The sequence below is a fragment of the Ixodes scapularis genome, unplaced genomic scaffold (assembly GCF_016920785.2).
Source record: "Ixodes scapularis isolate PalLabHiFi unplaced genomic scaffold, ASM1692078v2 ptg000323l_1__unscaffolded, whole genome shotgun sequence".
In the NCBI taxonomy this organism is placed as follows: domain Eukaryota; kingdom Metazoa; phylum Arthropoda; class Arachnida; order Ixodida; family Ixodidae; genus Ixodes; species Ixodes scapularis.
The window spans coordinates 1795250-1933598 of record NW_024609965.1 but is presented as its reverse complement, the minus strand read 5'-3'; the positions used below and the strand labels follow the sequence as shown (position 1 = coordinate 1933598).

Genomic DNA, 138349 nt, shown 5'->3' with positions numbered 1-138349 from the left:
CGGTGAAGCTATTGGACTTTGAGTGCCACGTGTATCTCAGAGGAACAAAAAAGCAGTTATCTTGTTTTAAAATTTAGAAATTGCCGGCCAGGCATTTAACAGAAACGTAAAATTTTTATTTCATACTAAGGCTATGAGTACATCGGCTTTTTATTCAAATTTGACGCGTGATTTAGTTTGTAAAGACAAAATGAGAGAACATTCTGGAACAGATAGAGCGTTATGCTACATTTCTAAGAAAACGAAATAATACAAAAATACTTCTTAGAATAGACTTCAGGACCCTTTAAAGGATGTACTGGTCGTCTAACATCAGAATACTGGAGGTATGATGGTAAAAACTTAATGTTTGCTATTAACTTGGTTAATTAAAATATAAAAAGGAAACTTAATAGAAACACCAAATTGTAGATTGGAGTACAATGCGAGATTAAAGTCACCGCTTTTTAAGTACAGTTTTTATTCAGGCAGCCTTAAACAAATATAATGTGATGTCGGAATGAAATCGCATCCCCAATAATAATTTTTCTAAAGTAAAACAAATATATCGATGAAATAATTTTGGGGGGTCTTTATAGATAAAACCTATATTATTATTAGTTACAAAAGACGCGTTGTGTGGGAACTGAGCATCTGAACCGGACAATAATACATTCCTTTGGTCTTGGTTACTTCGTATATAGTCCCAGTATCACTCGGAACTAAAAACGGGCATCTGTACGATGCACGGCCATAACTTTGAAGGAAGGGGGCCTGAGGCTACGGCCCTGAATGATGTACCAAAGTATATAAGTTCACTTAGGGCAATAATGGGAGCTCTGGATGTACTAATAGAACTGTGCAAGTCGTCCCAAATAGTGACTCGATACGATATCGTGTTTGACTTGCTGTACCCTCGCAAAGATGTCCAAATGGGAAAATAATCACCGTTCAGGGTTCCAGAAGCAATTTTCCAATAATTATTAAGGGTATGATTATAAGCTTCCACAGATATAGAAAAAAGTAGAGGGTGGCCTGTGGAAAGTTAGGCCATCTGAGTTGGCTACACGGAGTTCACTCGCCAAAATTAATTGTTCAAGCCTTCTACCTTGGTTGCCAATTTATTCTCTTCCCCAAAGCTTATGGTGTGCTTTAAAATCATTGCACACTATCAAACCAGATTCACTGCTTGCACCAATCTTGCAAAGCGTCCACCATGGCATAGTATCTGCCCGGTCCCTATATATATATATATATATATCAGGGTGTCGAACCGGAGCCGAACCGAACCGAAAACCGGAACCGAACCGGTATTTTTTCCGGATCTGAACCCGAACCCGAACCGTTATATTGTTATCGCGATGAACCCGAACCGGAACTGAACCGTGAAAAAAATAACGGTTACCGGCTCATGTTAAAACGGTTCGGCCACGCGCTGTTGACAATGAATGTGCTATCAATGCCATTTGTTTTTAAAGTGCCGTCAACTGACACATACCTCGCTTACATATTTTTCTTCTCCGCTCAGTCTTAGGAATATAAACGCTGCATCCATGAATCTTGACAAACGCTGCATCCATGAATCTTGACATAGGAACCAGTATTGCGCTGGTCGCGGGTTGCACGAAAAAAAAAAAAAAAAATTAGAAGGCTGTGCAAAAAAAAAAAAATCGCGTTACGGGATTTTATTTTCCTACAATCTCGTAAATCCTAAATGCTGCTGTGTGCTCATTTCATAACACGTTTCTAGAACGCGCGAGTTCTTGAAGCTTGCTTCCATGGGAATGAGAAAAGAAAAGGCTGTGGAGTTTGATAATAATGCATCCGGTTTCGTATAGGCACTTAGAAGCTAACATATTTGTGAGACAGCGAACTCTTCCATTTTAATATTTATCCTATTACGTCCTTCTCACGTTGCGTTCGGTGAAGTGGTTTTCATATTCCGTATCTTGTTTAATGAAAACTTCTTTAAGGGTCTAATTTGAGTTACCGAAGGCTAGTTGAAATAAAGAAAGCTGTATTTTCTCCCCACTGTTCCTTCAATTGCTTACACGCCGAGGTGGCGGGATAGTTAGCGAGTTCTAGTTGTAAGTGGGTTTGTAAGGAGGTCGCGGATTTTACAGCTACTGCGTCGGACCCAATTAGATGAAGTCCGAATGCGTAAACCTCGGTGAGGTAACCTATGAGTGCACATAAGAAACCATTCCTGGTAGAAATCCCTCAGCCTTACACTACGATGTATCCGTTTCGTATGTGCTGATTTCAGTTGTTTTATTTGTAATATACTTTGATGTTGCAATTTGTCATTTATAATTTCCGAACCGGTTCGCGAACCGGTTCAGCGCCCCGAACCGGTTCGCGAACCAGTTAGCGGATCGAATTAATCTAACCGGAACTGAACCGGAACAAAATAAATCTACCTGAACCTGAACCGTAACCGAACCGGCATTCGTTTCGGTTCGACACACTGATATATATATATATATATAATTGTGATGGTGGATTTCCTAAATGATACTTCTACAGCAATGAATTCGGCATCAGCAGTATTCAAATAGTCAGTTGCATTTTGGCACTGAGGTAACTCTTGTCGAATATGCAATGGAGCACATCCATTAGGAAATGTCGAGGGATTGTAGTAGGCCTTGCGTTCTGATATTGAAAATTAGCTGGAGTAAAGATGTTCTTTCTTCGAGATTGCGCCGGGACCCGACAACGGAGGCAGCTGATGGTCTCTGACGGAAGAGTAAACCAGACAGGACTCCACAGATAGGGGGAAGAAAAAAAAAAAACACGTTTATTTACAAGCGAAGTTAATTTCCGAATCCTTGCAAAAGGTCCCACCACGTGCTGTCCCCCTCGTGTTCCTCTTCTCTCCAATGCCCCCTGCCCCAGCCCGCACGGGCGTCGCCAGCTCACCCACGCACAGGGGTACACGTGCAAACGCAAACACACAAAGGAAAGAAAACGAAACTCGGTCCTGTTCCTGCGTCCATTCACGGTGACGGCGGGGCCGATTCTCACACCTCCTAACTAAGTATATTTTTTAGACCCGAAATGTCAAAAATAATATATAACAACTAAACTCAAACGCGTACGCATACCAGTCACACCTTGCGCAGAGTGTGGGACTCAACCCGTAAGAATCTAAACTATAAAAGAAATTTACACCAATATGCCAATCACATGCTAGTAAAATGATTCTTACTGTGCCCGCCAAGGCTCCACAGCAGTGACGAATCTCGCGCCGAGACTAGCGTAGCATCTAGCCTCCTAGCCTCGGTCTCTTTGCCGACAGGTTATTCAAGCCATCCAGATTTCGACGGGGCTTGAATCGGACGGTGTATAGCTGGTTCCGGAATTTCCCCGCGCAAGAGCGACGACAGTTTATACTCTGTCCTGATGTACGAATCAAGAATGGGCCTCGCAGGCGGTCGCCGTTGTGGACGTCTCCTGCACTCCCAGCTCTCTCATACGTGGCCGGCTGGCAGGTGGTCGAGTCTTCATCGCCCTAGCTATATTCTGGGACATCTTCATTTTGAATACGGTGTCCTCGTCGCTGTCCCCGCTTTCCCTGACATCTTCACCGGCCGGCTGTGACGTCAGCCACCCTAACAAGATGTCCGACTTCTTGTCGACACCCACTTCCCTGCCGTGGTCACTATCAGCTTGCCAGAACGTCTGCCGCCAAAGCAAAATATTCGGTTCTTTCTCGTCGTCGACGTTCACGTTCTCGTCGTGATCATCCTCCGCTCTAAGAAACGCCTGCGCCCAGGCAATAAGTCTGGACCTTCATCGTCGTGCACGTTCTCGTCGTCGTCATCCTCGGCTTGCCGGAACGTCCGCCTTCAAGGAGATACCCTCAGTTATTCCTTGTAACAGACGCCCATGTTCTCCACGTGGTCGTCATTGGCTTTCCAGAACTTGTGCAACCCAAGTAAGATGTTGGGACCGGCCACGATGTTGTCGAAGTTCACATATGGGTCGTCCTTAGATCGCCAGGACGCTTGCCGTCCCGGCCAAGTGCACGGCATTTCGTCGTCGACTTTCACTTGCTCGCCGTGGTCATCCTCGGCTTGCTGGGACGCCCTCCAGGCACGAGAGACGTTCATCTCATTTCTGTCGTCTACGTCCGCCTGCACAGGCACGCAGCTGCGATTGTTCTGCGACGACCGCTTCGTGTTGTCGGCCTGTAACAGAATCCGAGGCACCTCGCGGACCTGTAGGTCCGGCCTCTTCTGACCTCAGTGGTCCAAGTTTTTACCATCGGTCTTGCCCACCTGGGTCGTCACTTTGTCCGGTTCACGGCGGGAATCTTTCTCCACAGTGACATTCTCGGCGTCTACTCTTTTCTTGTGAAACAGAAGTTCGTCGTCCGGTGTCCTCGTCCGAGGACATTTGCGGGAAAGGTGCCCCAATTCCTTGCATTTACAACACTTCACCAGATGATTTTTCAGGCCTTGGGTTCTCGTGTTTCTCTTAGAGAGAAGTGGTGGTTTCAATAAAGGGCCTCCGGACCTCAGCTCGCGACAGTCCGAGCTCTAACAAGACCCGTTCTTTGACCGCACCATACCGACTTCTCTCACCCATGTTCAGCCTATTCATTAGCGCAGGCATGCTGTCCGTGAAATAAGGTCGCGGAAGATATCCTCTGAGCCACTCAGGGACTTCATATGTATCGAAGACGTTTTCTATTCCATCAAACCAGCTCGGCGCTAATATATTGGACGACGGCATGGGAGTCAGTACTCCCTTCGTCAATCTCGAAATGCGAATAACTTCATCTAGGAGGTTGAACTCCATGCCGCCTCCACTGGCTCGCGTTCGGTTTTCTGAGCGTAGATGTTCTAGTTCTAGCTCAAGGCGTAACAGGCGTTCTTTCTCCCTTTTTAGTTCTATCTCCTTTTCAAATGAGCTTTATAATCAGACTCCTCCGTTCCCAACCCCTTGTGTCTGCGAGTTTGCCACTAATCCACTCAAAGGCAACAATTCACCTGGCCCGTCAACATTCATAATCCAAACCCTATCCTGCTCTGGCGTTAGAACCGGCATCTGCCGCTCTTGCCTGTCTGTATCCATGGCGGGCACACGTCAAAGAATCACCTTACCGTAAGGTCAATGGCTGCCGCTGGACAACAGACGCAGCCCGCTCCTCAGAATAGTCAGGCACGAGAATAAGGTCCGAGCTGTAGACTCAAGCGTTCCTCGCTGGAGTGGGACGGCATCGGGTCAGAGCTCTGCCACCACGAAGTAGCTCGGTGGTCCAATCTTCAAGGAGCTCGGTGGTCCAGTCTTCTCTTTAGAAGGCTCCACCAATGCTGCGTCAAGTCGCTGTCCGCCGATTCCGTTGTGAAGATCACGCCGCCGGGGTCCGCTGACGCAATCCTGTCGACTGCGCCAGTAATGATGTTCTTTCTCCGAGATTGCGCCAGGACCCGACGACGGAGGCGGCTGATGACCACGTGCTATCCCCCTCATCTTCCTCTTCTCTCCAATGTCCCCTGCCCCAGCCCGCACGAGCGTCGCCAGTTCACCCACTCACAGTAGCACACGTGCAAACGCAAACACGCAAAGAAAAGAAAGCGAAACTCGGTCCTGTTTCCGCGTCCATTCACGGTGATGGCGGGGCCGATTTCCACAGCTGGTAGCCTTGCATCCGAGAGCGTCAATATGGGAATGGGAACCCGCTGTAGATAAAAATATAATTCAGAAAATTTTATTGCAATTCCCTGCAGTTTCAGTGTAGGATCGTGGGTACAACGTGATGAGTGTGGCCTTAATACACTGTCGGGTGTTTCGGTTTGTCAATATTGATGAAAGCCGCTTCCTTGATTATAACTAGGGCTCCGTGTTTTCGGATAAATCAAAAAAAACTCCGAAAAACACCCGCCGGTAAAATTTTGGTCAATTCGGATTTATCCGATAAACTCCGAATATTTATGTGTCAATGCCACCCCCCCCCCCCCCCCGCAAAAAAAAAAAAAAAGTAAAATACTTTTTTTTTTTTTTTACAGTTTTATCAGCACAGAGCCAATGATCCTGGGAAAATTCCACCATAATTATCTTCCGAATCTCGGACCGTTGTGAAAAGGGTTCTTGCCGCTTGTCTCTTCAAGGTTGATTCAGGGCAACAGGTCGTTCGTTGCAGGCTTGTACACGTTACTGAAAAATAGTAAGGAATTACATTTACAATTACTCGAGGCTAAATTGTAATTTTTTACAATTATAATTACCCTCTCAAAAAAGTAACTGACCGTTACCCCAAAAAGTAATCCGTTACTTTCGTGGCGTTACTTTTAACATTATTGTCCTCAAGTAAGAAACAAAGGGAAGAGGGTTATTTAAGGTTTTATTCTTGACACCTGTTTCATTTAATGACCTTGAGTATTTTGAGCAACAGCTGGCTCTCGAATATCTCGTCAGATATTTTGCATTATCTCTTACTCAATATGTCGACTGCTACGCTGAACACCATTTGAGCTGAGGGCCTGAGCCACTGGATGGGAGTGCCACATTGTTCCTCGCGAATGCTTCATGCTCCGCATTGAGCTTTTTCAGCGAAGCAAGGCAAGTACTATTTACCTCGAATGTAGAGCAAAGCTTCGTCGTTGCAGCTGTTGCCTGCTATTCGAGAGATTTAGTAGATCCTTCCGATACCTCCGATACCCGCAATAACGGTACCCGATAATAGGGAGTTTTCGTAGACCGCGTTGCCCCCTCCGCTAAGCGTTACGCAGCGAAGAAGTTGCTACTGCGCCTGCGCGCCGATAGCCTTGACTGTGAAGTTCCCGCTATCGTAGCGGGTTGCGGAGGGCCTTGCGGGACGGCGAAAACGATCTACGAAAACTCCCTACTGATATGATGCATACGCAAAGACCGCGGCGAAGTATCGGATATCGTTATCGGAGTCATCGGATCGATCTACTAAAATTATCCATTCTCGAAATCGCGAAGCTATAGAAGTCATCAATAGCAAAACATTGTTGCAACGGTAAGGTGATAATTAAATAATAAATAAGGTTTGGCTCGATATTTTTCTTCCTTTGGTTTTGAACAGTTCGAGCCTCACTTGAGACGTTGGTGAATAAAAAAACGTTTCCAGTATATAAATATAAGTAATAAAAGAAAAAGAAGGACACTCATAACAACAATTAATTAGAACGTCGGTTAAAACAGGGAAATGTAAACGCACGTTCGCCATGTGTACCTTTCTTGGTGCCGTTCAAAAACGCACGAAGCACGAACCGACTGCAGTTTACTCCGGTGTTCTCCAGATGTACGTCCACTGATGCCACGGGCAGCAAAGTGTAGAGTACTAAGTAAGCCGCGCTATGGCCCCACTCAGGAATTTCACTCTCTCCTCAAGCCCAGAATATCAAGTCTACGTCAGCCACCATTATTTTTTATTTGTAAAAATATCTGCTTGAGATAAGATGCGTCCTGCTCGGGTCAAACAGGAAGAAGGAAGACTGTTACCAGTTTCTAAATGCTCGCAAAAAGCTGACTCACAAAAAGGGTAGGGTAGTTGGAGCGCTGGCTCCTGTTGTGACATTTTGAAAATGGTCGCAGTCACTATATTCGAGAAGGACATTGTTGATTCTTTTCAGTGCACTTACCGCCTCGAGCATCTCGAAGAGGCGCACAATCACTTGGTGCCCTCCTCTCCTCATCTTCGATCGCACAGAAAAAACAGAAGAACTAAAAAAAAGCAAAAATAACTTGCCCCCCCCCCCCCCCTTTTTTTTTTTTGACATTGATGTTAGGGTCTAAAAAAAGATAGATTCAGGGGCTTGGTGTTGCAAAAAAAGGCTTTGCGGAACTGAAGAGTGCCAAGCCTCCCTTTGCGTTGGTCAATTCGCGTGACAGTGTCACTGCGCTCGACTCTACAAATAAAAAAAAAAAAAAAATAGCTTTATTTAGAATGGGGGCGGAGGGGTTGGTTCTGGCAAAAAATGTAACGGATTACAAGGAATCCGTTACGTCAAAAATGTAAGGGAATTACTTTAAAATTACTCTAGAAAATATGTAATTATTCCGTTACTAAATTACTGATAAATGTAAGGGATTACAAGTAATTTCATTACTTGTAACGGATTACGTACAAGTCTGCGGTGCTCTGCCTTATCACCAGCTTCGAGACTGTAGTCACGGGACCCTAACCGGAGACGCGACTGGCCTAAAACACGCATAGCGTCTACCCTGCTGTCAATCCTGTTGATCCTGTTGGTATTGCAAAAATTATAGATGAACTGAAGTTATCATCCTCATCAGGAGTGGACAGAATTAATTCCAAGTTTTTAAAAAACAGTAAACTATACTCATCTCTTATTCTCTCAAAATTGTTTGAACAGTCGCTGCAAGATGGTATTTTACCTTGTGATTGTCGAGTGGGGAAGGTGGTTCCAATTCCGAAAGGTGGCGATAAGTATTCCCCTAACAATTATCGTCCCATTTCATTAACCAGCATACCATGTAAACTTCTGGAACACGTTATCTTTTCCCAACTCGTACATTTCCTAGAGTCGAATAATTTTTTCACCGAAGCACAGCACGGATTTCGTAAATCATTATCTTGTGATACTCAGCTCCTATCCTTCACTCATGACATTCATTCTATTCTTTACCGAGGCTTCCAGGTGGACTGCATTTCCTTATATTTCGCCAAGGCATTCGATAAGGTGTGTCACGAGCTATTACTGTTAAAACTTTCAGAACTTAACATTGACCCTAACGTTCTCGCATGGATTCGGTCTTTTCTAAATAACCGTTCACAATTTGTAACAATTAACAACGAAAATTCTCCTCCTGTGTCTGTGACTTCTGGAGTTCCTCAAGGGTCGGTTTTAGGCCCACTACTATTTTTAATCTATATTAACGATCTTCCCATTAATGTGTCTTCATCCGTTTGTCTCTTTGCCGATGACTGTGTAATTTACCGTGAAATCTGTCATGATTCTGACCTGTCTACACTTCAGTCTGACATTAACTCTGTCTCTCGTTGGTGTGAATTTTGGCTAATGAAACTAAACACTAGTAAATGTAAGCAGATGAGAGTGTCCCGCAAGCCTAACAACAGTCCCTGTTACCACCTAGATGGCAACCTTTTGGAGCAAGTTCCAACGTACAAGTACCTTGGTGTTCACTTAACAAATAACCTTTCATGGAAACCCCACATTCAGTATGTTACTACCCGTGCTAACTGCATGTTGGGCTACTTAAAAACGCAACTTTTCATTGGCACCTATTTCACTAAAATTGATCCTCTACAAAACATTAATCAGGCCTAAATTAGAGTATGCAGCCTCCATCTGGGATCCCGGTCACGATACTCTAATCACTGCATTGGAATCCATTCAGAATAGGTCAGCCCGTTTCATTCTTTCCAACTACCATCGTACTGCTAGTGTCACATCAATGAAAAATAGTTTATGTTTACCACTTCTCTCCTTGCGACGTAAAATTTCACGCCTATGTCTATTTCATAAAATGTATTTTCATAACCCTCTCCTACGCAATCGGATGATTACTCCCCCCTTTTACATTTCATCCCGTCTTGACCATCAGCATAAAGTTGGAGTTCCAAGTTCGTTTACCACAACATTTCAATCTTCTTTTTTACCCCGCACAGCCGAGGAATGGAACCACCTCCCCGGTTTGATTGCTACTATAACTGATACTAACTTGTTTAGAAATTCCATCCCTAGCTATTTTAGCAGTGACCCATGACCTATTATTATTATTATTATTATTCTTTGTTTGTTGTATATTTAATATTGTTGACTTGTTACTATATTACTATCTTTGTTTCATGTATGTGCTCTCCCCCTCTGTAATGCATTCGGGCCCTGAGGGTACTTTCAATAAATAAATAAATAAATAAATAAATACCGATTGAAGAGGACAGCTTTTTGAAGGCCAGCTTTTGAATTTCTGAAGAATCTGTCTAGCCCAAGAGTGATTCTAAACGGGGCAAGTTTGAAGACACTATGTTTTACGTCGTATACAATGAAGAACTAAGGGCGACTATTTTTTGCGCACGATGTCCACAAATAAATAAATATATATATTATCAATAAATTTAAAATTATTTGAACACTGTTAGGTTCGCGTTTTAAAACTTCAATATTGTTTTACGAAAGAGTTACACATAAAAGACACCACGGACAGCACATCGTCCGACTTTCAGCACACGATGAATCGCCGAAGCTCGCTGACAGAAGGTTGCGATGCTGCGCCAACAATTTCGTAAAGATGCTGCGTAGGGGACGCCGGGTGCAACTGCTTCGCGACCGTTCGAAGGGCAAAGGATTCGCGACCGACAAAGTAGCGTCTTCCAACTTCAGAAAGCTAACGGGGCTCGAGAGTCCCACGCTCACATTTCCGCAGAGCGAGAGCGGCCGGCTACATGGTGGCGCAGTATGCTCTCGCGTCGCGATTGCCACGTCGTTGCTCTGCCTACACTGATGACATGTGCACTGGCAGTCGAAGCAGCCCTCTCCAGACTTCATTCGAGTCCAATAGACGACTTTATAGCGCGATAGACTCTCGTTAAACTGAGAGTAGAAGTCACTTCGGTTGGCGGCGTAAGCGGCGGCTTTGTGTTTGTTGACACCATGCGTCGACAATGCCAAATAACTTACACAGAAAACTTAAATATGAATAATTAGGCACGCAGTGTTCGAGGCTGCAACCTACAGCATGTTTTATTGGAAGCCTGTGTTATTGATGTATATATACTCTATGTGATTCTTTTTAAATGTTTATCAGGGCCGGATCTTGTGGCAATAAAATCCTGTGACTATGTAGTTCACTTCAAGCCTGTTGTAAAAGCATTTGTTACTACATACGAAACCTGCTTATGACTCATATCAACGATTTTGTCATGTTTTCAGTGTGTGTGGTCTATCAAGTCAGGTCTGTAGAAAATCTAGGAATATCGCAACGCAAAGTCTAACGACTGTTGGCGACAGACAGTTGGTAGGATTTCTGTCGACTGTGCTCTGTATGCTCCCGTTGGCAGGAAATCTGTAGAAACCTTGTAGAAAAATGGCGATAAGATAGGAAGTGGACAGGTATGTTAAAAAATCGTTAAGATGTCTACAGACTGGCTCACATTTTTTTTTGTAAGGGGCGGGCAGAAACGGCAAAGTCCAAGTCGACGCTATATATGTTCCATCGATATAAGCGCGAAATTTCGGCAGAGACTAGACTAAACGACAACAGCCTGGGCAACCGGCTCCTCTTTGAGTCACGCGCAGGAAGGCTGCGAACGGAGGTGTATCGCTATCGCTTCGACCCGACGGTGGAATCCGCAGCATGCCGTGTGTGTGGTCAGGCAGATGTGACAATTGAACACCTTGTGCTGTCGTGCACCGCTCTGCAACCAGTTCAACCGGCAGAGCGTGGACAGGTAACCCGGAAGCTCGCACTGGCAGAGGCACTCGGCTTTGGGTCTGCTTCCAGCTCAGTGGCAGACTCTGCGGGTGGGACTAACGGGAACAACAACGCCGACGCTACACCTAAAACCAATGGAAGGCGGCGTGAGCTGTTGGAAACCACGAAGCGAAGATTAGAGAACTGGTGGACGCTAGTTCACAAACGGGGATAACCGAATCCCGACTGGCTATACATACAGGCTGTGGCGTATACATAACCTGCCCGTAATGTCATTCGCGGCCATGCGGGAGTTTTGTGCCGTGCGTTTGGTAACTTCGGTTTACTGTGCTAGTTTCACACCGCAGAAGTAGGAGCTCTAGGGTCAGTACCCTGGAGCTCCCGCAGCTCCTGCAGGTAAGTCGATACCTGCCAGCTGTGTATAGACCCCTTTCGAAAATCACGTGTCGACGGATTAAGAATCCGATCCACTGCAGAATGGCGTAACAATCGACACCGCTAAACATGTTAGTACGGTGAGCGGGTAGATTTGTCTTCACTTTGATACTTTAGACCTATGTTGTTGTAAAAAAAAGGAGGAGGAGGGGAGAGTACTGAGGGAAGGGCAGACCCCTTTTCCTCCTCCCCTCATTTTTTAATATGCTCCGGGGGGGGGTCACCTGACCTCGGGGGGAGGGGGCCACGTGACCTCGGGGACGGGGGGGAGTGTCACGTGACTTCCGGGAGGGAGGGGGGTCACGTGACCTTGAGGTGACCCTGGGAGGGGTCCCATGACCTTGGGGGGTCACGTGACCTGGTGGTCACCTGACCTTGGAGTGACCTTGGAAGTGTTCACGTGACCTCGGGGGGTCACGTGACCTGGGGGTGACCTTGGGGGTCACGTGAGCTTGAGTGAGCTTGGGGGTTACGTGACCTTGCGGTGACATTGGTTACGCCGACGGCGACGCCGACGCCGCTCAAGGCGGAAACGGGCGCCTAAGAGCGGCGCTCTAAAAAAACTCCGATCTAAAAACATGCTTTTCGTGCAAGGCTCGTCCAATTATGAGGCGCTGGACAAATGCAGCATTCTGCGTTAAGTCCTTATTTCCAACTCGTTTTGTTCGCCTTCCACCCATTGAAAAGTATGCGGGAAGGGCCTTCGAAGGCACGTGGTATCGCTGCGCCGCAGCGTTGTTCCCCAACATAAAGTTTGTCTGCTTTCCTCGCCGTCACCATGGCAACGAACGCCGAATGACTGAAAGCACGCACGGTACCGCCGCGTGAAGCCAGCAGCAGCTGACGCCATTTTACGAACGCCGTCTGCTAGCCAAAGCCGAACGCGGTGTGTCAGATCAACCGCCTCCGCCGGTGCGCCGCGAGCAAAGACGACGAAGCTGAGACACGCCGACGGCGATCGAGCAAGCAACAACACCGCGGGACGACTGCAACAGCGGCATTTATTCGGATCAAAGGCCACCTTCGCCGGTGCGCCGCTAGCAAAGACGACGAAGCTGAGGCACGCCGACGGCGAATGGGCGATCAACAGCACCGCGGGACGACAGCAACTGCGGCATTTATTGGGATCAAAGGCGCAAAATAAGCAAGATCAATTTTTGTTATTTTAATCGTAACACGAGATATCCAAGTTGGGAACCACATACCTTTGCTGGGTCTTTCCTGTGAACTATTTACAGAGACACGGGGTGCCCAGGGGCGGATGCAGGAATTTCCTGAGGGGAGTCAGGTGTTGGTCAGTATACCATATGTTTAGGAACCCCCTCCCCCTCTCCTTCGTTTTACGCCCTAAAATTTACACAAGCAGAAATCAAGAGGTGGGTCAGGACATCCGGACCCCCCCCCCCCCCCCCCCCCCCTTGAAATCCGCCCCTGGGGGTGCCGCATTCAAAACACAGCTCCGTTTGCAAAATATGGGAGCCCTCAAAAGGGCCGTATAGACCGCTACCAGAACCTATAACTGACGTAACGAGCGATTGACGAGCGGTTGGCGCATAAGTCGTATTTATGCACGCAGGCGGGCGACGGGCTCAGCGCTGCGAATCACTCAGTCACCGGGGCCGTCAGAATCCTCGTCCTCCGCACTTTAGGCAGCCGGCAATGGCCAGGCGGCGCCACGAGAGTACTGCATTCAGCGCCACAAGCGGAGGCGTCTCTGTTAATGGGGTGGCCAGTTTGCCCGTTGGGCCGTTGCGAGCGGCGGCGACCCCGATTTCAGCAGTCCCCGTGTGCACCTGCGTGCCTACGTGCCATGTCCCTGGTTCTTTTATGCGGTTTTGTAAAACCATCGGGAGCCTTGATAGGTCCAAGTGTTGAGAGAATATTCTAGAGTCGTCATTTGGACACCAGTTTGAGTTGTCTTCACTACTTGTGGCCGCCGGATCGGTCTGTGCTTCGCTCGTCTCCCAGGAAGTGTCACAACACAACGAGAAGGCAGCGAACGGGTCTACTGTACTCCCGGTTGCCCGTCTTCGAGAGCCGGCAGTCCGGAGTTGCCGACCCTAGTTGTCGCCCGTTCAGAGCTCACAGTCGGAGTCCGTGTCGAGGCCTGTGGATCGCCCTTCCCACGTCAGTGCTGCGTAGGCTAGCTGTTCCGGGCTATCACAGCCACAGTCTCGCTGCGGAACCAGTCCGGGATCGTCATGGACTAGGCCCGTATGGTCAGGGTTCGCCGCCTCCGCCGGTTCTGATCTGAACTTTGCTGGTGGAATGCTCCCGGGAATCTCCATGGGCCAGACCAGCCAGAACGGCTCTATCGTTCTTGCCCGGCCCCAGCCTCGTGCAGCACGCTCTTCCTCTTTCATCGCCGGCTGGCCCCCGCTCGCGCCTCGCTCGGCCGTCCTCTCCTCCCGACGCCCACACACACTAGAATAAAATTTGGCTAATTAGACCCAAACTCTGCATGCTACAGAACCGTACGCGCATTGCAAAGCCTGGTGTAAAATGGCGACAGGCAACAACAAAGCGTACGTGTAAGAAGAATATTAACGCTTCGCCCGAGATTTTTATAAAGAAAAACTTTAGCATCCTGCTTTCATCCTGCAGACGTCATCTTCATCTGTGTAAAGGCCACGGCAGTTGATTTTGCTGGCGAGACCTCAAGCCCCCCCCCCCCCCCCCCGTATGTTAAGGAACTGAGAAATTTTGGACTTCACATCTTGTAGGCGTGTATGTATGAGCTTAGGTGAGCCTACAGACGTCCAGAATCAAATGTCGTCTGCATAGACTGTAAGGTGTACAGCTCTTGTGAGCATTTCAGTGATGCCAATGAGAGCAATGTTAAAGAGGACCGGGCTTAGAACACCTCCCTGAGGCACACCTTTGGTCACTTTTTAACGAGAAGTTTCCTCTTCCTTTGTGCGCATGTAGATCGTTCGATTATTAAAGTAGTCAGATATCCATGGCGTAAAGACAAGCGCCAATTCCGATAGATTGGAGGCCCCGTAAGATTGCCGAATGTTTGATATTATCAAAAGCTCCGCAGACATCAAGAAATACAGCGACTGTAATTTTCCCGCGAAGCGATACATTCCATTTCGAATGGGTATAACAAACGTCTTCCAGGGTGTTCTTTTCATTTTTTTTTTAAAGATGTTTCATTTAGTTCATTTAATGATAAGGAAAAAAACAGAGAAATTCAGTGAAGAAGTCTCGTTTCGCTACTCTGTATTGGGATGGGGAGTGTTAAAACAGAGGACGTATGGCATCTGGAACTTCTTTCTACTCCTTTTCTATTAAGTGTAATAATATGTAATTTCTCAGTTAGCGAAGGAGATTAGAAGGGTAGGAGGGAGTATCCCGTCAGCCACGAAACTGCCACAAGCCATGCTCCCTTGCCCCCTCGCCTCTTTCTCGTTTTCCTCCTTACCCTCCTCACTTATCGGGCCAACGTAATTACAGCACGTGACCGTCGCGTTGTTGATGTTTGCGGATAGGAGGGAGTATGGTGCTGGTGCTTTGTTTTTCAATGATCACAACTAGAAACTGTGGTCCGGGCCCAGCCGACCGATTCTGCGGCTGCTGCGCGTCGTTATGTACCCTCAGTTATAAATTAAATGCGTTCTGTTTTCTACAGACCATTACTATCCTGAAAACGATAGTATTTAACGTGAAACGTCGACGCTTTAACGACTAGTGCCTGTTAGCGTTTTTCTTTGGTAATGTACCGTGTATCGGCGGGGAGATATTGTTTTTTATCTCCTGGCCACTAATTACTACAGTAGCCAAAGCAAGAATAAATTATATACACACATGATTGCGTAACTATGTCGACCTGACAGGTTGGACGAATACTTACGCATTTTTACGGCGATGATATCCGCGCTCGCCTGCAAATGATAGCAGCGCTCTTATCGCTCTCAGGTAATATCACACTACAATACGTTTGGTTTTTTATTTTCGTTGCGCCCGCTATGCCCGTCGTCCACTTGGGCGTTTTATTGAGGTCGTGACAAATTGAACCAGCTCAACTTGAGTCGAGGTTGGGAGACCGTTGGCGTCGGTGAGGCGAGGTTGGGGTTTTATCGACTATTGGAAGTGCACGTACGGAGCACACCACGCTCTACTTCGATGGGGTCCAGCCACCGCCGCGACCTACGGTTGAAATGCATCGTCTCCGCAGTTCGGCGACCGTCGGAAATCTAAGACTATTGTTGATCAATTCCTGTTATCGTAAAACTATCTGTGTTCAATACGTCAAGGGCTTACTGGTGGAAGGTAACCCCCGCTGAAGACAAGCCAGCCCGAATGCGGCAGCCGACAACGCTGCAAGCGCCCATCCCGTAGCCGGCAGAAATTAGCGTCGCGGCGACGCCAGGTTTTCGTTTTCTCCGTTAAGCGTGTTTCACATGCAGCGATTTTGGCCCTAGAGCGGCGCGATTTCTGCCGTCGCGGCGCTCGTGCCGCTCAACCGCTGGTGCTGGCCAGAGCGCCGCGACGGCAGAAATCGCGCCGCTCTAGAGCCAAAACCGCTGCATGTGAACCACGCTTTACAATTGCGGCGATTGCCCTGATCGTCCCGCGTACCAGCAGTGGTGTGTCGTCTGCTCGTGATCCGCCTCAACCGCTTGCTTGCTTGCTTCACGTCTAACCTGCGATATGATAAACCTACCGGACGGTGCGCGCGCAAGCCTGCGAGGAATCCTACTACAATCAACCATCCACCTCGCACTTGACATGTCACGAGCACCAATTGCCAGAGAGATCTACGGTCACGTTGGCCACAAAATCGTTTAAACGTTTTATGACTAGGGTTAACAAATATTGCAACGTGCCCCCTCCTAGTATTATAACTTCCTTGCAGTTGGCGCTGCTTCTGCCTCCCTCGTCCTTTCTTGCTTGTTGCTTTGCGCTATATATCCTCATGTTCAAAGCACGAAGCTCACACTGCAGAGCCTGCGGGGACCCGAGGTTAAAGTGAACTGGCTGAGATGTAGTGAGCTACACGAGCGCTCACGGCTGCCGCACATCATGTTGACGGCACGAGAGGGCGCCAGTAACGCATAGGCTGTAGTAGCTCATGCTTCGCATTGCATTTTCTGCGCTACTGGCGCTGTCGTCGTCATCATCGTAGCCGATTCTGTATTGAATTTGACTCGACATCAGCAACACAAAACACGAGGAAAGATCTCAACGGTTGCCCATTCGTGCTACCGAATCGCCAAGCCAAGGCCCCTCGCCGAACGACCTCGGAACGCTCCTATCCTTCATTCCAGGCTACGGCAGCGCCGCAGTGTTCATCCGGGACCTTTCCACGCTCGCCGCTTCACAGGACGTCTGCGCCTGATTTCCCTACGCCTCCTATAGTTCACTTTGCCTGGGTTCAATAGACCGATGTCACTAAGCATTCCATGCTTGCGTGACGCCGCCATAACTGTAGTTCATAGTATGCAGACGCCAGTTCACGAGACAGCTCATGCCACCTCCTGCTCTGCTCGCGCAGACCTCCAGCGGGGTTGTGGCGCGTGCAGAAAGACTACAGCTCCCACGATTCATGGCGGCAGCGGTGGCGTACTCGAACTGGCTGGTGAGATCGGTCTATTAATACCTGCGATACTTTGCTTCAGTTTAAATCCAGCGCTTTGTCCGTGCACTTCTTTCACTTGTACTTTGTTCAATTTTTTGCGCTGTTTTCACGTTTGACGATGTTAAACCAACTAGCCCAACTTACCACCTTGTCGATACTACAAGCACGAGCATTAAAAAATTGGGTTGTGTGTATGTTTATACAGCCTAGAACTTGGTCTGCCTCACAGGGGCGACGAGTCTCCCAGCTGTAGATGAGAAATTTAGCCAGTGCGGTACAGCCGCTAGCCTGGGGTCTTTAACGTGCATCACGCAGTAGTGATACACGACCGCACGCCGGTACGATGCTCATCCAGATCGAAACGGGCAGGGGTGGGGCTCGAACCCAGGATCCCTGGGTTCTGCAGCGCGAGCTTTCGCTCCACGTGCTCCGAGCTGGCGTGCAAGCACGAGCATGTGGCCCTGGACAGTGCTTGTGCTGCACAAGCGCGCGATTGGCAGGGACGCTCTAAGCCAGGAGCTCGCGCTTGTAGCATCGGCTGCGTCTGGACCTAAGCTGAAAGCAAGCGTAAAAGACGAGGCCTGTGCGTGGAAGGCAATCCTATCGCAATCTTTGTTACGAATCACATTATGATCAGCCAAGTGTGGAGTTCCACCTTAAAGGGAAGATGGGGCACTTCTACATTTGAGAAAAAACGCTTGAATTGCGTTCATTTGACCTTCAGAATAACAGATATCACATTTATATTTCAATGCGACGCGCCGGAGAGCCGTAAGAGCAGTTTGAAAATAGGGCTGAAGCCCCGCCTCCCTAGCCTTGGCAAGCCAAAAGATCCGTCGATGACGTCACGGACAGCGACTGTCTTTCGCGTTTTTCTCGCGTTTAACAATACTTGCGCGGCAAATGGTTTTGGTATTCGGGTTCACGAGGTAAGAATACACTAGAATTCACTTCTAACTCATTTTTTTCAAGAAGCTCCGTAGCTTCCCTTTAAAGAATTGTCCGGTCAAATTACCCAAGAAAAGATTTAGACCTCATTGCCAACGGCTGCAGAAGCATCTTCCACTACGTATCTGAATTTAATGTGCCTCCTTGGACGAGTGATTGTGGAACAAACAGTTGCGGCGCAAAAAAGCTGGTGAAGGTTTAACATAATTTCAGACATACCCCCGAGACTGGGGAAAAGACGAAGGACAACACAACACAAAAAAGTCTTAAACACAGCTGAATTTTATTACACAGAATTTTGGGTTTCTATACACCAACTCATGTTTACAAACAAACCGGAGCGCCCCTAGCGGACGTCACCGGCGCCGCGCATGCGCCGTGGATGGTGGGCAAGAAGCCCGCCGTCGCCCATAAACAGATCATTGAATTGCGTTGTTGTCGGCGTCGGTGGGAGTCCCCGTGATCTTTTCGCTTTGGAATTGTTGATTCTACGTCCTCCTAACAATGTCTGACTACTTGAGCGGCTTCAGCAAAACTATCGAGGCAAAACTTTGCGTGGATAATGTGACGTGCGGCGATTCATTTCACGTGGACGCCGCAGAATGGGCGCTAAAGCCTGACTCCCACGTCGAGATTCTGCTCGCTATTTTCAGTCGCGACGTCGCTTGGACTGCAAAAGCGTGGACCGTAGCTGAGATGGTGGACATCGACACTGAAAACCTCAAGTAGAATCGGGCAATACAAGTCGGTGATGGCCACTGGTAACAATGATCAACAACTTCTTGTATCTGTTTACACTTAGCCGACTTACCCCAACCAACCTTCAAAAGTGTTTTGAGGCCTGCACTTAGTTCTTATCGCAATTACCGGGTTAACGTTTGGTTTACGAGCCGCGGTCGTTTGAACGAACTAACGTCAAAAAGCAGCCAAGTTTGAAAGAGCAGACGACAGTTCGAACGCACGCGCAATGGAGTACGGGCACGAAGCACCGCGTCCCGCGTCAACAAACCATTCGAATGTCACGTTGTCGGCGTCTGTGTGAGTCTGCATACTCTTTTTCGCGTTGGAGTTGTCGATTCTACATCCTCATCGCAATGTCTTACCACTTCAATCGCCTGAGCGAAATTATCGAGATTCGTTACGCCGCTAAACTTTCCGTAAATAATTTGACGTGCGGCGATTCATTCGCATGAACGCTGCAGAATGGGCGCCAAAACCATGATGAGATTCTTGTAGCTATTTTCGGTCGCGACGTCGCTCGTGCTGCAAAAGTGTAAAAGGTAGCGGCGATGATCGACATCGATACTGAAAATCGGAAGCGGGAACAGACAAAGCGTAACAAGTAGGTGATGGCCACCGGTACCAATAATTAACATCTTGTATCTACTGTTTACACCGAGCCTACTTAAGTCTTTTGAGGCCTGCAATTACTTCTTATTGCAATCACCAGGTCAAACCTTGGTCTACGGGCCGCTTTTGTTTGAACGAGCAGACGACAAAAAGCAGACAAGTTTGAAAGAGCAGACGAAAGTTCGAACGATCAGGCGGCCGTGTGAATTTGAAGACGCACTGAACCCGTGGGTGCTCCGGACAACTTGGCGGTTTTCTCTCGTTCATGTTGGAACAAAGCAAATACATCTGGCGACCACAAACTGTGGCCCGCACACGCAATCGTAGTTCGACAGCGTCAGGTTTGCCCTTTTCACGGCTGCTATCCACGTTCTCGGACGAACGGAGGGTGCAAAAACACATTAAAACTGATCTTCAAACCTTCCCGGACTCTCTTGGTAAAGCCCCCATCGCAGCATTTTGACGAGAAGGCAGGTTTTTTGTCTCGTTTCTTCCAAAGGAACACAGGAATGCATGTCTGGCACGGCGACTTCTGCCCACCGCCCGAGACCGGAAGTGCATCCGGCGCGCCACCACCGCGGCGTGACGTAGGAGAGTTGAGTTGGTGTACACGGTTTCGCTGACTCCCCAAACAAACAAAAAAAAAAAAAAAAAAGGAAAAAAGTAAGAACGCACTTTACACGAACGCATAAGAACTAAAAATACTTGGCACGAAGCCGAAACAAGTAGCACGAAAAGTTGGGTTGAACCTTGTTCATTTAACTCCAACATTAAGGTAAGACAAACAAAAAAAGGAGAACTACCAACTACCCTTTCCCTGAAAAAACCAACAGGACCGTGGCCATAACCTGGAACATCAAAACACTCAAACGAACACGAAACAAAAGAAAGGAGCTAAAAAGATAGACGGCCAGGGCTAACACGCATTTAAAACCAAGCGTGCATCAACGGCGTTTTCCTCTTCCACCTTTAGAGCAGCGGAGGCTCTGACGTAACATAGCACAAAGATAGCGCCGAACTGAAGCCCCCTTCGAATTTTGTCCTCCGCGTAAGCGCTCCAACGTGGTTCTCCCTCGTTCCCAGACAACACTTGGACACCCCCAGGATGTCCTCAGGACAGCCTTTTGAGGACATTATGATGTCCTGAGGATGTCCTCAAATGATCCTGGAAACATCCTAAAAACGCCCTGTTGTCCGGCCTCAGGACATCCTCAGAACGTCCCCACGAGGGCAGACAAGGATTTTTCTAGTACATTTTTAGGACAATGCACTGCAGGTGCAGCTGTTCACTGAGCTGTTAGGATGCTTTCATTTTTATTGTTTCTAGGTTTTCTACAACTGGATTTTGAACCTGAAGATGCCTGCAAGAGCTACCTACAGGAAAAAAATGAATTGTTGTGCACTATTTTAAAGTGCAATTCACGCACTAATTCTAGATTACTAGTCAGTGAGAGGCTAAGAACGTCATAGGGCAAGGGAAAGGAGGAAGAAAGCTGGCGGAATGCTGAAGAGGAGAAGAAAACCTCTCCCCTCCAGCATCCTGTCGGCTTTCTCCTCTGCGTATTTCCTTGCGCTATGTTCTTAGCCTGTAACTATGAGCATGATCGTACCATTCATTATTGCAAACAAAGGTAACTGTTCAAGAAATACTTTATTGGAGAGCAAATGGTATACATGACTTTTTTCAATGTCTGCACCAGACGTGCAGTCTGGCTTCGCATCTTGGCCAGCACTAGTCCGAATAGTCAGCGGGATCTGCAGAAAAAAATCAATTCCATAAGCATTAATAATAAAAACAGGTAATATGAGAAACTTACCATCATGTCGAACATCTGCGGCCTTTGGCTGCAGCTTTTTCAGTTTCTCTCCAGCGTGGCGCAGCCATACTTTGATGATGGTCTCCACGTCAGCTTTGTTTGCGCGCTCAACATTTGATTTCACTGCTCCTAATACATTGATTTGTGATGACAGTCACAGCAGAAAGCTAAGATGGTCTGAAAAAAAATCACAATTAATGTTCGTGCGAGGAAGATACCCTTGCTACCGAGTCTACTTTCGCACAGTTGGAAAGCTCGAAGCATTCGTTTACGCGCCGGCATCTTTCCCGTCGAAATTGCCGTTCATTGCTTTCCGCCATTTAGGATAATTCATTTAAAAACACACTAACCTTTGTCTCCTGCCTTGCATTGCTGCCATCATCAATTTGGATGGAACAGCGCGGATATACAGACTCGCAGCGCTGACTAACAACTCGGGAGTCAAAGAAAGAATAAAAACACTTAAAGGGACCATGAAGGCAGTTTCGAAGTTTTATTCGACGATTGAAATGGATGTCAGGCACGTCTCAGATACTGTTGACCAAGTTCTAGCCCGAACAGAAGTTTGGGTGCCGCACCAATCGAGCAAACAGGCGCGGTAATAATAGCGCCGGGAACGATGCCTGAGACCCCACCGAGGCGGCGGCAGAAAGGTGAACTAAAGTGCGCCGAAGCGTGACGACATCGGGCACCTCGTCTGGCGATTGGTTCAAACGGTTCAAACGATAGACGCGCTCTTGGTTTCAATTTCGGTGGTGAGATGTGATGAAAAATTTTTATTTGAACGTTGCATAATCTTTTGAAGCTGTAGTTGGGAATTAATAGGTTTCATACCGTGCATAAAAGCGTAATCTGAAGCGATCCCTCCGTTTTGTCACTGGTTGAACGCATCCCGCACTGCTACCTCGGGCGCGTAAAAAGCATCGAGCAACCATGGACCAAAAAAAAAAAAAAAGAAGAAGGTACGAGCGCCGGGGGCGGCGAACTTTTGGTTTTGGTTTCGTGCGTCGTCTCGTGTTCGCTTTGCGAACTGGTGTCTCACCAATCATGCCGCGTTTATGCGCAGTAGTAGGTTGCGCGAAAGGTCGGCTAAAGGCGTGCGGTCGATCGGGCGACGTTAGTTTACATAAACTGCCGACCGATGCAGCAATGCGCAGCATTTGGTTGCGCGCCGTCGTCTTGCGTAGAGCTGTAGACAGCGGTGTCAGGATTTGTTTGTTGCATTTCCGACCAGAAGACTTTGAGCAGCACCTTCACGTCAGCCGGAGTCTGGGTAAAAGTAAGGCGGGGAGTCGCTCTGAGGCGGCGACCGAGGAGTTGGTGGTAGGTCTGGGGCGCCCTCGTAAAGCGCCAATCCAGAGTTCCGCGTCCTTAGCAGCATCTCCCGTTCAGTCGGCGTGAGGTCGCTGAACGGGAGCTCAAACTCGTTTGCGAGCGCGGCGTTGTCGTCCATTTCTTCCAGGTGTTCTTCATAGACCGCCGTGCACTAGAGCGAACCACGGGAACCATACTTAGTGTGCACTAAATCCTACCGACGCCGACAGTGCTCCTTGACGTCACTTCTCTTTCCAGAGGCGAAAAAGGGAAGAAATCTGAATGTTTGTTTCGGTTTCGCAAATTTATTTGCAGGTACAGAAATAAGAGTCACAACGTTCTAGAAAAAATTGTGTGGCATGCCAGGACACCAATGCTTACGAAAACACCTTCTTTTTAAAAAAAATTAAATTGCCTTCATGGTCCCTTTAAGGACAAGGACAGACAGCACAGTTTTTTCAACTAGCAACACACATTTACTGGTGTCTCCTTCAATAGTGCTATCTTCTTCCTAACGTTTGAGACTAAAGAGGAAGATGCGGAAATTAATATATTTATATACACCCGGAAAAAAACACAAATTTACACCCAATACACTAAAGATAAAGAATTCAGAAAGAAAGAAAGAAAGAAGAAAAAGAAAAACACTATTGACAAATTGAGATAGAGCGCCCTCTGGCTAATCCAGCTCTGGTTTCAGGTAGTTGATCTCATTTCTGGACAAGGCGAGAGAAGGGGCAGCGATGTTGTGATCGTCATGGGCTATCTTGTATGCCTCAATGATCTCTCTCCCGAGCTTGTTCTTATGTCTCCCAATCGTGCAGGTGTCCTGGAACCGGGCTTCACAGTTCATACAGAGGCGTTGATGAACCACTACTGGGTGAAAAGTGTCGTCCGAAGCACGAGAGACCTCGAGGATGTGCTCTCGTAGGCGCGTGTTAAGGCAACGACCTGTCTGTCCAATGTATCGGTCGCCACAGGAGAGAGGGATGGAGTATACCACCCCTTCTTCACAGGGAACGGTCTGATGAGCGTGTTTGATGGAACATCTTTTGAAGGATTCGTTATTGTTCACGCGCCTGCACAGTTGTTTCAGGCGCAACTTGCACGAGAAGACAACCGAAACGTTGAAGCGCGCTGCAATTGCCTTCAGTCTGTGCGCCGAGTTGTGCACATAGGGAATGCAGATAACGCGTGAAGGCTTACTACGTGGAGCACGGGGCCTTTGGGTGGTTAGAATTAACTGAACAAGAATGGTGCTCAGTAGACCTTGCGGATAACCTGCTCTGAGGAGACGTTCTTGTTGTTTTGCAATGCTGAAGCTTGCAAAGTGAGAACATGATTTGGTGCGAGAAGATGAGAGGAGAGACCGGATGATTCCATGTTTTACCAGTTTAGAATGGGAACTGCAGAATGGAAGAATAGGTTTCCGAGATCGTTGTTGGAAGGCCCAACAAATGCCGGTCGGAAGAAGATGCAGACGAAGATCGAGATACTGGAGACCATCGCCTGAGCTGTCTTCCCTTGTGAAATTCAGGCCTGAGGACGAAGAAGTGAAGGCTTGAACTACAGAATCAGAAGAAACTGAGATCGGGTGAATGACTAAATAATCATCCACGTAACGAAAAACATGGAAGATTCGTTACGTGGATGATTATTTAGTCATTCACCCGATCTCAGTTTCTTCTGATTCTGTAGTTCAAGCCTTCACTTCTTCGTCCTCAGGCCTGAATTTCACAAGGGAAGACAGCTCAGGCGATGGTCTCCAGTATCTCGATCTTCGTCTGCATCTTCTTCCGACCGGCATTTGTTGGGCCTTCCAACAACGATCTCGGAAACCTATTCTTCCATTCTGCAGTTCCCATTCTAAACTGGTAAAACATGGAATCATCCGGTCTCTCCTCTCATCTTCTCGCACCAAATCATGTTCTCACTTTGCAAGCTTCAGCATTGCAAAACAACAAGAACGTCTCCTCAGAGCAGGTTATCCGCAAGGTCTACTGAGCACCATTCTTGTTCAGTTAATTCTAACCACCCAAAGGCCCCGTGCTCCACGTAGTAAGCCTTCACGCGTTATCTGCATTCCCTATGTGCACAACTCGGCGCACAGACTGAAGGCAATTGCAGCGCGCTTCAACGTTTCGGTTGTCTTCTCGTGCAAGTTGCGCCTGAAACAACTGTGCAGGCGCGTGAACAATAACGAATCCTTCAAAAGATGTTCCATCAAACACGCTCATCAGACCGTTCCCTGTGAAGAAGGGGTGGTATACTCCATCCCTCTCTCCTGTGGCGACCGATACATTGGACAGACAGGTCGTTGCCTTAACACGCGCCTACGAGAGCACATCCTCGAGGTCTCTCGTGCTTCGGACGACACTTTTCACCCAGTAGTGGTTCATCAACGCCTCTGTATGAACTGTGAAGCCCGGTTCCAGGACACCTGCACGATTGGGAGACATAAGAACAAGCTCGGGAGAGAGATCATTGAGGCATGCAAGATAGCCCATGACGATCACAACATCGCTGCCCCTTCTCTCGCCTTGTCCAGAAATGAGATCAACTACCTGAAACCAGAGCTGGATTAGCCAGAGGGCGCTCTATCTCAATTTGTCAATAGTGTTTTTCTTTTTCTTCTTTCTTTCTTTCTTTCTGAATTCTTTATCTTTAGTGTATTGGGTGTAAATTTGTGTTTTTTTCCGGGTGTATATAAATATATTAATTTCCGCATCTTCCTCTTTAGTCTCAAACGTTAGGAAGAAGATAGCACTATTGAAGGAGACACCAGTAAATGTGTGTTGCTAGTTGAAAGAACTGTGCTGTCTGTCCTTGTCCTTAAGTGTTTTTATTCTTTCTTTGACTCCCGTATTTTCACCAACACGCTCTTTCATCTTTGACTAACAACTCAGTGATATATAATTTCTTCTTCTTCAAATTGTCATCATCTTCTCCTCCGCCGTTAATGAGAACATTTTAAACGTTTAAACACAAGAAACCAAATAGCCAATAAACATTAATAAGTAAATAATAAATAAATAAATGAAAGCTAAAAGTAAATAAAACTAAGAAAATTAAAAAAATAAAAATAAAGTTAAAAAATATTTTTCCAAAAATAAATTACAATTAAAAATCAAGCTTAAAAAGTTATTTCTTTTAATTTTTAAGTTTTATTTTTTTTAATTGGTATTTATTTATTTATTTATTAATGTTTATTGGCTATTTGGTTTCTGGTGTTTAAAAAATTTAAATGTTCTCATTAACGGCGAAGGAGGAGAAGATGACGATATGAGGAAGAAGAAATATATGACTGAGTTGTTAATCAGCGCTGCAAGTTTGTTTCCTTCTTGTGTGCCTGTGAGTGTGACTGTATCCGCGCTGCTCCATCCAAACATGAATTACCATCTAGCCCAAGCATCCACATTATCAAGCCATCATCAACCTCGGCGCTATTTCTGTTTCTGTCCTGGCTTGGCTTAGCTTGCTTGAGTCTCTCGGATGGGTGGATAATTGCCATAACGGTACACCTTGTAGTAGGCGGTAGCTTGCGCCATCTAGATTGAATGTTGCCAATGAAACTGAATTTCGAAATACTGCGCAAATACAAAGCTAATAATAATTGTAGTGCGTCCTGGTTTTATTAAAGAATTGTTTAGTCAAAACTATAGTTAAAAGATGTCCTAAACTTACGCAACTACATGTAATAATTTGTATGTGAAATTTAGTTGAGCAGTGAACGTGAACTGTGTATACTACCGCTATTTCATTCATTTATTTGTCTAAAAACGTAATCAAATTGAGGACGTATATATTACCTCTAACTTTGTATCCTTCGTCCTCAATAAGTCCTCGGAAGGACGTTTCTAGGATGATCCAGCGACTGACGTTCTCAGGATGTCCTGAGGACGTCTTAAAAACCTTGAGGACGTTTGTACCTTTCGAGGACGTCCTGAGGATGTCGGGTGTTGTCTGGGGTTGCTGTGCTAAAATGTTTTTTGTGAATGAAAGGGGTCTCTCGTTGTGCGGTTTTCACACGCCACACTGCTCCGCGAGATTTACAGTGCCGAGTAAAGTAGAACGCTGCGATGCACCGGGAGCACTGTGTTCACACGGAGGAATGAGGTGTAGAAACCGGTAATTACAAGCCTCGTGTGACGTCACATTCGGTACGGGAGTTCAGCCATTGATACTTTCGAAATTTTGCATGGAGTTTCGCAAATTTATCCGTTATTGATTGCTCTAAATAGGGGTGGTTTAACAGAATAAGAATGGCTTTTGTTAATCATTAGTCTCCTTCCAGAAAGCCATCACTATGTATTAAGAACTTCAAATTTTCACAGGATAATCTCTTTAAAGGAGCGATGCAACAATTTTTGCACTTTGCGCAAATACCGCTTAAAACGGATCCCTAACGTTAATGACCTATGAAACACGCGTTCGTTTTTCACCCCACGCAATAGAAGTCCCAGAAAAAAATTAAAAAGAAACGAGCAGCGTTCACCCCCTCAACTCGCAGCCAGAACAAGCGGCCACGTGATCTGGAGCCGATTATATGCCGCCAGTGTTGATCATAGCCACGCGCTGGGGTTGGCAAAGCGCAGGACACGCGCTGAGTTCCAGACATTGTTATGGCTCAGCTGTTGTCGTCGTTGCAGCGATTGGACACGGGTCACTACCCGAATGCTTCTCGAGCTAGCCATTATCACGAGCCCAAGTCGAGTGCCCACGCAATGCTCGGGTCCAATCTATGAACCGCATTCAAATATCGTCACTTGGGTGTTCTGCGATCCCCACGTTACGTCATCAAATTTTACAAAGGAGAGATTGAATGAAAATGATCGTTTTTGTCCTTGAAATTACACCGAAACAAATGAGTTTCTTGGCCAGCGGAGTTGCGTGGGAGTATTTTTGACTCCCACTAGTGCCAGTAAGCTCGTGTATAGTGAAAGACATTCCAACTGAATATCGTTGCACAGCTCCTTTAAAGGCCTGTTCACACATACAGCGGAGCGCTATGTTAGCGCTACGTGAGCGCTCCAAGGAGCGCTCACGTGGCGCTTCCTAGCGCGTGACTTAGTTCTACCATAGCGCACGATAAGAGCTTCTGTAGCGCCTTGTTACGGTGTATCCACACGACAGACCGGGCCACGGACCGATTGATCACGTGATGCGTGGCCCGCGGGCCGCCCGGCTGCAATGAGCATCCACACGGCGGACCAAAAGAGCAGACGACCAAGCAAACGGGCCGGTCTAACCCTCGACCTCACAGCTCCGCCAAACTCATGCCGCGAGCTGCTTTGAGGCTATTTGTAAGGAGCCAAGATGGAGGTTGAACGAACGAGACCTTTGGCCACAGTGGCCCTGGCGTTGACTATTGAGGACGAGGAGGACTTAAGTGAACCGAAAGATGCATGGGGACATCTTTAGATGATTATTTGAGTAGTCGTCGCGACTATTGTCCTACCGAGCGTAGAATTGCTCCATGAGCGCGATGAAGTAACAAGTTGCATCGCCGCACAACAAAAAGTTCGTCTTCTTCGTCTTCAACAGTTGGCACCAAAAGAAAACGACTTTGGATTTGGATTCCAATCCAAACAAGAAAAGTCAGCTTGTTGCCAGACTTAGCGCTTCAATTATACTTAAAAAGCCGCGGTCCGCCGCCAAGGTCCGGACGAGAAACGTCGCTTGGCATTTCTCAGAAGCGCGGGCCGCGGACTGCCGGCTGACCTTAAAGACCGATGACGTAAGATCACGTGATGCGCGGCCCGCGGACCAAAACAGCGATTTTGGTCTGTCGTGTGGATACACCTTTACCGCTCCAGTAGCGCCTTGTTAGTGCTTCAGTAGCGCCGCGTCACTAGCGCTTCTTGTATCGCGGTGCTGCGGATTAGCGCGTGCACTGCGGTTCCGGTTCCTGGAGTTGGGTGTGCATCAGCAGCACCATGGCGGACATGTAGGATGCTGAAATAGAAATGCGACACATGCTCTTAGATACGCGATTAGTGCATATGTGTGTGGACGGCTTAACGCCCAGAAGAGCCTTCTGGGTGCGCGAAATCTTTCGCCACCGAGATATCGACGGGTACCCGGCGAACCTTGTACGCAAGCTTAGGGACCGAGACAAAGAGGTCTTTCGAAGGCGATTATTTTTATTTCCGTGTCTTTGAAACGAGGGTCACCCGCATCCAATAAAAAGCGATGAGGTCGTACCCAATCAATTAGTCGCTCAGAGTCCATGGCTCTGGATTGCCTGCCCGACCCCTTGCTTGGAGAGCGGCTGTTTTATTTCCTCTTCTTTGAATACCAAAGGAAAAACAACAACAAAGGAATCGCCGTGCAGGCGCTGTTCCGCAGCAGCAAGCACGGCACAAGGAGCGTGAGAGCGTTAACAAAGCGCTTCTGTAGCGTTAACAGACCGCTAACAAAGCGCTTCTGAAGCGCTAACAGAGCGCTGGTGAAGCGCAAACCGAGCGCTACATCACGCGCTAGGAAGCGCCACATGAGCGCTCCTTCGAGCGATCACGTAGCGCTAATTTAGCTCTCCGCTTAAGCCTTAAGGGATTTCTCTCTCGTGTGAATACCCCTTAAACCAGCCTTAAGGGTGAACGGAGAACAGTCGGTCTCTCAAAGCTCACTGCCTCTTTCCCGAAACATGAGTGCAGAGTAAAAAGACAGTAGAAAAAAGAAGACGTGTCATTTCGTCATCGGAAAGCCAACCAGACCAGTGGCACCCGCCACGTCTTCGATCGAGAAGGTGCTCAAGCTGCCCGGTTACAAGCTCGACCGCAAACTGGGAGATACCGGGGACCGCTTTCGCGAAGACAGCCGCCCGGCCAAAACCGCCGAAAACTCCCGGAGCAGCACCACGTGAGCGCTGGACTCCCTGCGTCACCGGAAATTTGGTCGGATCGTCTGCAAACTTGTCAAGCACGGAGGCCTGCTAGAGGTCAGCAGCCCATGGCGACCCCGCGAAACCACCGTTGCGATGAACACCGCTGGGCCTGACGCTCCTCTTCACCCTCTTTATCAACCCATCATCATCGTCATCATTCACACCACACATGCAATTTATTCGTCATTAGAAGCGGCGCCGCACGCCGTCAGGGTATGGGCGATTTGCCATTCTCCGGCGTCGCGGCTCTCCTAAGCTAAAGTAGATATACCATATCATATATCATATCATGTTATACCGAGCAATGGATTCTCTAATTAAGTTCGGTTGCTGCGCCCGATGTCTATCGTCAGTATACCGACTCACGGGGTACTTGAGACATGAAGCAGTGTTCCAGGTTGGAGTCGCTGATTCTCGTTGCATATAAAACACGCTTTACTATACTGCCGTGTTTTTAACTTTCGGTGAAACAAGGGAGCAGCAGCAGTGACAAGACAATAAATATTTGGCAACATTTCTCACTGATTCGATACTGCGAACGCAAAAAAAACTATTTTTTTTTAATTGTTAGAGCACGAATTAATGTTGAAATTACGTGCGGGGCGTTAACATATAAAACCCGGGCACACACACACATATATATATATATAAAGAATTAGGGGAGTGAAAGCCATAACTTGGCGTTCCGCAGGGCGAAGCACAGGATCTCTTAGACTGCCGCTTTAAGTATTTTCTATTTATTGCCGGCTACAACTTTAGCGGGGTTCTAGACCATCCCAGAGTTATATAAATATTTCAGCAAATGTAAACTTAAGACATTTTTTTCTTAATTGTTGTTTGTTGCCATCTTTTTCGGCGATACTTTTACTGTGCATCCTTCCTCAAGTACGCAAGGAAAATTTATTTCACTCATATTTGCAGCTTTTTCATCCGGTTTTGGAGAGAGATATTACATTGTTGTTGAACGAAGCGAAGACTCATTTCGCGCACGCCGTTTGGCGATGCTAATAAAACACGACAGGTCGGTGAGGCGAAAATGTCACCTGAAACTTTCTACTCTTTGAATCAATAATGCAAATGGCATTTTTTCATATTTACTAAAATATCATACCTCGGAGAGCCCTCACTCACTTCTAGAACACTTCATGGGCTACAAAGAGCCATTACGCGTGCTCCAGCAGGTCGACGCACGACTGATATAATATTTGATGCTCTAGTTATAAACGAAGAATGCGATAAAAAGAACAATCACGGACAGGAGTATGTAAAACATCGAGGCGCCGCGCTTCTCTGTTTGGAAGCTCGTGCAGTTGCGATTTAACGGATAGTGCACTCTCATTTGGGATCCCAAGATGGCGTCTCGTGCTCCAGTCCATGAATGAGGGCCTTCGAGTCTGAACTGGTATGGCACACAAGGCCCCAGTAGGGCACGGAACAGCTTGTGGTCGGTGAAGAAGTACTTGAGCATCCTGGGACTGGCGCCCATCTTGTCCGCCAGATCATCCATGTACTCCATCCAATCAACGTATATGGTGGTATCGAACGAGTTTCCAAAACGAAGCCACAGTGCAGCTCTTTGTCTTGCAATGTCCTGGTACATTTCGTGATGCGGTGGAAGCTTGCACTTGCCCGCGAGCAGCTGGGCCGCCCATCGGGCCTGCGGGGAATTAAAAGCGGAGTAAGAGATTATATGTTTTGTTAGGCGACAAATGCGATTGTGTGGTTCAGAGCTGTGAAGTGCTCGATAAACATTCATATAAATTAAAGATGGGCATTCCCACGACTGGACCGTTATGACCTGAAGTTTGAACAAGTGGCATCCGGATTCTTAGCTTGTCAAGAGCTTCACAGTTTCAATAAACACAAAGTTTGCCGTAAAATCCCGGGAGACGCTCTACCACTGAAAAATAACTCACCCCTGTTTTTGACGCGATTTGCTATGTCTTTAAAAATACCGAATGATAGCCCAGTTATGGTAATTGCAGGGCCCTGGCCAATGGTGACCTCGGCAGAAATGGTGTTCTTTAGCCAAAGCTGGAGATAAGCGAACATTGCGGACTCGAAAGAACATTTGTCTTTGGTTCATCGCCCATCCCCTCGATTACAAGTTCCGCAGGACCCAATATCTCAAACTAGCATTTTTTTTCTAGGTTGTTTGATCGCACACCGGAAGGTAGCCCACTGCTTACTTTCAACTGATTTCGATTTTAGGTGGACTATTTCTGGAGATTTAAGGGTAAATGTTTTTTCAGCATTCTTGACGGACAATGTGCCACGTCATTGTACTTTTACGCCGTCCTAAATATGGGAGGGGGCTGCTCTGCTTAAACTAGCGGCAAAAAGAAACGTAGCAGTGATATCCTCCAGGTTGTAACGGTGCTGGTACTCTGGCAACCTGCTGCATCGTGGGCAGCGCCACCGCTGGCCTATTTACAAGGCCTATTTAAGTGACGCACCATTAAACTTTATCCTCTTTTCTTCAATCGCTACCCCACGGCTCGTGTCTTTATTCGATACATGGTGCCAGAAGGGGGATATGAAAGGATTAAGAGTACCTACAGAGCTCCAGCTGACGGGCAATGTTGCCGAGAACTGGCGTCGCTTCAAGCTGCGGCCAAAGGTCTTCATGACGGCAACAGAACCCACCGCTAAAAGGAACTATCGGCAGAAGACAGCGCTGCTCCTTCATGTTGCTGGAGAAGGGGCCCAGGAGGTCTACAGCACCTTCCAGCTCGGTGAGCAAGCGACGTACGCTCAAGTTGTAGCTAGATTTGAGGACGACTGCACACCGAAGAAGAATGAAACGCATGAGAGTTACGTCTTCAGAACACGCATCCAGGCCGAGGGTGAGCCATTCGAGCAATTCTATCGCGACTTGCAGTTCAAGTCCAAATCGTGCGAGTTTTCGATGCTGACAGGGTCAATAATCCGAGGCCAAATCGTATATGGAACTGCAAGCAAGAAATCGCGCCAAAGACTTCTTCGGGAACCCGATCTGACGTTAGAAAAGGCTGTGGAAATGTGCAAAGCGGACAAAATAGCTGCCAAGCAGATGAAGGGATGGGAGGAGCCAGAAAAAAACGGTCCACCTCATTAAGGGTAGAGCGTCGGAGGGGCGAGTCTCTTTTCACAATCAAGGCGAACGGAAAGACTGGTGCGCAAAGTGCAACTTAATTCACCGGGGCCCTACTTGTGCAGCTTTAAGGAAAGTTTGTAGAAGGCGTAACAAGAAAGGCCATTTTGAGGCTTGTTGCAAGACGGACCGAGTGCATGAAGTAAAAAAACATCGAGGAACAAGAAAGTCAAGGCAGCCAAGAATTCGACATTCTTGAAATCAGCGGGTGCAGTGAAGGACGTGGTTCTGAGTGGCTGGCACCGGCAACTGTGGCTGGCAAGGAGATCTCCTTCAAAGTGGACACCGGAGCTCAAGCAAACTTACTGCCGCTCTCGTGGCTGCTGCGTGCCAGAAAGAACATTGTGCTGCAAAAGAGCGCTGCAGACCTGCGAAGCTACAACGGCGGTTTGATTTCCCATAAAGGAAAAGCCAGCTCGATGGTGTCATTCAACAACAAGCAAGGCCTACTGGCATTTTTTGTGGTGAAGAAATCCCGCACTCCGATTTTGGGACTCCAAGCCTGCGAGCAGTTCGGTTTGGTAAACCGAATATCAGCGGTTAGCGACAACACCAACGGAGTCATTTCTGACTTTCCTGAGGTATTCAATGGCTTAGGCTGCATCAAGAAAACCTACCACATGGTGCTTAAGGAAGGAGCCCAGCCGGTTCAAGCAGCACGGAGGGTTCCTCAAGCGTTGCGAAAACCATTGGAGGCAGAGCTGCAACGTCTCACAGCCGCCGGAATCATCCGGAAAGTTGACAAGCCCACCAGCTGGGTAAGCCCTTTGGTGATTGCCCACAAAAAAGACGGGAACATTCGAGTGTGCTTACACCCTCGTCATATAATGAATGGGTGAAGCGTGAGCATTATGAGCTTCCGAAACGCGAGGACAATGAGGCAGAACTTTGCGGAGCACAGTGGTTTTCTACCCTAGATGCTAACTCCGGTTTTCATCAGATACCGGTAGACGATGAGACCGCAGACATTTGCATGTTCGCTACTCCGATTGGGCGGTATGAGTACACGCGGCTACCTTTTGGAATTGCCTCAGCTCCTGAAGTCTTTCAAGGAACGGTGTCAGAAATACTTGAAGGTTTGCCGGGAGTTCGTGTGTATATAGACGACATACTTGTCTGGGGAAGAGCCGAAGCCGAACATGACGAACGCCTACGGGCAGTGTTAAGCCGAGCAACGCGAGGAGGTCTCGCACTTATTTTAGAGAAGTGCAAGTTATTTTGCAAAGAAGTCACTTTCCTAGGAGACGTGATAAATCAGAACGGAATCAAACCGAGCCCAACCCTAGTTCAGGGTGTCCACGACTTTCCGACGCCAGATAACAAAAATGATGCGTAGCGTTTGTTGGGATTTATAAATTATTTTGGCAAGTATATACCTAATTTGTCGTCCAAAACAAACTTATTACGTGACATACAAACTGTATTTCAGTGGACTGGGGCGCATCAAACAGAGTGGGAGGGCCTGAAAACACTCCTAGTGACCGCTCCGACACTCGCGATCTTTGACCCTGTGAAACCAGTGAGAGTATCGAGAGATGCGTCGCAATACGGATTAGGAGCTGCATTGATTCAACTGCAGGAAACTGGGTGGCGGCCAGTGACGTACGCCTCGCGAGCTCTGTCAGATACAGAGACCAGGTACTCCCAGATTGAAAAGGATACCCTGGGAGTCACTTACGGGCTCGAGAGGTTTTATGAGTTTTTGTGCGGGAGGAAGGTTTTAGTTGAAACGGACCACAGTGGGTTATTATCGCCATAGCAAAGAAGTCTGTGGGTGACAGACCCCCACGATTGCAAAGGTTTTTTCTACGTTTAATGAAGTACGACTTTTAGTTGAAGTTTATTCCTGTAAAGGATCTAGTCGTTCCGGATGCCCTCTCCAGAGCATTCTCAAAGAGTAAGAAGGAAGAATAATCGGAATCAGACGTTGAACTACATGCTGTAGGGGTTGAATACAGTATGGTCAGTCGGAAAACACGGGAACAGCTAATAGCTGAGACAGCTAGTGATGAAACTCTTGCTCAAGTAATCAATAGCCTTGAACATCACAGACCTATTCAAGGTCTATACAGGGTCTTTGAAGGGAAGTTAACGGTAGCAGAAGGAATTATTTTCAAAGGCACAAAAGTTGTCATTCCTCACAGCATGAGAAAAATAATTCTTAAAAAAATCACGCTGGTCATCTCGGCATTAACAGGTGTAAGGCCAGAGCAAGAGAACTGGATTTCTGGCCTGGTATTACTGAAGACATCCAGTCTCTTGTTCAGCGATGTCGGGCTTTTCAGCAGTATGCGTTTAGGCTGCCAAGTGAGCCCTTCCTTATGCGGTCAGTTCCTGACCTCCCGTGGAATCGAATTGCGTTGATCTTTTCGAGTATGCTGATTCCTCTTACCTCGTAGCCCATGACGCTTTCTCTAACTTTCCGGAAGTCGAAAAACTTCGAGAGGTCACGTCAGCGGCTGTGATGAAGAAGCTTAGCAGCTTATTCTCAAGACATGGAATACCACTGGAACTATGCTCGGATAATGGTCCACAGTTTTCCTCACACGAGTTTCGGCATTTCGGTCACAAGTACGACTTCGTACACACAACATCACGCCCTCGCTTTCCTCGCTCAAATGGACTCGCCGAAAGAGGAGTCCAAATAATTAAACGAATTTTGAAAAAAAAAAAAAAAACGATTGACGCCAACGAAGGTTTTTGGTTTGGACTGTTAAATTACAGATCAACTCCCCTGGACGATGGCCGGAGCCCGAGCCAGCTGCTCATGGGACGGAGATTGCGGTCTCCCATTCCCGACTTTGCGCCACGGGCCCCATCACCAGTACAGAAGCGCTCCCAGTGCCACAATCGGGGATCTACACAGGTTCCTCTTGCTGAGGGTCAAGTCGTGCGAATCCGGGACGATCGGGGGTGGAACAGAAAGGCTCAGGTACAACGAGGTGTAGCTCTACGTTCATATATAGTAAGCACGGAAGATGGACAAGAATTGAGAAGAAACTGGGTGCACCTCCGTCCCACCTACGAAGACTTTGTGCAAGATGCAGACCACCCCGAGCCCCGTGCCACAGAACGTGCTTACTCTTCCGGCCCCTCAGCAGAAAGTGAAGAAACTTATCTTCAAGCGCCTGCGCAGAGTAACTTCATGGCACACACGCCCGTGGATACCGGGCAGCTTTCCACAGATCAAGGAACTGCCGCGAAACGAACACGTGCGCAACAACCACCCGCAAGGTTGTGGTACGACGGGCGTTTTCAGCAGCACCCGTAACTTCACTGCTTTCGCCATCCCTCATAAAGAAAGGGAGGTGTAACGGTGCTGCTACTCTGGCAAACTGCTGCATCGTGGGCAGCGCCACCGCTGGCCTATTTAAGGGACGCACCATTAAACTTTATCCTATTTTCTTCAATCGCTACCCGACGGCTCGTGTCTTTATTCGATACACAGGTCATGTCCCAATTGAGATTCAATAAATTATAGCCTCTAAAATCTCTTGCGATTCTTATGTGATTCCTCTTTTTACTAGTTTCGGAATTCCTACACGTTCATGACGGAATGGTCACTCTTCCGTACAACTCAACGGGGGCACTAAACCACTTTTTTCCGATTTTGAGATAGTCTCTTTATCTTCCTATCCCAATCCATAAGCTCCAAGCATCAAAAAGTACAAACAATACATTCATGCCTGGCCTATTCTTTCATTAAAAGTTTTATGCAACATTGCTTACATCAAAATTATCGCAGACGCCAGGGGTCACCGTCGGACGAGCAGAAACCGTGCTCGTCAAACAACGCCCTCCGGTGTCTTCGAGAAAAAGCATGGCGGCTACCAAGCACTCTTTCTTGTCGTGTTCCTCGCTGGACCACTTTGCACAGCATTCTGAGCCTCGACAGGATGCCGTTTGTTGGGCGTTCCGATCGCACTTAAAGGGGCGGTGCAACGATATTCAATTGGAATGTTTTTCTCTTTACACGAGCTTACTGGAACTAGTGGGACTCAACGTTACTCGCACGCAACGCCACTGACCAAGAAACTCCTTTGTTGCGCTGTAATTTCGAGGACAAAACCGAGTGTTTTCATTCAATCTCTCCTTCGCAAAACCTGATGACGTAGCTGGGCGGTAGCAGTACCACCCAGTGACGATATTTGAATGCGGCTCATAGATTGGACCCGAGCATTGCGTGGGCACTCGATTTCGGCTCGTGATAATCTATAGCACGAGAAGCATTCGGGTAGTGGCCTGTGTCCAATCGCTGCAATGACGACAAGAGCCGAACCATAACAATGTCTGGAACTCAGCGCGTGTCCTGTGCTTTGCCAACCCCAGCGCGTGGCTATGATCAACATTGGCGGCATATAATAGGCTCCAGATCACGTGACCGCTTGTTCTGGCTGCGAGTTGAGGGGGTGAACTCTGCTCGTTTTTCTTTATTTTTTTCTGCGACTTCGATTGCGTGTGGTGAAAAACGAACGGGTATTTCGCAGGTCATTAACGTCAGGGATCCGTTCTGAGCGGTATTTGCGCAAAATACAAAAATCGTTGCATCGTCCCTTTAAAACACCTGAGTGGGTTTGGGATGAGAGGCCGAACTTCACGTCTCAGGTAGCAAACATTGATGAGTGAAGGTGATTCAAGTGTTGGAAGGCGCATACTGCCGAGTAAATGAGTGAAGGGAATCTTCTCTCTACATCTAGAAGTTTCTTGCTCATTCGTACTTTGAGTGTAAAAGATAAGGAAGCCAGGATGACCTTGCTTAGTCAGTCTAGCCCTAGCTAACTCCCAAACGCTGTAGGTCGAATGCTCGAGATGACGACTGTAGTAGATAAGAAGCCAAGCACGCAATCTCCGATTAATTCTCGCGATAGCCGGCCCTGACGCCGACGCACCGTCGCTAGCTACTGCCGCCGTCAACACTCGCAGCTGTGTTCATCGAGTTAAACAGGATGGCGGCATATCGATGTCCCGCTCAGCCCGTGCATTCGCCTTTCATTCCCCCTTTCCATCGAAGAAAAGTGCCTCATGTGGCTTTCGAGGACCTTGAAAGCACTTATATCTGAACAGAAAAAAAAAAAAAACATAAAAAAGTCGAAATTAGGGAAGGAGTGCACATTGCACAAAAGCGAAAGCAGGCAGAGAAGCGGCGCGATGCCATCAGAGCTGATTGGTTCACCTCATATCATTCTACGAGATTTGAATCGTACGTTTCGTTTCGAAAACCTAGAAGTGCCAACAGTAAAGAAGTTTGGAAGGTTTAACAAGCCCAACTTATCTACACTGCACACGAAGTTCTTCGAATGAAGAAAACAAATTCATGCAAGCTTATTCACGTAATCGGAGGGTCGTCGCTTCGAAATGTTTTACCCATACGGGCTCTATTAAAGGGACGGTGCAGCGGTCTTCAATTGGAAAATTTTTCACTTTACACAAGCTTTCTGGCACTAGTGGACCTCAAGGATACTCTCACGCGACTCCCTTGGCCAAGAAACTCCTTTGCTGTGGTGTAATAAACCGTTTTCAAAAGTCCGCGTCAACGCCTGTCTTCCATTGATTGTTCACCTACTCGAGTGGACGCCACCATTCGGCGTCCACTCGACTTGCCTCGTGTTGGACGCAAGGACTGCGTCAGCGTTCGGCGAGGTTCGGGATCTAATCGCGCACTTCGTGTCTAAGCAATGTCGACCACAAATGTTGCCTGACATACTTTTGAAAAGGGTCTATTCCAAGGCCACCCGCGAGCGTTTTCATTCACCTCCTTTGCGAAACTTGATGACGTAACTGGGGAATCGCAGTATCCCCAGTGGCGATAGTTGAAAGCGGCTCATTGACTGGACCCGATCATTGCGTGGGCACTCGATTTAGGTTCGTGGTAGTCAATTGCTCAAGAAGCATTCGGGTAGTGGCCCGTGTCCATTCGCTGCAATAACAACAAAAGCCGAAGCATGTCTGGAACTCAGCACGTGTCCTGTGCCTTGCCAACCCCAGTGCGTGGCTATGATCAACATTTGCGCCATAAAATCGGCTCAAGATAACGCGGCTGCGTTTTCTGGTTGCGAGTTGAGGGGGTGAACACTGCTCGTTTTTCTTTAATTATTTTCTGAGACTCCGATTGCTTGTGGTGAAAAACGAACGGGTGTTTTACGGGTCATTAAGATCTGGGATTCGTTCTATACGGTATTTGCACAAAGTAGAAAAATCATTGTCGCCTTTTTAACTCACGTGAAACTTTTATATTCTCCTATATGAATGTTTGTTAATCTCACATGACAACGCCTAAACATTTAAGACAGTTTCAATTTCTGCAGTTTACTAGAGTAAGCAAACTGAAAGAAAAGAGCCCCTTCCTTATAATACTATGAATGCTATCAATGTATAAGTTTTTCTTAACTGTATTTTGGATTTGAGAGCAAATAAAAACTATGACCATGTTACAGAAATATCTAACGTTTAAGTGATAAACGAAACCACAGAGATAGGCGTCGTGGAATAGAGGTTCAAATATATTTCTTTTCAAAGGAACGCCTTAGTATGACAGAACGCTATATGTAAAAAAAGTATGTTTACATTTAAAAGAGCAGATGAAACTCTTTTCATATATTTCTAAAGAATAAAAAAAATATATTTTCTTAAAGTGACGTAGAATTTTCTACTTTTAGCTTTTGTTCTCATTTTAGAGTCTTGCTTCTTTTAGATAAAAATATATAAATTAACAATATTATATTTTTTAAATAGGCTTAGATAAAAGCTTTTCATTAGTATATTTCTGATGCATTAAATAATGGTAAATCGAAAGCTAGCTCGATTCAAAATTGGCCAATTAATGTCAAATGTGAACGATTCAAGAATATTTATTTTATGATATAAAGTTTAAATAAAACAAATCTTTAGAGAACTTTGACCTTCCTATAATAGTATTAAAGCAGTGAAAAAGTTATCATTATTATGAAAAAAATAATTTAAACTTTGCGAGACTCCAAAATATATCACCAATGACAACTGCGAAAATTGCAAGACCTACTTTTTGCCCTTTCGAAGCCCAAACTCCAAAACAAAAATATTCCTGTAGTTGTAATTTACAGTTTTGTTTAAGCCACACATTTTCCACCAACATGCATTTTTCCAAAATGTTTTGAAGACCCATCATTTTTTCTTGCACGATTCCAGATGAAATCAACCATCATGTATGAAGCCGCGTTACGATGAAACTTTTTTTCTTGTACAAAACAATGTTGTGTAAGCAGAATGACGTCAGACCTCTAGAAGATGCGGTAGGCATAGGCGGGTCCTGGCCTTCCTGGTGTTAAATAAGGGCACGCATTTCAGGGTCTGTTCTTTACTGAGGGGTCAGACACGTGGTATTGTTGACTACGAGGAAAATGTCGTCCGTTTCACTTTTTTCTGGAACAGGGTAAACATTACCACGAGAAAGACAGTCCGCGTCGTGGTTTTTGTACCGACGTGTGCATGATAGTAGTGTGAAATTCTTAAAGAATCAGGCTCGACCGCGCAAGACGGTTGGAAGGGCCCTTGAGACTGGCTAGCCAGCATGCTGAATGCTGATCACTGACTACCTTGAGAGGCCTTCCGTAGACATAAAGGCGAAACTTGATAGAGACCCAAACAAATGCAAGACACTTTTTTTCTCAGTTCTCTGTCCTGGACAACGTATGCGATTACTTGTTTGGCACCGTCTTGCCGCTGGACTAAAACGGCTCGGAAACGACCGTTCCAAGCATCAGTGTAGATTCCGGTCTCAGCAAGTTCATCATAACGGGCAAGAACTGGTGACGACTGTAGGCGATTCGGAGAATTTGGAAAGCACTCAGCTGCTCTTCCGTTCACGTAACCAAAACATCCTCCCGCGTCTGTCGAGTGAGCGCTCCGGCGGTACAGGAAAATTACTTCACAAAGCGTCGATAATATGTACACAGTCCTAGAAACTGTCCTGCGGCTTTCTTCACTCTAAAAAAAGCCCGTACATCTACTTTCCCGCACAACAGTTAGAGAGCCAATCACCGCAACTTAAAGAGGCAGCTCAGCGAATGACGATGCCGAAACATATGTTAAACCGAAAAACGCAGTCTTAGTTATGAGATTAAGCGATGCAAGCATGACGTTTTCTATTACTTAATGTAGCAATGTGTAGCCGTGTCGACCCCGAGATGAGCGAAGATGACAAGATCCACCATCTATTCAAAGTGCTTTCAGAAGGATTATTTCCCATCGTAGCCCCCAAGTCTCCACCGATCGGGGCTCAACTTCTCCCTGAGTGCCGGAAGTATGAAGAGCTCGACAAGGCGAGAATACTCAAGAGGCCGTTCGAACGCCTCAATGATGTGTTTCTTGCTCCCCACACTGACACGAACGTCCTGAACCTGATACGTACATACCTATACTATATTTTATGAGTGACAAGTGTCAAGTGACAGGAGCTATTCCGCTTCAATGCACTTCGAAAATTCGCTAAGTGTTTTATATAATGCAGTGGTGCTGGTAGCGCCTTTCATTAGAGAGTTTTAGTAGACCGTTTTCGGTTTCCCGCTCCGCTCTATGGAAAGCGGAGTCGCCATCGCGCATGCGCGACCCGCTCTGGGATTTGAGCGTGGAGCGTCAGCTCCGCTATCGTCGCCATTTTGAGAAGTACGTTCCACTCTCAGTGAAGGTTCACTAGATGGTGCTTTTCTGGAAAGGTGGCTGCTCGCTATTTGAAATCATGCTTGGGAGCGCGCTTGACCCTTATGAACCTCGCTGCACTAAGAAGCTGCGCAGACTTTGTTTGAAAAGGCGTCTCCAGAAAACGTTTCACGGTAGTCAAGAACCTCTGGCTGCTTCGAGAAATCGCTGGCCGCAATCCTTTCACGGCCCCTGAACGGTGGGAACAGGTGCTGCCTTTTCTAAGCCAGCGGGCTCGATTTTTCTATGCGAGATGACGACGACGACGTTGAGAAGATGACACACCGGGCGACGGCGGTGTCTCAATCTGAGCCCTGGGCCTCGGTTCCTCGGAGGCGGCAGCTTCTACTTCGGCTGGACTACCTCCTTGGAGCATGATTCTTTGACCCCAGTGGACCCCAGTGAGCAATAGCGCCATTATGTTCCTGGTGCTCCTTCATGCACTGATCGAACGGCGTGCAAGATCCTCATAGCTCGCTGCTCACCCGCCCAACCCGCCTCCACGAAGTCTGGACTTCTGCGAATCGGACTGCCACCCTCCCCAATACCAACAAGCCATGTCGTCGTCATCTTGCACGTATATACTCATCACATTACCATGTTCCCTAGACGCGGCACCGCGGGCCTCGGTGGTACGGGCTGCTGCTTTCCGCGGTGCCGCAGCTCTCCAGAGCCAAAAATTAAAGGTTAAAGACCAAAGACTAAAGCAGTCGGCAAACGGACAGATATTTTGTTTGGTTACTTCAGGCAGCAAGACAGTGAAAATTAGCGAAAGCGAGTGCTCCATTTATATCTCTACTTTTTTTTTCCCCAATGAAATGAGTCTTTTCTTCTTCGTATGCTTCGGTTTGTGATATGGTGCCTTGGTGTTTATGTACACTGCGCGACACTGTTAGCTATCAAAGAAATAAACTGCAAATAAAAGCGATTTTTTTCGTGTTCGTATAAACAGTGGAGCGCAGTGTATGTATCTGCCTTGGGGGGTGACATGAAACCATTTTGCTGCACTATACACTTCTTTTTATTTCTTTTGTGTGTTTATGAAAGTGCGTTTTTCAGCTTAAGCTCCTGCCCAGTTTCTGCCTCACTTGTGCTACGGTTTTTTCTTGCAATAGAGGGCCACGCAACATAGTCTACTCTTACAATGCTGAATTCAACAGTCTCACTGTAATTTGGTTAGATGCAATATTCACACGCACATCTGAGAAGTAAAATGGAAGTCGTTAGTAAACGTTTTTTATTAAAATATTTCTAGATGCCTTTCAGCCCAGTTGGCCAGGTATTTCGCTCAGTACAAAAGCTTGAACATGATTTACTGTGATAATTTTATGCATTCTAATATTAAACAAACAAAAAAATGCCCATGGTCTTTGTAGGTTTCGTCCAGCCGTCCAATTATGCCGTCTGCGCACATCACTGCCTGGTGCTTCACGACGAGCACCCTCTTGTGGTCTTCTTCTAATTTTTTTGATGGACGGCATATGGGCATGCTGTGCGGTCAACAAAACCCTTGTCCTTGACGTTCCCTTGTCCTTGACGGCCTAATAAAAACGACAAAGAAAAACACTCTTACAACACAGCAGTACTTAAACACTACCAAAACATGTGATATGGGACTTGTTACTCCTCTAAGATAAAGCGTATTTCCATTGTAGGTTTGTAAAAAACTGGGTATCGTAAATTAATATATATATATATAGTTGTTTCTTAATTCTGCTAAGGTTTGAGGCCGTCAAACTGCATGCGAGGCCCGCTACGCCGGAATTCAAAACGAAACTTCTGAAAACTGTTCTAATCTACCACTATTGCTTAGAAGTCCAGGGTTGTGTTTGCTAAATTTTGAATTGTTTATGCCTGTCTGGTTTTCACCAGACAAAAAAGTGACGTGGAATATTCTTTCGACCGTTATTGGTAACTCTTTTCAAAACACCACCGGGTAACATATTCGGCCGCCACATTTTGGGCATCGCTTTTAGTGCGAGACTTGTGACTAGAACCCATTTCATATTCAGTATTGACGCAGCATTCGTGTCTAATACATTTAGACTCGCATCCGCGACAAACAATGACGTAGCTCTCTTGCTCCCTAGACACTTGACCAAAATAAGGCGGCCTCGAAGACTAGCGGCACCATGGGTTGCACTTTTAAAAAGGCTGCATTCAAGTTTCTATTATTTTCTAAATCTACCAAGGAAATCCAACGCAAACATTTCTCGAGGAAAGTTAAACAATTCAAAAGTTGCGAGCTAGTGTGAATAAATAAAGCTGAGAGGAATGGTTTCTTTGGTGCAGCTTGCGAGCGCTATGCTCGTGGTCAGCTTTCAGTGGCATTTTCGACAGGAGGGCGCATGCACAGATATAATCGTCGTTCAAGCACGCGCACCCGTACATCTGACTGCATTGCCATAGGACGTCCACAAAACGCGACGACTTTACCGACGCCGTGCTGGTTGCAAAGTGATACTCGTTCACTTCGTTTGATTATGCTGTTTTGTGTTACATAGAACTCAAATCGAATGGTTTACTTTTTACGCGCGGGGCGTACGCTTTACTTCTTGATTCGACCTCTTTCAAGCTGAGGTCACGGTCAAAAACATCGACGCGTATTGAGTAAGTGCAGCCATCTTGAGATCTAAGCGATCACGCTAAGGACGCTGAGGGCAGTCCGCTCTACAACTTGTGAAGCGGAGCGCACGCTCACTCCGCTAACTTTACGCTCCAACTCAGAGCGGGCCACGCATGCGCGGTGGGGACGATGCTTCTGGCAGAGCGTAAAGTAGAGCAAAGCGGGCTCATAAAAGTGGCCTACTAATACTCATAGATTACGAACGCGCTCGTCGTGACTTCTCCTGACACTGCCCATGTACACCTTTGGCGTATAGAAAAAAGTAACTTTTCACCAGACAGAGCAGCTGTGCTAGAAACAATGGAAACGCGAAATTTACACAAACCATGCAGGGTCTCACCTGTGAGCACAGCTCTAGTTTCGCCAGGGTCAAACACCTATGTTTGTTCATGTCAGCGAGCAGGTGGCCGAACCTCTCGTTGATGTGACCCACGATGAGGTTCACAGAACTGAAGAGCACCGACAAGTTCCGTCCAAACGCTCATTCAAGTACGAACAGACGGTTGGGATAGGCCAGTCGAGGAAGAACCATGCAAAGCGTCTCGCCAGATTGGCAACACCCTGCGCCGATCTGTCGGGTGCTGGTATTTGGAGGCCCGCATGCAGAACAGCCAGGTCCTTCTTTAAGTGGGATAGCTTCCTAAAGGGTTTCTTTTCTACGTTGGAAATATCCAGCAAACCGCGTTCGGAAAGGAAGCTTCGGCGCTTGATGGCACGAGGGATACGAATCATAGATTCGATGTCTCGCCAGCTTAATCTCGTTAGTAGAAGTCTCCTTCCTTGAGAACAGCGGGGATTCATCGTGCAGTTGCCTTGCTAGCCTTGAGCAACACTGTACTTGTACTACGCAAAAGGATGTACTCCCAATGCGCAAACTTCGTCCTTTTCTCTTATTTTTCTACTTCGAATAAGTAAATCTGTTTCAGTTTTAATTCGAGTGGAGCAGAAGCTACCAGAGCGAGTGCCGGCCTTTCAGCGTCCTTGATAAGCACGCGCGCTCGTGCATTGCAAGTACCGTTTAGCGCAACATGCTCATGCTTATAACTTCGGCCTCACTAGCACACAAGGTGGAACGATTATATTTATATTTTATAGCTTAATATTTCTTCAGGTGTGTGCCTACTCTTTTGTGCTCAATATTGTCGCCTTCGTTTTTACTACCTCTACAATCACGCTACCTTTTACTCTCTTGGTGTTAACGCTTAGGTTTTTTTGTCTTACTAGTACTATAAACGTCCACTTGTGGGGCTACGCAAGCAAATTTTTCGAACCCGCTCAAAACGCTCTTGCGCTGAAGAAAAACGCTCTACTAAAACGCGTTTTCGGACCTCCGCTTTCCATTCCGGCGAAGCGGGCCGCGCATGCGCAGTTTGGCACCCTCAGAGCGGAGCGGAAGATGAAAACGGTATACTAAAACTCTCTATTATTTTGTGTCTCTAAGGAAACAAAGTAAGTTTAATGCAATAATAATCTGCGTTGTGATTTAACGGCTTTAGAGAGTACGACGTAAGATAATGCACCACGCATTATCTTAGCTATCGTCCCTCTTGTTCGCTTTTAAGGGAACAGACGCTCGTACATATCTAAAAATAACTAACAAGTTCATCAAAAAGCACGCACCTGCAGTTCAATAAGGGGGAGTGGAGATCCATCGCCCATCACGAGTCCAATGATTGCCAGGGTCGGGTGCTCCAAGCCGGGAGGGAAGACGTGCTTATAAAGTGGTACCTGCTTGTCCACGGCCGGCATCACGTCCTCGGAGAGCATGGGGAACTGGATCTTGTAACCCGTGGCCAGAATGACGGCGTCTAACTTTGTCACCTGTGCACGTGTGTTTATGATTCTCTTAAAGAGCTCACCCCACTAAGCTCATGGCACCTGCATCTACTGAGTGCTAATTGAAATAATAAAATGTAGACGGTCATTTGCCTCACTGACTTGTATTTCTGCTTATTTTATTAAAGGATAGTTTATCAAAACTTTCATTTAACCATTTTGTTAAGTAGTACAATGCAAAAACCTTTGTGTTTCTAATCTGCATAGTATCCGAGAATGCTGCAAAAAGAAACATGTTTTCAACAGATTAATTCATATATTTTATTAGCACAATCATCAGAAAATATCTAACCACTACCTAAATTTGTTTAGTCAGACCAGAAATGGCACGCTTTTAATTTGCTATTATATACTTTTTCTCTCGACGCCATCTACCGACTGCAATACACAGACTTAGTTTGCTACGACAAATAATATTTGCCCCCAGATACTCTCTCGGACAAATTATGGTCTATGTTCCTTCATAAGAATCAAATATTCAAAATTATTTACACCATTCTTCAATGGCCCACCGGTACAAGGCTGCCTCTGCTTTGATGCTGTTCGGAGGGAACGTTCAATGCGCGTCAGTGTCAGTTTGAACCTTACCTCCTTGTCATTCTCGAAGACAATGCCGTCCTCCGCAAACTCGACCACGTTTCGCTTGAGGATGACGATGCCACTCAAGATCAATGATGGCAACACGTCGCTCATGCTAATACGCTGGCTGTTGACGCAGTCCTTAGGTCGGAGCCCATAGGCCTCGTGGCTGAAGAAGTTATTGAACCGAGATTCCGGCTTTTCAAGGCTCATCCATCTAGGCACCAGGCGTTTCTTCAAGTCCATCGCTCTTGTGGATAAAGCTGCGTCATTCGGCATGCCGTTTGGCCCAAGCCTCTTGGACATCCAAACTCCCCCTCTTGATGACAGGTAGACCTGCGGCAGAAGTAAAGGGTTTCTGAAACAATGACCAACAGGCGCTGTTTATGGGTATTACGCTAAATCGCTAGGTTTTTTTCCGCATTCGTTAAAACGCTCAGGAACTCACATGGCGAAGAACGTTCGCCATGTTTACGTTAAATAGTGATGCAGATTCTTTCACCTCTGATTTATAGTCTCCTCCCCTAATACGCCCAAACACATCCCCATGCTGAGTCAAACACTCCACGCAGTCGCACTCTTTTCAGAAGGAGAGAAAAGGTATAAGAGTCGATATAAAGACCGAAGCACGCCTACATCAGTTATCAAAAATATCCTATAAAAAAAGTAAACAAATATTTTACATATCCCCATCCCCGGGGTCCCTCCCAGGAAGTTTTAATTACTTCCCCGTTGCGGGTTGAAGTTCAGCTAATTGGTTTATAGTTGTAAATGAGGAAAGATAAATTTTGCCATTACACAAAGGAAACGTATAAGAAAGACGCAGAAGACACTTTTGTCTACTTCTTTCCTTCGTGTTTCGTGATACTTCTGCCGCCCACATTAAAACAACGCGGGTTGTTTTACAATGAGTGACGTGGGCGTTCGCTTTTCAGTAAACGGCGAAGAGCTCCTTTAGTATAGGCAACCTGCAATGCTGTTTGGTTTGGCGCCATCTAGCGACTGAAACAAGAAATATTGGGTACCCCTGGGAGTGGCGGCTGCATTGTTCAAACGTGAGCTTTTACTCTGGTGGCGCCGCTTAGCCTAGTGTCTGAAGCAAGAAATTCTGGGTATCCCAGGAAGCCGTGATCGCGTAACGTGACAGTAGAGCACATGCTACGGCCCTGGTGGGCCAATCGGAACGTGACTGCCTATCGCCGGAGCGCGCCTCAACTCTATTACAACGCTTCTCTCTCTCTCTCCGGAGAAGTATCAGGCTTTTCGCCGCGTCATACTCCAGTATGTGTGCGTTGCGCTCGTATACACCGCGCATTTTAAAGCCTTCGGCACGCAATGTGGGGCTTATCGTTTACTCTTTGCCAAGTTACAACGAGGCAGGGTATAACCGTTCGCTCTCACCATGCTGGCGTCGCCTGGCCGTTGCCGGTTGGCTATACAGTGAAAAGCTGCAATGAGTTTTGTGACAGCCTAGCAGAGGGCTGACTTTGACGATCAAAAGAAAGGTTTTGTATGACGCAGGTTTTGTGTATAGCCAAGTACTTTGTTGGAAAGAGTTCTAAGGCAAGGGCCCTATTGAAAATCGCTCTGATGGGACTTCAGGAATTTTTTAAAGGGTGTGAAAGGGACTTCAGGAATTTCTGAGATGTTTGACGGGGGCACCGATATTTCCTGGTGGGTTCACTGGCCCCGTCAGAGGCTCTCCTGAAATGTCTAAAGTCCCCTTTACGATGCGTTGAAATGTCTGAAAGCCTGTCAAGAACTTTTCTAATGGGGTCGGGAAAACCTTCAGGCCTCTTGATATGTCTGTGTGGGCAACGGCCCAGGTGAAAAAAACACATTTCGCAGAATTAATGAACATAGCTGCTTATTGTACGCTACGGGGGAAAAAATAAGTATTTGGAGAATGCCGATCGTGTGTGAGTACGGTCAGCTTTTTATTACTGCTCTTCTATCAAATACGAGTGGGCTCCTGGACCGGTCTGTCACTGCCGGGGTGTTCGGTCGCGAAAGAGCTACTGAGGGCGACCGCCCATGTGGAGAATTGACGAGCCGCGGGCCGAGTGGTGTTGGCCGAGCGGCGTTTTGAGGCGAACGCAATCCTGTCCGCCCGAGGCGAAATACGTGCAACCATGTATAAAAAAAAAAAAAAAAAAAAAAAAAGAACAAGCCGAGAGCAGTGCGCGCTTTCCAGGAACAGGGACGCACGCGGGAGCGACTCGTTCCGGGAACCGGTCTTCCACGGGGGACTGTCCCCAAAAAGCAATCGCCTCTCTCCGCCCGGCGATGGGGAGAGGGTGCAGGGCTGCCAGGCCAGCGGTCGGGGGGAGGAGGGTGGTGTGTGCAAGCGGGGGAGGCCATAGCCATTTTCTCTCTGCTCGTGTGCGGTTCCGGTTATCCCACGAGCCTGGATGTTTGGAGCGGACCAATTTCCTCCAGGAAGGTGAGCATGCATGGTTTTGAGGGCTCGCCCCTTGGTCTGTTTTGATCCGTGCAGTTTCTTTCTTGGTACCGCAGGTGAACCATAGTTCGGCGCAGGCCGCCTTCAGCACCGCTCGAGCGCCTTTGTGTTCAGCGCATTCAAGGAGATGGTGGCCGGTGTCGGCTTACTCGCTGCAAAGCCTGGCAGTCGGGGTCAGCGTCCCACCGCATGTTGTGCCTGCGCAACGGGATTATGGCACTGTGGGTGTTGAGACAGTGGATGACGGCCGCTGTCCGGACTTGTTCCTTGCGCCTCTTCGTCCGTCCGACTTCAGACCAGCGAGCGAAAAATACGCCGAAGACTCCGGCGCGATGTCATCATGGACGAAACCGTGACTGTGCTCGGGATTTCTCAACGGCGGCGGGTGCTGCTTACGAGTTTGTGGTTTTCGCTAAACGTGCTTACTGAGACTGTGTATGTGTCCGTGAGGTGCACCTGCTCGGTTTTATTAGCTGAACTACCGTACATCAGGAATATACCCAGCGGCATTGTGAGTACTTTGAAAGGTATTTTTCTTTGTGATAAGGATGTCAGTTGTCCCTGTTTGATGTGATCCCTTTCGTCTACAGCTCCTTGTGCCGGGTTTGAACAAGCGTTGCTTTTTGAGTTATAATATGCATGTAAAACTAAATGTCGGCAATAAATTTTCAGTGTTTTGACCTGCATTTTTGTCTATGGTTCACAGTCATTTGGGCGTCTAAAGGGTTGATGGGCTAAAGGGCCTGACGGGTTAAAGGGCTGTGGGGCTAAAGGGTTTTTCTATGGGGTATCCTTGAAGGGTTTTTCTGTGGGGTATTTTTGAAGGGCTTTGAAGGCCTGTGAGGTCCCATAATCCTTCAAGGCTGACGGGCCCTTTAGAAATATTTTCAATAGGGGGAGGACAAATCTAAGTCAAGATTATCCGTTGCTCGTGCACCACGTAGGCCAGGACACAATACTTGTAGCTTGGCGAGACTGGGCGCGAGGCCAGGGCTCACAGACAAAAAAAACGGTAATCCAGCATGCTACGTCTTTGGACGAAAACATATTATCATGTGAGTAGCGCGTACTCTTGTAGTATTCACTGCGTTTTGTTGACGATTCTGAATGGGCGTCGCCTTTACTGACTATGCAATATCTCACTGGGATTTTGCCTAAACAGCGCTAGCAGCAATGGACCTGGTACCCCCCCCCCCCCCTTCCTTCTTTCTTCACCGAAATTCCTTGGTCACCGTAACCCTGTAATGCCTATGAATTCAATAATGAATCCCTTGGGCATAAAAATGAAATTGTGCGACCTGACCGATATCAGCAAGGCGAAGTTAAGATGGTAGCATGAAACATTTCATCATTTTGCGAAAGTGAGCCAGAATAAAGCGGTTTGAAATTCGCCTGTACAAGAGGGCTCTGAATGCATCGGCCGCACACGGCTTAAAAAACGTTCGGGACTCAGTCACTGAAGAACAAAAAATCCAGAATTTTTTTTCTTGATGTCCTTTAATTCAGAATTCTCTCGTGCCCTTCTGTCGCTCTGGAAGTTAGAAAGCTTAATCATCGTCCTGTCGTTCAAATTTTTTTTCTGTTACGGGAGTCGGCAGCACTCTCTACACCAGTTGGCTATGGCAAGGCGAAAAGAACGCAAGCGCTAGGCGATTTGTTCATGTAATCTGCACAACATTCGAGGGGGGATCGACACTTTTTAGATACATTATGCCGAAAATTAGTGCCGCTAAATTTGCCATTGCGTAATTTATAGCTAAATGTGCCGCTGAATGTTCAGTGCTTTCTGTTTTTGTTTGTTTCTTTTACAAGTGGAATATGAATTAAAAGTCTAAGTTCGAATCAAATCAAAAGGTGCAAAATAGTGGCCAGAAGGTTAACGTCAAATTAAATATCAATTACAAAAATAGGTACTATCAATAAAAGAAAACTAAACAAAATGCACAGTCAAGATTACAGCACCTGTCTGCTTATACCTCAAAGACCGCGTGCAGCCGAATTCCGGTGAAGTATTAAGAGTTACCGCATAAATCAGCTTGGTGCCGTACCTATAGAGTAATATTGCCGCGAGCGAAGCTGACTAAGTAGGCAGCGCGCTCGTGGCCTAACAATTATCGCGCGTGCATCCACGCAGAAAGCCAGGGTTCGATTTTAGCAGCGGACTGTCCTTGCATTTACTCTTTCAACTTGCCCGTCTCGTAAGTTCGAGAACATTCTCGTCTGATCCAGTTACGAAAGTTCTACGCTGACCGATCCAGAAATCCACCAGGGTACACAAGGGACTCCGCAGGGCGAGCGGAGTCAGTTTCGCCCCAGCGTTGACTGAGCTGTCACGCCGACTTGGACGCCCGCGACGCTCTACTTTCCTCTGTTCCTTTTTTTTTACTTTCGGGCACAAGTTCGCCCTCATTAAACGTTTAGTTTCTTCAGTTATTATCGCCTCATCAATTGTCATTCGTAACATTTTGGTGGAGGTGCGGGGTACCGCATGCCCGTGCCGCGCAGCCCTCCGAGTTCGCGCAGTACAAGTCCGAACCCAAGCTCCCGAGGACCCAACGAAGACCAGATCGAGACCCGATCAAGTCGCCGCACCCAAGGTCAAACCAAAGATTTTTCCGAGGCGACGAAAATCGAGCGTGCCCTGCAAGCCCGAGCCAGTCACTACCATTGACCAGCCGGCCTCGCTGCCCTCACACCGTCTAGGTGTGACCTTGGCACCGGTATTCAGGCATTCGCGACGTCATTCGATACGTTGTCCGGGAAGAGCTCAGAAAGCTGTTGGCTTCTGCCAACTATTCGGCTTCGCTGTCGATAGCCGAAGTGGTGCGCGAAGAAGTTCAGCTGGCCATATTACGGGAGGCTCCTGCCAGCGTAGCAGCACCCGACGAGCCCACCCTGACCTACGCCGCAGTGGCCGGTCAGCCACCGCCTCCTCCTCGAGCCTATGTCGCGCCGCCCCGACATCGGTCTCCTGCGGCGCAGCACGACCGCCACCGCGGCGACCAGGTCTAGTACGCCGGCCAGGAGCCCCGCGCACCTCGGAATACCGACGTGTGGCGAACGGCCAACCGACGTCCTCTGTGTTTCCACTGCGGGGAAGCATACCACACCTACCACCAATACCGGCCACTTGGGCTGCGGGGGTGGCACCCGACAGACCCACGCCCTTGTTACGGTGAACGCCCTCAGGAGATCGACGAGTACCTGCGACGACCTCAGTCCTCCAGCCTGCGGCCCGCCGAGAGCTCCGGTCACCGTCGCCACGACGTCCAGCTTTGCCGAAGCACCGACCCTGAAGGTGAAAGCCTGTCACCCCTCGCTCCTCGCCGGGAAAACTAGGCGCGGCAACCCCTGGAGGTGGAGTTGCCTAAGACGAACGACGCCAAGATCCACCACGAACGTCGGAAGGCACCCACTCGAACGCTACCAGAGGTCGAAAAGACGCCCCTGCAACGGTGTCCACTAACTTAAACGTCGTCATCGACAGCCACGACGCATCAGCACTCGTGGATACCGGAGCAGACTACACAGTCTTGAGTGGGAGGCTCTCCCGCCGCCTTCGAAAATTCACGACGCCGTGGGATGAATCTCAAATACGAACCGCCGGAGGGCACCTCAGCACACCGGTCGGGAGATGCACTGCTCGCATCGAGATTCACGGTGAGTCGTGCCCCGTCAAGTTAGTCGTTCTGCAAGACTGTACGAAGGACGTTATCCTCGGGATGGACTTTCTCTGCGAGTATGGCGCCGTCATCGACCTCGGAGAAAACCGGCTGACGATACGAAAACCTGCTTTATTACAGAAGGACCCCAAAGCGACGTCATCCGTGGTACGAGTCCTCGCAAACCACGTGAACCTAACGCCGCGGTCAAGTTTTTCCGTACCCTTCGGGGTCGATGAGACTTTCTGCGGTGACGTTTTGCTCGAAAGAAGCCTCTAGTTGCTTCTAGGAAAAGAGATCGGCATCGCAAGAGGCGTCGTAAAGCTCCAAGACGGACACTCTGTCGCACTCGTCACAAACTTCCGACAGGAGGCCCAGCACCTTACGAAAGGCACCGCCGTGGGTCACGCCGAGGAACTCTGGGACTCATCCGCTATCGCCGAAATATCAGAAGACCTCTCTTCGAGGCCACCCAAAACAAGGGCGCCATCTCAGTTTGACATCTACTCAACCCTGTTTACCCCACAACGACGACAACTCGGTGACCTCCTCGCCGAGTTCGATGAGCGCGCTTCCGCGTCGTAAAGGTACGCCAAACGACCGTTGCGAAATATCGAATTGTCACTGAAGACGACGCGCTTCCTGTTCATCGGTCGCCGTACCGTGTCTCTGTCAAAGAGAGAGAAGTCTTTCAGAAGCAGGTCCAAGAAATGCTCGACGACGACATTGTCCAGCCCTCAAGCAGTCGTGGGCTTCACCGGCAGTCCTGGTGAAAAAGGACGACGGGACTCTTCGGTTCTGCGTGGACTATCGCCGACTGAACGCCGTAACAAAAAAGGACGTCTACCCGCTGCCACCCATCGACGACAGCCTGGACCGGCTGCGCCACGCCCGATACTTTTCGTCAATGGACCTGAAGAGTGGGTACTGGCAGATCGAGGTCGACGAACGAGATCGTGAAAGGACTGCCTTCGTCACGCCAGACGGGCTGTACGAATTTAAAGTGATGCCGTTTGGACAATGCACAGCACCTGCGACGTTCCAGCGCGTAATGGACACCGTTCTTTCCGGCTTGAAATGGCAAAGTTGTCTCGTCTATCTCGACAACGTCGTGGTATTCGCCAGCGACTTCGACGAGCACCTGAGATGTTTGCGAGCCCTGCTATAGGCTATCCAGGATGCCAGACTGACACTGAAGCCGTCAAAATGTCGGTTCGCTTACGGCGAGCTCAAATTCCTGGGTCATGTCGTGAGTGCCCAAGGTGTAAGTTCTGACCATGCAAAGACATCCGCTGTCGCCGAATTTTCAAAGCCATCAGACAAGACAGCCGTACGAAGATTTCTTGGGCAGTGCGCATACTACAGACGTTTCGTTCGCGATTTTTCCCAGATTTCTGGACCGCTCACGCATCTGACGAAGGACGACATGAACGTCTGGTGGGGGGAGGAGCAGGAACAAGCGTTCAACGAACAGAAGGAAAGATTACAGTCGCCCCATATCCTAGGACACTTTGATACATCAGCGGAAACGGTAGTTCACACAGACGCCAGCAACGCCGGGATAGGTGCGGTGCTCGCGCAAATACAAGATGGAGCAGAGTAGGTGATCGCTTACGGAAGCCGGGCACTGTCCAAGGCAGAAAAAAAAACTGAACAACCGACAAGGAATGCCTGGCTGTCGTCTGGGCATTAAAAAGGTTCCGCCCGTACCTGTACGGGATCCCGTTCCGCGTTGTCACGGACCACCACGCTCTCTGTTGGCTCGCCAACCTCAAGGACCCGTCAGGACGCCTCGCTCGCTGGAGCCTGCGACTGCAAGAATTCGACGTGAACATTGCGCACAAGTCTGGCCGCAAGCGTAATGACGCCGATTCTTTGTCTAGGGCCCCAGTCGAATCTCCTCTCGACAGCACCGACGACGACGATGACGCCAGTTTTCTGGGAGAAATTACAGATACTGACATGGGAGCACTTCAACGAGACGACCCGAACTTCGCGCCGTGATCGACCTCCTCGAAGGTCAAGAAAGTTCAGTTCCGCGAGTCTTGGCCCGAGACTTGCCAGGCTTTGTTCTGCGGCGACGCGTCCTCTTCAAGAACTTCCGAACCAGCAACCCTGCCTGGCTGCTGGTTCTTCCGGCCAGCCTGCGAGAAGAAATCTTTCAAGCATGCCATGGTGAACTGATGGCAGGACACCTTGGCTATAGCAGGACGCTTGCCCGGATTCGTGACAAGTACTACTGGCCGAGACTCCCGAAAACAGTCCACCTGTACACACGGTCGTGCCATGAGTGCCAACGACGTGAGAGGCCTCTGACGAAGCAAGCAGGACTCCTGCAGCCGATACCTGCCGCGACTACGCCCTGCCAGCAGGCCGAAATGAATTTACTAAAGCCGTTCCCAACATCGACGCAGGGAAATCAGTGGATTATCGTCGCGACCAATTATCTTACATGATGCGCCGAGAAGAAAGCCCTGTTATCGGGAACAGCGGTGGAGGTCGCCAAGTTTTTTGTCGAGTCCATTCTCCTTCGAGACGGCGAACCGGAGGTGCTGATCACAGATCGCGGGTCATGCTTCATGGCACAGCAGACTTAAGAAGTTCTTCGGCTCAGTCATACCAGTCATCGACGAACAAACGCGTATCATCCGCAGACCAACGGGCTAACGAGCGGCTCAACAAGACGATCGCCGATATGGTCTCCATGTACGTTGACGTAGAGCACAAGACATGAGACGAGGTGTTGCCGTACGGCACGTTTACCTACAACACAGCGGATCAAGAAACCACGGGAAGGACACCGTTCCAACTGGTACACGGCCGGACGCTTACCACAATGCTCGACGCCATGCTGCCTCACGTGCCCTGCCGACAAGGGCAACGGCGATGCTCAAATGATCTCGAAACGTGCGGAAGAAGCTCGCCAACTGGCAAGAATCAAGGTTTATGACCAACAGCGAGTCGACGCACGCCGCTATAGGCAGCCGGCAACGGCCAGGCGGCGCCAGCAGGGTGAGAGCGCACGGTTATACCCTGTCTTGTTGTAACATGGCAAACGGCGAACGATAAGCCCCACATTGCGTGCCGAAGGCTTCGAAATGCGTGACGTATACGAGCGCAACGCACGCATATTGGAGCATGACGCATCGAAAACACTGATACTTCGTCAGAGTTGAGGCGCTCCGGTGATACGCAGTCACGTTCCGATTGGCCCGCCAGGGCCGTAGCTTCCGCTCTACTGGCACGTTACGCGATCACGGCTTCCTGGGATACCCAGTATTTCTTGCTTCCGACACTAAGCTCGGCGGCGGCACCAGAGTAATAGCATAGCTTCCGTTTGAACAATGCAGCCGCCACTCCCAGGGGTACCCAATATTTCTTGCTTCAGTCGCTAGATGGCGCCAAACCAAACAACATTGCAGGCTGCATATAACCTTCGTCGCCGGAACTTCTACTTTCAACCCGGAGACCAGATGTGGGCGTGGACACCGATACGGCGCCGCGGGCTCAGCGAGAAGCTTCTCAAACGCGATTTTGGACCTTACAAGATCATCCGACGCCAGCCACGACCCGAGGTGGTGCAGGTCGTTCGGCTCAAGCCGTATTACGAACGGTAGAGCTTTTGACTCTCATCAAAGAGGAAACTGTGAACTGGAGCTCGCGACTTTGCTACCCTTTTGTTGTGTACTTTTGTTTTTGTTTTGTGCTGCATCGGGACGATGCACTTTTTCTTAAGGGGGGAATTATGCCGCGAGCGCAGCTGACTAGGGTACCTACATGTTTCCGCTCCGCTTTAGGGTGGCGCCAACTTCTTCTTACCCTTTCCCAGATCCTCTCCCACCGCCATTTTGACCCACTTCTTATTTGGCTAAACGTACACAACGTTGAGTTTCGTAGTTTCGACACACCGGCAACACTGTGAGGCTACTTCCGTTTCCGTTCATAAGAGGAGTCGGACGAGTCGGAGGCTCAGCGGGATTGCTGTCGTCGTGGCTGTCGCTCTCTTTATTCGGGTGTTCCATACTTTGAAGTTGCGAGCAGGAAGTATGCGTTGCGTTTATCGAAACGTGAGTCCCCTCGACAAAATGGAACGCAACAGACCGGCATCGCACACCGAAACCTCGCCGTCGGAACGAGAGCGGTGGGCGCTCCCTAGCCCTAACGAGGATTAGCGGAGTAGCGCGAGCGCACGACTGGGGAGTGTGACAAAATGGTCGACGAAACAGCGGAGGCTGCCATGGTAACAAGGTAGGCAACACTGGTTTGTCGGCAACAGATATCACAAACGTTGTCGCCACCCTAAACAACGGAGCGGCGGAAACATGTAGGCACCCTACAGCTGACTAAGAGCCGGTTGCACCAACGTCGCTCACCTCAACCCAAAGTGGCTCTTTCTTAAGTCGGCTTAGCGTGCTAAACCGAGCTCGGATAAGCACGGGTTTAAATTCCGGTTGCACCAACGTAAACCCGGCTTTACAGACACGCCCCTAGCTAAACGCTGGATTTGCGTAGGGAATGTAGGGACAAACAGAGCGAAGTAGGGAACGCTTAGAGGGACGAATACGAATGGCGGAAGAATCACGTGATGTAAACAAAAAAAAACTGCCGTAGTAGTCGTCGTCGGCGTCTGCTTTCGCTGTATTTCTTCGGTGAGTAAGGAATTAAAGGTCTCCAAATTCAATCATGTTTTCGCTCAACGTTCAAAAACAGGAGTCAACGCTTTAAATAAACACGAATGCTCTTTACATTTGTGATTCTGTGTTTAGTATCAGTTGATAACAAAATATTTTGACAGTGACAGTAGTTTTCGTGCTCACATTTTGAGATAAAGGAGCCATCGGGGGCCCCAAATCTCACCGATCGCGAGAAGGACGCTCTACTCGCTACATCGCTGAAGACAAAAAAATCATCGAGAATAAGTAGGCAGGGAAGATGGCTACTAAAATCAAGTCATGCCTGAAACCGAGACAGGGGTGTCGACAATCAGCTGATCGCCGAGATCATGTACTGCCACTATTCAACGCGCTGATCGGATCGAAAGATACGCGCTGCAAGTGTAAATAAACAAGGTGGTAAATAACAATACCTTACAGTTATGCGAAAATTAGTAAGTACATACGAATAAGCTCGTTGACAGAAGAACCAACGGGAAGACAGACGTGAACCCCACAGCTCCGTACGTACCTCGGTTAGGGCTAACACGCCCTGAGTGTGGAGAGCCAATTTGATAACAGGGGTCGATAAACACTTCACGCGACAATATTTTACATCCTTGTCACAATCGAAGGTCATTCTGTCGAGAATTTCACGCTGATGAGGCCTAAAATACTTCGCACAACCAATTTTGTTTACCGCGTCGACCGCCACAAACCAGCCGCCATGTTTTAAATCCAGGATTAAGAAACAACCAAAAGCAAAGCGCACAACGTTGAGCGCTCAATTTAAGCGTAGTTTAGTGCTAGGTTTAGCGATAAGCGATTTTGGTGCAACCGAATGAAACCAAAACTAAGCTTAGGTTCCCGGCTAAGCTCCGCTTTGCGCTAAGCGGTGTTGGTGCAACCGGCCCTAAGTAGGCAGCGCGCTCGTGGCCTAACGGTTATCGCGCGTGCCTTCCACGCAGAAAGCCAGGGTTCGATTCCAGCCAGCGGAGTGTCCTTCTATTCACTCTTTCAGTTTGCCCTTCTCGTAAGTTGGAGAACATTCTTGTATGATCGAGTTCCGAATGTTCTACGCATCGAAAGCTCTAGGCCGAATTATGCAGAGACTCACGAGGAACTCCGCAGGACGAGGGGAATCAGTATCGCCCCAGCGTTCGACTCCGCTGTCACGCCGACTTCGACTACCGCGACGCTCTGCTTTCCTCTGTTCCTTCTTTTTATTTTCGGGCACAAGTTCGGACGCCCATTAAGCGTTTACTTTCTTCAGTTATTATTGCCTCATCATTTGTCATTCGTGACAATATAGTGTAATGTAGGGTGCCACTTAAGCACCAGTGGCTCACTCAACTGCCTGCGCACCTAGCGGCTGTTGTGAAGTTGGACTCGGCTAGGGGTGTGTCGAAAGTTTGTCGAATCTCGACTTTGACGTCGAACTTAAAGGTTCGAGGGGTTCACCGAAACTTCGACCTTCGACTAAAGTTCTAAGAAGTTGGACTTATGCGCAATGTTCTCCGGCTTCTACACTAATATTTTGAATTTCGAGAAAAAAATGATATAGAAAGTAGTTTATTTTATATGTTATAACATGGTTACCAATGTTTACAGCATATAAAAGCGGAAATATGCGCCTTTAATGTTTTCCTTAGTAATGTGAACCAGTGATGCCAATACACCCAACAGATACTGAAGTTTTCTCCGCCATGCTATTCTTTTTATAATTTTCGCGCATGCGCACACAAGTTCAACTTCAATCGAACCCTTGCCGAATATTACTTGATGTAATATTCGGCCTCGGGTGGAACCAGCTGAACAAAGGAAGTAGGGAGACAGCAGAAGTAATGTGAACCAGTGATGCCAATACACCCAACAGATACTGAACTTTTTCTCCACCATGCTGTTCTTTTTATAATTTTCGCGCATGCGCACACAAGTTCAACTTCAATCGAACCCTTGCCGAATATTACTTGATGTAATATTCGGCCTCGGGTGGAACCAGCTGAACAAAGGAAGTAGGGAGACAGCAGAAAAGAAAGTAGAACCGACCGCTGGACTACTAAATGTTTTATTTCATCTTCCTCTTCTGCTATTAGTTCATATCCATTCCCCTTTTTTGATTCTGCATTTTCCTTCTTTTTTCCCATTGCTCTTATTTTTTTGTTATTGATTTTATTCAACTAACCACGAAGAGTGTTGTGTAGAAAAAGTTTTTCTATGACTTGCAAGTTGATTGAAGGTCTGTGTTGTATTTTAAAAAAACAGACAGACAGGAACTGCGACTTAGTCGCCCAGCGTGGCATTCATTTTAATTATATCCTTTATTGCTCCTTTTTCCGTCAGTCCCCGTTCCCACTCCGTCTTCGGCCAACATGACATACCCCCCCCCCCCCCCCCCCCCCCTCGCCAAAAGACCGCCATGGAGAGTAACGATCAGGAGGCCGCGCGTTCCTCTTGGGTCTGGACCGGACGGAGTATTCGGTAATTGGCACCTTTGCTGCTGTACCAGAATCTGTTGGACCAACCGTCCTAGTTAACTTCCAGACGTTCCAACACTATCCGTCTTCTGTTCGGAGCGTTTTGGGTCCGAGTGCTTTTTCTATTCTGACTGGGGCACTAAACAATGTATTGCCCTTTGTGGTATGTCCTGGCAGTCGGACGCGCACGAAATCCCCTCCCTTGTACCTGGGAGTTTTGACCACCCTGCGTTAGCCAGCATATTTTTTGAAGCTTCTTTGGTATCTTTCCACCTTGCTACAAAGGTCCTCTATCGCCTCCCGAGCATTTAGTGCAATGTCTCAATGGGGTAGTCCCATTATGTCGAGTCTCGTGCGCATTGGTCGTCTCTGCAACAGCACTGACGGGGACGGATTAGTTGGTGCTTGAGGTGTACAGCGCTAAACTTCCAGGAAGTCCACCAGGTCAAGCTGTATGTTGTTCTTTTCCAACAAAATGCTTTGAGTGTAATCCTTGAGCACTCTATAAAAGCATTCAACCTGTACATTTACCTGTGGATAATAGATAGATGATGTTGCGTGCGTGATGCCTCTGTCTTGAAGAAATGTCTTAAACTCTACAGACATGAATTGTGAACTGCGGTCTGATACCAGAACTTCCGGGTTACCTTCTCTGCTGAAGAATCCTTGCAGGAAGTTTGATAATACATCAGTCGTTGGGTATGTGTAGAACCCAACCTCTGGCTACTTGCTGTAATGATCTAATGCAGTGATGGCGTATCGGCAGTTTCCAGGAAAACTTGTGAACGGTCCCGCGAAATCAATTTCAATCTGCTTCCACGCACTTTCGGTGTTGCGAGCTGGTTTCGTGAGAGCTGGTGCTGTTTTTGTTGTTTTGTCATGTTACTGACAGGGCACTCCAGTTGGTGATGTAAGCAGTGTTGAGTTTCCTGCCACTCTTTAGTAAGCGTGTATGGACTTGCTCTTGATTCTCGTAATGTTCTTTTTATTATATTCCTGCAGCGAGAATATCATCTGGGTAGTTGACGGTGCCACAGCATCCCTTCAGCACTGTCGACAGCATCTTCTGAAAGGCTACTGCTGCAAAAGCTAGGCCGAAGCAAACTCTTTTGTATCAAAAGAGTCCATCCTTTTTTATGAACGCCGATAGATCTCTGCTCTCCTCGGTCAACTGCATTTGATGATAGGCCGATCAGAGGCCAAGCTTGGATAATACTGTCGTGCAAGTCAGTTGATGAAAAATTTCCTGTTGATGAGAAAGTGGATGACTATCAATTGACAATTGGCTGATTTGGTTTTCGTAAGTCCACGCATAGTCGAATTTCGCCGTTTTCTTCCCGGCCATGATTGGAGAAGCCCATTCCGAGGCGTCAATCTTCTCGATCACGCTTGTTACATCTAACTTTCGTAATTCATGAAATACCTTGTCTCGTGCTGTTAGTGGAAGACGACGAAGTTTTTGTTGCGCCTGCTGAACAGTGGTTCGTTTTTAGAGCGCAGATCTTAGGCGCCCGTTCCCGGCTTGAGCGGCGTCGGCGTCGCCGTCGCCGTCGGCGTAACCGCGAGTGACCCTCGTAACCCTCGTGAGAGTTACGAGGGTTACGAGGGTTAATCTCACGAGGGTTACTCTCATAAGGATCACAAGGGCTACGAGGGTTACCAACCCTCGTAACCCTCACAAGGGTTACGAGGGTTAGTTACCCTCAAAAGGGTTACCTTCACGAGGGTCACGAGGGTTATGAGTGTTACTCTCATGAGGGTCACGAGAGTTACCCTCACGAGGGTCACGAGAGTTACCCTCACGAGGGTCACGAGAGTTGCCCTCACAAGGGTTACTAGGGTTACCCTCACGAGGGTCACGATGGTTGCCCAGGCCACGTGAACCCCCGGGGTCACGTGACCTGGGGATACCCCCCGAGGTCACGTGACCCCCGTTGACGTCATCGCCACTGATGACGTCATCAGTGACGTCACTGATGACGTCACCAGCATCCGGATTGTCATCAGCATCATCACTGATGACGTCACCGGCATCCGCATTGTCATCATCACTAATGACGTCATCAGTGAAGTCACTGATGACGTCACCGGCATCCGTATCGTCATCATCATTATCACTGAAGACGTCATCAGTGACGTCACTAATGACGTCATCGCTACCCGCATCATGATCGTCACTGATGACGTCATCGGCATCGTCACGTGACCCCAGGTCAGGTCACCTCCCGACGTCATGTGACACCCCAAGGTCACGTGACTCCCACAAGGTCACGCGGCCCCCCCCAAGGTCACGTGACCCCCCCCGCCTGAGGTCACTTGACCTACCCCCAGTACCCTACCCTCCTCCTCCTCAAGAGCTGCGCTCTAATTCGGCATCACGGGGAGTTGTAAACGGCTTTTTTGACTCTGTGGACAAAGTCCTTCACGAGTTCCAAACCATCTGAATAGAGTTGTGGAAACTTATTTTTATACTACTGAGGATTTTGTTGATTTGCCGTTGATAGTTGGTGAGACATGTTTTTTGATGTCTACCGTTATCTGCATGCCTCGAGGGATGTCTAAATCAGCCAATGGTTCGCCTCATATAACATGGAATGTGCAGGTAGTTCGTCTTGTACCAAACGGTACTTCAGCCATGGACATCCCCTTTACCTGGATCAACCCGTTGGAGTAATTCCTAAGTTCTGGGTTAGAATGCTCGACCTTGATGTGTCGAAATTGTGTACTGTATATCGCCGAAAATGTGATAGAAAGTGGCAATCCTGTGTCCACTTGGAACTAAACCGGTACGCCAGCGGTGACCACCTCGCAGTGCAAAGTATTGGGAAGTCCCTTAATGTTCATCGGCACTTTGGCTTTCATGGAAGACGTAATCTTCGCTGTAGTTGATTTCCTGCATACTGGGGCGAAATGACCGAGCGTACCGCATTTCTTGCATATCTACGTTGACGTTGGGCATGAAGTATTGTAAGCTAAGTGAGCCGAAGATGTGCATCGTTAACACTTCTGACCTTGTTTCGGAGAATTCGCAGTAGTTCTTGTAAGAGCTGCAACCTCAAAAGTGCTTGAGACTTTCTTGCCCTCGGTGAATAGCTTAGACTCGCGCAGAGCTTGTTCCACTTCTCTAGCAATGACGAGCGCTGTGTCCAGAGTTAATTTTTGTTCAAGTAAAAACCTCTTTCGCACTTTCTTGCTACTGCCTTGCTCTACTAGCTGGTCACATATTAAATTATCCGTGAGTTGTCTAGACTTGCATGTCTTGGCCAGGCTCCGTACTGTCGCGACATACTCTTCGATCGTTTCTCCCGGTAGTTGCTCCCTTTGACAGAAACGATACCGTTCGACAGTCTTGATGACGGTTGGCGTGAAGAATTTGCTCAGAGTACGTACTGTGTCTCCGAATACTTGAGTAGTCGAAGCACTGTCCGCGGAATTCGATGGTTCAGGGTCTTATGTGGTAGCAGGTATAGAAAAGAATACTTGCTGGACCTCCACTCCAATGCAGTTGAGAAGTGTTGCCTTCTTCCTGTCGTCTGGGTAGGTAGTCGCTCCTCTGGCCACCATGAAGGTCTCCCAACAGTGGGTACCATTTTACCCATGGAATTGTCTGTTCACCTTGAGCCGCTAGAAATATTGGTGGCCTTTCCAGCTCAATTGTCGACAGCACCAATTTGTGGCAGTGCAGAAGAAGAGACAGGAAGGAACTTTAATTTAGTCACCCAGCGCGACGTCTATCTTTATTCTATCCCTTTTTCTTCCTCCTTCTTTCCGTCAGTCCCCGTTCCCACTTCTTCTTCGGCCAACATGACAGTGTGCTCACGGATTTGTCATCGTCGTCTATGTCAACGGGCCTCTATAACATCCCTTGTAACCTGATTTTTATGGTTTCCTGCTATGTGAACATGGTCGAGCTCTGCTTTACACAAGCATGTCCGACAATTGGCAGCGAAATGTCCTGGTCCTTGCGAGGTTTCCAAGTTTTTCTTCATGTTCGCGAGCTTTGTCGGTAATACATCAACCGGTCTGTCCGATGTAGCAGCGCCCAGATGTTAGCCGTATGTTATAGATAACTCACTTTTCACATAGAGCGTAAGTGTAACACCAGGCACCGAAAAAAAATACGCTCCATATGAAAAATAAGTCATATATAATGCCTTCGTTTCCACATGTAGCGTATTTTCTTCGATACGTGACATAGTCAATTTATGGGGTCAGTTTAAAAGCTTCACCCGGATTCGGGGGTTTGTGGATACATTGAACGAATAGCGGCGGCGTAATAATCTTAATTGATATTTATAAAAAAAATTATCAATGTGCAATGACGCCATGGAGGCATAAAAGACGAACGGAGCTCGAGCTCCGTCATGAATTCCCTCCATCACCCCACTGGCGGTTTTAAATAGACCCTTTTTAAACCTCTATCAATCCAGATTGGTTGTCGCCATTTTGGGGCGCAAATATGTATGTGATATGATCCGAAATCTCGCCAAACGCTGACTCAGCACTAGTTTTTGATACAAGCCAAGCCGTGTTCACGCCGACTGCTGACGCACACCTTGCGTCCAATTCACTCAGAGTACGCGTCCCGACAATGGCGGACTCGTATAATCGGCGCACCTGCTGTTAGATGGCGCCCACTTTTGAAAAGGGTCTAATCCTTTTGGGGATCTTGTTTGCTGCCAACACAGGTACCGATAGAGTAACCAAAGGGTTGTCTCAACAGCGGCGATATCTCAAAGGAGACGTCAAACCTAGTAAAGCGGTCCCCAGATATCCGCGGCAATATAGACGAACGTTTAGGGCCACATTACCGCGGGTCGGTTCGATTAATCACCTCCGTCGGTGCCAATGATCGTCTGCCTTGTCTCACTCTCTCGAATATAGCGGAAGAGAAGACACACGTACCAGAGTAAGGACAGAGTCCAAGAGCATTTATTATAACACTCTTTTAAAATAACTACAATGTCCCCATCCAAAATTCTCCCCGCGCCGGCAAGGTAAGAAAAGGTCCTTACCTGGCCAGACGCGGAGTTCCGGAGAGCCAAGACCGGGGAAGCATCGGAGAAGTCGCCGACACACGTCCTACCTCTTTCGCGGTCAACCGGACGATTCTCTTTCCCGAAAGCGGGAAGACAAGAGGTGAAACCTCCTCGCCTGTTAGCAGTGATCCGCATCCAAGCGGGTTGACGGAAAAAGGTCCCCCCCGGGAGAGAGTGAGAGGAGGGTCCCCCAAGCCAGGCGGCCCACCGCCTCACGAACAGGTCGGAGCTCACGGCGAAGGAGGCCGAGTGTTCCGACCCGCGACCGTTATCACAGCCGTCGGGGAAGGGAGACCAGAGGAATCCCCATATCCTGCGACGACTTCAGCGCGGCCAACGCCTTTGTTCCCGCCAGCTTTTGTCTGTCATTCAACGGGGCACCGAGCCTTAATGTAGACACTGGCGAGCCTCGCAGCGGCAGCATAAATTGTTTTTTAACCCCAAATACCACAGACTAGCACAAGTAAAAATGGCGTTACGGACAACTTGAAAACCACAAACTTGAGGCGCAGCTGAAGGTGTTCAATCACTCACGCGTTTATATGGTGGATACACAGCGTCCACAACATGCTGTTATGCGCAGACCAGTGGTGGATCCAGGGGGGGGGGGGGGGCGGTCTCAGGGGGCCCCTCCTAAGACATATCAGCCCCCGCATCTCCCAGCCTTCCCCCGGCGATGCTGCGCGGACTGCGGAAACCAGAGCTTGGCGCCAAACTTTGATGAATTCAAAAAGGTTGTATCCGAGCACAGAAAATTCGAACTTTCAAAAGTTCGAAATTTTAACACTTTACAGTCGAGCCTCTGAAATGTTTGTGTATTAGTGTCGTTCCCTGGCGTTGAAACGCATCTGCATCCTCTATACAACGCGACGTCGAAAGAGAAAAACGAGCCTGTTTCCATATGCCATTGGGCTTTAAAGTAGCGACTTTCACCGCGGTCCTCGGAAGGCTTCGGCCGACCTGAGGGGACTAAACATCGCAATCCGAAACAGAAAAAAAGAAGGTCGAAAAAAAGCAGATTTCAGCACGACAGAAATATGACACTTTTTCGTGTGCGTCAGGGTGATTGGTCTTTCAGGGTGATTATTTTCGTTCGAGCACCCTGTCGAGGCAAGCAGTCTTCGAGCTACCATTAACACTTCTGAGTGAGAAAGGCTACGGATTACGAACTTCGAAAACCTTCTGTTGCCATTCCCAGTAATTAATTCCCAAAGGCAAAAAAGAGAGGAGTTAGCGTTGTTGTGACCAATCTCAACGTTATTGGCTGTCACTCCGATTTCTTCAGGTCCCCGCGTAGGGACATAGCAAAATATGTTTGGCTTAGACGAAGGTGGTGATGCCTACACCCTATGGCCACACTGATTGCCAACGAGCAGTTGAATTTGATTCCCGGGATTTGTGATTGCCGACCAGGTCTTGCTTGCCCGTTTCGACCTTAGGATACGTCACATTCAGCGCAGCTAAAATGGTAAGTTTTTTTTTTATTGCCCTGTGCTTACTTAGTCCTTGTTTTCCTGGTTATACGTTAAAACACCAAGTCAGGCTAAAAGTGTACTCAAGACATAATTTTGTATAGTATTAAAAATTTTTCGTAGGCCTTATTGTAACACGCATTCTTGTGTAGAGCTTTTTGGTCAATGTTTCGTCACATAATGGCCGAGGCACAAATTTCATAAGGCAATCTTAAAATCTGAAATTTATTATGAGGATCCGGAAGAGATATTGTCGAATTGAACTTGACGACGGGGATCAGAGCTTCCCTCCCACATGAGTATAGGGTTCCGTCTTTTTGGTCAATACAAACAAACAAACATTTACTTCCAAGCTTGTTTGATAAAAATAAAAGAAAAAAACAAAAAAGAAACGTAAAAGCCCGATTTGGAGCCGCCCTAAAACATCTCAAACCCAAGATTCATGTGAAGAAAACTTGTATTACAGCTTTATTCTCCTTAACCCGGGAACTCCGCACACACTGAACGTGCGCGAGGCTGCTGCTTCCTTCGGAGTCCTGTTCACCTTTCTTTCTCTTATGGGTACGGGATTCACGCGTAAAGGTGAAGTAAAGAAATCCTATGCCCTTTCTTCTTTAACATAAATCCTGATAAACTCCGATTTTTTCGCGAGTCTGCGAGGTCAACCTCCAGAGCGAGCTAGTTAGAGCTCTCATTGCTTCAAGTGCGTCTCCACACGCCGGTGCTGCCTAGCTCATGAGTTTGGTATGGTTTCGTGTTTTCAATATTTTATTTTTCTAGGATTTGGTGGATGCATTTTTGGGGGCTACTTTTCCCCGCAGATTTGGTGAACTTCGGTGAAAACTCCTGGTGTTGCTCGATACATCTGGGTTTTATGTAGAATATCTTGAAAAAATGGGGCACGTGATTCCTCAACCTCCGCGGGGCAATCGCGTGACCCGAACAATCGAAAGACAGCAAAACTGTAGATGAAGATTTTCTTCCCTGAAAGGTTGGGTTTTTCTTATTCAAGGACCGATTTTGATAAACGGGACTTGGAGGTTAATTTTGGTGGCTTATCCGGTTTTACAGAAAACACTAAACCATAGTCTTAGGTTATGCGAAGTGGCCACAAAGATAAATCAAGATTCCGTTATCCCTCCCTCCCCCTTCAAGCGGGAGATATCGCAACCATGTCTTGAATTACGACACTTGCTGTCGCTGAGCAGGAAAGACTTTTTTCTACTATTTATTCGTGCGTTTAAACAAAAATCCAACAGGCTATGAGGTGTGCAGCGGGTGTTCCCTCTCTCCACCCACCCGTCCCTTTTAATATTACTACTGCCCCCCCCCCCCCCCCCCCCCCCCCAGAGGGTCCTCTGTATCCGCCCCTGGTGCAGACACGGCTGAAGAGTTTCAATCAGCCAGACGTCTTGGCACCCGACTGCGGCACCTCTCTCGATGTCGCGGGAAGAGACGGCTTTGCTGACGACGCGCGAATGGAGTTGTATTCGTGATGCGCAGTTTCGAAACGTACTGTCCTAGTATAAAGTCACCAATCGGCTGTAGTGCTAAGACCTTGTGGTAAGTGAATCAAGGTACATGAATTCTAAATCGAAAAGTACGTGGTTTCAGGTTTCTTTTCGAGCGCGTTAGAGAAGTTCGAGTGTGGTAACTTCGTCTAAAGAATATAAGGAAGAAACACTTTTTTTTTTTTAGTTTTTTTTTTTAATCAGAGTGGTTAGATAGTCAAGATTTCTTGATGCTGGTATGATTTAGACCTAGAGGGGACCTGCTTAGATAATTTCACTATAGGTACAGAGTACTTGAATAAACTCAAATTTTGGTGTTTTTTAGCAGCCAAATCATTCTAAAAAGCAGATGTGCCGAAATATTCTAAATTCGAATACTATGAATTTGAAAAGCAAAGCGCAGTATTATAGAAGCCCCGATTCATTCCAAATTCGACGCTCAAATATTCGCGCAAGCCTACTTTCGCAAGTATGGGGCCACAAACACAGGGTAGCGTTTTATCTCACTATTAGGCTAACGTCTCCAACCTTTAGCATAATTAGAGCATCAAACGCTTGCGTGTTACAGTGTTTAGCAAACATCAGACTCCTCTGTGCCCGTACTTGTGCTTATAAAATATGTAACACTTTGAAACCGGAAATGTCTCCAAGTGTTTACAGTTATTTCAAGAGGCATCCAGAACGATGTGCACAATAAAATCAGGTAATCGACTCGCCATTTTTACCTTGCACATGTTTCTTGGCATGCGCTAGATTTTTTTTTTCGATCTGTGCAGATTTGTTAAAAAATACCGTGAAATCTACATTTATGCAGTTTGTGCAGGTGAGTTATACAGTCAGAGGCACAAAGGATAGGGGCCTGATCGGAACGATCAATCGGCTAATTAAGTAAAATTTGTTAATTAATATTTTAATTAAAAAATAGACATATGGTTTCAATTAGAAACTTGCTGAGCATCATCAGATCACCAAATCCCTAAATGAGTAATTTTCAGAAAACATTTGAGCGCGTGAAAAGTGCAGTGGGGCGCCAAAGCTGCCACTGGTGCAGCAGGAGCATGGCTACCTGCGCGATAAGGGGCCGCGCGGTTTTTCCGTCTCTTATCATAGCCAAGAATAAAATACATTAAGACGAACACACCCGATGTGTTTGATTATTTCGTGTTTCAAGTCATCTGTGCCGACCTGCTCTATGCTCATCTACAACTGGTAGATTTAGCGCACTATTACGCTTCCTACGCGCTCAAAGTATGTCTAAAAATTATTGGCGTAGAGGTTTTGGGGGACGCGTATCAGGTTTTTAATTGGGACCATCGGTATATTTTCGAGTGTTGGACACAATATACGATAAAAGTATTTAAATAAAGCTACTAAATATCTGCTTCGTAAAGTATTTAAAATAATACTCAAGTTCCTTTCACTGTAAAGTACATTGAGTAGAGTACAAATAATTAGAAATGTAATTCAATTACTTTTGAAGATACTTCCGCATTCCGTAATTTGTATCGACGTCAGTGACAAACTCATTTATACATTTGCGCAAATTTGGTTTACCCGAATGGTTTATTGACACGCAAATACACAACGGCAAGAAAAAAAAAACTACATCGCAGGGTTATTTTATGGAGCCCAACCATAAGGAGCAGAATATCACTGATACATGTTACAAAACATTCCTGGGACAAAAAAAAGAAAAGAACGAGGTCGCTTTAGCTATTTGCAACTTTATCAAATTTTAGAAAACAACGCAGAGTCGATAGGCGGGACGCTACAAATCCTAAAACGTCCCTCATAGAGCGGTATCTCCACCGGATCGTCGTATTCTTGTAAACGAAGAGCGCGCTCACACAAGGACGGAACGACGCCTCACCTCGCGATTCTCATTTCCTCCTCTTTTCGCTTTGACTCCGCGAGGGCGCGGAGAGGAAAGGGAGTGAGGCCATTCCTCCTCCTTCTCAACTCTTCTGCCATGAGATGACGTGAACATTCTCGCTCATTCGCTCCTTTATTTTCCAGAAATACGGCCATCTCCTCGAGATATGGCTATATGAGTGATGTTTCGTGGTTTACGGCAACCTGTTGAACACTTCTGTAAACTTGTTTTGTGAAGTCCGAGTTTGGGTTCAGCATTTTTTTGACGACCTATAAGGGGCGCGCTGGTGCCTTTCAAAATGGCTGTCATTTGATGATCTTCGTAGAACAGCTCTAGGAGGCGGGGTCTGCAAGCCGTATATAATTGCAGTGTTGGTGTTTACAAGCGTATTAGAGCTTTACTTTATCTTTTCCCGCCAGGAAAATGTAGTCAAGCTCCTTTCTTGTGAAGTCGATCATCCAGGAGCTAGGCAGCGCGATTTTCACACCGCGGCTCCACCATCGCTGAAAGTTGCGAATAGTGACATCGCTGAATATCACGTTCTGTGGCGAACCTTAGACGCATCGTTTAACTACAATTCATTTTTTTCTATATGAGGAGTTTACTATAAACAAACTTGGAATACGGAACGGAAATGATGAATGGATAACAAAGAACGCCCACATGTTAGACACGGCACTCTGCGCACCTCCTTTAAGTAGGTTCCGTTCAGAAAGTCACTGAACGTTGGGCAACGCTTTGTTGGCATTTTTAGAGGTCACCCTGCTCGTAGTTAGTTTCCTGTCCTCTTATGTGCGTATCAACAATTTATTAGCAACGGGATTGGGTTGCTCGAAAGAAGCTCAAGTTGACTCGCACCACGCCCATCCCTCTTCATACCGAAAAACTCGAAAAAGGGCGGAATGTAAAAAAAGGGTTTGAGATAATGAGCACAAGAGACTCAGAAATGTGATTACAATACTGTATCAAATACTCCCCATCAAAAGTATTTGCAAGATAAAGAAGTTACTTGAAAAAATACTTTAACTGCAACATCTTGAGCAGAGTATTTGTGATTGGGACAAGTCTGAATTTTGCGAATAAAAATGTTAATTAACAAACGTTACTAAATAAACCAACATATCGTTGCGATTGTCCCCATATGCTATGTCCCCCTGGCCGTATAAATACCTGCACAAACCGCATAACTGTAGCTTTCAAGGCTTTTTTTTGTTTGTTTCAAACAGACCTGTATATCTAAAGATAAACACCCCATTTGCGATAAACCCTGAGTATTGGTCGAAAGCCAGACTCCATAGAAATCATAGATAAAATTGGCAGCGACCTTCATCTCCAAAGTTCTATAATGCGGTAAACAAAATCTTCAAGGCGCGACAGAATAAACTAGTTTAGAAGATCGTAGAAAAAGTTATGAGCAGCAGGAGAGGCTTTATTCGACGTTTCGAGCAGACTCTGCTCGAAACGTCAAATAAAGCTTCTGTGCTGCTCACAATTTTTTCTACGCCTGATACTCTCTTGGTGAACCATTGCTTATTAACGCTTTGGATCTTGTTTAGAAGACATCAATCCGTCTTTTCGGGGTATTAAGAAGAACCTATATTTTGATCAGTTTCCCCACAACATTCAGCGGGAAAACTGGGTGCCCAGGGCACATGACGGCAATTTTCTTGCTGGATCCAATAGTGAAACAATGCCACCCAAGTGGCCTTTCCCCAGCAAAGGACGAGACTTCGCGAGTAGGTGTTCGCAGACAGGCTTTGCGGGGTTTTGGAACCTCTCCCGAACGTCGTACCCCGAATGTGAAACCGAGCGCCGGGGTCGGGGGAGTGTTGTTTCCAGTTAGCGGGTGGGGTCCCGACGTTCGTAGCCGCGGCGGAACATCCGTGCTTCTACGCCGCGACTACGGTAGGCGGTTCAGATGTAAATCGAAAAACAGGTTGCGATTTGGTAGTCTTGTGCTACTGCTACCTTACATGCAGTTATACAGCTTTTCACTCGGATAGATCAAAAGTAGTTCGTTTCGTTTATTGCTCTACACAAAAGTTTGCCCCCTACCCCCCCCCCCCCCCCCTCCCCTGCGGCTCTTGAAAGTTTCGTGGTCTTGTTAGCGGCTCTTGGGCTGGGTCAGCCTTGCCACTCCTGTTATAGACCAACACGCGTCTCTGACGTCATGCCTCTGCGGTGGCGCTGTTGTCACCACGGCGCATGCGCAGAGGCTTCACCTCACGCGAATCTGGTTTCTGCGCTCGCGCAGCGCCCACACCTGGTGTGGCAATCACGGGCTTGTTTGTGGACAGTGTGCCAGTCTATATAGATACCTGGAAAATTTGTGAACACTGCCGCATGCATAATCGAGAAGATAAGCTTCTACGTTCATCTAGAAGATTCACGTACACTTTTACCCGAGCGTAAACGATAAGGTGGCCAGAATGACCTTGCCTAGTCAGTCGAGCCCTAGCTCTTTTCAGAACATTCTAGGTAGAATATTCGAGATGACGAGTGTAGTAGAATAGGAGCCGAGCGGAGTAGTGACTATTTGTTCACTGATTCCCTCTCGCAATAGCCAGCTATTACGCCAAACTGCTGAAGCTTGTTGCTGCCGCCGTCAACACTCGCTGCTGCTTTCTCGACGTATGTTCTTCTTTTTATTTCTGGCACAAGTTCGACCCCCATTAATTTTTTATTTCAAAGCGTTTTCTTCTGCCTCATCGTCTGTCATTCGTGACATTTCTGGTGGAGGTCGGGGTAACGCAACCCTTGAAGCATATCCCTCCAAGCCGCGAGCCCAGTCCTCGGCTCAAAAAGAATTTCCATGGAAACGACCGATACCCAACGAAGCCGCCGTGTTCAAGGTTTGCTCCAGTAATTTGGTTTACTGCCGGCGAAGACCCTTCAGTAGACGAAGCTGACAATGAACAACCAATCTTCGCAGACCCTTGCAGCCGCTCCCATCGCCCGTCACTCCTCGTACGCCGACACCCTTTCACGGCGGGATCCATGAGGACGTCGAGGACTGGATTCAAGACAATGAACACGTGGTACGCCACAACGGATGGACTGCTGAGCAGTACCTGCAGAACCTCTACTTTTCGCCGAAGGGTACTGCGAGACACTTGTTCGAGAACCACGAGGCTTCGCCAACGTCGTGGGACATCTGCGTGGCCGAGTTGGAGCGGACCTTTACGACCCAACACCGACGGCAGCGTGCGTAGTATCTGCTTCAGGCAGAGATTCAGGCCCCCAACGAAAGCGTGAAGAGCTTCGTTCAAGATGTGCTACGCCTAACTCTACTCGCCTACCGTCAAGCCACCGACGATAAAAAGTTGCGCTTTCTCATGAGATGCGTCAAGAGCGACATCTTCGGCGGTCTCATCCGAAATTTTCCAACGAAAGTCGACAGGTTTGCTGCCGAAGCAACAAACATCGAGCGCGAGCCAGCGGCCCGAGTCAACACCTCCTAGACAGCAAAGCCTGCCCGTTACGTCACATGACGTCTCGTCCGGGGGTCCGGCATGAGAACTGATTGGATGCGAGTGCCCGTCAGCGTTCGCCGTAAGGCCTCGTCTCCTATCATAGTCCCACGCAAACGCTGACGCGGCACTCGCATCCCATCAGCGTCTGTGTGGGGCTCCCGCATGTGACGTCTTGTGACGTAACGCGCAGGCTTTAAAGCTGTATAGAACTGTTACCCGAGCTCGCCACTATCATCGGCTGAGCTACGTTTCAACTCTGTAATCGGTCCGCGCTGTGCTCAGCACCAACGCCGTCGAGCTTCGCGACATTATCCGCGACGTTATTCGCAAAGAACCCACGAAGCTACTGCTTCTTGGCAATTCCCCAGCATCGATGTCATTCGCCGAAGTTTTGCGAGAAGAATTTCAGAGAGCCACCAAATCACGGGCTCCTGTCAACCCTGCACCGCCCGAGCAACCGACCCTGAGCTATGGCGCCACGGCCCGACGACCGCCGCCAGAAACGCGCCAGTACCAGCACCCGGCGCTTCTTCGACGGGAGCTTGCCGCATTACGCTAGACGCACTGAGGAACAAGCAATGTACGTCCGAACCGAACCCCCGGCGATAAGAAAGACGGACGTGTGGCGCACGGCTGACCGACGCCCGATGTGCTACAACTGCGGGGAAGGCGACCACGTGTACCGGCGATGCCCCTACCGGCAGCTTAGGCTTCGTGGGTTTGTACCGAACGCCCCCTGCAGGAGGAGCGGAGAGCGACCGCGAACATCGAGAAGTACCTGCATCAACCGCCGGCACCAGCACCCACCACCCACCGGGGATCCCGTACGCCGTCACCACGACGTCCGGCGTCGCCACCACGACGTCCGGCGTCGCCACTTTGACGATCTCACCGAGGGACCCTGTCTCCTCTACCCGCGTCGGGTTAAACTAAGTGCGGTGTCCCCTGGAGGTGGAGTTGCCAAAGATGACTGTTGAAAACATCCTCCAAGAACGTCGAAAGGCCCCCGCTCTAGTGACCACAAGCATCCGAACAACGATTCTGCAACGGTGCCCAACAACCTCAACGTTGCCATCGACGGTCACGACGCGTTGGCCCTTGTGGACACCGGAGCAGAATACTCCGTTTTGAGCCGGAAGCTCTCTCGCCACCTTCGGAAAGTCACGATGCCCTGGAATGGCCCGCAAATACGCACCACCGGAGGACACCTCATCATGCCTGTTGGGACGTGTACTGCTCGCGTCCAGATTCACGGGGAAACCTGTCCAGTCAACTTCGTCGTCCTTCAGGACTGTGCGCGAGACGTCATCCTTGCATAGACTTCCCGTGCTAGATACGGTGCCGTGATCGACCTTGGAGCAAACTGGTTGACGCTGCGAAAGCCAGTCCTACCTCCACAAAACGACGCCAGCAGCCTCCGAGTCATTGCGGACCACGTGAACCTGCCGCCGCTGTCGAGTGTTTTTGTTCCCGTCGTTAGCGATGCAGTCGCTTGCTGGGAAGTTCTTCTGGAAGGCAACGTCCAACCGCTTCTCGGAAAAGAAGTAGGCGTCGCAAGGGGCGCACCAGAGCTGAAGGATGGACGCACTGTGGTCCTCGTGGCGAACTTTCGACAGGTGGCGCAGGATCTCATGAAAGGTGCCGCTCTAGGCCACGTCGAGGAACTCCGGGACGCCGCTGCAATCACCGATCGACCCTCGCCATCTCAGCCGTACAGTACAGCGCCGCCGCAGCTCGACGCTAATGGTTGAAGAAAAAGTAAAACAGCGCGAAACAGAACTTAGGACAAGAAGACAAAGTATACAAACAAAGCGCTGACTCTCAAGAGATTTATTGGAAGGAAACACGCAAATCGACACGCGTCACGATCATGAAAAAGCATCAAGTCACAGCTCCCCGGCATTTGTCAAGCCTGTTCAACCCTGCTGCTTATACACTTCGTCTTCCTGTTTTCTGTTTTTGTCGCTGTTTTACTTTTTCTTCAAACATGTACCACCAACTCGCCCAGCTTTCTACCATATTGCTCGAAGTTAACCCCAACACCAGTGCCGCGGAACGACGACAGCTTGGATATCTCCTCTCTTAATTCAGCGACTGCCCTGCGACGACGGAGACAGGGTGTGGGTGTGGACACCCAGTCGTCACCGCGGCTTCAGTGAAAAACTTTTGAAAGGGTACTTCGGACCGTACAGGGTACTTCGTCGTCTCGGCGAGCTCAACTACGAAGGGGTGCCTGACAGAATGCAAACATCATCACGACGCCGACGACGACCCGAGGTAGTTCAGATCGTGAGACTCAAGCCGTTCTACGCTCGGTAGACTGAAAAGTTTTCGTTTCCGAGGGTACATTTTAGCCTATCACTATTTTGTTTTCTTTTCTTTTGCATCGGGGCGATGCGCTTTGAAAGGGGGGAGTAATGCTGCGCGAATGATTGAGAAGATACGCTTCACCGTTTATCATAAAGATTTGCATACACTTTTACCCAGAGCGTAAACCATGAGGAAGCCAGAATGACCTTGTCTGGTCAGTGTCGTCCTACCTTTTTCTCGAACATTATAGGTCGAATACTGGAGATGACCAGCATATTAGATAGGCAAGCAAACGCCATATAGCTGATTCATTCGCTGATTCTCTCTCGCGATAGCGAGCTGTTAAGCCGACGGACCGTCGCTTGCAGCTGCCGCCGCAGTCGACGCTAGTTGCTGATTTCTCAACGTGCGTTCTTCTTTTTTTCGTTTCTGGCACAAGTTTGGCCCCCATGAAATCTTTAGTTCATTCCCTTTTCTTCTGCCTCATCCTCTCTCATTCTTGACAGTACTACTCCGGCGACTTGCACATCCCCTTGAAGCTTGAGGGTCGCACGTGATCCCTAAAATTCGCCGATATGATGTCTCCCACCAAAAACTGACTTGAAAAGCACCAATATCTACGAAATATTAAACCCGAAAAAAAACGCTTCCGAACCCGAAAGAAAATTAATCCAAAAAAGGCCGAACTTTAGTTATAGATCTGCGGGCTGGGGTCTGCGGGCTGGTTTCTGTATCTGTGTAGAAGTAGAAGGTAAGGATGTGAGACTCACCTGCGCAGCCACACGGGAGGCGTCGACGGCAGCGTCGATGCCAGAGTTGCCGATGCCCACGACGACGACCCTCCTGTCCTTGAACTGTTCTGCGTCCTTGAGGCTGTGGGTGTGCACGATCTTGCCCTTGAACTTCTCCATGCCCTTGAACGTGGGCACGTTGGGAAACCCGTTGTGGCCCGAGGCCACCAGCACTGCGTCGAAGGTTTCGCGGCGCTCGACGTTGCCGTTGAGATCCTTGACGACGACGTCCCAGCGACCGGTGGAGTCGTAGTCCTCGGCTTGTGTCACCCGGAGGACTTCGTGACGAAGGCGTATTTTACTCGTAATTCCAAAATGGTCCGCGTAGCTCCTGATGTACTCCAGCACCTTGGCGTGTTGCATATAGTTGGGAGTCTCTTTGGGAGGCGGGAAATCGCTATGGAAGACGTAATGCAGCAGTTTTAGCCTGTTATTGTGCACTGCGTTATGGGCAGTCTTCTAAACTTTACTGATAAAAGTAATCAATTACGATCATACAAATTTTTGTTCTGGTAGCATTAATTTAGTTTCTTCGATTATTTGAGAAGAAAATGATTGAGCGTTACTTTAAAAGTAACCGTTACTTTTTCGATTACTTAATTTTTATGAATTGACGTTTTGAGGAATATTCTTTTGTAGTGTGTATTGTTAGATTAGAATATCACAATTACAAACTACTCGTCCTCTCAATCCACAAGTTTGGGGTGACCATCCTCCGTTCGGGAACTTGGTTCAAGGATACCTCGGTAGAAACCTTGGTCAAACAAATGCCGGCATCGGGAAGGGGAGAAAACACGCCTCTTCGGGTACGACCTCGGAGGCGAACAATAAGCCAGAATGGGTACAAAAGCAAGGTTTAGGTATTTTAATCTAGTCCACAGCAGCCCGATAGAGCAAACTAAAGTCACTTTCCAGTTACTTCTGAGCATTTAGAGCAGGGGTCGGCAACCGGCGGCTCACATCCGGCCCACTAGGCAGTATCATGCGCTCCCCGGCAATTCACATTAAATGACCCCCCCCCCCCCTCCCCTCCCCGAAATACACTCTCGAGGACAAGGCGCATGTTTAGTTACAAACCCGGTATAAACAAACGTATAAACTTTTAATAATTTCAGGACATTCGCCAGATAGGGTTGGCAAATCAGCTGGTCCCGATAGAACAATTAGCTGTAGCAGACTTTTGCGTAATTCTTTGCAACTAACGAAATTGCTTCTAATCCCTTCTGTGTATTGGACATTTTGATAGGGAATATCTACATATTTTCCAGAATAACTGCACAGCAATTTTCTTACTTATTTACGCATGTTGTGATTTGCTTTCATTCAGTGAGGAAAAAAAACAAAACAAAAATTTAAGGCGCCGAATTTTTTTTTTTTTTTAATGTAAGGAAATATACATTGATGAAATCACACTGTCACTTGCACCCACACAATGCAAAGCCTGGCATTCTTCGGATGCTCAAAGCCTCTCTTCCTCTCGTGGAACTCCTCGACTAGAATTGGTTTTTCTTGCTTTTTTTGTTTGAGTTTGTTAGCTTGCTTGTCCACAACGCGCTATTAAAAAGCGGCCTTTCGGTGCAAATAATTTTGAATAAAGTCCCGCTGTCACCTTGCTTAAATTCTAGCGAAAAAAAAATGAACACAGTCAAAGTCCATTTGCAATGGTGCAGCTGTTCTGGAGCGCCTGTTCTTTTTGTTCCGTTGGTCTTTCTTTGCTTTCGAAGACGTGGAGAGGATGACACCAAACAACGGCGAGCCTTCCAAAAGCTCAAGACAATTACCAACGCAATGGTGGTTATAGTGACTATGATAGCTTGCCACAGGAGGGGACGCTCCGTCTTCTGCCAAAATGAAGTTCAGCATAAAAATCAACTAAAAAAGAAGTGATAAAACTGGCTTGCTGTCCAAAGCATATTTTACACTTATCACTTTTTGGGCATAACAATGTTGTTTTTTTGGTGCTAATTTGAAGTTCAATCTTCTAAAAGCTGCAGGTTGCCTACTTTCCTCTCACACTTTTCGTGCGTCACCTTTCTGTGACCTAAATAATGATGCTAATTATTGTTATAATATGAGCGAACGTCTTTGGTAGAATGGGCCTTAAAGGTACGCTTCAATCATATTTTTCTAAAGGGCCTAGATGGGACGCGTAATTTTTGAAAATATTTACCACAAAACAACTTTCTTTAGCAATGTTTACGTTGTTTGACCCAATTTACGTGGAGAAGGTGGTGGCTGCAGCCCGCTCTACCCGCACCGTGGTTAAACAGTGATCACATCTCTGAATGGCTGACGAGATGATTGAAGCGTGAAATGTTGTTTGTAAATTTGTGTCTCCTTGACGTAATGGTATCTTCATCGACAATTATTTGATTTTTAAGAATCCAATAGTTTACTCGTACACAAATGTCATTTCTGTACTTATATTAAACATGCAAATATGGATGTATAAGGAATTGGGCAGATATGATGAGATACACATTAAAGGTCCACATATGAATTTATATGTGTATCTTTCCATATCGTCCCAATTTCTCGTGTCCTCATATCTGGACAACTTTCTATACACGCAAATTTTTACCTGGCAAATACGTTTGTTTCAACCCCCTATATTGCAATCTTATATGTGAAGCTACTTGCACTTTCTAAGCTGTCTCCAAACCATACACCTCTACCAATCTCAGGAATTGCAGTAGAGATGTATATTTTGTGGATACGTAACTAAAAGATTGCCCTATATAGGTATCTCATTGGTCCTTCTTGGTCAGGTCTGTGCTGCATCATATAGACAAATACCATGTGACAAAGATAAAACTCGCGCAAGAAGAAGAACGCAGGCGAGCTTTTTAGGAGACACTCTGTCAGACCTTATTCTAAGTGGCCAGACTCACATCTCTTGACGAGATTTGTTGACCAGGGAGACAGCCCGGGAATACGGAAGGCACAGAACGTTTTAGCTCTACAGTTCCTAAAATCCAACTAACAAGCACTTCCGGACACCCGTTAATAAAACAATGATGCAAAACCAGTACTTGAGTAACACATGAAAAAACGGTAAAATAAATGAAAGGCGACGCACACACCTCTGTAAACAATACTCAAGTTCCAAAAGTTGATCATTCTCACTCACAGAGTCTGTCCTGAGCGGTATTGGCGGTTACACCTTAGCTTTTCCGTAACGCAGAGCGTTTTCGATACATTCATTTTAAATCAGTAACGGGTAACATAGGTTGAAATGTACAACGCGAGGAGACGGGACAGAATAGGAAGAAGCGCAATCGCTGTGTGTTCTCTCTCTTCTTTCCCGTTTGTTTGCACTGTATGTTTTAATCATCATGCCTTACCAACAGGCCCCAGCATCCATTTTAAATACGTAGGTTACTTATTTCAAGTAACGAGTAGCATTCGTTACTTGTTTCGAGTAAGGGGTGAGATACTAACGTTACTTATTTTCAGTAAGGGCAACATGCTCATGTTATTTATTTCAAGTCACGGATAACGTGGTTTTTCCTTACTTCTTCCTAAGACCTGAAAGAAGTACACTTATTTTTTCGTGTTTCTATACTTCGTTTTAGCTTAAATCAAGACTCAACCAACTCCACAAGATGATGGGACAGATCATAGAGTGTCAAACAGTCACCACCGTGGTGTTCCTGATGTTTCTATACCGGTCCTGTCATCGCTGAACCAATCACAAACAGAAGAGGCCCAGTCACTTGAGCTTTAAAGACTACTTGATTGGTCCCACTGGCTGGTAGCGTCAGCTGCGTCTGGAGTTAAGCAGAAAATAAAGTATATCTCTCAACTCATTAATTATTGAACTCACTCCACACATACATTTTCCTTGCCTTTCCCCATGCGAAAGGTCCCACTGTAGGAAAGCACCAGCACCAAAAATCTTTGTCTCAGAGTCAGAAAACGCTGTCGCCAGACACAAAACGCTATTGCCATTCATTTATAAATAAAATGTAACACATAAGAAGCGTACGTTACTCCTTATCGGTAACGGTAAGGCGTTCCCTTTATTTTCGGGTAACGTAAGTGGGTCATGCCCTTTGTTTGCAAATAACGGCTAACGTACATCGTTACTTCTTTCGGTAACATTTTCAATACTATTCCTCAGTGACCTCTTTGGTTAGTCCAAGCAGTTTAGCCACGCGCATGCTTGCCAGCATCGTCGTTGAAGTCCTTTGTCTTTCCTTCGACTCCAATTGTGCGAAGTTCCCCAGCTGCTCCTCGCCGGCCTTTCATTTCTCTGTCGACGCTATGCCTTTGGCTTTTATTTTGGAGAACTGTCCAGTATCGATCTCGCGTTCCAATTTCGACGTTCATGATGAAATCCTCCCTCTCCGTGAGGTGCGGTTTAAGGTTTCCAACACATTTCTTGTGGACTCGTTACACTCGCGCACGCATGCACAGACACACTGTTCGCAATGAGCAATGAAAACGACGAGGTCACCACTGCTCCCCGGATGCGATGAAATAATGAACACATTAAAAAAAATGTGTAATCATAAACACATAATTCAAAATTATAGACCCACGAAGAGATGACGCGTCTCTACGGCACAAGCATAAACATAGGAGGGAAAGCATGTTGCTCTCTCCTGTAACGTTTGTCTCGTTCCTGCTTCATCAAACAAATCGGTGGACGTAAAGCGACTGCTACCACGCACACGAACCTAGAGCCTGTAATTGCCAACCTATTAGAGTTACCCACTGCTGATTATATCGCGAATGCCATCGATGCATTTTAAGCACGGCACATCAGAGACGCATCCACGCAGGTACACACAGAGTAGAAACGAAAAACGGCAAAGTACACGAGAAAAATGTTTATTTTCAACAACCATTGCAAACAGGATGCAAAACTAAGAAATTATTACAATTTTCTAAAGTTCCTTCCTGGGGCGACACATCGCACGGATTCCGATGGCGCAACGCGCGAAGGAACGTGATACGTATATAAACCTTGACGGCGTGCTTGCGATATAATTAGGGCTCCGTGTTTTCGGAGTTTATTTTTCGTGAAATTCGGAGGGTGTTTTTCGGAGTTTATTTTTGAGCGAAAAGTCGGTGTTTATCGAAGTTTATTTTTCATATATCCCCAATTCTCCGAAATTCGGGAATTAATTTCGCAGTGTTTTCTATTAAAAATAAAAAAATAATAGCCGGATGCAAACGTATGCCAGATAAAAAATAAAACGTGCTTGTATCAATTAAGATTTCCTCAGTTGAATTTGACATTGGAGGTCATTGACAGTACTAATTTGTCCCACGACAAAAGTCGCACACAAATGTTACTTTGATAAACGTCGACACCTTAAAATCAATAAACGGCCAGAGATAGCCACAAGGAAGCTCGTAGTCATCCCATCAATCTATCCCGCTGCTGCGCGAGGTGGATGTAATAGAGAAGATTCAACTGCCCCTCTTCCCTATTTTATACAATCTCTATGGTCCATAGCTTTCACTGTTACCCCCAGAAACATACCAACTCCTTTCTCTAAATCCCAAAATCCCATGGCCCAAACTGGAAACCAAAAGAGTGGCTTTTGTCGTGAGACGAATGGTACGATGACCGGTTTCCCCCAACCAAACTTGACGAGACAAGCCGCAAGACCCCCTTTTGACAACTATCCGAGGCTTGAAAGATAATTATGGTGTCATTTTCCTAGGACCATTGGGCCTGCGCTGCCGAAAATGTAAAAAAAAAAAAAGAAAAAAAGAAACAGAAAAAAAACATTTTTTTTTTTAATTTAGGGGGGAGGAGGTGTGGCATGGGCACATGACAATTCGGAGTTTATCGGATAAATCCGAATTGCCAAAAAGTTTACCGGCGGGTGTTTTTCGGAGTTTCTGCGGATTTATCCGAAAACACGGAGCCCTAGATATTGCCACCCGCAGAGCCGAGAAGGCAACGCTTGGTCACGGTCTTCTAGAAGATTCCCGGTCATTCTCGCAGCAGACGTAACTTTCCCTCTGCTTTGTTATTCTCGAAAGTGCCAGTTCATCCTCGCCCCGAGCGCGCGACGCTCAAACCTTCTTTGCCGAACTTTCGAGATAGTGACGCACGGTAGATAAGCAGCTGCCCGCGACCTTGTCGAGTCAGTCCCAGTTTCGCTAGCGCTCTGTAGTGCCGCCGAACCGCCGCCCGCTTTTCTGCTACCTCGACGCTCTTTCGTTATTTATTTTTGGTTGGCACAAGTTCGCCCATTAAATCTTTATTTTCAGTTCACTGTTCGGCTTTTCGTCACCTTCATTCGTGACAATATAATCAGCGAACTCTAAATGCAGGCGTCGCACAACACAATCACTACTAAACCACTTCGGAAAGAAACTTGTCAGCCCATGAAACGAAACGAGATAAAGTTGATACACTAAGTCCCATCCCGCTGGCATCCCACTGGACATCTGGCAGAAACTCCCACAAGCTGGGCCAAAATAATTGCAATAGCTTAGCTCGGCTATGCCAGGATATAGGTAGCGTGAGCGGTCGGGCACGTCGCTCAGCCTCCTGGCGACGCCGCTTTGCTAGACGTTCCTCCCTTTGCCCCGGTGTCTCCGCAGCACGTTTAGCCTTCTTCTGTTCGTTCTTCCTACTTTCAATCGCTAATTGCCAGGCAACTACTTCGGGATCCGATGAGTTAAGCTTCTTCGCCCGTCTGCGCCGCTGAGCAGCAATTTCGCTCTCCTTCTCCATGGCTATATCACACTGGCAAACGCCCCGCTATATGTAGGCCCCCACTCAGGGATGGGCAGTATTTCAAATACAAGTATTTGAAATTTGTATTTTAAATACTTCGTGTATTTTGCATGTGTATTTAATTACAAATTGGGTAATGTATTTGACGCGTGTATTTAAATACTAAAACGTCGGTATTTCAGATACAATTGTAATTAAATACAATTTTGTGGGTGAAAATATATCCCTCAAATTTATTCGGGTGACTCATTTTGTTTATCCTAAGACGGGTCCAAAGCTGCTCTTTCTTCATCTCAACGCCAACGGCAACAACCCCCCCCCCAAACTAAGAAACTCTACACCAGTCCTGCGGCGCCCGGGCAGGCCGGGCACGCATCGTCTCAACTTGAGACGTTGAAACTGCCAGCCTGCTGCTGCACGCCTTCCCGGGATCCCGACCCACGGTGTAGGAAGGCTCTTTAGATGTGGAGACTCCGCTCTCCGCCGCGACCAGATAATGACACCCCGCGCGCTTAGCTTCACGGAGCCACCCCCAGGTGGCGCCGCAAGTTTCAGGCCATCCGGCAGCGCACCGGGCCGCCTGTGCTAGCTGCCTGCTCAGCGTGCAGCTTGCTTTCCGGTGTCTACGGGTTCGCCTACGATGCGGTATGTAGGGGGGGTCATTCAACTATCATCTCTCTCAGCACACTGAGGTTTTCATAACCCCCAAAAATGGCAGACGGACAAACAAGAGTAAGTCCCTAATACGGGCCGACGCGGCGGTCCACGAGTGAAAAAGAAATGTCCCCCTCCTGTAGATAATTTCTAGCCCAGCTTACATTCCGTCGTTTGTTTCCTTAGTAGCGCAATAGTAACGTCGGGAAGCGTTTGAAAAATTAATAGACTCTGATTGTAGCGCAGGTAAACAATAACTTGAGTGCGACCGAAAGAAAAAAAAATGCACAAAAAAAAAGAATGATTAACACAAACCTTGTTAACGGATAACAAGGAACTAAATTGCTTTAAGCACCGTTCACATGACTTTTCTATATATATATATATATATCGAGTTCGCAAATTACCGTTGATTCGACTTGACTATTAAAAAAACAAAATTTTTTTTCAACATATGGGGCAGCTAACGCGATTATTCTTTTACATTTTAAGGCAGTCTTTGAATCCTGCTAAATTGAACTGCTGGCTCAATTGGCACGAAGTTAAACATTTTGGACGCAGAGGTTAATAAAAGCAACATTCTTTGAAAGGTTCACTTTGTTGGTACACTTACATTTGCATGTTGCAGATTGCAGCAAAGGTTTATATAGTAACCACACTCTTCCAGTAAAGCAAACCGGTTTTATTAATGGCACTTCTGATATAAGTATAATAATACTATCATCACAAACTTTAAAAAAAATTGCTGTACAAAAAAAACGCTGTAAAAAAATTGCGGTTAAAAAATTGTTTAATGTATGGCACACTCTATAGCTGCTTTTGGAGTTCCTTTCCACGTTACGAGTCGCACAGTCGGGACTCTTTCTTCTTTTCCCGAGACTGCTTCTTTGCATCTCGGTTTTTTTCCTTTGCAGTCGTGTCGCATTATCATGCGATCCGAACCCGTTTGCACGTTTGACCGAAACCGAAGAAGCGTCTGCGTTCCACAGAGGCGTCTGCATTCCACGAGAACGCCAGACAGAATCCGATCCTGAACAGATGGGCAGTCTGTTATGTCTACGTCTCCCGCATGCAAGACAATCCCCGACGAGGCTCCTTTAGTTTGGAGAGAACAACGACCGAGCATGTGACTGATTCATTGGGCAGACGTCTTTATGCTGATCGTATCTTTTACTAATATTTTCATGTCGTTGTTTTCCCTTTCTAAAATGTTTACGTTTCCCCAGGCTGGAGACCAGTCGGCGCATTCATTCAAATATTGGGCTTTGGATGTTTGGTTTTTACATTTCTTTTATGCTCGGTTCACCATTGAAAAAAAAAATGTAAAAAGTCGGAAACAATTAGAGGCGGCGTAAGCAATGGGTGACCTAGCCCACGTTCCGGCGGAGGGCCGGCGACCGGACGGATGGATAGATGGACGGATGAACCCGGCTGAGCCCTTCGGATCGGGCGGTAGCTTACGCCACCTAGCCATTTTGTTTTACCATTTAAGGTTAAAATATTTAAATGTGAAATCTATATTCACTCCGCACTGCAAAGAAAGTGAGGCTATAAAAACCCCATGCCAACAGTTAATAAGAAAATACCTAGTTTTCTCTCGCTTTCTGCCACCATTCACTTAATCTTTGCTTGGTAATGCCTACAGTCTTGAAATCCATTCTCCCTTCGCTGTCTCTAAAAGCCAATGACTTTATTAAATTTATGTAGTCTTCGGTAGGCATAGGGTGAAGCCCTTTACAGTAGAGTATCAAGCGCTCGGCCGTCTCGTCCTCCTCTCCACAAGCAGTGCACACTGTATCCATTTCCTGGTGCTTCGCTCTCTAGGTTCTGGTTCGCAGAACACCCGTCCTCGCCTCAAACAACAATGAGCTTCCCCTAGAATTGTCATAAATGCTTTCTTTTGCAATAACTGTTTTGTTTAATCTATAGCTTTTCAGAGCCGTCTTTGTCTGCATTCCCTCTAGCCACAGATCTCTTTCTGTGGCCTTAACTTTCTTCTTAACTGAGACTTGCTCATCCGTATCTTCACTATAGCCTAAATACTTTCCTCTTAATTTTCTAGTGCGCTGTCTCCACTTTGTGTCTATACTCCTCATCTATAAATGGCTGAAAACCTTTCGTGCTCATTGCTCCCCATCCATTTGCCTCAACCGATCCTCAAATTCTATCTTGCTCACCGCTTCCCTGCTCTCAAATGACGCCCATCGCATGTCTCCTTGTACTCCCTGGTTTGGCGTTTTGCAATGTGCCCCCAAAGCCAGCCTACCTACTCGGCGCTGTTTTATTTCTAGTCTTGCATGCACTTCGGATTTCATGCATAGCGCTGCGTTTCCGAAAGTCAAGCCAGGAACCATGACCCCTTTCCAAATCTCTCTCACCACCTCATACCTGTTGTAATTCCAAAGTGCTCTATTTTTCATTACAGCTGCATTTCTGTTGCCCTTACCTATTATATACTTTTCATGGTCACTGAGATATTCTGCACCATCCCATATCCATACTCCTAGATACTTGTATTTACTAGCTCTCTCAATAGTAATATTCTGTGTCTTCAGGCTCTCAACTTCATCATCGTTAAAATCATGACTGCTCATTTTTCACTACTGGATTCTAAACCTGATTTCTCTCCTTTCCTACCACAGATGCTCATTGATTCCTGCAACTCTGTCCTGTTGTTAGCCATTAGTACGATATCATCCGCATACATCAATCCCGGTAAGGATTGCTGAATTTTTTGGCCTAGCTTTCTGTACGAAAGGTCGAATCCAAGCCCACTCTTCTCTAGTCTATCCTGCAACCCTCTCAGATACAACATAAACAGCAAAGGCGATAACGGGCACCCCTGCCTAAGGCCTCGTCTTATCACTATTTTCCCTGTCGCCTTTCCTTCCCATGTTAGAATCACTTATTATCTTTGTAAATATTTCTTAATAGTGCTGGTAGTCCTTCATCTAGGTTTAAGCTCTCCACTATGTCCCACAGGTTCCTTTGGTTCACACTGTCATAAGCACCCTTGATATCCAGAAATGCCAGCCAGAGCTGTCTGTTTTCTTTTTGCGCTATTTCTATACACTGTGTTAGAGAAAATAAATTGTCTTCCAACCTTCTTTGTTTCCGAAACCCGTTCTGTAACTCGCCTAGTATGCCCTCGCAATCTACCCATTCCTCCAGTCTGTTCTTCACAATCTGCATTACCAACCTGTAAATAACAGGTGTCACGGTTGTGGGACGATAATTCCTAATATCAGACTTATCTCCCTTTCCCTTATATATGATACTCATCCTACTAAGCCTCCATTCATCTGAGATATTTCCTTTTGCTATCATAGTGCTCACGACCTGAGCGTTTTGGCGCCCTCTAGGGGCAGGCGGAGAAAACACAGGAAAGGAGGGGACGTGATGTGTCAACACCACCTAGAGGAAAAGACCAGCACACGCCTCCAGTGACGTCACGGCAGCAGGCTGACGAGCGCCGCACTATAGAGCTGAGCTTAAGGCTTCGAGCGTAGCTTTTAAGCCGTAGAAACGCGGTTTTTCGCACTATTTATTTTTTATGAGCTAACATGAGAGCTGTGAACGCCGAGTGATTTAAAGAACCAATTTTAGAACGCAGGAAAATTAATATAACCTATAATTATTGTATAAAAATACAAGAAAGTGATATCTTGAGACAGCTATTATTTTTTAAGCGATAAATTGGGTGGTGTAATCATTTCTGAACGACAAGGGAGTTGTATAAAAAAGGAATTCCTATGAAATGGCAATAATGGAGGTAGTAGGACCAGATAAAATGAACTAAAGCAACAATTGAATAAATGATGCAGAGGAATTCATGTCATTTAATTTTATTCACTTCAAAGGCATCCAAAGACGCATTACATCAGTTTTGTACACAAGCAGAAGTGGGCATGAGAGCTTCATATTCAAAGTTGCTTGCATTTACAATACAGAAGAGTCGCAAATAAAACAATTGTCACCTTTGAACACCGCGAAACGAGCCTCCTGGTATCCATAAGTTCCGAAAATATCCGTCTTGGAAAACGTTTATAGACATGCATCTTCGATGCTGTAGATTTCGTGACACCGAGACACACAATATCTGTGCAGCATGTTGGCATTCACGCTGTAGCACCACAATATACCCAAGAGACTGCTACAAGGACACCGACTATCTGCACATAAACAGACACACAAACACAGATTCACCGACTTCAGAGAGCAGTTGCCTTTGCATGAGGATGAAGCGCAAGCATGTTGCTGGCAGGACAGGAACTAATCTGTTTAGCCTTGACGCCTTAGCTTTTCTTTTTTAGATGCTGCCTGGCACTTATAATATTGTTGTCATCTTGTAGCAAAGGTTTCTCAGTTGAATGTTTTCACTGCAGTCCAACACATGCTTCAGCTCGAACTCACGATGGGTTCACTATCACAGGCGTCAGACATATTCTTCCTTGGTCCGAGTTCGCTTCTTGACATCCGTGACGGTTGGCAGCGAGTATCTTTGATTGCAGAGTTTCAGCTTTGCAATATTGGCATATTGCAGGTATACCACGTTGCAGGTAGGGCGTCAAGTAACCGCACGCTTGGGGAGATCTTTTTAGTTTCCATCCTTGCTAGCCGTAGTGATCGTTCACAGCGTGCTCCTCAGCAGTATTTTGTTTTCATCCTCGTAAATGTGCTTTGTAGACACGTGATACTAGAAGAAGCTAGTTGCCTATACATTCCGAAGCACTCTTCTAAGTTGTCAGTTTTCAGCTTGTTCCATGGAGGCCGTACAGTAGCCCGAGTTCAGCAAAGCAGTATCCAGTACGTGTATTTGACCGCTTCTGCAGGAAATAGAAGGAAAAGGATGAAATCATATTAATCCAAAAAAAGATAATGTAATCAAAAATGGTTATAAAAATACAAAACATAAAAAATAATGCTCTTCTTTAAAGTGCAGCTGAAGGGTTCTGTATTTGAGAGAAAACACTGACAATGTTTTCAATCTGCTATTTTGAATCACAAACATCAAAATTATTCTTGAATTTGATGTGCCGAATGCACTATAATAATAATAATAATAATAATAATAATAATAATAATAATAATAATAATAATAATAATAATAATAATAATAATAATAATGCTTAGTGCACGATCACAAAACCAGGTTCAGATAATAATAATAATAATAATAATAATAAATAATAATAATAATATGCTCCAAAGAGCTTCGTGGTGTGGTGGGATTCCTTGGGGAGCAACAAGGAGCTCCAGCTATATTGTTAGTATATGGCTCTGGTGTATGGATAAGTAAACTGGTCAATGAACCATATTCCGGCTTGCGTGCACTCCAAACTACAGCTCAGAGACCCGCTGAAATATAGATCTTACTAGTTAGTTGTAGCGGATCCTTTCTGTGCTCCGACGAGGATACGCAGAAACGACATAATCTACAGGGTGTCACAAAAGAAAATTTACACGGTCTTTTTTACCGCAAAAATAAACTAGGCATCCCCGAACGCTCATTCTTCGCCCAAAGGTAGAGCTAGAGGTCACAACCAGATTGCAAAGTTTCAGCCCGATCCGAGAACTTAATCAAAAGTTATAAGTAATTTTCTGAAAAGTTCAATGGGAAAATGGGGCCCATTTTTGCCCGTTTTCGGTTTCTGGTGCCGTGGAGCCCCATGTGTTTGAAAACTCCGTCGGCCGCCATTTTTCCATTGAAATTTTCAGAAAATCACTTATAACTTTTGATTCAGTTATCGGATCGGGCTGAAACTTTGCCATCTGGTTGTGACCTCTAGCTCTACCTTTGGGCGGTGAATGACCGTTCGGCGATGCCTAGTTTATTTTTGCGGTTAAAAAGACCGTGTAAATTTTCTTTTGTGACACCCTGTACTTCTGTTGTTGTTGTTAAACTGATGTGCTGGTTGCAACTGCGATAACCTATCACTTGCATACCTTGCGAAAAAAATTTCCAATCTAACTTATAAATCAAGTCATTTTTATTTAGTTCTGCACCTGCAAGTAGCGCCAGCATTTGAATATGTTACTTCCAGGCCACAACCAAATCACTCCCAAGCATGCATTCAGCGAAAAGTAAAAACAAGAAACGAAACCAGGATCATAAAAATGGAAAAGTTCTCACCCTGCCATGCCGTCAAGGAGCGAGATCTTCCCGTCGCTTCGCTGTATAGTCCACGCTTTCGTAGTCACCCTTGCAGAAACACAAATATGGACACTTTCACATCCAGTTTTCCACCAAAGCGCGGATAAGAAACATCTGTAAGGAATGACAGCACCGACAATCGAAAAGCGACGCTCACGTTCACACACGAGGCCGCGGTTGTGTTGTATTCCAAAATGTGCTCGATCTCACTCAAGAGTTGAACCGCCGTCCAAAATCCTACTCGCTTCTAGAGTTGTTCTAGTCGATTCCTCCAGACTTATTGTCACGTGATCCAACCCGCAGGAGGAGCTAAAAAAGCCGTCGAAGAAAGGAACGCGATGGACGACGACGACCGTTGGGGGAGAAAAAGAAAAAGAAAGCGACGCCGTTGCGCCTTTCTTGTTTTTTGTTTGCGCCGCGTCAAGCGTGCAAGCGTAGAGGGAAAGAAAAAGTAAAAGAGATCGTGCACTGCAAAGAAGCCAACTGTCAAGGGGAGCCATGCGGAGAAGCGCACTACCTGTTCAGCCTACTGATGCCGACGCTCCTTGAAGGGAGAGGGAAGCGCTGCGGTTTTAGATCTAGGTGGTGTTGGATCTGTTCGCTGTTCCGACGGGGCGAGTTGACGAGTCTCCACACCTAAAGAGCATTCCTACACTGTGTCCCGACCTGAGGGCGCCGTCTGTGCACCGTCGGGGAGATGGGAATCGAGAGCCTCGTGCAAAAGAAAGTCGTAGACGAGCCATCCTTGCAGAAACAGGCTCCTTGCCCCCCCCCCCCCCCCCCCTTCCCGCCTTCCCGCTTTTTTTCCTACACGCACACACAAACACGCGCGCGCGCACACACACATCACACGAAAAGCAAATAGCACAATCAAACGCTCTCGATGTCCGAAGCCATGGAGGCTGGAGGCTTCGAAGTACTGTGCCTAAAAATGATGACGAGGCTTTTTTTTTCTTTTTTTTTTTATCTTGCGACACGTTGTTCGAAAAGCTTCTGCTGCTGAAGTCGTACTAGTCGAAAATTCACAGATTAGCACGCACCAAAATTACACTCTACTGAGAAGGTCTCCTCTTTAATGTTGCACTTGCCTCTATTACGTTAAATAAATGTTATTGCCAAAGTTACAATGCTTGTTTTATGCATGTGGTTGTAAGATATAGTCTCCACCCTTTATTCGGCCATGGGGCTCTTTTTTTTTCTCCTTCGACTTCATTTTAAAGGCACTGTCCACAGCAGGAAGAAAACTACGTTCAGCACCGAATGCAGTGTCTCTCAATCAAGCACAAGCGTTTAGTGGCTTTGTGATTACGGTGCTGGTCCAGGGCAAGAATAGTTACGAAATCGACATTCACAGGCAGACTGGCTAAATAAGTGCCTGTGACAACTTGTGATGCTTTCGAGCTTGATTTCCATCCAAAGTTTTGCCTGGGAAATTCTAAACGCCGCGGGTCGTCCAGATTTTCGTAACTGGTGCGAGTTGCAACAATAAAAACTTTTCTAGCTACTGCTGCGCGTCTTGGTCGTCTCGGTTCTTTGCTGGTCTATACCAAGATGTAATCGACAGAAAGCTGCTTGCAGCTCTGAACTTTTCACCTAATACGTCCAAGCTGATTACATTTTTTTGTGATTATATTTCTGCTACGCTACTAGAGCCTCGCACGCTAACTCCCGAGTGTGCGATGCAAAATTAAAATGAGACAATCAGAAACCCGTTCCAGGTGCCCTGAAGTCGCTGACGCAAATTTTGAGGAATGTATTTGGAAAAGTGTTTAGAAGAGTCCAAATGCATCTGGTTGTATTTGTATCTTGTGCTTAAACGCTTTTTAGGAATGTAATTAGATTTGTATTTAAATACATTTTTGACGAAGTATTTTGTATATGTATTTCCATACATATTCGCATGTATTTTGCCCATCCCTGCCCAAACTGATACATCTGCGCATGCGCACAAAATGAGAGGCGCTATCAAGCGACTCCGGTGCAGCTTCCGACTTGGCTACTGCGCAACAGAGGCGCACAGCTGGGCACGCGCCGGCGCCAGTGCGTCCGCCGCGGCTATGACGTCACTCCTCTGGAATGCGCAAACCGGCGAGGCGCGCGCCGCGGCGGCGGAGCGCGCGGCGGTGGCGGCTCCCGCGTGCCAGTTGTGTGCCGTGTGAAGTCACTGCTCCTTGCGCATGTGCAGCACGGCTCTCGAGGAGCCACGCGAAACTGCTCAAGTTCGGCCAGTGTAGTTCACGCTACAAAAGCTGGAGGATTTCAAAGTCCGTACACTGTTAGCAAGTGCCGTGTATTTGGTGAATATTTGGGGTGAAAAACACGCTATTTACACAAATTACCATAAATTTACACGATGAGTAACGGATAATACGTTCAGATACCATGCGAGGTTGTAAAAAACGTGTTTTGGTTCGGTCATACACGCATAACCGTGTAACCGACCTCGATAACACGCATCGCCTCCGGCGACGACCGCGGCATTGCCGGCTATCGAAGCACCGGAATGCTTGGGGACACACTTAGAAAGGACCGTCGAGACAAATGCCGCGGAAAGAAACATGTCTCGGAAACAGATAAGCACCAAAAGCAATTACGCCATGTCGCGGGACGTTGGCGAAACCCGCGCTTACCGTGGCTCGCCGCCATTTTCTGGTCGATGGCAATGCGGCTTCCCTCATGTCGCTCATGTTTGCATTTAGTTTAGGGCTCTTGATAATAGTTTCTTACACAGCACAAATAAAGTCATGGGTCCAATTATTTGTTCAAAACAGTTAAAATTGATATAAAAAGCGCGTCTTCGATGTGAACACGTGACATTGCAGTTGGTTTCGTTTTTGCTTCAACCTTCAACTGAAGGGAGGCTCAAGTGAGGGTGGGTGCAACTGCTAGATCGGCGATCACGGGACATGGACGCCATTTAATTGCTAAATTTTGCTGGGAGTCTATGGGGCAAAGGGTCGTTTTATTTCCTAACTCAGGTCATAAGAGCCCATTAAGGTGCTTGAATAATTTACACAAGGTATAAATGATTACTTTTCCATAGCCACCAGTTTTGTTGCGATAGGTTAAGTATTTTTTTAACGCGAAAAATGGTAAATTCCGCCATCTTGGACGTTGCTGCTTGTCTGGCAACTTTGCTTGCTCCGCTCGACGTTTGCGATTCTCGGAGCGAGAAGGAAGCGAGAGAGGCTGCGCCAAGGCGCTCGTTGCTTGCAATGGGAGGCGAGAGGAGGAAAGGCGCATGGAGCAACAGAGTTGCAACAGAGCGGGCGCCTGCTCTCGTGCAGGCAACACTGGCGTATATCCTTTCTCGAATCCTCTCCCTCAGGCGCCGCCATTAAATTGCGAACGCTCTCCAGGTTTTGAGTTGCGCCCACCCTCACTACAGCCTCCCTATTCAACTGCTTCGACTGCAGCGTCGTCGATGTACGGTGGAAGCAAGAGCCGGTTGGCTTTCGTTCTTTTTGTTTGACCGGAGAGATTTCTGGCAGCCGCTATTGTTTTGGTTTGACGGGACGCGAGAAGCTTCGCATAGAGCTTCGCAGTTTGCGAGCACATAGTGAAGACGTGACCGGAGAAGTGCCCCTGTGATGTTCCCGGAAGACGGAAAGTACCATTCGTCGTGTGTGCTTTGAAAGCGAGGGGAGTCACAGGGTCCACGAGTGCGCAACCACAAGCCAAGGTTCACGACAGCGCTGCGTTCTTCGGCGATCTCGTTCTGTTTGGGGCAACACGGCGATGCGAGAAAGGGCCGAAACGTTCGTGGTGTGTGGTGCGGTGCTTGTAGGTTGAAACCCGCACTAACGCGGAGCTCATATTGGTGGTTGTGGGGTTGCGTTTGACGGGTTTAGCCCCGTCGTCGTCAGCTGATCCGGTCCAGCTGGTTGGGGAGGACGCAGCGAGCGTTCTTAAAAGTAAATCTTCCTTCGTTCCGTTTCAAAATGTGGAAGATTCCCGACGCATACCGTGAGTAAAATGCTGCGGACGTTTTCAACAAAATTACGTCGTTTTAATTGAACAAGGGACTTCGGATAGTTTCCCTAAATCTGCCGTTTCTATGCTTCGTGTCGTTAGACTGCATTTGCACGGCGACGTGTTCGCACAGCGACGCACACCGCTCGAGTAGATGATTCGGTCCCGCAAACGACCGGTTATACAGAATTTCAGGGAAACTTAAATCACCACCGATGTTTTCCTGTAAATCTCGTGTGACTCGTGTGAGTTTGTTGCGCTCATCATGCGGTGTGAATAAACTAGGGCAAGATTTTCTACCTGCCCACAGATGCATGAACTGAGACCAATTTTTTACGTAGAGAACATAGAGGTTTTTCTTTACATTGGGAAGAGGCCCGAATTTGTCTCTTTTCCCTCTGGCACTGCCCCAAGTTTCAAGTTGCAGTTTCAGTAGACATACCTACTAACAGGTACAAACTGCTAAGGTAGAAGACTGGGAAGTCAGGACGGTGCGGACACCGTGTTTTGCGCTTCTCTCAAGGTGACTGATGCTTTTGCGAGGTATGCGGAATATGCAAACGATTTTGTTATGCCCTTCGTTTGCGTCTCCAGAAAAAAGAATAAGATTATTTACAAATTTAGGCGCAATCACAAGCCAAGATTTACGATAACAGTGCGTTCGCTTCGGTGGTCCGTGTAGTGGTATTATACGCTGCTTTCTGCAACACCGCGTCATGACGAAGAGCTGGAACGGTCACGGTCTGTGCTGGGCTAGCGGTTGACAGAAACCCGCATCGCCCGCATCGGCACCGAGTGCACTTGGGCTGTCGATGCTCGAGCCTTTCATACGCGGCTTGTCGCCAGCTGATCCTGCTGCTCGACGGTGAGGAAGCGGCGAGCGCGTGTGACCTCTGAAGTAAATGTAAATCCTCGTTCATCCAGTTATCCAGTGTCAAAGTGTGGAAGGTGTCCAACGTGTACTGAGGGCGGGAACGACGAGCGTTTTGCCTTGCTTTTATAACCGAAACCAGAGCAGCGAGATAATTGTCTTGCGTACTCCAAAATGACGCAAGCAATACGTTTCAATAGGTCGATTACGTCACCGCGGATGTAGGCGAGACTGTGCACTGTTTAAACGCTTGCAGTATCCACGAGTGCTACCAGAAAAACGACGTCAACAGAGAAGGAGCTCGCGATTTTAGCATAATGCAGTGCCACGGGCTCGTGAATTTTCAATGTGGCTATTCGCAACTCCAACTAACTATAGGTGGCGCCACTCATTTTCTAAAATGGCGGTTATAGTGAGGGTCGGAGATACGTGCCGCTGTTGCGCCTGTCTAGTGTGCTGGCTTCACTGAGCGACACAAATTATTTCTGCTGATACGAGGAAGCTAGGGTGTTGTACGCGCAGGTCCCCTTTTTATGCTAAGAAAAAAACGGTGTTTAGCGGAATATTTACGGAAGGATGCGCGTTTTAATTCTGGAGTGAAACCGAAACTAACCTGTATTTGGATTTAATTTATCGCTATAGGGTCTTAATTTCGGATTCCTTCTTAACTCAAGATGTGTCTCAGATCGTAATTATTTAGTTAAAAAAGTTGTTCGCGGTAACTTTATTTTGTGACGTACATATTCGATCCAGGCTGATATTTGTAGTTGTTGAAAAAATCAGCACCGATATTTGTGCGTTCTGGCTGCCTTTTCTCGTTCAGATAATTGGCTTGGGAAATAACAAACTGCGGGCCTTTGAATGGGTTTTTGGGCATTTAGATGATTAATTGGTTTAACATTATTCCCGGCATAAGAATAAGACAATTCCAATTTTTACAATATGTCCACAAAGCGTATAAATTAATGAACGCTGCTCTCACTGCAACATCTCTAAGACGGAATTCAAGTCAGACGGCTGAAGTGTGTGTGTGTGTGTATGTTCTTATAGGGCAACGCGTGACGCATATGACTTGATATTACATCCAGTGTTTGACTGTTTTGTCTATCTTGAGAACGATGTCAGAGTTTTTCATACGCTAAAAAGAAAACAAAATTATACCTTTTTCGGAAAGACTATTATGTGGCGTTAATTAGTGGCATACATTGCCGCGATTTCTATTATTATATAATTATTAAAATGAAGATATTTTAATCCATAAATTTTCAAGCTCTAATGTAATTGGTTGCTTATGATCTAATTTTAAACGCGCAAACAAATATGATAATCAAAAGTGTGATATTTATTTACACTGCTGCCGATTGCTGCATTTTGAATTACCCAGTAATAAAAAAAATAGTTTAAAATCAATGAAAACATTTGAGCTAATGTGAGACATCCATGTAAAATTACATTAATTGTGTGTAAAGTATATTTTGCTATCAAAGTCGCTACTTTTGACAATCGGCAAAACGTCTAAAGTCGCCGCCAATATCCTTCCAGACCAAATGCCCCCCCCAAAAAAAATCTTTTTTTTTATTCCTAATTTTTTCATAACATTTAGTTGCTTTCATTTTTACGCTCCGTTGTTCTGCCAATGTCAGCCTTTCCAGTTCCAAGGAACGCTTACCTGCTTGCACGTCTGCTCACTGCACCACGTTTCTTTGGCGTTGGAAGCCGGTAAAACAGTAGCAGGTCTTAGTATTATGTTTACGAGCAAACGCAAGCGCTGCGTGCTTGCGTTAGTTTTTCGTGTTCCACACTGCGCGTGCGCGGAGCCCGAAATTGCGGTCTTGAATGGTGCATGGCGACGAGGCGCACGCGCAACGTGGGGCACGCAACTCTAACGCAAACGCACACCGCTTGCGTTTGCTTCTATGCGCATTCTATGAGCAATACTAAAACTCTCCAGTGAGGTACAATCCCATACCGGCTGCAGCACTACGTTAGGACCGTGAATAGTGTTGTTTGCATTCGGAAATGACATTTCGCGAGCCATGATCGCGAGCAGTTCCGCCGTGCACGCAGAGCAGGAGAATCGGGGGACCCTCACTAGAGCCCTTCCCGTTTCCGCCGCGGGAGGGCGAGCGTCGAGCTGAAGACGCGAATATAGAAATATTAAAAAAAAAAAAAAAAAAAAAAACGCATCAGCGCCACATTTATGATCACGAATAACACCGGTCACAAACTCCCAAGCCTCACCGCTTCGCTCGACACCAACACGACATACGACAACAATCTGCATCAAAACGCCCCAAAAGTGAAGGCGTCTGCTCCCGTACGCGTACTACAACTAGCGGAAGTGAAGTGTTGGGCGGATGTCCTTCACAATAATATATATAAAAAATGCCTTGCGCAAGTATAATTTCCATTGATTATTGAATACGTACTGATAAAATCCCAATCATTTGTTTTTCTATCTGATTCAAGCGAGTCGGACTGCTCATAACACTGGTCGAGCATGAAAATAACAAAAATTTGAACTTTTTCATGGCTGGTTTAAGATTTATTGTTAGTACATCGTTGTTTTTCGCAAAGGACTAATTTTACAGATTTTGCCTCCATACTTTTTAAATGCAAACAGTTCTTACATACGGCTGTCCATTGTGCCGTGTTTTGTGTCTTCTTCTATAAATCGGTAACGATCAGCGACCAAAGAGCTCACCCGTACATGTCAAGCATATATACGCCGCGGGGAGAGTCCGTTGTTAGTAGGAAGTGTCGGGCGAAGTGTCGGTGTTGTGTTTGTGTATGTGTGGCTGCTGTGTCCTACGTGGTGCTCGTGTTGTCTTTGATGTATGAGAGTAGCAGTCTACTCGTGATAGTTCCCAGCGTATTAACCGACTACTGCTTTTTTTCATTCGTTGCTAGAAATCGCACTAGGTGGCGCAAGTTACCGCCCGATTACAAGCGTTTGCTTGAGCTATTTATCCATGTAAGTTCAATATTCGTTTTTTTTTGTTTTTGTTTTTGTCTAGTGGTTTTGTCGTAGCTGCCGACGCCACCGACCGCCGACGATGCACGTAGGTACCTTTGCACGTAGCTACGTCCGCCGCTCGGAGACTGTTTACTGTGCATAAAAGACATCGAACGAGAACGAACGCGTCCTGTATGCTTTCAGTTCGGCTGAAAGGCGCGGCTGGCTGGGCTCGTCCCTCGCCTGTTCTCGGCTGCTGGCCGCCATGTTTCATAAGGAACACGTTGAACCGTGCTTCTTGGAAGGCAAACACGGTGTAGCGTGTTAACTTTACACAGCACCTCATGTGTAGACGAAAAACAAAGATGGCTCCGTGTAAAACGAACACGTTTCGACGTGTCCGCTATGGGACAACGGTTTACACGTCTGGGCGTGTTATTTTTGCCAACAGTGTAGGCAGCTGGCCCTACGACCACCTCCGGCTTCGGGCCTCCTCTCTGGGTCAGCCGGATTGCCACTTCGTCGTCCTTGTCCCACGCCGCTTCCTAATGCCAAGTTCAGCGCTGCTTCAACGGTTCCGCGCGAAGTGTCTTTATCCCTGTAACCAGGTTCCGCGTTCTCAACATACGCTTAGACGCCAACTGCTGCTGTAAACCAGTAAAAGCCGTGTAACCAGTCAAGGTCGCCTAAGTGCAAGCCCAGCGGCCCAGCAGCTAGCCCCGGTTTGTTAGAGCGAGACCTTAAAGAAACTCCATACCGCGTCTTCTTTCGTGCCACACAGAAACATTGAGCTGTCAGCTACTCGAAAAGGGGTTGGCAGCACCATGCAAATAAAGATCATCACTTCTTGCTTTTGTTCCATCAATGATAGTGTCATGCTCGTATCTCAGAGTTCGAGATCTATCAATTTGGTGCTAAAACTTGGAAGAACAGCGATGTAATTGCGCTGAAGAAAGAAGGGCAGCCAGGCGCAACGAGAAGAGCCCAACGACGCAGTTACGCAAGGCCAAGTGACGCTGTGACGCCGCAAGAGCCAGCGACGCCCTGGAGCGACCGAAGCAAAAGAGGAAGGCCCTGCGGTTTTAAGTGACGAGGCTGATCTTCGATGTGAACGCAGCTATCGCAAAACACGCGGACGAGAGAAGCCTCAGCATACTGTCTCGCTGCTAGTCTTAGCGACGTTTGAATACAACTGAACAGCGTTGACGCAGCCATCAAACGGCTGATACCTACGGAGACGTCGAGCAAAACAGCGCTTGCACCATCAGGTACAATGACAAGATCATGACATACATCACCATCATTAGCCAAGTAGTGGAAAAGATTCAACGAACGAGAACCCAAGCAGGTTTAACTCAGATTTACCCGAGCGGCAATCGAAATCTTGCAACCTCAAAGGTGAAGTTTCCGAAATTCGAACTTCAACGATTCGGCGGTGCATCTCCCGACTGGCAACGCGTATGGGAACAATACAAACAAGCTATTCATGGCAATGGTACGCTATCTAATGGTGAGACGTTTCTGTACCTGCGGTCGGCGCTGGTACTCTCTATGATTTTTCCCGCTTGAGCGTATGGCAACAAAACAAGAACCAAATCTTCCTATAGAGGTTTGGAGGATGACATGAGTTCCTTTTAAAGCAACAAGCTGCCCGTTCATTCTTGAAGCCCACTACGCTGCCACTTGTCCACAACAGACGACTATCCGGAAGAAACGAAAATGCTGGCCAAAACCCTCTATACTGATGATCTTATCACTGGAGCAACCTCGGAGGAGGGAGCGGAAAAATTTTGGCTTCAAAGATTACATGTCAAGAAACTAGCGGGAACCACAATGCGGAAATGGAATTCAAATTCCACGAAGCTTCAGAAGCTGTTTGACGCAAAAGGAATCTGAGGTATCCTAAACCATGTAAATGACCCACGGCTAGCGTCTCTCTAATCTTGGGACAAGTATGGGACAAAGAGAATGATTGCTTGGCATTTTCGATGGGGCCGTATTAGTAATCTTGGACTGGAACCTCAACACCAAACGATTAATTCTTGAGGATTCATCTCGCATTTCCGACCCGCTAGGACTTCTTTCCCCATTACCCGTGAAAGTCATGCTGATGTTCCAAACACTCTTGGAATTTGTGGTTGACTCGGATGCACCACTACCTGGAGCCTTTATCCGCTAGCCTGGAGTCTTTAACGTGCGCCAGGCAGTAGTGATACACGACCACACGCGGGTACGATGCTCATCCAGATCGAAACGGGCAGGTGTAGCGATCGAACCCAGGATCCCTGGGTTCTCAGCGCGAGCTTCCGCTCCATGCGCTCCGAGGTGGTGTGCGCTAGCTCACGCTGCCAGACATCCGCCCTAAAGCGGTATTCACACGGAAAAGGAACCCTTTGCTTCTTGGGATGCGCATGAGGGGGTAACAAGGTCACGCTTTTGTGCGGAATTGCGCTGACGTAAACATTCCAGAGGGATGGGGGCGCTTTTGCTCGGGCTGCATAAACGCTCCCCTCCTTGGCGTGGGACCTCTTTGCGATTGGAGGTATTTTGTTCGAATGTCTGGCAACTTTACAGATTTTGCTCAGCGAGATGCCAGCAGCGGCCATTGGGATCACCTAACTTCCCTATTAAACATCGCTCTTAGGGGACTTCAGGAATTTTTTAAAGGGTGTGAAGGGGACTTCAGGAATTTCTGAGATGTTTGAAGGCGGCACCGATATTTCCTGGTCGGTTCGCTGGCCCCGTCGGAGGCTCTCCTGACATGTCTGAAGTGCCCTTTACAATGCCTTGAAATATCTGAGAGCCTGTCAAGAGCTTTTCTAATAGGGTCGGGAAAACCTACCGGCTTCTTGAGATGTCTGTGGGACCACGGCTTAGGTGGAGAAAAGACATTTCGCTGAATTAGATCATAGCTACCTATTGTTCGCGAAGGGAGAAAAAATAAGTATTTGGAGAATGTCGATCGTATGTGTGTACGGTCATATTTTTATTACTGTTCTTCTATCAAGCACGAGTAGGCTCGTGGACCCGCCTGTTACTGGCCGAGTGTTCGGTCGCCAAGGAGGCCACTGCAGGCGATCGCCCCATGTGGAGAATCGACGAGGCGCGGGCAGAGTGTTGTTGGCCAAGCGGCGTTTTGAGGCTTTCTTGCTTCGTGCAACAAGCTTTTCTTGTAGCACGAACAATAATAAAAAAGGGCAAGCCGAGAGCAGCTCGTTGCCCAAGAACAGGGACGCGGGGGAGATTGCGAAGGCGAAGCGGCAGCGACTCGTCCCGGGAACCGGTTCCTCCGCGGGGGACGGTCCCCAAAAAGGAGAAAATAAACAGAATAATTTTGCTTTTCACCGGAGTCGGGCGTTATCTCTTTTTCGTCGTCGTCAAAAACAGGAACAGGCAACTCAAATGACACACACACACTGCGCTTCTCTCCGCCCGGCCATGGGGAGAGGGTGCAGAACCAGCACAGCCGGGCAACACGCGTCTCCAGTGGTCGGCGAGAGAGAGTGGTGTGAGGAAGCGGAGGAAGCCAGGAGACCGCTATAGCCATTTTCTTTCCACTACTCGTGGGCGGTTTGCTTCTTACCGCCGTGGATATATGGGACGGACCGGTTTCCTCCAGAAAGGTGACTATGGCAGGCTCCTTGGTTTGTTTTGATCCGTGAAGCTTCTTCCTTGGTTCTGCAGGTGAACCAAGTTCGGCGTTGCCGCCTTCAGCACCGCTCGAGCGCCTTCGTGTTTAGCGCATTCAAGGAGATGGTGGCCGGTGTCGGCCTACTCGCCGCAAGCCTGGCAGTGGGGAGCAGTGTTTCACCCGATGTAGTGCCTGCGCACCGGGATCATGGCACTGTTGGTCCTGAGACGGTGGATGACGGCCGCTATTCCGCCTTGTTCCTAGCGCCTCTTCGTCAGTCCGGCTTCAGAAGCATCCAGCAAGCGAAAAATACGCCAAAGACTCCGCCCCGACGGCATCATGAACGGAACCGTGACTGTGCACAGGATTTGTCAGCGGTGATGGGTAGGGTGCTGCTTGCAAGTTCGTGGTCTTCGCTACACGTGCTAACTGAGACTGTGTATGTGTCCGTGAGGTGCACCTGCTAGGTTGTATTAGCTGAACTAAAGTACACGAGGAATTTACCCAGCGGCATTGTGAGTACTTTGAAAGATATTTCTTTGTTGTGATAAAGAAGACAGTTGTTCCCATTTGATGTGATCTCTTTCGTCTACAGCTGCTTGCGCCCGGGTTTGAACAAGCGTCAATTTTTATGGTCTTTTTGAGTTTTAATATGCATGTAAAACTCCATGTCCGCATAAATTTCCAATAACGTTTTGAACTGTATTTTTGTCTATGATTCACAGTCATTTGGGCGTCTAAAGGGTTGATGGGCTAAGGGGTTTGGGCTGACCGGTTGAAGGCCTGTGTGGTTGTAGGGTTTTTCTGCGGGGTATACCTGCAGGGTTTTCCTGTAGGGTATTTTTAAAGGGTTTTGAGGGCCTGTGAGGTCCCATAATCCTTCAAGGCTGATGGGCCCTTCAGAATTATTTTCAATAGGGTTGTTGTGGCTTGCGTTGTTACGCATATCTTCCGAGGCACCCGAAGGACTCTTCGATATTCATCAATGCTGTCCTCAAGCCGCTTTTTATACGACTGGTTTTGAAGAAAAAAAAACAGCCTGAACAAAGACGGTGAGGACCAAGGTTGTAAACTCAATAACTTCGTAAACAAAAATTATTTTACGTCATATTTAAGCCTCTTGAAACGGTTAACGCATATTTAAGCTGAATATTGATTTATCTTTTGGGGATATAGTCATAAAACAATTTTAAACGAACGAACATGTATACTTTTTGTAATCTTCAATACATTTGTGCGTCCACAAGTGAATATACTACATAATTGACAGAGAAACAATCTTATTGAGGTTTCTTAAATGCACCAGACAAAAATATGCCAGCATAGTTACGAATTCATGCTTGTAAGTTTGTAATCAATCACTGTCAAAAACAGAGGGACTTCTTTGCAGAAAATATTGATGGGCATGGAGATATAGCGCCGATTAAAAAGGAGATTAAAAGAAAATTATTTAGAAATTGCAAATCAGAAGTGAGTATTGTCAATATGTTTTTTTTTTGATAAATGAATACCTAGCATTACATTTTTATTTAAAAAATGCACTCGCCGTGTCAGAAAAGGGAAATAATATTTTCATTCAAGCTAAATATGTCAAATGTTCGTCATATCTGGAACTACATATAGACATATACGCATAAATAAGGGAAAGGTGCACCGTATAAGGGACTACATATAGACATGTGTGGCAATAACTAGCACCATATGTCAATATATCCGTTACCATGCCTGGCCATATGTCGCCACTTTCGTATGTGCCCCTATTTTCTTTCTTATAAGGCAATATGCTACAGTATATATTCTCTTTATATGAATATATATAACCGTATAGGACATATATCTCGCCAATGTATATAGCGTAGTTACGAACCAGCGCAGAGGTAGACGTTTACTCAAAATCCAAACACAGAGAAGCATGCACTCGCACCGCGCTGAAATATCAACTGTTTTGCATTTCAAACTTCCTCTTCTTCAACCCCTAGGAATAGGTTGTCAAAGCAAAGCAAGCCAACTGTTGTGTGTATGTTTATAGGGCCGGAAGTTAGTCTGCCTCAGTGGGCGTCTGGTGTCTCAGCTGTAGAGGAGCAATTTAGCCCGTGCACTCTAAAAAAAAGGGAGGAGAAAGGGAGGAAAAGAACGATGTTCCTCCCTGTCGCCAACGGAAGGGAGGAAATTGCCCTTGTTCCTCCCTTTCACCGATCCACATGCAGCGCGACTTAGTGGCGCTTGAAAAAGGGACGAAAATTCCTCCTCTATAATCGTGGCGGCAGCGGCGGTCGAACCGCCGCTGCCACCGCAAACATGTTTAATTGCGGTGATGGCAACTTGAGCGCTTGGTAGCTTGGTTGCCGTCACCTCCGCGAGAAACGTATACTCTTGAAATAAAGCGTAGGTACCGAAAGGTAATCCATGAGGCGTTTATTTCAGTTCTGTATGAAACAGAACAGCATATCCAGTCAATAGGAACGAGCACTGCGTTGCGGCGAGCGACTCCGTCCGACACACGCTGTAGTCCGTCCACATCGGAAAAACGACCGGCTTGCGGGAACACGCGTTTTTCAAAAACCATATCCCTGCACAAGAAACGACACTGCAATGACGATTCGGGGAAGGGACGAGGCAACGGATCCGGAAAGCAAGGTCAACTATGCATTCGGGAAGAGTCCACTTGGAAGAAAGGGTATACAGACATTCCATTCTCGTTGCGGGGCAAAGTGGGGGCGGGGGGCAGATCCGCGGGCTTGAAGAAACGCATGATTCGACAGAGCCCACGGTTCACCGCTGCTTCTTTTTAGTTTGCGCTTCGCCCCCCATCTCCTGCTACATGTCAAAACTCGCACTAAAAAAAAACAAAAAAAAACTCCGTTTTTACGTTTTTTTTTTTTATTTGGCTGACTTAGTCTATTATCACGCGATCCCTTTTGTGTCGCAAAACGAGCGCAGCTAACCCGGCGTCAACAACCTGGATCTCAAACTCGTCGCAAACGTACTGGACGTACTTATAAAGGAAGCAAACATGAACATAAGCACTCGATAATACATTTAAATACTATTTAGATAGAGACATGAATAGAAGATTACTAACAATTGCTTTACGAACCTCTATTTTAGCTTTCGTGTCCCAAAGAGTTCCGTTGCGTTAGCTCTCGGAACGCTATATTCTGCAGCGGGCTGCAAACGTTCTACTAGAACTCGGAAACGCGGCTCCGCTACGGTATATATAGCGGCAGCCATAACGGATTGCGTATGGAGTTGCGGGAGTGACTAAACGATCTATTAAAATTCTCAACACGGCTTTTTAACTTTCTGACTCGGGCAATGTGATGTTTTCAAGCGGTTGCATTATATCACCAAAGACAGTCTTATTTTAGTTGTCTGCTGAGGATACCAAAGTCATGGTTCTTGGGCCTTTATCACGCCCGGCACTTACTTTTTATAGGAAAAACGCTCCAGATTAGTAAATTAAAACAATTCTAAATTTCTGTAACACCGGCGACAGAGCATGAACCAAGATATCTTCTCTGCTGTTTCAAGAAGTCTTGTTAAAATCAGTAATCTTGTTTGTTTGAAAATCCGTTGAACTTGTGCAACAATTAAAATGATTAATTACCCCACCAAAACTGAAAATAATTACACTGGCACTGAACACCGCAATCAAGCAATAGCTTGATTGCAATGTTTAGCACAGTGTACTGCATTTCAGCACTGCATTGTCAAGATAATTCATCAAACTTATTCAGAAGAAAATTATTTAATTTTAGTTAATTAGCCTAATGATCTACATTTGCTTTGCTCGGGGTGTTGAATTAAGAGATGGGGGCTATTGCACAAGACAATTCCAATAATGTATTAAGTAAGAGTAATATTTACTCCATCTTTCCGTGTTTATGTGCCAAATGATAGCAGTCACCGAAAAAGTCGGATTCAAAAATAAGACTGCCATATATAGAGCTAGTGGGAACTTGGCGTACGTAGAGATACGAGGGGGCCCAGTGTTGCTGCGTTGTTGCTGTTGTGTGCGTGGTTGATCTGCGTGTGTTCCGTGTATTCTGTATGTTCAGTGATGTATGTGCATCTCTACCATGTAGCGTTCGAAAGTCGGCAAAACCTAATGACAGAAAAAAAAAACGCCTCTCCGACTTTTTTTTTTCCGTTTTGAGCGCCATCTGTTGCAAGCTATATTACTTACACGAGGGGAGGAAGTTTCCTCCATTGAGAGAAAAAAGGTGGCAATTTTCCTCCCTTCTTAGGGGAGCACATTTCCTCCCCGTTTTGTAGGAGGAAATTTCCTCCCTTTATAGAGCAATATAAGGGACACGCGAGTTCCTCCTTTAAGGGAGGAAGTACTACTCCCTTTTTTTTTTAGTGTGCAGTACAACCGCTAACCTGGGGTCTTTAACATGCACCACGCAGTAGTGATACGTGACCGCACACCTGTAAAATGGTCATCCAGATCGAAACGAAACCCTTTTATGTTTCCAAGGAATAAAAGGGGAAAGACAACGCAAAGGGAGGAAAGGCGAAAGAAAAAGAAAAACAGATGGATGAAAAAGGAAAAATAGGAGACAAAAAGAAAATAAAAATAAAGGGGGATAATACTAATACAGCCGACCCCAAGAGTTACAAAAATTACGTATAAATTGCCGTTGCCAACTTCGCTCACCTAAGTATTCATTGTAGGGATTGTGGCTGTTTTGCGCGACTGGACAACTGTGCTGTGTTAGGCAAGAGTAAAAACCACCTCACCCAAGAAATTATAAAAGCGGAGAACATTGCAAGACTGGAAGCCCAGTGCGTCAGCACTCCGTCCTTAGCTTTATCGGAGAAAGAACTGCATTATTTAGACAGAAGGTGTTTTCGACAGTAACCCAGTAAAAGCACTGGTTTCTTTCTTTTTATTTATTTCTGATATTTTTTAACATTTACCTTTTTTTTTACACTTGGACTTTTTGCATCACACGAACTATTTACGCCAAGAGTGTAGTCGACAGTAAGTAGACCAGCATATCATCTGGTTTATATATATTCGTGATTAATTTTGTAATTATTTTTGTAATGTTTGTCACTCTTGTACTCGGCTGTATTGGCATTATTTTTCTTTATTTTCCTTTTCTTTGTCTTCTATTTTCCTGTTTCTATCACCTTTGTTTTTCTTTTTCTTTCGCCTTCCTCCCTTTGCCTTGTCTTTCCCCTTTTCTTCCTTAGCAACCAATTCCTTCGGGTCAAAGAGGAAGTTTGAAATGCAAATCAGCTGATGGTTCAGCGCTGTTTGAGTGTATTTTTTTGTGTGTTTGGATATTGAGTAACTGTCTACCTGTGCGCAGGCTCGAAATTATGCCTTACCAACTCGCCCAATCTGCAGTATTAACAGGTGCTAATATATAGCGTAAATAGAGTTATTGTTGCTTTCAAATGTATCCCAATGTTGCTTGTACCGCGTTGTTGTGAAACGATCACAAACGTGGCTGCCAGCGTCTGCAAAGCAGTCAACGAGCGCAGCTTGTCAAGCTCGTGTTTTTTTTTTTGTTTCTTTTGCGAGAGCGAGTTGCTTTTTGTTTACCAAGGGTTCAATGAAGCTTTCCTCAACCGACGTAGCTTGCAACAGAAAACTATCGCAAGTATACGCCTTCGGAATCGCTGTGCTGGCGCTTCTTTTAGGCAGCAGGACTGGCCTAGCATCCCAAGTCAACTAGGACGAATCAAAGGGACTGATAGCTGTTTCAAGGGACAGCATAATTCGGCTTCTGAACGTATCGTGGTAATATTTTACACGGAGGTGGCGGAAGAACGTGCATTAAGGGAATACAAATTTTATTGAACAAGCTTACCTCAGTAAAAGGTTAGAAATGAAAAACTTGAAACCTCTACCAACCATCTGCTAAATAAAGGCGCCTTATTGGTTCAACAGCCGACAGATGGCGGCACATAACATCGCCGGTGGCCACGACGAGACTAGAGTTCCTGCATAGGCTGACTGCAGGAGCCAGAGTTGCGCGTTTATCCCCGTCGCGTGGGCTTTACTGAAGGAGTTTGGTGTGTGCTCCTCACGTGACTGAATTCGGCGAATAGCGGCGCGGCCGAACTTGGAAAACAGACGCGCAACTCTGGCTCCCGTGGGGAGCCTATGCAGTGTAATGAACGCCGTCCTGGAGGCCCACAGGCGTCCAAGCGACCTTCCAAGAAGCCAGCAGACGAGGGAAAACGTCCAGGCATTTCTACGTTCCAGGAACCCATTGGGCTCCAAGAAGCCCAAGGACAAGCGTCCGCGGCGAGAAGAAAGTGCTGGTCAGCGACCTTTCAAGAGGCCCACCGACATGAAAAGAAGGCCAGCCACTCGGCCTTCCAGGAATCCCACAGTGGCCCACGAGGTCAATGCATCCTTTCCCGCACTTCCCAGATGTAGCCCTCCCGTCGGGCGCCCGCACCCAATTACCTTCCCTTCGGAAGAGGAAGCCGCTGCAATCATGGATGCGCGCCGCGCCGACCCCGCCGACCCCTCGGGGGACAAGCGGACACGTCTTTGGGACAGCTAATCTGCATGGTTTTGGTGGTGTGTGTGGGCGGAAACGGGGATATGTCTAGTGTGTGGGGGAAGGGCTGACATAGCTAGCCGAAATCCCTACGTGGGGAACGTAGGGAAGATCGTCCCGTTAAAAGAAGCGGACTTCTTCGGGACTCCTGTCTTTTGATGCTGTTTTTCGACCCTGTATAAATGTGAAGTAAACCCGTTGTCAAAAGTGGCCCTGCTTCCGAGCTCCTTCTGCCTGATGTCATGGTCGGCGCCTGGCTCCAGCGGAGCCCGACAACAAGGACGATCCCGGAGCTGTTACAACTGGATGGCAGCCGGTGCGATCGAGTTCAACGACCAGTGAGCGGCGGCGCCGAAATATTTCATGGACCGTGATCCGAGTCTGGTGAGTGACGGTATCCTTTCTTTTTCGCCCGGCTTGTAAAATAGAGTTGAGATTTTGCATTGGCGTGGGGACTACCTTGGTGTTGGACGTTTTGAAGTTGGTACTTCTTGGTAGTGGATCAGAGTTTGCCGCCCAGACAGGTCGCTGACATGGAGCTGCAGCGCCTGCAAAATCGGAGTTGCTCGACTTGTGTGAAGAGCATGGGGTTGAGGCGGGCACATCAATGAAAAAAATGGAGCTCGTTAAGGCTATCCAGGAAGAGGGTCTTGACAACGTTGCAATTGAGGTAATGTGGAAACGAATCAGAAACCGAAACGAAGACGAAGCAAAATTTAAGGAATTGGAGCTTGAAAGCTTCGTCTAGAGGTGGAACTGAGGAAGACGAACGGAGGACCAGAGATGGAGGTAGCAGGCAGCCGAAATCTCTGTGACATGTTGAAGCTGATACAACCATTTAAGGTAGGACAGGACATGGGTCTCTACCCTGTAAACTTCCAGAGGGCATGTGAAAGGGCCCAGTTTAACCGGGACTCTTGGCCCAGAAGGTTGTTGGGTGTACTGTCCTTTGAGGCAGCCGGGGTAATCGCCAGGCTAACTGCGGAAGAGGCGGACGATTACGAGTGTGTGAAGGACTGTTTGCTGAAAAAGTACCGCCTATCGGCGGAAGCGTTCCCAAAGAAGTTCCGAAGCGCGAGGAAAAAAGCCAGAGGCTAGCTACTCGGAGTTCGCGTACGAACTGAGGTCGTATCTTATCGAATGAATGAAGGTAGCCAAGTCGTATGACGACAAAGAAAAAATTCTGGAGGTGGTCGCACTGGAACAGTTTTATAAGACACTAAGTGAACCCATGTGGACTTGGATCGAAGACAAAACAGATTTAGATTCCATCTACAAGGCCGCGGATCTCGCGGACGAGTATAGCTCGCGCAGAAACAACAAAGAAGAAACGGGGAAAACCTTCGAAAAGACAAACTGGGACGAGCGACGCGGCAAGGGGTGGAAAGGTCAAGAGCCTACGGGAAGGAACACTGAGGAAAATCAGGGGGATGAGGAAACGAAAGCATCCCAGGGCAGTGAGGTGGGCGGTAGGCAAAAGAAGAAAGCATTCGAGGCGAGGAAGCCTATAACGCGCTTCAATTGCCATGAGACGGGGCATATTGCTGCAAGATGCACTAAACCAAGGGTGTTTTTTGCCTACGCTAGTCAGTGCGCGGAGAATAGAGTGTTTTAGTAAATCGTTCAGTCACTCCCGCTGTGCTATCCGCTAGCCGCTACGACCTCCGCTACATGTAGCGTAGCGGAACTACCATTTTAAGTTTTAGTAGAACGTTCGCAACCCGCTACGGATTACAACGTTACGAGAGCTAACGCAGCGCCACTAGCGGCTCTTTTGGGACACTAGGGCTCGCGTAAAACTGATTTGTAAAGCAATCCTTCGCAATTGTTTTTATTAACGTCGTTATCTTAATAAAATATTGTTTTTTTATTGAATAACGTGCTAATCGTTGCTTCTTTTGTAAGTAGGTGACTATTATGTTTGTAATTGAATACAACTGTCGGCCAAGCTGTCCAAGCCAATCCGATATGAGTCAAGTGCCAAAGCCACCGAGAAAAATCTTCAAAAATAAAGGACAACCACTGTAGCTCATCTGTTGCGTCGTTGTTCACCGAAAATGAAGCGCCACAGAAATCCCTCATATCCGCCTGCTCGCTCCGCTTCCTTAGTCGGCTTTGTCTTCACGCCAAAGCGGCCGAGCAGGGGGCTGCACCTTTCGCTCACAACACCAAAAACTGCGAAGCTTTTTCTTTTTTTCTCCTTTCCGTGGCCGCGTTTAGTATATCCGCCATGAATCGCTACCTGTTGCAGTCGTGGAACGGCTTTGTCGCGGGTACTTCTCGCAGCAGCAAGCTATAATCCACCCCTTAGAACCACGATCGCGAAATGCACAGACCAAGTAGACGCGGCGTGGCGGCCATCTTGAACAGCGTCCCTCGCTGGGTCTCCCTTATCTCGCCAAGACTCGTTCTCGCGAGAGCCACACTAGCTCGCCGCGCTACGCCCCTCGCTATTTTGGCCCGCTAGCGCGCCTCCGCTAGCCTCCGCAGCTCCGCAATGTTTCCGCTAGCAGCGCGCATGCGCAGTAGCGTCGTCGCTCTAGCGTATAGCGTAGCGGAAGAGCCAAAACGATCTACTAAAACTCTCTAATGATGAGCTCCTGAGCCCGTATTTGTTCGCCGTGACGGTAAACGGGAAGGCATGCCGCGTGTTCCGCGACAGTGGAGCCACCATTGACCTTGTTCACCCTACTTATGTCACCGAAGCCAACTACAATGGAAAGTGTAGTTGGATCAAGTCGCTGTTAGACGAAGGGAGCGTGTGTCTTCCCGTGGGGGACGTCCTCATTTCTAATCCGTTCGGAGTGGTTCGCACTGAGGCGGCGGTTTCGGACAAACTGCCGCCGCAGTACCGTTACCTGTTTTCTAACCGAACAAAAAGATTCTAAGAGAGCAGGGCAAAAGCCTCTGGTAGGGTCTCGTTCAGGCACTCATAAGAGCTAAAGCTCGCGAGCTCTCCACACGGCTTGCTTATGACGATGCTAGCCCGTGAAATCTAAAGGGCTCTCCAGTAAGGGTCTTAGAGCAGAGTAGCCCTAAAGAGACGAGGAAAGGGGTAGAACGCGAGGAAACCCCCGCGTTAGACAGGGAAACCCCCGACGAGCAGCTGACGCAGACAGATGGGCTGCTATTAGCACCTACCACAAAAAGCTTCGAACAGCTCGTCTCCGAAACAAAAGAAGTGCTCATCGAAGAGCAGAGGGCCGATCCCAATGTGACCAAGCTTTGGGAAACTTAAAAGGATGGCGTGGCGCGAAAAAACATCACTTTTCCTGTCCGCGAGGACGTACTGTACTTTGACAAGTTATATTTTGTGATTGCGGGCCTGGTGATTGCGGAGAGGGTGGCATCGCTTGCTGGATTTCTGTGTTGCGGTCTGTGTTTCTTTGGGGTGTTGGTCACTCTCGACGACCTCAAAGCTGATCTCTTCATGAGAGCAGCGGAAACTCCTCCCCTTCAGAGATCTTCCCGTCCGCGGAGGAGCTGTAATGAACGCCGTCCTGGAGGCCCACAGGCGTCCAAGCGACCTTCCAAGAAGCCAGCAGACGAGGGAAAACGTCCAGGCATTTCTACGTTCCAGGAACCCATTGGGCTCCAGGAAGCCCAAGGACATGCGTCTGCGGCGAGAAGAAAGTGCTGGTCAGCGACCTTTCAAGAGGCCCACCGACGTGGGAAGAAGACCAGCCACTCGGTCTTCCTGGAATCCCACAGTGGCCCACGAGGTCAATGCATCCTTTCCCGCACTTCCCAGGTGGACCCCTCCAGTCGGGCGCCCCGCACCCAATTGACCTTTTTCAGAGTTCGTTGAAGCGACCGTGGCGCACCCTCGCGGAGATAATTCAAAACGTTTGCGGGCTCAGTCCGTCCTCCCGTCAACCCGTCCGCTTCCTCGACGCGATCGTCTTGGGGCGTTCGTTGTGAAAAGTTTTTCTCGCTGTTTTCCGGCTGTCGTTCTCTACAAATGGCTGATGACGATCCCGGAGGATCGAGTAAAGCAACCGTCTTCGACACTGCCGACTTTATCCGTCTGTACGCTTTTCAAGACGGATGGAGTGCCGATGCTGCATCGGTACCGGTCGTCAACACAGCGTGCGTCGATCGGTCCTTCGCGAAGGACTGCAGACAACTCCGGAAGGGATGGGCCTTCAAAGAAGAAGCGTACGCCAAGAAGGTCATGATGAACAACTTTGATCCCTACTAGACCGTTCACCTTGTAAGGAGCACGTGTGCACCGCACCGTCTATGAAACCGGGACATTACAGGCAACTGATATCGCTTTCCAAGAGCGCCGATATCGCTCAAGCATCTTGCGACTGCGTTGCCCAGGGTTAGTTTATTTCTCCGGTAAAACCCGTGGGGATGTAATAATGTGTCTTAAGGATTGCAAGATGTGTCAATATTTGTAAGGCATGAGCCCCATAGTCGCTATCCTTTCGGCGCATTTGTATTGAGATCCGTATGTGCCAGTCCTTTGGTCATATTTTATGCGTGACGCGATAAGTTATCTAAAAAAAAAAAAGATTTGTCGTCTTCGTCTTTTTCGTGGTACTTCAGCATGCAACTAAAAAGGGCCAGGCTATGTCATCGATCTACTTATAGAACTAGATGACGTGTTGATATAAAATTCTGTAGTAGGACATTTTTTTATTCAATATTTTAATGAGTTTCAAGCGTAAATATAAATTTTGCAGGTTGAGCGGAACATGCCAGCACATAGCTGACCTGCTCTTACACTATGCGAAAGTGTAAAGGTTTGTTTTTCGTGACAACGGCTTGGCGTCCCGCCTCTTTGCTGCCCTGCTATACCGTGCAAGCAAACTCGGTGCGGAGACAGGTGTCGGGAATGGCTAGCCTGCACGGAGTATAACGGGTATCTCCTGAGTTCAAACAAATATGATTGAACTAACCTCCAATGATGTGGACACTGCAAACACGCGAGTTCGCATATGACTGCCAAGGCGTCCCGTCAGAGTTCTGGCGTCGCAGCGCTTGAATCCATTTTTCTTTCTTCTTGAGGTGCGCGATAGCTTTCGGGAATCTAAAGAAGCTCACGTTCGGCGTGGTTTTTTTTATGTTTGTACATCCAACAGCCGAGCAGCGGTGAGGCATCGCGACAGTGCCGGACAGACGCCCCTAGCGATGCGAGCGAAGCCAGGCGGCGTACGACGAGAGCCCGCAAAGATGGCGCCTTTCCCTTTCCTACTCTCTCCTCAAGTTCGGGCATGCGCACAAAATTCTCTGAAAAAGAGCCGCTGCAATCATGGATGCGCGCCGCGCCGACCCCACCGACCCCTCGGGGGACAAGCGGACACGTCTTTGGGACAGCTAATCTGCATGGTGTTGGTGGTGTGTGTGGGCGGAGACGGGGATGTGTCTAGTGTCTGGGAGAGGGGCTGACATAGCTATCCGAAATCCCTACGTAGGGAATGTAGGGAAGAGCGTCCCGTTAAAAGAAGCGGACTTCTTCGGAACTCCTGTCCTCTGATGCTGTTTTTCGACGCTGTACAAATGTAAAGTAAACCCGTTGTCAAAAGCGGCCCTGCTTCCGTGCTCCTTCTGCCTGATGTCCTGGTCGGCGCCTGGCTCCAGCGGAGCCCGACAACAAGGACGACCCCGGAGCTGTTACAGCAGGAACTCTACTTCCGGCAACCTCGTCAATGGCAGACAACGTTTCTGAGCCAGAAGCGATGCGCTCTTTTCCTGCACAAATTGTATGCGTATAATTACTTTATTCTGCCAATAAAACACGAAAATGAAGATAAAACGTGAGAATAAATCTGTTAACTTTATTTTTCGATAATTATTTTAGCCTGCTTATTGTCGTCTCTTTTGCACTCGCTGGTTGTTGCCGCGTCTCTTTTCTTCTCTGTAACCGTCGCCCGTTCTGTTTTTGGGGTATTAGTCCTATTAACGGTGCGCTCAGCTCCCAAAAACGATTATAGGTGGCTCTCCGGTAAAGAGAATGCGAGACGACGCAAGAGGTCCGCCGAGAATTGCGGGCGGCGTTTCGGCGGAAGCATCCCGGTTACTCTGCAATTCTGCGCTGGGTTAGGCACCTAAACGAGGAGGCCGGAAACAAGCCACCTACAAAACGGGAGTCATCCCCGAAATGTACACGAAAAAATGCGGTACTCGGTGCCTCCTGTTGACCCGGAGATCACTACTGACGTCTGGCGACTGTTGTTCCAATCAGACACTTTTGGTTTGCAGATGGCCGCTGTAGGTGGGAATTTCAAGTTTTTAAGTTTTAACCTTTCACTCAGGTACGTCTGTTGAGTGGAATTTTTATACTTTTAACGCACGTTTGCCAGCCATATATGTACGCAAATTTATCGTGATACGTTTAAAAACCGATTATACAGACCGTTCGACCAGCCATCGATCCCTTTGACTAGCCCTAGGTTGCTCCATCTACCTTGATTTGTTCGTTTGCGCGTGTTCAGAATGAAAAGTGATGTTGGTTTCAATGAAATCGGCCCCGCTGCTCTACGAATTCTGCAGCTATTATGATTGCAACCATAACCTCAATGCCGATTATCTAAAAAAAGAAAAAGAACAGCGGTGACAGTGTGGTTTCAACGCTAAGAGTTAACGTTCGATGCCTAGCTGCGGATGAACCCTTTTGTTGTTTCTGTAAATGTCGGGTTCTGGAAAATTCGAGAACCCTGTTGCTTATTGGAGGTTCGAATGTTCTGCGCGCCGAACCTGCTACGCCCATTGTTACAGAAGCCCACGCGTGTGCATAAGGGGCTCTGCGTGGCGAGCCGGAGTCAAGTGCTCTTCGCCGTCATCGACGCGTGGGACGCTAACCTTCTTCCATATTGTTTTGGGCACGAGTTCGCCCCATGAAACGTTCAGTTTCTCCAGTTATTATCCGTGTCCTCATATGCCATTCGTGACAACATTGAACACCCAAAATCATACTGTGACGGAGCTCGAGCAATGATTTTACGTTACATGTGCTTGAACGAAGAGAATATCTCTGCGTGTGCCTTTTAGTGTATGATAGTTTTTTTTTTCCATGCTGATTCCCCGCCCCCGCGGCAATCTCCGTTTCTACATCCGGCCATCTCCACCGCCGTTTTGCGTCAATTGGGCCAGCTGCAGCAAATAGGTTGTCGATCCCTTGTTTAGATCAGTCAGAACCTAACTTCGTTGCTAGGACGTACATTCGCACTTGCTATTATTACGCTGACTCAACTCCATAGCGAAAAAGCTATCAAACCTTGAGTTCAGTAAATGGCTAAATTTTCTGGTTTGACAATCGCTTGCCTTTCATGTAACAAAAAAGGTGGCGTCTCTTGTCAGACCTTACCTTTGACATTGTCTGGATTTGGTTACCTTGGGGCGCAACATGTGCAGGTGCTTTTAGAAAAATGATATCAAAATAAGCTAGGGGTGTGCGAATATTCGAGTTTTTGTTCAAATCAAAACATGATTAACCGAATAATCGTTTCGATTTTGTAATTCTCTTGTATACGAGACTGCGAATAATTCAAATCATAAATATCTGTATTGCTGGATCGAAAATGATTCGTTCATACACGCTTTTCATGTGGTGAAATCATCCTCAGAAGCCAGTGCGGGATCTAAGTCAAGCCTGCTTTCAAAAGCCTGGACAACTGTATACTAAAACGTATTGTATCCTACTTGTATGATTTGAATGAGAGACATGTCTTAAAGAATGCTCGATCAATTCCTTAGAGAAGGATTAGGGAAACATGTTAGAAATAAAATTTATCATAGGGGGTGCCATGACGAAAATATAGGAACCTGTAATACAGATAGAAATTTCAGAATATGCCGAATGAGTAAGAGAACATTCTCACTTTGGGCTTATGTGGAACAGTATTTCTGGTATGTTTTGCACATGAAACATGCGCGTTCAAGGAACATGTGTCCCTTGAAAGAAATAGCTACTCATGGGTCCACCTTCCTGGATGCACTCAGCAAAAACGCGTAACCACATACATCGCCATTTTGAATTAAAAAAGTTTGCGTCGCCGGCGCTCATCTCTGTGCACCTAACCCCAGAGCCGTGTGTAGAGTGAGTTTGGTCAATGGGAGGCGCGGGCAGAGCCATGCTTTCTTGACCAACCAGAAGCCGAAAAGAATCCCCGAGCGGAGGTAGCGAGACAGTTCTGATCAAAGGCATATGTTCGTATATGGTTTTAACAAGCGCGTAAGAGTGAAGTGTAGTAACTCTTCGTGGTTGAAAATACGGTGCACGTGATGTTTCTATCATGACCATGCAGAAAGATATAAGAAACGAATGTGCCGCTCAACTCTGTATTGCTCCGATCGACTGTGACCGCTCGGACGGCATATTCCCCCTCGGCGTTTGGTGTAAGGATTATGTCGATCGTTCCGCTATTCGCACTCTTCAACCATCATTTTGGATGAGCGTGATTGAAACATCACGTGTACCATATTTTCAGTCACCGAGAGTTACGCCGATGCACTTATCAGGTTTGCTTCTCGCGACCACCGCCAGGGTATTATTTTCGGCTTCTGGTTGGCCACATTCAAATTTCTGAAGACGCGCTGCAACATGCCCAGCCCGCTTTGGCGCCTCCTTATTTGTCTCCTTTACTTCCCAACAAATGGCCGAACTCTCTACATATACGGATCTGCCTAAACCTACTCTCTCCTTCTCAGGTTCATAATATGAAAAATTATTGTCAATGTACAAATAGCGGCGATGAGTGAACCGGCATATTGGAGTAATCCGTCGCTCCCCGAAGCGTCGAGGAGCTATACTTCCTTTCAACTAACGTCTGGCCGCAGCGGATGCTACGAACCATAAGAGCCAATCGAAGGCCGTGTGAGGTTCCCGTGACCTTCGAGAGGAAGCGCCGTGACTAACGAGATAGAGGGGATTAGAGCGACATCCCCTTCACCAGGCAAAAGGGACCACCCCTTGACTGCCGCCATGTTTTACAATTTTGACCACGAGACGCGTGGTCAAGACACGTGGCTTTCACGCAAAACTGAGCCGGGAGTTTTATTGCGATCGCTGTAAAAAACATACTAAACTATTTTTGTTTTTAAATAGTGCTAGCCCCTGAAATCAGTGTCTAGCTCCGATAAAAACCCAAAATCCAGCACCGCTGCTGACGGCATCTAGCGGAGACATTGCGAAGCTGCCAAAGTTTTTGTCGTAAAAGCACGTTTTGGACTTAAAACAAGCGAACGAAATATAACTTATCTCGTCGGTACTGTTATTAACGATCAATAAGCAATTATTTTTGCGCGGTACTTCGGTAAATTCTACAAGTAAAACTATAAGGGCACGTGTCTAGTGGTCAAAAATGTGCAGCATGGAGGCCGCCAATCAGGGGTAAAATTCAGCTGCCAGATTATCGCTCTAAGCCCTCTTCCCAGTGTTGTACGGAACGGAGTTCCTGGAACGCGTTTTTTAGGAGGAACGAAGAAACACCGCCGTTCCATTTTGCAGCCATTGAACTGGAACGCGAACTCGTTACATTTTTACGGCGACGGAAAAAGGAACGGCATTCCGTTTTCTTCGTCCAGTGGAGTAACGAATATTTTTATTTCCAAGAGGAGAATTCTCAAAAAAGTATAAGAACAATATATTTACGAAGAGCGTGATCTCCTGAACTTTTGGCTACTTACGTTTTATTTTGTGAGGTCCTCGCGTGGTAACATTCGGCTACAGGAGTGCTAGTGGGAATTGATTCTCTATGCCTGCAGTCTCGGGCATTGATTCTCAGTGTCCGAGAATGCACCACAGGAATCAAAACATTTAGTCGACGGAAAAGCAGAAAAAGACACCTCTTAAAATCAGCTACTTTCTTTGCATACACAGATCCTCAGACACCCAGAAATCTAAGGCCGACTACAGCCAACACTAAACTTACACAAAGAGACCTCCAGTTACAACAAAAGGACAGGTTATAAGTCATCGAATACACCCTTGTATCTCAAACATTGGTCACTCAAAATAAACACAAACACTAAACTAGATATCTTCTCCTCTTGTTCCCCGCCTTCAAACTGAACAACGAATCCAACCTTCATGAAGAAAGACCTGAAGTTGTTAAGACTGACCTTCCAAAAGCCCGTCCTTTTTCACTTGCTCGTCTTGCGTAAAGCAACATCGAGAAGCAACTGTTGTTTAGTCTCAATCTAACAAGGAACTTTGTTAGATTGAAACGTGTGAGTGTGTTGTAAAACACTCGTGCAATGAGGGGTTACAGTATATTTGGCTCGTTTGGATCGCCCACCACAAACATAACTATGGCAAAACTCTGAGACTTTTAGGAATGAGTATATCAAGAAATGAAACCTTGCTTCCGCTTGTTTTCCTGTCCTGGTGCCTTTCCATCACGGCATTCAAACTCGTATGTTCCCATTTGATGGGATAGATAAAAATATAAAGAAAGCTTTGCTTAATCTAACTGGTAATCAGCAAAATACAAATGTAACGTATATGTAACGAACCGTTCCATCTTTTGAACTATGACGGGAACGAGTTCCTTTCTCACAGATGGAACTTGTAACGGGAATTCCAAAAAGTCAAAAGCAACGAGGGATGTGCTTCCGTTCCTCTTTTTGAGGAACGTGTACAACACTGCCTCTACCTCGTTGGCCGTGAAGCGCGAAAGCCGTAATCACCTGCTACATTTACACAGCTGAGTTGCCTGGGATCGCTTGTAACGTCCGCTGCGGCCTGGTGTCAGGTGCAACGGAGTGTAGGACTAGGCGGCAGGGTCGGGCAGAAATACGCTAAAAATTATTTGGAAATAAACGTACTCGAAGACAAGGCAAAGAAGGCAAAATGGAAATGCTGACATATTTTTTAGAAAGGAGTATCTCGATACGTATCAAATACATTTGTGAGTTATAAAAGTATTATAAGATACAAATACCAGAATACATTTTGCAGATACACAGATAGTGAAATATTTTCGACAAAAAGCTTTTTGAGATGTCCTCATACTCGCTGGAATTCGGTGGATCCACCTGCTAGTGTATACGTGGTACAAAAATACACATGATTTATAATATTTGTGCTATATTTGTTAAACAATAAACGAGTGCTCGCTGCAGGATTTTAACGTCGACGTTCTTGAACCCGAAATGAGAAAGCGACTCCTCGAAAATTGTCACAAGATACATCTGACCTCGATAGTATCGCCGGTACCAGCTATACAACTGAAAAATAAATTATGTACGAGAATGCCAAATACAGACAAAAAATTTTAACGCGTTACTGAAATATGAATACAAATTTATGTTTCAGTACTACTATGGCGATATGTTTCTGCCTAGACATTGCCCAACACTGCTAGCAGGCGCAAGGCGTCGCCCGATTTAAACGGGTCATATCCGTCCATTTATGCTGCACGTTTTGTATCCTCATGGGGATGGGTGGCAACTAGTGATGGGACGAATATTTACCCGAATCGGGATTCGGAACCGAATCTGAAGATCCGGAAAGATCGAAAGAGTAGTCGAATCTCAAGAGATTCGGAAAAGCTCGGGAAACTTCGGAGCGTTGCCATGGTTGCCAGATCACATTGATGAGTGTTTCAACTCTTCGGGATATTAAATTTACTAAATTCTACAAAGCGCACAAATAATTGTTGTAATCATAGCAATAAATAAAACGTTCCGCTCTGCTTATAATATTTTGGACGTTTGTCGAGAACGGTAACCAGACATCGCGGTAAAATTGGTTTCGGTTCCGGATGATTACGACCAAAATAGGCATGCTTTGTGCACGTGGCAATGCAAGCGCATGCTTTCATCGCCCGGGCAGTTCGGCGACAGTCGGTTGTGCGGCAGAGCGGTTTGACGAGAGTTTCTTGGGCACCAGAGACCTCCGGCGTTGGTGGGGGGGCCATGGCAGTGACCACCGCGGCTGCCCTTGCGGCGAAATGCAAGCGCGATAAGTTCCTCGTAGATTTCGTCAGGCTTGGCGTGCAGCCGGTGCAGCGGCGGGTCGAGGGAGCGAGGTGATGTTTACTCGAAGGTCACGTTCTCGTACCCCGGGGTTCCCGGAGACCGGAGACGTCGACCGTGCTCGGCCAAGGTTCGCAGCAGTTCCTCCCCCCCCCCCCCCCCCCCCCCCCCCGGCAAGAGATCGATGCGGTACGTGCTGTTCGGCAGAAACACATTTCGTGCCCATAATTACAGTCATAGTACCACACCCCACACAAGTGAGTATGTTCGATTCGGTTATTTTATACGTGTGTCCACCGCGGTATTGTTATCGGAAAACGGGAAACAATCTAAAACTCCTTGAGTCATACTATTACGGTCTCCTGTACTCGATTTGTACCTTTCTGGTTAATGATATCTGAATTAGTTAGTGTTTGTTTTTGAACAATAAATTTGCATTGGACACCCCTGTATTGTTTCTTTTTCATCAAATAAAGTTCACGTATACAAAACTTGCTGCCGAGAGCGGAGAAAAGGCAGTGCGACGCTTTTCTTCGCCGGTGCCGGTGCGCGGTCGAAGTTGGGACGAGCAACACTTTTCATCGCTCTCGCGTCTCACGCAGCTCTAGAGCAGAAGATGAGACATTGCCTTGCCTGAATATATTTATTGCGCGCTGCGCCACATTATGTATAATACTCAGCATTTCGCTACATTTTATTTTACCGATCACCGCGAAACCGCGCAGAAACCGAGACGTCAACCACACTGATCAGCTCAGCTGGACCTACGCGCGTGCCAGGTTTTAGAATGACAGTACAGTACATATTATGGGTTGAAGTAAACAAGACGTAGTCGGGTTATATGCAGTAACAGTACCTAAAAAAAAAAAAAAAACTCATCTGACCGCCATTCGCGAGGTTTACGACAACGTTCACGCCGCCGTCTGCAACCAGTGATGAATCGGACGAATCTCCGAATCTGCCGAATATTCGTCACGGGAAGTTTGGAAATTTCCGAATCTGTCCCAATCCGAATCTTCGTGATTCGTCTTATCACTAGTGGCAACGTTATTAGAACCACTCACTTGGGAAACTGCCACCGAAACTGCTCTAAAAAAGTGGCACCGACCCGTACTCGAAAGCAGAGCTAATGGCGATCGCAACGCCGCCATTTCTCCCGCAGCGGCCACTCGAGGAACTGCATATGACTTCTATTTCGGCTATAATTGGCCATTTTGGCGCCGAAACATATACGGGGGAAGGAGTTTCAGGGTTGAATAAAATGTATTGACCCTGTGAACTGTAAGACGTAAATCACACCGGGAAACAGGTATACAGTAGGAACCTATAGGCTACAAAGATGCCGGGGCGGAGGTAGAGTCTCCCAAGCAGGCGCGCCACGATTTACTACCGAAAAGTTAGGATGCGCCTAGGTCGGGACGCGCAACCTGAAATCACCCCTGAATCATGCTTTTTATAAAAACAATATTGATTGTGCCGCAAAACCTTGCAAACTAAAGATTTCAGAAAACATTACGCGTTCTTCGATTTCTACTAAACTCCGATAAAAGTTACTACGAAAATAGTTTTTTTCCGTTGTTTTTATGGAAAAACATGCTTTCTAAAAGCTCAAGGTGACCACAGTACACACAAATGCTAAAGAGTGGCGCTGTTGTCGTATTCAGCTCGGTCTCGGTGGACGCTAGAGGCCAAGGTTTTAACGGTGAGTTTCCCGACTGAGGGTTCTGGTAACGTTGATGGGTGGCCACATCCTTGAGCTGTGTTTTAACTTCGTCTTGTACATATGGTAATTTGAACCGTTTTTATTTTTGCTAGCCTCTCAACGGTCTGTTTGCACTGTAAAAGAGTAAACACGTGGGGCTTTTAATCCAATATCATTATTAAGCTACTCATCACAGGTTTTTGCTTATGTGTGTCGCTTCTAATGTAGTAAATTTTCCACTGATTTTAGCGGAAAATAGACTTTACACCTCGACCGAAAAACCCAGTATAATTTTCGATATCTGGATTATGAAACTTGGAATCTATCTGGTTGTTATCTGTATTTCCTTTCTTTCAGAAAATATTCCTCCATTTCCAACCTGGATTTTAGGTTTCCACAAACACTTCCATTTAGAGTTCTAGACATAATCCAGATAATGAAAAGTCATACTGGGTTTTCCGGTAGGGGTGACCTACGCACCAATTCGGGTTTCCCGATAAATTAAGCGGAATCAGGTTGCTCGCAAAATTTAGCGGAATATTGACTTCACGTTACCTATGCGCCAAATCATGCTCCCAGCCAAAATTAGGGAAATCAAGTTATTCGCTAAATTTAGCAGAAAATTTACTTCACGTGACTCACGCACCACTTCCGGTTCCACGCTAAATTTAGCGGAATCAGGTTCTCCTCTAAATTCAGCGGAAAATTGACTTCACGTGACCTATGAACCAATTCAGGATCCTCACTATATTTAGCAGAGTAAGTTCCCCGCTATATTCAGCTGAAAATTGACTTCCAGTGGCCTATGCACCAATTCAGGTTCCCCGCTAAATTTAGCAGAACATTGACCAATTAACCTTATTGATAAAACCAGCGACGAAATCGTGCTGGTCTTGCTGGTATTTAGGCTGGTCAAGCTGGTAATTTAACTGAACATGCCGGTCCAGTTGGGAGTGAAGCTGGTGAAGCTGGGAGTAAAACTGGCGAAGCTGGAAGTTAATTTGGCGAAGCTGGGAGACAAGCTGGTGAAGCTGGGGTCGAGCTGGTCAAACTTATAATCGTTCTGGTCAAGCTGGCCTTGCTGGGAGCGCGTCCGCCAAGGTTGGCTTGGGCTGGGACGACGCCACTTTCTGTGCTTTGTCCTCTCGTTTTTGAAAAGCGACCGGGCGCTTCAGGTGCGCTGCGAGCTGCCTTTTTGTGCGAGAAAGCAGAGAGAAAGACTGGCGGGAACAAACAATTTGAAACACGCGTGGCCAGCTTAGACAGATTTTCCAAAGGACGGCAATGTGTGCGCTGTACGGAGACCACTTGGACGGCGGAGCGAGCAAGGCGGGTTTCGAGGCGACAACGAGCGGCGTTGCGTTGAGCGCGGGAAGAAGTCGGACGTCCTGACTGAGGCGTCGCTTCGTGTCTTCGAACGTGTGTATGCTCGTGGAGTAGGGTACGTGGTGCCGCTGAGTATCGCCAATGCCATCCAAGCCTCACGGACTTCCTCGCCTCTGCCGACTACGCAAGAGGCCGCTTCGCCCCCATTACTGGCGGGACCCAAGTTCGCTTCTCTCATCTAAGGGGTATTTTCTATTATTGTATGGTTTGCAATCGAAGACGGGGAGAGGATAACACCAAGTGATTCTGTGCCTCTTCAAGAAGCTCAAGGCATAAGTGCACATTCAAGCATTAACAATGTCGCTCTTTGTTACAGCGGATATGCCCATTTTCATATGGACAACAGGAGAGGACGCTTCGTCTAGCCTAAAATCCACTGAAGCGATTTGACAATAAGGGAAGGTGTTATATCAAAAAGCATACTCGTTGGTTGCTGCACAAATGCTTCTCAACCTCTCTTAGATCAGCGGTTCTCAACCATCGCGGCTCTCGACCTCGTTCGAGAGCAACAATATGGTAGTACTCCCATCTAGTGCCTCATTTGAAAGGGTGTTCAGCGTAGCAGTCAACATCTTCACAAAGGAATGAGGCAAGATGCCTAACGAGACTTTCGAGAGCAGCTCTTGCTAAATATACACAAGTTCAATCATTAAGACTGGTGGACACAATAAACGCCTCTCTGAATACCGGTGTCTTCCCATCACTATGAAAGAAAGCGGTTGTGGGAGGCGATGACTCCGTCACACATAATTATCGCCCCATATCTTTATTGTCGCAATTTTCAAAATCTTTGAACGGGTAGTGCATTCCCGAATTTGTTTTTATTTCCGTCAAAAGTTTGTATCTTGACAGGTTGGTTTTCAGAAAGGACGGTCGGTTGAAATCAATGTTTGCTCTTTTTTAAACCACTCTACCCCATTGTTTTCAACTGAGGCCAAATTGATTGTATATATTTTGACAAGGCGAGAGCTTTTGATAAAGTGAATTTTGAGTTGTTGTTACACAAATTATTTTTATATGGTTGTTGTTCAGAGCTGTGTAACTGGTTCCAAAGTTACTTATCATCTCGTCCAAAAGTGTTCGTATTCATAACAGTTATTCCAACCTTGTCTTCTCAAGATCTGGTGTCCCTCAAGGACCTATTCTTCGCCACCTTTTGTTCTTAATCTTCATCGATTCATAACAGTTATTCCAACCTTTTCCTCTGAACCTTTGGTGCTCCTCAAGGACCTATTCTTCGCCTCCTTTTGTTCTTAATCTTCATCAACGATCTAGCGGCCTGTGTAGATAGTTTTGAGTTACTGATGTTTGCTTAACACATCAAGATTTTTATTAGTGTAAAGTCTCTTGTTGACTGTCATGTTCTGCAACATGATGTCTTACGCGTTGTCCAGTGGTGTTCAGCCAATATCTTATCACTGAATCTTCTAAAAACAAATGTATTGACTTCCTGCAGGCGTCGCGGTATAGTACACTACGATTAAATTATAGACGAAGTGACAATCAAGCGTGCATCTGTTGTAAAAGACATTGGCGTGCATCTCAATAATTCATTCAAGTTTACTGCTCACGTGTCGTTTTCTGTTGGTGGGGCGACGCGAATGTTTGGTATTATATGCCACATTACTTAGCCATTCAAGAACCCCGCCCCCATTATTCGCCTATTGTGTGCTCTAGTTACGCCTAGGTTCGAGTTCGGTTTTCTGGCCTGAATTCGTTATAAAGAACACAATCAATGACCATGGATAATGCGCAACACAAACTAATACCTACTGTTTGTGATTGCTACTTCCAACGCCGTTTCTATTTTGACTACACTTTTTTGCTTAATAATTAATGTTTCGTTGATACCATTGACCAATAGAAGAGCAGAGCGCAACTTTTTTTTTGTTAAAACTTGTAAATAGCGTTTTTGACAGTGCTTCGCTTTTACGTGATGTAAACATTAATGTCCCTCCTCGTTCTACTCTGACCCGCAGTATACTCAGCATTTACACCATTTGTAAGCCATCTCCTCTGTCAGGATACAATTTCTGTTTATCAATATTAAAAATGCCGAACTTGATATATATAGTGTCATTAAGGTGTTCACGAACCAGGTGAAAGTGCGTGTTGCCAAACTTTAAATATTGTGTGTATGTTGCTTTGTGTTTGAAACCTGCAATTGTGTTTTTCTTTCATTCCTGTTCATATTTAATTATTTGGGCTCCAAAGAGGAGACGTGCATGGTTGTTTTTGGGCACGAAAATCAACATATATAAATAAATAAATAAAACATTTTTCTCTCTCTTCTTTACTTGAGGAGAGTAATGCTGGAAAGAACGCCACGAAAGTAACGGATTCCTTTTTGGGGTAACGGGCACTTACTTTATTGAAGGTTAATCGTAATTTAAATTAATTACAGTCTAGTCTGGAGTAATTTTAGATGTAGTGCCTTAATTGTTTTAGTAACGTGTACAAGTCTGCTCTGTACGGCTTCTTTATGTGATAGAGTTCATGTTTTTTCAGCCTCCTCCGAAACATTCTGAACCATAACAAGCAACAATTACGCATGCGCGGAAGAGCAATAAGTAGATGAACAAAATCTTGATTTTCCCTCAAGGAGTATTGAACCCACGACACGAAGATTGTAAGTTCGACACTCAACTAATGTGCCTAGGAGGAAATTTGTGAGGCCACTGTTATTCCGTGCCATCCTTTTTTTATTACCGGCCGCATGCGCAGGTCAGAAGGCGAGGAGCTCACTGCATGCGCTGCAGTCTTCAGAATGTTTCGCAAGACGAAGGAGCGGACTGGAGATGAGACGGCTGAGTGGGCCCGTTTTTAGTATTATGAACATTGCGAGTCAATTTTAGTGTTCGTATTCAATTCAACATTTTACTTTTGGCTACTATTCAACACTACTCGATTGTAATTTTGTTCAAGTTAAATTTTCACTTTTCGCACATTTCTATAGAACTAGCATAAGGACGAATCTAGATAGGAGGAATATAATTTCTTTTTTAGACTAATTCATGCAAGAATTTCAGGTTCTGTGTTGATTTTGTAGCTCGCAACAGCCTATTGCTGTACCTTCTCTACCTTGTGTGAACGTTGAGGCTGAAAGTCAGCGCCGGTTATCAAAGTGAAAGACTGTCTCCACTGACATACTGAGGTTAAAATTGGTTCCTCAGAGTCCCTGCTCCAAACTGAAGAAACGCCTATGTATTCTGTCCACATAAAGTCCATTCTATTTTTGTACAACTGGTTAAAAATCGAGTTATTCTTGGTCGTCCCCAAGATTTAGGAAAAGGTAAAGTGGGCTCAGCGCAGAATTGTTTGCTCGAAATCTGGTGACTAAGTTGTCTTAAAACCAAAAATAGAAAACGGCGGGGGAGAGAGATTTACGAAATATCGTAATGGTTACCAGTATTATTTTGCTTCCAGATGTAATCGAATTACTCTTGTGGTTACTAGGTGTTAGAAGTAATCAAATCATTACGAAACTGTGTCACGACGTAATATCGATTTTAAGACACTTGACTGGAGGGCGCCAAGAGAGCGCACGGCACGAGTGCGCCGCAACACGAAAGCGCGGGTCATTAGAACGCGCGTCATGAGAACGATGAACAACAGCTGCAGTTTCTAAGGTGCCCTCCCCGTGGAGGAATTGAATTATCTGTTACGCGACAGGCCTGCACTGGACAATATGTGGTTGCAGTTTGATAATTGGTCATTAATCATAGGAACGAACAGATTAATTTCTAGCGCGTTCCAAATTCAACGTTTTCTCAACGTTTTCCATAATGAAACATGATAATGATGTGACACCTGCTCGCACGGTAGGCTCCCGCAGTCTTAATCTCTGGCAAGAAGTAAAATTTTCAATCTAACCCCTTTAAAAAAAAAAAAAAAAGCTCATTGTAAGAAAATATTTTCCCACCCCTGTCAATATCTGAACCGAAGTTTTATTCAAGGGGGACATATATGGTAAGCGGAATTGTCTGGAGTGCTAAAGTACGGGCAAATTTTAAAAAAGACCGCTACAAACCGCAGCGATCACCAATGAGCGGTAGTGTATAGTTTTGGCATAGATAACCAGAACAAGAGAAATTATCTAAAAAGTTGTGACTGCAGACCACTGCGTTTAACAGGCTTGTGTCACTTCGCCCTGCTTCATCTGCATACTCAGCCAATCATATGACATCGGGGCTTCGAAATGCGGCAATATTTAGTGTGAAAATTTCAGTTCCGTGGAAACATGTGTTTGAATACCCCAATATGGATCATTCCCAAGGCACACACATGCGATTTAGTGGCCAGCGCCCTCATATCGCAACTCTCTCCTGTCGTGCGCTTTTGGTGTCCTGGCGCTCTCCTGTCGCGCGCTCTATCCGTCGGCGTTCTAGTGTCGTGCGCTCTCGCGTTATGCATCCAATCTGACTACTGGCATAGCCTCCTCTATAGACCTTTTCACCCTCCGCCGCATGGGCGCTGCCATCTTGGAATCACGTGATGCGGCCGCCATTAGGTTGCTTCAACTTGTTGCTCCGCTCTCCCGTCCGCGCCTTGGCGGATGCGTTGAATTCGTGTTTTTCGTCGCGTTTCACCGCGTCTCTTACGTTACTCCGTAAAGTGTCGTCCGATACTTATACTTACCATGCAATTGCATTACATCATTATACGCGCAACTTCTGTAGTTAATTTTGTAACACGTTTTGAATATTTTTTTACCGTCGGCGTGCGGGATACGCGTGAAAAGGCTTTATAGGAACAGGAATCAGCGTTAGCACTTGCGCATATTGACTACATATATGACTTGAAGAGAGCCTCGAGGGTTCAAATACCAATAACTTACGAGAACTGAGGTTTGGTTACTAATAAGGGCGGAACATTTGCAATAGGAAGCCCAATGTTATTATATATATGAGTGCGCATTGGTGTCAAGGGTGGAAACAAAAACACCAAGCGTAATTAGCCACGTGTTTTTCCTGAAAGCATGGTGTTTTGTAGTTACAACAGATCAAAAAGTTTCTTTTGATTACACTAGGGAACTAGTGGACAAGGCGCGGGAACAAACGTTTAGTTTGAATTATTTTTTATGTTAGAAATAATAGTACCTTAACATTAGGCAACATGTTTGTTCGCAATATCACACCTATATCTGTTTTACGTTCTTAATCGCGTCTGTGATATAAGCATTCGCTTTATCGGTTTATTTATGAATTCCACGGAGTTTCAAATAATTTATTTCAACACAAATATTTGAACTCCCGCGTAAGAAACTGCCACAGACAGCTTGATAGTGCCTATGATTCATAAAATGTGACGCCGAAAAGAATCCTTCTGCATGAAAATCACCCGAGTGCAGCCGGTTGTCGACGGCGAATAGGGCTTAGTTTCAGTAGCTGTCGACGTCAAAATGTGCAAAGCGCATCGTTTCAAATCAGTGAACAGCTTTCTACACAGGTCTATCGGGTGGCGCTTGGCGTTCGACTTCAGCCAAACTTATCGGAGATCATTTCTTTTGCGCTCTTCAATTTCATTCGGCAAATTTTACGGAAGATGAATATCAGACTTTCTTTGAAGTCTGGCATTCACTTATCTTACCATACTCATACCTTGAGAACGTCGTAAGCAAATGTCCATATAACAAAAAGTTTATTTCATAAGGCCAATATTTTGAAATGCTGTAAATGAGTACTTTAGTTAAAGAAATTTTCTAGTCAGCCAAGGCTGGTCTATCAAAATATTTCTCGAGCGCTTAATTTCTTTAAATAAAACAGGCCGAGACAATATCACTTTTTTATATTATCTACGTGATTATAATAAACGTTTCTAGTTATTATAAAATACGTTTCCAGTCTCAAAGTTATACCCGTGCCACACGGGCAACTCGAATGCCATTTACAACGAATTACATTTGTGTGATCGGCGAATCAGCTCGCAATCTGTCGCGCGTGGAATGTACTACGCCCGGAGTGTCGCGCGCTGATTGGCCGTCCGCTCAAATGTCATTCGTTGTAAATGGCATTCGAGTTGCCCGTGTGGCACGGGTATTAGAAAAGGTTGGTGTACGGAAACCAAACATCGAACAGTAAAAATGTCAGTTCATCTGTTCTTGGTGATTCAGCAGATTGTTGATCATGTTGTCAACCTGATTTTTCACTAAGCACTCATGTAATATAGTCTGTTGCAATATAAGATGATCAGTTCAATATCTGACTTGAGCGCGAGGTAGCTACTTCCGTACCGCTCGGTGCACGAACAGCCAAAGCACGGTGGCAGGCAACGAGCGCACGCTGCAGACGGAGCTGTCCTGCTCCTTATTTTTTTTTCCTCTTGAAATTAGTGTCCGCGAGTACAGCCGTGGACAATGGTACTCCTCCCTGTGCATCAGTGCAGTTGTATCACCGCCGTACCTGGCCGAAGTTGACGATGGACGGAATCAGACGCATATAGTGTTAGTAAAAAAAAGATCGCAATTTAGGCTCGAAACCACTTCGTGGTTTGCCAAGTGGCTCAATACTATTGTTTCATTCGCTGAGTGCTACTAGAAAGAAATTCATATAGCAAAATTAATCGAAAGTGGCATGAAACAGCATCACAATCGCGTGTACGTTGAAACCGAAACCGACCAAATTGAAGCAACCTAATGGCGCCGAGTGCGCCAGCGCCCTCTACCCGCCGGTCAGGCAACTACTGAAATGAAAAGGTCTATTCGCGACTCTAGCGACCTATAGGGGGCGCCACCACCAAACAAACATGGCGGCTGAGTCCAGGTCGCGTCGGCTCGGCCGGGCCGCCTGAATGGGTGGCGCATTCAATTTAACAAATTTTCTTTCGTTGAATGCCCAATTTTATGGGTATTTGAACTGAGACAGTTAAGTGTAGCCGGTGCGCATAAACTTGCCGAGCATAGCTTTGTTTTTCCGGTGTTTTTTTTTTTTTTTTTATGTCAAACTTTTGTTTCGGAGACTTCGATCAAAACCGAAACTATGGGCTCCGGAGAAACGGTAATAGACTCTAATTAGTTTTGATCATCTAAGGAAAGCGGCGAGGGCTACAAAATTGTTCCACCGAAAGTAATTTTTAGCTAACTCGCATGCCTCGACCATGCGACTTATCTGTCCGCAAATTGAGCTTTTGTGCCTGTCCGCGTTTCAAGAAACAGCTCCAGTCGTGTGCTCGGTCAAGAACACATGCTGCAGGAAAATTACAAAAATTAAGCAAGCGCTTCTTGAGCCAAGGAGCATGTCAACTCGTTGGCGCTTCACTAAGCAGCTGATACTCGTATTTCAATTCAGGTTTTAGTAGCAATCGACAAGTCATTTTAACGAATATGCGGATTATGTATCATATTACGTACTATGGTCCCACTAAAGCGATATTAGTATATTCTTCGGGTTGAAATATGAACTTAGTTAACTAACTATTATGTGAACTGCTGAATAAAAGTATATTTGACAAACAGAGAGATACTACTTAAACTTAGCCACACGGTTCTAGCCGGTAGAACGGAGACGAATGCGGACAAACTGAGGAGAGTCTTCATCGGAGATTCACTCAGACCTCTCTGCATTGAACTTGACTTCGAATCCTGAACGGATAAAATGAGTATTTTTTGTGGCCGGTCAACCTGAGCAATGTAGACGTGTATTGCTGCTGGCTTCGACAGGGGTTATAATATAAATATTGGAGGCGCGATAGATCTTAATGACGTGACAGCTTCTAACTTTGCGAGACGCGTCCCCCACCTTTTGAAAGCAGATAATTTCCCTCATTAATCATACGCAGCGAGCAGGTTTTCTGAATCAAGTAATTGCGAAATTAGCCCAACTCCCTTAACGTGGTCTTTTTCGGCGAAAAGCCGCCAAGATGAATAGCCAACGCACCGGCCGGCGTTACTGGCTCAAATTAACTTGATGCTAATCGAGCACAACCAAACTCAAGGAAAGCAGATCGAACCTTCCCATTCACTTGACTGCAACATTGGTGTTCCCTCCAGTGAAACACTTCGTCCGTCGACCTCAGTCCACTGTTCTACATCCTTATAAAGAAACCACCTATCAGTTACCAAGCAGTCGTCCCTTTGAATGTGATTAGAGACAGACTAGAAATCAAAACGTTTTTCCGTGATTCCTCCTCGTCCAAAAAATTGAAAGCACGCGACCGTGTGTTGTGGAGTAAACGGGCTTTCAAACACGTGATGGAAAGAAACAATCTATTGAGGCTTCACCACACTAATCAACACTCAGGCAAACTTAAGAAATTTTCGGACCTTCGTCAAATTACATTGCTCGCCCCCGCGCCGACAGCACGTGTCCGCGAAAGCCATCAGAGACGCGGCGGGGCGCGGAGCGACCTGGACCGACTGGTTCCCGGTTTTCCCGCTTGGCGGCGACCGTTTTGCTGGAGTCGCGAATACTGACAAAGCCTGGCAGACCGTCACGTGACGCGGCCGCCGAAAGTGAAAAGGTAGAGCGGCTGGCAACAGTCATGTAACGGGCGCCCCGCTGCGTCGAGAAACCGAAACACACTTTTTCCGAGCGATAGAATGTCCGCTCGTGCCTCTCGCGTCCCTCGGGCCACTTCTTTTCTCGTCGGGTTTGAAAACCATGTTTCGGCTCCTCGCCGCTGCAAAAGCTGTGCGCGGAATACCGGACTCCCCGAGAAATGCTCTGTGCTACCAGATCCCCGCGCTCCAAATCTGCGACTGGACACTTTATGTCTCCGTCGTCGAACTGCCAGGCGTTGTGAGTATAGGGGAGGCTATGCTACTGGTAATAAATATCGTACAGACCCGCACGTCACCAAATGAGAATATTTGATCTTGAGAGACAATCAGTGGAAGCTAGTTCTGAGCATGGACTTCCAACAAGGACCTAAAATATGATGTCCAGCGTATAGACCCCTTTCAAAAAATCTGGCAACAGCGAAAATCCGCTGAACGAGTCCAACAACATTGGGCGGCCGGCGCCATTGGGAAGGACCCTGTTGCGGCCGGCATGGTTGTTTTGACTGTAGCGTTATTGTTTCGTCGATCCCTTCGCCTCTGTATGGCTGCAGGTAGGGCTTTCCCGATCACGGGTTGGGTAAACGACCTTTCCCAGCTCCCAGCCGTTAAAGATGATGAGGCATATCGCTTCTTCAAGAGCCGATCGGACTCGGAACGACAATTCGACAGAAGTTACAACTTTCTCGTTGAGGGGTTCGTGGTCGCCGCATCTATAAAGGCCAACTACGCAAAAAAAAAAGGTAATTACTAAGATCTTTGTAGTTACGACATCAAACATGTCATCAAAAAACGATAGGAACCGTTTATAATTTACGGGCTGTAGTTAGAAGTCGCCAGTACTCTCCGGATGTGCGACAAAACAGGCGCAGGGGTCCCGCTTCGCTGTCGCTCGGACAGTCGCGCGATGAAGCACACCGCATAAAAGCGACGAGCGAGCGACCAAGGCGATGAGCGTCGTTTTCTAGAAATCCCAAACCAAGCGACGCGACAAGCGACAGTGAAACATTTTCGTCGCTCGTAGCCGACTTTCGTCGCTTGTGCCGTCGCTTGACTCATCGCTCGTCAAATCGCGTTTTTTTTTTTTGCTTGGAATTAAGACCTAAAATTTCAATGCGCAAGTTAACCAGTAAAGGACGTATTCGACACAAGTTCCTACTTGATACGTCGAGTCCCTTTTTCTTGAGGGGGATTTTAGAGTTGGGAAATGTAGAGCAGCAAATTTTGCACTGAATCAGAAGTTGCAAGCGCGTGCATGTTGCTTTGCATAAAGCACGCGCTGCACAAATGTCTGCGCTACAGGCAGGTTAAAGCGTCAGGTCGTATGGGGGGGTTGTGTGTGTGTTTATACAGCCTAGAGCTTGGTCTGCCTCACAGGGGCGACGAGTCTCCCAGCTGTAGATGAGAAATTTAGCCAGTGCGGTACAGCCGCTAGCCTGGGGTCTTTAACGTGCATCACGCAGTAGTGATACACGACCGCACGCCGGTACGATGCTCATCCAGATCGAAACGGGCAGGGGTGGGGCTCGAAACCAGGATCCCTGGGTTCTGCAGCGCGAGCTTTCGCTCCACGTGCTCCGAGCTGGTGTGCGCTAGACCACTCGGCCACCGATCCCCCCTCAGGTCGTATGGCTTCATGCGTACCTAACATATAATTTACTCGCGCAAGTTTGAAGCACCGCGAGCTCGTGCATACCTGAAGCTAGGCGCTCGCGAAGCTGTCACGTCCACAAGCGATACCACGAGCAACATTATATTTGTATTTGACGCCTTGATTTCTTCAAGCTAGCTGAAACGTGAAAACTCTACCTCCAAACGCAACAAAGTGAGATTAAAAACAGCTGACTCAAACACCCAAGGAAGCGTAGCGTGAAAACGGTTCGTGTTCCGTTTTTGCACTTCAGCAGGGAAACGTTTGCGCGGCCACGCCGCCGTCAACCGATAACGAGTACATTTCCGAATACGTACCTTAATGCCAGACTTGTCCAGATACCCACTCTGCTTACAGAGGGGTACGCAGCAGTATACGTTGGCATCGTGGGCAGGAATTGACTAGCGTCTACGGCCAACGCAGCGTATGCAGCGGCGCGCACTATCCTGCAGCATGGCGGCTGCCACTAGTTGCTGTTGCGTACAACAGGTGGCGCTTTTTTCTCTGATGGGTCTATACTAACGTGCTATCATGACAAATTTGAGGTATTTGTGGTTTCGGGTAATTTTCTCAATATTTATATACATTTCTCGGTTATCTAAGAAGTGAAACGTGCCAAACACGCAACTGCTTCTCTAGTACATACCTGAATGCGCTCATTTCCTTGCTGGTATTGAAGACTGTAGACCGCATGATGGACGGCACGCCCTCCTCGCTATGGTCGCGGTAGGCCCAGAGGCCGCCCAGGCTGGAAGACATCTCGTAGACGATTGGCTGGAAGCCCTCGTCAAGCATCTGCCGGGCAGAAATGATGCCGCTCGCTCCGCCTCCCACGATGCAAACCCGCAGAGGGCTGTCCTCATCGCCGCTTCGGTGCATGGCGCTTGCGGGACTGTTCATTCGGTTTGATGCTGTTCGTTCGAAAAACTGCTCATTGGCACCTAAAAAAACAAGAAATGCCGGACTTAACGAAATAAGGAGCTCCCTTTGAAAAATCCACCTACAAACAAATTCAGTTTCCCCAAAAAGTGTGGCGTTGAAACCGTGTTGGTATGAAGGTCTCGCGACGTTACATGACATCGATTTTCTCCTATATTTTGTGGGGAAAGTCAAGTGGTGTAAAAGTCACGGGATAGGAGGTTTGCCTATGCATTTAATGGGGAGACTATAAACTTTTATATAGGTCACGTGACATAAGGTCACGCAACGTTATTTTTCGCGAGATTTACCCTGAAATGCATAAACGAACAAAAAGAACAGACAATAACTTTTTTTTATTATTCGGAGAAGAAGTTACGTTACATAGTATTTCGTGATTTCATAAATATCACCGTGGGTCATCCTGGCATTTATTGCGACAAGAAAAGGGGGGGGGGGATGGGGGGGGGGGGGCCTGGGTGACAAACAGTGCTTGCATTTGGTGCCTAACTTGTCCAAATGAACACCAGAGCGGCCCATCACTGCCTTTGATGATTCCTCAGAGGTTGGTCTTAGTGCATAGCATATTCTCTCTCATATTTTGGCTTTGACTGAGGCAAATTCATCCTTAGATATTTATTCGGAAAATTTATCATCTACATAAAAAGCATCTGCACAAATTTACATCTCAATAAAAAAAAAGTTATGCTCAGTCATTAAACGCCCACCGCATCGCCAGAGCTTGCCTGTGGAAAAATTTGACTGACGTAACCTCCCTGCTGAGTTAAGAGGTAGGTGAAATTACTCCCTAAAAACGCGCTAAAATCAATTTATAAAAATAGGGACGATTTAATATCTTCGACACGAAACCGATGAAGGAAGCGAATGTAGGAGGACAGGTTTTTTTTATTATTTAATTATTACTATGTGGCTCGCCCTTTTTTTGGAAATTCGGAAAGACACAAGAAATATCCTTTATTCCATATAAAAATTATCTTTTAGGGCGAGTAAATCCTGCCTTTACCAAATGCTTATTTGACTAAGTGAGCAAAGATTGCTACAGCACATAAAACTACCAATACCTCGAGTTATCTCAAAGTTACCAATACCTCCAATCTCGCCCGCTAAATAACGGAAGTTTTTTTTTTTCTTTCGTGTTTTTTTTAATAATAACACACAGAAAATTTATATTTCTTTGTAGTGCCGCCTCTATATACCAGTCATCTATTTAGCATGCAGATCGAAGCAACATAAATTCAAATTGTTTGCAGGCGTAATTATAATAAGTAGTATTTAAGCCACAATGTACGAATTACTCAAATGCTATGTCTTTACTTGTGTTACATATTTATATAATATAGTAAACTGGGAGCATAGCAACAGTGTTGTACGGAACAACGTTCCAAGGAACTGCGTTCCTGGAACGCGTTCCTTTTAGGAGGAACGAAGGAACGCCGCCGTTCCATTTGGCATCGGTGGAACTGGAACGGGAACGCGTTACATTTTTACCGGAACGGAAAGAGTAACGGCGTTCCTTTTTTTTTCGTCCAGTGGGGTGATTTTTATTTTATTTCTAACAGGGAAAATATGAAAGTACAAAAACAATGTCTTTACGAGGTGCAAAATCTCTTTAACTTTTTTGGCTACTAATCTTATAGATTATTTAGTGTGGTCCTCGCTTGCTAACAGTTTCGGGTGCAGGAGAGCTGGTGGGTATTGATACTTTTTTGAGTTCCCGAAACTGCGGTACAAAAAGCAAAAATTTAGTCGAAGGAAAAGACAAAGAAAGAGGGTTGTTTCGAACTCAGCTACTTTCTTTGGTTCCACGAGTCCTCATACACCCAGAAATCTTATTCCGACTACAGCCATTTCTGAACTTCAATAACGAGACCTCCAATTACAAGATCACAGATTGCTAGATATCGGACTCACCCTTGTATCCCGAACATTATTCACTTAAGAGATGCACGAAAAAATAACTTTTATTCCTTCTCTTGTCCCCACCTTCAAACTGAACAACAAATCCTACCTTCACAACGAAGTATTTGTAGTTTTCAAGACTGACTTTCCAAAAGCCCTACCCTCTCCTTCACTTGCTCGTCTTACGGACAGCAACATCGAGAAGCAACTCTCGTTAACTTCTAACACGGGACTCCGTTGAATTGAGACGTGTGAGGCTGTTGTGAAACGCTCGTGCAATCTCGGTAAAAGTACATTTGGCTCGTCTGAATTATCCACTACATACATGGACATGGTTAATAGCTGAGATTTTTAACATGAATATATCAACAAAAGAAACCCAGCTTCTGCGTGTTTTCTTCTCCTGGTGCCCTTCCATCACGACATACGAACTCGTATGCTGACTATTAATGGGATAAATAAAAAAATAAAACTCAGCTTGATTTAACTATATATAGTAATTAGCAAAAAACACAAATGTAACGTATATGTAACGATACGTTCCATTTTTTAAACTGTAACTGGACGAGTTCCTTTTTCACATATGAAACTTGTAACTGGAACGCGTTCCAGAAATCAGAAGGAGCAAGGAACGAGCTTTCGTTCCTTTTTTTGAGGAACGTGTACAACATTGCATAGCAATAATAAACCAACATTGTGTTGCATTCACTTATGCCGTTTAGAATTTACTTTTCCATATGAATTTAAGCGAGGAAACCCCGATCAAGCCGAAAACGAGCTCGCGGCACAAAGTCTTGTTGAGTTAGATGTGAAAAGACCCATAAAAAGAAGTAATGAAAGTTAGCGACAACCGAAAACCAAGCTTACCAAATGGAAGCAGTGCTGCGTACACACCTGATGCTTTGAAACATCACCTTTGTAGGCCGGCTGAGTCTAACTTTAGAAACAACTGGCCTCAAGCGTCACATGATCCTACGTTCCACTCATTTCTATTTTATTATATTTAGATCAGCCGAGTGCACCTGGAGCTCATATTCATATTGTGCTAGTGAACAACTTTCATTCGTATCTCTACTTCTATCTGTCTCTCTCTCTTTCTAATTTTATACCGTTCCGGTCCCATTAAATAGCACAAAACCACTTTCTGTGGTAGTCTATTTATGGCTATAATTGAGTTTAAAGGCTCTAGGCATCCTGCAAAAATCAAACATCACATTTATGCGTGGCCGATCTTTCTATTGAAATCGTTTTCTAGTAACACACGTTCACTAGGCCAGAAAAACAGGGGGAAAATGGAAGGGCAAGGCGTCGATGGCTACAAGGCCTGGTCTACCTCGCATATGACACTCACACATTGAACACGAAGGGAAAGCTATATGTGCACTTCTAGGCCCAAATCAAGCACACAGTCGAATGGTGAATTCTGTTCGCAGGTTTCGAGCGCTCCCAAAGCATCCCATTTTGAAGAGCGCATTTTCTGCTGGCAAATCCGGCTCAAGTTAGTCATCTTCCGCTCGTAGCTTTGTGGCGGCACCTGTCCCGTGGAGCGCCTTCAACCCCGTCGAAGCTGATTTGTGAAATTTCACGGAGCCTGTCAAAGTTGACTGAAGCGCGCGCTACTTCATTTCCTCTAACTCTGCGGTGTGCATTCCTGTCGAGTTGGATCTGCTCGGATGCGTGGGTCGCTTACGCGGAATTGTGATGACTCGGACGCTCCTACTTCGCGTTGATCCGGGGTGCAGAGCCGGGACTGGAGCGTGGCAAATTATAAGCGCGGACATCTGTGATCGGAAGAGTAAAGCGCTATCCAAACCAACGCTTCTTTTTGCGCCTGTAGGTCGTGCGGCTGCGGATGTGACGCATTTCGTGGCGTTTTTGCTGTTTCCGGGCGCGCTTTCTGAGTCAGAACCGTGCGCTTTGGTTTGGACAGGCGAAACTTCGGGCGAGCGCGCACGCGCGCACGCAGGCACGAGCGCACAAGCAAAGTGCAACTGCGACAGACAAACGGCGAGAGAAAGAGAGAGAGAGAGATCGCGTTGTCATGTTGGAAGAGAATAAAAGGGGGGGAGGAGAGGGCAGCCAGACGGCGAGAAACGCGGAGCCGGAACTAGATTGCCCTCAACCGATCGGCCGGGACACAGGAGCGTCCTACTACGTCACCGCGCGTTTTTGTGCGCGTTGAGAAGTTCAAATCATCCAACTTTCTTGTGCGCGCCCGGAAGGAGCGAAGAAGCGGCGCGACGTCACGAAAATACGTCACATCCGCAGCCGCACGACCTACAGGCGCAAAAAGAAGCGTTGGTTTGGATCGCGCTTAAGAACGAAAAGAAAACCGGCTTAGGATTACGCCCAAACACTAGGGTCAGCGGCACCCAGGCGGCAGCCCGCCGCGAACTCCCCCCCCCTCCCCCCAACTCCCCCCGCCCAATTGTGACGCCAACCCCCCCCCCCCCCCCCCCCCCCCTTTGTGACGCCACTGCGCCCAGGACAGAGTGTTCCTCCGTCTTCTCGATGTCGCTGCTGTGGAACATGAGCTTCACTTGGTCTCGCTTCCAGCACGGGCGGAACACCATGTATTCCGTCTTTTCGGGCGACGGTTTCATG

The 138349-nt window shown here is 46.9% G+C and overlaps 1 protein-coding gene across 1 annotated transcript; it reads right to left on the bottom strand.

Moving 5' to 3' along the window:
- Positions 1-30918: 30918 nt before the first annotated feature.
- Positions 30919-134365, bottom strand: LOC115330889 (flavin-containing monooxygenase 5-like). Its single transcript, XM_040212714.1, has 6 exons — positions 134314-134365; positions 133554-133848; positions 76255-76672; positions 46564-46890; positions 45760-45960; positions 30919-31364 (listed from the first exon to the last, which is right to left on the bottom strand). The coding sequence occupies exons 1-6, from the start codon at positions 134363-134365 to the stop codon at positions 30921-30923; spliced, it is 1737 nt and encodes a 578-aa protein (XP_040068648.1). The 3' UTR covers positions 30919-30920.
- Positions 134366-138349: the final 3984 nt, after the last annotated feature.

Bases quoted from the DNA above. Each gene is read 5' to 3' on its own strand.
- LOC115330889 (XM_040212714.1), bottom strand. From the start codon at position 134,365: ATGGGCCGCTCTGGTGTTCATTTGGACAAGTTAGGCACCAAATGCAAG. The intron at 133,849-134,313 runs GTTTGTCACCCA...TTGTTTTTTTAG, and splicing joins AGGCACCAAATGCAAGCACT to GTGCCAATGAGCAGTTTTTC. The intron at 46,891-76,254 runs GTGAGTCTCACA...CTTCTGCCGCAG, and splicing joins CCTCCCGTGTGGCTGCGCAG to GTCTACCTGTCATCAAGAGG.